The sequence below is a fragment of the Manis javanica genome, chromosome 8, assembly GCF_040802235.1.
Source record: "Manis javanica isolate MJ-LG chromosome 8, MJ_LKY, whole genome shotgun sequence".
Lineage (NCBI taxonomy): Eukaryota > Metazoa > Chordata > Mammalia > Pholidota > Manidae > Manis > Manis javanica.
The window spans coordinates 81,607,851-81,747,239 of NC_133163.1; the positions used below are offsets into that span (position 1 = coordinate 81,607,851).

Consider the following 139,389-nt stretch of genomic DNA (forward strand, 5'->3'; position numbering starts at 1 on the left):
AAGAGCTGCTCCCCACAATCCTCCCCTGGTGTTCAGCACTCCAGGCAGTATCCTCATGCCCGGAGAGAACCACATGTCTTTGAACCGGCCGCTCTGTGTGTGAGAATCAAGAATCAGATCGCAGTGCCCCATTTGCCTACTCAAGGCATTTCACTCCAGGAAGCCTCTAAGGTGATCAGCTGGACCTAAAGACAGGCACCATAATTCTTAAGGAAATGGCAGGGTGCCCTGACTTCTTTTCTGCGCAGGAACATCAAATTAAAAAAAACTTTGAATAATAGGTGATGTGTTATGTTGGTGTGTGTAGACACTGAATGTGTCATTTAGTGGCTAAAAAACACCTGGGTTTGTGGTTTAACCTTGCAGAATCGCAGTGTCCTTGTTTTGGAAACGACTGTTTGTTATTACCATCATTATTTTATCATCTTTATTATTGTTATTATTTCCAGAGACACTGGCCTGAGGCAACAGTCAAAACTGTCTCCCCAGAAGCATTCTCATCCCATCCCTCTTGTGTTTCTCCTCCTCTCTTGTTCCTCTCTGGTTGTATTCTTGGCTCCAGCTATCTTTTCCTAGAATTCATTCCCTCACCTTCACTCTGTCACAATACAGCAAGCTCACTTCTATTCCCTATATGGACTGATTTCTTCTCTTTTAACTATAGACTGCTTGTTATGAACCTAAAAGGAATTTAACATGCTCAAAGGACTGTTGCAAGAAGAGAAGAGGGCAACAACCATGGGCCTGAGGACTGTTGCAAGAAGAGAAGAGGGCAACAACCATGGGCCTGATGCTTTTCATCTCTCTGAGACAGAGGTGGCTTCAGGGGCAGGGGCTGCACTCCTCTATCAGGATGAATAAACCTTTGACCAACAGACCCTTCCTACATTCAGCCTCTTCCCCACCCCTGAAGATTGTCCCAGGACTTTACACCAGTCTCTCATTCTTCTAGTTTCTCACTGCCCTCAGCCAACTTTGGTTGGCCTGTCTGACTCAGGAGGTTCCAAGAGCCCTTTCCACTAGTTCATTAGACCCAGAAAGCAAGAGCAAAAGCGCACGTATTCTAGAATGCTCTGACCCCTCTGAAATTCTTCTCTGGAACAAGTTGGCCTCCAGCAGGGACCTTAGGGGTATTTTAAATTACTTTTGTTTGTATTTCTTCCTTTTCCCTCCAACTTTTTATTTTGCAAAATTTTAATCTTAGTGTGGAAATAAATGAATATCAGCTAAATGAGTACAAGCAAAGGCTATTTTTTCGGAGTTTGCTCTGGTGAGGGAGTCAGCCATCATCACTTGAGTTTTGGCAGAGGCCCAAAGGCAGAGGAGTGGGAAGCTTTATGTGAAGAAAAGGGAAGGCTTCAGGTTTGGAGGCCTTGGCATGGGGAATCTGTAAGCGGGCTAACTAGAAGTGGGGCATCCTGTGTGACTGGTTAGTGGTGCATATTTGGCTTTCTCTTATTGGTCCTAAGTTGGAAGCAGGGACAAATATTAAGAAACTTGGCAGTTACTCTTCCAGGTCTGATCATTTGAGACTGATTTTGTTGTTGTTTGGCTTAATGGATTGTTATTAGAGGTAGCAGTTTAGTTCCTGTAAGTCTGACTTAAAGATGGCTTCTGAAACTGGTTACTGTACATAATGGGTTGGTTTTCTGAGCTGGTTGCTGCAGGTTGTGGGTCAGAGTTCTATTTTTATACATGGCCTGGCCACTGTCCATTTGTATATTCAGTCTCTCACTAGAGAAAAATTGAAATAACTGTGCAATAATACTTGAATATTCCTTATCTAGATTCACCAATTATTAACACTTGCTGCACTGACTTCGTTTGTTGCCACCTAACCATAGTGTGTGTGTGTTCATTCTAGGGTTATATTTATATATTACAATAGGAGAAGATACTTTCTTTTATTCAACTGCAAGATCCCAATGATCACAGATAATAGCCTTATTTGTTTTCTGTACCTCCCCAAACCTGGCCAAAGGTGATTCAGATTTATTTGATGGATGTGCGATGGCCAGTGTGCTGTCTTGAAAAGTCAAAGGAAAACTCTATTTCCCAGTCCCAAAACACCCCCTGGCTCTCTAAGCCTGGCCCTGAGTGCATAAAACCATTATAAACACTCTTGGATGTTCATTGAATAGCTGAGCAAGATTTCAGCATTTGGTACTCTGTGAAAATGAAGTCAGGAGATAGGAAAAGTAGTAGAGAAATCAAAGAAGAAATTCAATTGTACATCAGACTTGATCTTTTTAAACCCAAAGCAGCCTGACTATTATAATATTTTGTAGGAACTGAGTGACAGATGGGGAAGGATTGATACCAGCAGATGAACATAAACAAAGAACACAGAATGTCCCATATCCTCCCCTTCTCCATTCCTGCTAACCGTACGTTAGTATGGGTTTCATTTCTTTTCACCTGAAGCTTGCAGAGGCAATCAATCAGTCCGGTGAGATTGCACCATGAGTGCCCTTTGTCCTACCTCTTCCATGAAGTCAAGTGAACATTGTAAGGAAAAATACAAATTAAAAATAAGGGGTTTAATTCTCCCTGTTGAAAATAAGGGAAGAGAGTTCCCTCCCTTGGTTTTCTTTTGAACATTTATTTTAGAAAACTTGCAAGTACATTATAGTGCTTTGCATTACTGTGACGCTCAATGTGATAAACATGTGAGAACATACAGAAGCTCAATAAATAAGTAGGGGCTCAATAAATGCTGAAAGGACTATCTGATACATTCATCAAAAGGAACATATTATTTACTAATATTTAGTTTTCAGTAAGATTTTTTATTAAGGTATTATTAATATACACTATTATAAAGGTTTCACATGAAAAACAATGTGGTTACTAACTTCATCCATGTTATCATGTCTCCCCCTTACTCCATTGCAGTCATTGCCCAATAGTAAGATGCCACAGAGTCACTATTTGCCTTCTCTGTGCTACACTGTCTTCCCCATGAACCCCCCCACACACCATGTGTGCCAATCATAATACCCCTCAGTCACCTTCTCCCTCCCTCCCCATGAGCCTTCCCCCACCCTTCCCCTTTGGTAACCGCGAGTCCCTTCTTGGAGTCTGTGAGTCTGTTGCTGTTTTGTTCCTTCAATTTTACTTCGTTGTTATATTCCACAAATGAGGGAAATCATTTGGTACTTGTCGTTCTCTGCCTGACTCATTTCACTGAGCATAATACCCTCTAGCTCCATCCATGTTGTTGCAAACGATACGATTTGTTTTCTTCTTATGGCTGAATAATATTCCATTGTGTATATCTACCACTTCTTTATCCTTTATTCTTATTCATCTACTGATGAACACTTAGGTTGCTTCCATATCTTGGCTATTGTAAGTAGTGCTGCAATAAACATAGGGGTACATATGTCTTTTTGAATCTGAGAAATTATATTCTTTGGGTAAATTCGTAGGAGTGAAATTCCTGGGTCAAATGGTATTTCTATTTTTAGCTTTTTAAGGACTTCCATATTGCTTTCCACAATGGTTGAACTAGCTTACATTCCCACCAGCAGTGTAGGAGGGCTACCCTTTCTCCACATCCTCACCAGCCATTTGTTGTTCTTAGTCTTTTCTATCCTGGCCATCCTAACTGGTGTGAGGTGATATCTCACTGTGGTTTTTATTTGCATTTCCCTGATAATTAGTGATGTGGAGCATCTTTTCATTTACCTGTCGGCTATCTGAATTTCTTCTTCGGAGAATTGTCTGTTCATATCCTCCACCCACTTTTTAATTGAGTTATTTGCTTTTTGGGTGTTGAGGCATGTGAGTTCTTTTATATATTTTGAATGTTAACCCCTTGTCAGATATGTCATTTACAAATATGTTCTCTCATATTGTAGGATGCCTTTTTGTTCTGTTGATGGTGTCCTTTGCTGTACAGAAGCTTTTTAGTTTGATGTAATCCCATATGTTCCTTTTTGCTTTTGTTTCCCTTGCTCGAGATGCATTCAGAAAAAAGTTGCTCATGTTTATATTCAGTAGATTTTTGCCTATTTTGTCTTCTAAGAGTTTTATGGTTTCATGATTTACATTCAGGTCTTTGACCCATTTTGAGTTTACTTTTGTGTATGGGGATAGACAATAATCCAGTTTCATTTTCTTGCATGTAGCTGTCCAGTTTTGCAAACACCTGTTGTTGAAGAGGCTGTTCAATAAGATTTTTATAGCACATGCAGAAGGGAGCCTCAGGCCAATACCTGGACTGCTTCCTGTTGGAGCTAGGGACCAACCTTTACATTGCAATGTCTGCAAGTCTTCTGCTAATCCAGAAAAATTCTGGTGAGGACTTTCAAATGCCCTGAATTGAACATAGAGCATTTGATACATAGACTGGGACATACAGTACTTCTCAAAATTCTCTAACCTTTGGGGAGTTTGTTAAGATTCCAATTCAATACACCTAAGTTCCTGCATTTTGAATAAATTACCAGAAGATGCTGATGCTGCTCGTCCCCAAGCCACACTTGGAGTATCAAGATCTTAAAATAAATTTCCTGTTTGTATATAAATTTTCATCATCTGGACTATTAACAAGGTATGGATAGCAGGAAACTCAGGGTCAAACTCTCCAGCAGTATTGCTGAATGTTAGAACCTAGAATATGAGCATTCTACAGTGAAGAGTGAAGGAAAAACCATGTGCCAGATGAAACACATCACATTGATCTGTATCAGGCATCTTTCCAAAGGTTGTAATCTATTTGCTTCAGATATGGACAATTAAGTGTTTGGCACAGTTGGCACTCCACTAGGAAAGCTGAGACATCTGGCTTGTGAGTCTCTGGGCACTTCTTGAGGGGAATAGATCAAGGCTCCTCCCTCCATGGAAGGATCCCATGAATTCAAGGCAAGCAGTAAATGCTCAAGCAACACCCAGATGATTGAATAGGGGAAGCCCAGTACACTTGTTAGTACCTTCAGCCACAGATATGAGAATGTGATGCTTTCTCTCCTAGTAAGAAAGTGCTTTGAAGTCTGTCAGTTTGGGGAACCTGAACATACAGCGTCCCAGGGTCAAAGGGAGCTCTGGGAGATAACCAGGCTTTCCTGTTGACTGGTTCTTTTAATTGCCTGACCTACCACTGAAAAGATCAGGAAGGGCTCAGGTCACTTTCACCTTATGTGAATTTCTGTATTTTTTTTAAGTCCAAACATAATTACAGAAGCTGTAGTTTATTTAAATGCATATGTTTACCAAATTAGCCCTAACATCAGACATAAATGTGCCTGTATTATCTCATCTGGAAATCTCATCAAAAGCCTCCCCCAAAGCTTAGGAGCTTTCCCATGATCCATCCATAGACCCTGCGTTTCTTGTCGGGCTTAATATTAGGCATAATAATTGAACAGATGTTTTTAATATTTGTTCTCTCCCTTCCTATCCACTCCCCACGTCCTTTCAAGTAATAAAGGCCCCTAGGCCCTTTCTCTCTTTCAAAATGATGCTTCCGTATCTTGCACACTGAGGTGGTTGCACATGATTTCTAGGTTCCCTCCAATTTTAGATTAACGTCAATCTTTACAGACTGTGGCACGTGGCAACGACTTTCATGTACTACTGAAGGCAGTAAGCTCACACTCGCTTTTTTCTGAAGATTCTCAAAAAGCATGAAAACAAAGTGACACTGCTTAGAAGTCATACACTTCGGCCAAAGGGGCTGGCGACAGGTCTCTGACTCTCTTCTCTTTCCCTGTTGTAGGGCGCAGAAGTCACATGTCTGACCGTTCCGCTAGACTCGTTGGTGCCCACTAACCTTCCCTGCTGACCTCCTCGGAGCCTGTGCCTCGCTCCTGACTCTGGCAGCTTCTGTTGAGAAAGGGAACTTGGTTGGAGCCTAGGGGTAAACACCCAGCTGCGCCCACGGAGCTTACAGATCGCCAGTGAACAGGAACTGGAGGGAGAAAACGAGACGGAGAAAAGGAGCCACCGGGAGGCACTACAGGTTGGGTGGGGAGCGGCGGGCGGGGATGGAGGGGGCGTGGGGCGCCGACGGAGCGCCTGGGAAGAGCCCGCCTCGGACCTGGGACGGTGCGGGCGCCTTCCTCGGCGGGGCGCAGCCTTCTGCCTCCGCGCTTCCCCGCCGCTGTCTGTAGTCATCCGTGCTCCCAGCGCTCTATTTCCAAGCAGCTTTTCTAGAACATCTCCTCTATTCGTCGCCCCTGACCCCTGGCAGCGATGACGGGAACTAGCAGGACCTTTGCCCTTGAAGATCCACTGAAAAACCGCTTTGTCTCTGAGCATCCCTGACACCCCCTTCGGGCCACCAGGTTCCGGGAAGGACGTGGGAGAGCCCAGGCCAAGGGAGGCAAGAAGGGCGTGTGGCTTTCGATGGGAGCCGGGGGTGGGGCACACTTGAAGTTAGGAAACTTTCATTAGATTCCTAGGAGAATTTTGGGATCCAGAGACTCAGAAATGGTCAATCAGAAAGACCAAACAAGAATATAGGTAACATTACCCAGAGCTTTGCGCCAAGGAGAGGTCGTTGACAGATTCGAGACCCCGCTTTGGTGGGGGAGGCCACAGTCTAGCTTAGGAAACTTTTTTCTAGCTTTCCCTCTACGCCTTTCGCAAGAAACGGTATGGAGCTAGTGGCGCCGGGCCCCACTCCTTTGTGAGCTGGCGACGCTCCTGGCATGAAACGTCTCTGTGGGAGTCACTCTGCGCCCTAAGTAAGGGAGAGTTCAGGTGCTACAGCCGGGCGGTAGTTCCTGACCAGGAAGGCTGGCAATTAGATCCAACCTCTCTGTTCTGACTGAACCTGCAGAAGGCTACCAAGGTGTTTCCTTTGAACACGGAGACAGATTTGCCAGATCTGTGAACAAAAGGGCGCCACCTACTGGATCTTAATGAACTCCGATCCCATTCGTACTCAGACGCAGCCACAGACCGACCCAACAGCAAATTAGTCTTTAATCACCCGAGAAGTCGCCGGCGGAGTTATTTTTCTGCGTCCTACTGCCTAGGTTTAAGAAAAGGTTTTATAAGTCTTTCAAGGACATTCATGCTTACAACAGTTGACTACCTTATATTTCACTTCCCAAGCGTGCGAGAACTCGATGATTCCTTCTCTCCCCAGGCTTGCTCAGATTCCTAGGGATGAATTAAAACTATAGGGAAACCCACAAACCACAAAGAAAACCCAGAAATTTGAGTCTTACTCTGAGGTAATTAGTGAAGAGAAGAAAAAAGTAACCTTTGTGGAGTAGCGGTGTGGCTGAGCGGTCTAAAGCGTTACGTTTTTGTCTTCAGGGACGTCAGTTCAAGTTTCGCCTCTGCCAGTGGTGTGGTTTATCCAAGACAAGGGCTCTTACAAGTGCAATTTCAGGGCGTATGAAGAAGACGTTAGGAATCCGCCTTCTACATCCAGAAGTTTCTTACAACCGCCTAACACCAATTCTTCTCTGACTTACCTACGAGAAATCCAATCACCGCGGTTTCCTAATTAGCTTCCTGCGCATCTCTTGACTTGCTATTTGAACCCAGCTTCCCTTACGTAGAAGCTTTTGAAACTCAACTGTGTTCCCTCAATTCGGAACGATCTCGACACTCTTCTAAAACCCACGCTCACAGTTAATCATTCTTATGCCTGGTTCAGCCATCATCCGGTCAGGAAGGCTTCCCAGAAACCGCTCCTCCGGGGATACTGGTTTAAGAGCTGCAGCTCTGTGCTCAAGAAATAACCCGCATAGACCCATTTTGGTTTTAATCACTGTACTCCTGTAACTGAATATGATGAATGGATGGATGGATGGATGGATGGATGGATGGATGGATGGATGAACTAAGGAAAGAAAAAACCCAATAATTAACAGGCTTCAAGCTCTACTTAGGTATCATTCCCCACGGGGGTGGGTAAACATATTTTGCATTTGACTTTGCGAGTAGCGTTTTGATTCCAAAGCATTTCTAAGCTGACTCTTGGCTGACTTGGAGTGTTGGGCTCAGAAGGGTATGCAGTGAATGTCGTTGGCTTAGCCACTACCCAGTCCCTTCCAAGTTAATTTATTCATCACAGAGACTGTCCAGGTTTCTAACTTCCCAACTGCAATACCTGTGCAGAACCTGATTAAGTGTAGCAAAGAGGAGAGGATACACTCAGCGTCTGTGCAGTGATGCTTTCTCAGAAAGGTTGTCCCACTGCGCTTTTCAGCTGTTACAGCCCCTGTTGCTCACAGGCCTACTCATGGATTTGACCAAGCAGCTCCCTCAAAGGAGTAGAGAATTTCCCTGCAGTGTCACGAGGAACGAATGAACGAAACAGGGCAGAGAACTAGGACTCCACAAGAACCAAGGTCTTGGGGTTTTTCATTCCACTTTTGGATTCTGCCTTCCTTTTCTTGTCTTTCCTGCTCTTCAAAATCCTCTTCCATGTCCACCCAGGTTCCCTCCATATCACTTTGTTGACTCTTTCACACCAATTCCCTTCCTTTCCACCCTCCTCTCACCAATGAATATCTTGGGCCCCTGACATTTTCACAAAAAATGCCATGCTTTTCTCAGAGATTGAGAGATCAGGCTTGCTTTGCTCCCAATGCCTGGGGGAGATGGCAGCAGGGAGTGTGTGTGGGAAGCCTCTCTACATGTGTGGATATACTGGGCATTGCTGACATTTCCATAATATTACCTCTTTGTATTCTCTGATCTTCACAGGACAATTGTTCTGCCTCCCTCAATGTTTGTTTTCCTTTTTCCTGAAATTTGATTCTGTGCATTATCCCAACATTCATTTGATTTTTATATTTCTATTCATCTCCCTCTAATGATTCCCAGAAACCTAATCTAATTGTTTATTTTCAGCTACCTAGAGAATATCTCATAGCCTGTTATCTCCATACAAAAGAGAGTTAACGCCAAACCCCCTCTCTCCCTTCTCCCACTCGCTTCTCCCCAACAAGATGCTTTTCCAGCTTTTGCCACATCCATCAATGTTACTACGAACTCTTCCCAGGTTCTCTAGAGCTCCTCTTTGGAGTATTTTAATTAGCATTGTTTCTGTTTGCCTCTTTTGTCTGTAGTACCCTCACTGACCTGAAGTTGCAGTCAGTCTCCTTGTTGATGCAAAGATGCTTGCTTCTGTCACCATCCACTCATGCCACTCACCACCCGCTGCCCTTTTTCTTCATTACTTCCGAACCCAATGTACTGCAAGACCACAAAAAGGACACGCAAAATCAAGTTTCATGATCGGCAAAACGCAGTTCTAATTTTTCTTCCTGAAAACAATTAAAATAAATGTTTCACAGTCGTAGAATTAGGAGGGTAAAACTTTCTGGAAATTGATTAGGAGACTGCCGCGAAAAAAAGGAAAAAAAAAATTAACAACATACTACATACACCCTTTGTGCCTGGTTCGAACCAACAACCTAAGGATAACAATAGTCGCTTAATTTCACAGCCCTCCACTCTACCAGCTGAGCTACCTAAGAGCACAGTATTGTGTCATTAGGGCATATTTTTGTGCATATGGTAACAGCTAGTAAGAGACCTGGCTTCTTTGTATTTGAGGCTCTGAGCTGGGAATTCAAAAAAATCTCTGAAAAGTCGAATCCATAGTAAATCGACTCCTGGCAATAGCCTGGGAAATAGGACGTGGAGTCTGAGTAAAAGTGAGAATGGAAGCAGAACAGAAGCCCGAATTGGTGCGCACCTGCATAGCTTCTGGAGTAGGATGCCCAAGTAGTATCGAACCAGTTCTCTCTCCATGGGCGCAGAAGAAACAGAGGTGCCAGGTAGGCTGCAATTGGGAAGTGCGCAGAACTCTAAGCTTCTGGGGCCGTGGCTATCAGTAGGCCGAGGCTAATTTGCTCTCTTCGGCAAACAGCTGTGCACTCCGCCAACTCAGGGTCTACCAGCAGAGACACCTAGCTTTAGGAGGTGATTTTCCTATTAGGATCGCAGAATACTTCTTTTCTTTTTGAGGTCTATTTCAACAGTGGGTAAAAATGGAGAATACTACTACACTACTCATAATCTGAGGCCTCTACTTCCCCCCAGATTCCAGTGAGATTTGAACTCGCAGCTTCTCGTTGTACAAGATCAGCACTCTAACGCTTGAGCTACAAAGTTTATATGCACTTTAGGTTTTAACGTCGAACCTCTTGAGTCGTAAAAACTTCAGCAAATAGCTTTTAAAACTAGAAAAGTTAACAAATTTAAAAATTAAAAGAATTTATTTTGAAGGAAGTACCACTTTAGATATAAGAAAGAAACACTGTACTTGGCAAGGCCCAAACTGGAATGTAAGTCATTGGAAGGGAGGGCATGGAAAGCACCCACAATACATGCTCCTCAACCTTAGGCTTGACAAGTCACTGAGTTCGGGGGACACCGAGGCTGCGATTGGAGCCCTGGGAGTAAAGTGGGGTGGGATTGTGTGCTCCTTACAGGAAAGAAGGATGTGAGATATGGCACCAGCCTCATTGTCTCCAATCTGTTTGGACTCATAAAAGTAAGTATTTCAGTTATTTAGACTAAGACTGGGGTTGTTTTTTTGTTTTGTTTTGTTATGTTTTAAAGAGAGGTGGCTTTCTCCTAGCCCAGGACGTACCCCTCGAACTCTCAGAATTTGGACACCGAGGCAGTGAGGGCATGAAGGCACATAGACCTCCCCTCCGCCTTTCAGAGGGTTAGTCTTGGTCACAGTGACACTGAGCCTAAGATTCCTCCAAGTTTCCTGAAGAAGCTGGCTTAGAAGGGCACTAACCCCTTCTTCGGTCCTTTAAGGCTCTTTACGAGCAACTCGGAGTCCGAGCGGCAGCTGCTTCTCTCTGGGCGGTCGGACTCTTCTACATGCCCAACCTTAAGCCCAGAGCAGATGGAAAGCGATGACGCGTAGGAGGGTTGGGAAGGTAGGGCCGCTCTTCTTTTCTCTCCTCTGGTCTGAGCTCACCCAGGAGTCTGACGATTAGTCCAGGGGATTCGGCTATTCACTCAACAGCTGTTTACCGAGTTTGTCCCCTGTACCACCAGGAACGTGTTCAGCGCAGGTAGACAATATGACCAGGCAGACTAGTTAAAGCCCAGGAGCTTCGTTCCCCCAAGCAGAAGGGACTGCAGAGTAAGGACCCTCCCTTTGCATCCCACGCAGCACCTTCGAGTGGTAGAGAGGCGGACAGATGCAGGCTTCTATAGAAGAGGGTATTTGGGAAAGGGGGCAACTCTTTCCTGACGTCACCTCTGCCTGACCTTGAAGGATGCCTTAAATCTAAACCTAAAGTACAAAGTCCATTAAATAAAACTGAAAGAAAACAAGCATATATGCGAGTTGTGAGGTGGCCTAACAGAGAGGACTAGGGCAGCATTCCTGTTTCTGGAACGCTGTGGTTCAGGTTCCTCCGAATCCGCATGCTGAAGCTCTTGAGGTCTGGAGAAAATTGCTGGGCTTAGGAAAGGAAGCCGAAGATTCTCGACTATTGTGGTACAACTATCTGGATGAATGAATATTTCTAGAGTGGAAAAAGCATAGTACAGGATGGGTTTGTTGGTCTAGTGGTGTGATTCTCGCTTTGGGTGTGAGAAATCCCGGGTTCAAGTCCTGGACGAGCCCAGTCTAACCTTTTCCCTCCATTAGAGCCAACAAACGCTAAATGAAGCCACCACCAGCAAGCTACCTAGATCGACCGAGGTTGAGACCCAATTGAACCTACACCTGTTTCGGGACCAGTTTACGGGCGAGTTGGCCACTTCTGTCAATTCAGACACAACGAAGATACTGCGGCGAACCAACGGCTCCGTCTGGAGATCTGGGCCCCCAGTCAGGCTCCCACAAGTTGTCAGGAATATCTTCCCTGTGCAAGTCTTATCCCAGCACTTGGAGTGGAAAGAGCCTCTATACTTCTCACCAGGGTATTTCACACAGAAAAGAGTGGTATGTTGGGATCGCAATGCAGGGACAGAGCAGAGGCCAGGGAGCACTGTGGTGACCCCGCAGACGTGCGGTGTGAAATCTGACCGCCTCCCCAGAGTCCCCGCCTGGTTAGCAGCGCGATTGCGCTCTGGGTTCCCCAGGCCGTCTACCCCACAGTCGCCCAGTGCTATGGCAGTCTTCCTTCCTTCCCTTCATCCCTCCCTCCTTCCCTAACTTCCTATCATGGCCAGGCAAGAGGCCCAGGGAACCCTCGGGCTCGAGGGGCTCAGACATCCATTCTGTCCAAAGACAGCTCAACTGATTTTTTTTCCAAGCGTTATTTTTCAAAATGCAATACAATATAGAGACAGTAGTCTTACCATTTCTGGCAAGAATCCACCAGACTCTTTAATGCTTTTTGATTGTTACCCTGAAAACCCAGTAGTGTGAGGTGTCTAACTCAAACCTCAATGTGTGCTTGCTGCCGGTTGGCAGCGGCAGCCCCAACGTCTGAGCTGCGGGAAGGATAGGCCTTTCAACTGGCTCATCTTCCCGAACTGCTTGTACATGACGAATCTTTAATGGGATTTCTTTCTGACTCGGTCATGTTCGTCCTTTCCGAGGTCCCTCTCTTGGAAAAGTTATGGGACCAGGCAAGAATAAAGAGTGTGACTGCTGGTTGGAGGGAGGGAAGAGTGAGGGTAGGATCTGCCAGGATGTCCTGACTTCCAGGTTGGTTGTCCCGTTAGAAAGGTGATATATCTTGCCTAAGCTTTGATGTGTTCGCTGAGTGACTACTGGTGGAGATGCAAAGTTGGAAGCTGGATATAAGGTCCTGGGATTCAGTAGAAAGATCCAAACTAAAGAAAAGAAATTTAGGAATAAAAATCACAGGGTGGTGGGTAACACTGGTTTGGTTAAGAATATACAGGGAAGAGCATTCACAGAGAGAAAGAATTTAAGGACAGGCCCTAGTGATCACTAGTGTTCTAAAAGTTGAGAACAGAATAGCAATATGGGGAAGAACAGAGTAGTAAGCCTCTGGCAGTCTCTTGGTCTGAGGACTAATTTGGTTAATCAGGGACTTTTGACAATCTGTACCAGCATTTAAAGGCACAAAGTACAGGGAAGATGACAGAACTGGGTGTGTTAAAGAATCGGGGGGGTGGGGTGGGGAGGTGTAGACATTAGGCAAATAATTTTTTTCAGAGCTTGGCTGTAAAGGGGAGGACCCGGACAGTTCACATGTCTGATTCAGAGGTTTTAGGGTAGTTCACGACTACCTAGTAGGCCCTTTCTTTCCCAGCCCTGAAACCTGGGCAAAGGAGCCTCGGGTTCCCAAGAGATTCTCAAGGGTTTTTACAACCAGCAGAGATTAAAAAGTGATACCATTATTCCTTCCGTTACAGAGGCAAAAATACTGGCTGGGCTCTATACAATCAAGGCAGAGAGAACTCACCAGCACTTGAGCAAAGGCACAGAGGAGCAAATTAAATGGGAATAGCTTGTGGCCTGAGGAAGGGGGGGAAAGAAGCAAAGTTTGTCCTGAAAGCAGAAATAAATTAAAGTGATCTTAGGTGGGAGCAAGGTTTCAAAACCCAAATAAGATTTTTTGACCTTTAAGAAAATCATGTCCACTAGGAACCAGAAAAAGGGAATCTGGCTGAAGAGTCAGCAGGCATTGCTTCTCTGTGGTGGCAGGAGTGGGAACTTGATCTTCTGGGCCCTCCCTGAAAGGAACAGCACTAGCTTCCACAGTGCGAATCTGGTTCAGGCTTTGTTTTACTGCTAACATGCCAGCAAGTGAGCAAGCTGACCAGCATCAGGAAGTCAGGCTGCAGGAGAGCCTGGAGTCCTAGGCCAATCTTCAGAACACAGTGTGTTTTGTGATGTTTCACCTTCCAAATCTCACTACAAATTTCTCCATAGCCCTATAGAAAATTATCTAAATTATCTATCATACAGAAAATTCTAGATAATATAGTTCTATCTTACATAAATCAACAGAATACAAAGTCACCACTTGATCCACTCTCTTTTCTGTTCTCTCTTTATGAAACTTGTATTTGGCAACCTCTTAGCTTCTTTTACAGGTTTCTTATGTCTTTTTCTGTGCCATATTTTGTGTACTTTCAGATCTATCATAGTGTACTAAATATCTCTTTGCCTTGTTAATCTTCTGTGTAATGTATTCAGTCTTTCATTTCAATAATTTTTCATTCTAGACTTTTGTCGGGTTTTTAAAACTGCCCCTTTATTTTTTATCATTTTATCATGTTATTGATCCTTTTATTTCTTTAATCATTCTTAACATTCTTAACTTACAATCTATATCTAGTGGTTTGTTATCTGAACTTCTTAAGGGTCTACGTCTGCTTTTTATTATCCACCAACTCTTGATATTAAATGAGTTTTTGTAATTTAACAGCTTTATTAAGATCATTCAACCATTTAAAGTGTACAATTACATAGTTCTTTAGTATATTTGCCAAGTTGTGCAACCATAATCACAATCAGTTTTAGAACATTCTTATCACTCCAAAAAGAAACCATTCCCCATTAAAAATCTCTCATTTCCTCCCAATCCTCTCCCTGGGTAACCACTAATCTACTTTCTGTATATATAGATTTGCCTATTCTGGGTATTTCATTTAATTGGAATCATGCAACTTACAATCTTTTCTGACTGGTTTTGTCACCTACCATTAAATGAATGAACTTAGTTTTTAAGTTTCATCCATGTGGTAGCATGAATCAGTACTTCATTCCTTTTTCATTGTCAAATAATATTTTGTTGTATGGATATGCTATGTTTTATTTATGCATCCATGGATTGATGGGCACTTGAGTTGTTTCCACTTTTTGGCATTATAATGCTATTAACAACATGTACAAATTTTTGTGTGCACACAAGACTTTTCATTTCTCTTGGGCATATTCCTAGGAGTAGAATTGATGAGTCATATGTACCTCTATATTTAAACTTTTGAGGAACTGCAAGATTGTTTTATAAAGTGGATGCATCATTTTCCATTCCCACAAGCAGTGTATGAGGGTTCCAATTTCTTCAAATCTTCATCAATCCTTGTTATTATCTGTCTTTTCCATTATAGCTTTCCTACGGGGGTGTAAAGAGGTATCTCACTGTGGTTTGATTTGATTTCCCTGATCACTAGTTGTGTTGAGCTTCATGTGCTTATTGACTATTTGCTTAACTTCTTTGGAGAGCTATCTATTCAGACACTGCCCGTTTTTTAACTGGGATCCTTCCTTTGAATTTTTGAGACATAGGTGTTCTTATAGAAGTCCCTGATGAGATTTATTATTTGCAAATATTTCCTGATATTCTGTGAGATAATATACTGTCTTGAATGTATCCTTTAAAGCACAAAAGATTTTAACTTTGATGAAATATTCCTTGTATGTGTTTTTATTTTGGATTGTGCACTTATGCTCAAGAAGGTTTTATGTAAGGGAGTCTTGTGCTCCTGTGTTGAGGATGAGAGTGTTCTGAGAGATTTTGTCTTCATTGTGCCTATGGGTGTTATCAGCTGGGAACAATGCTTATATTAATATATTATCTTGGGGTTTCCCAGATGACACAGATACTGTGTTTGAAAGCAGAGCTTCAATTAAGAATTCTCAAGGATGACTTCTTTCTTGAGACAGGAAAATGTGTTGATTATCTTCCTTTGCTGCAAGGGAAAATTTTTTCCAGCCTACCTTTTTACTGACAATAGGCATCTGAGAAGTGTTCTAGTTGCATGTGCAAGATTTAGTTTCAAATAGTCACTGGAGTAGGCCTAATGTGGGAATGATTATTAACACTCTGGTTACTTGAGCTGAGTAATATCTATCAGAGCAGTGGCTATCATCTGCTCACCAGTTATTCATTCAACAAATATTTCTTAGGCACCTTCTATGTACCCTTTGTTCTAGGTGTTTGCAATACAGTCCTTCAGCTACCTCTTAATTTGTGATCTCTGGGAATAACTTCTATTTTCTTAAAAACTTGGTAATATTTAATGGCTTTATTGAAGAGGATACACCTACAAAACAAAACAAAAACAAAGAGCAACTGGAAATGTAAAGAGAAAATCAGGAAAGTATGGTCCCAAGAAAACCAAAGAACAACACTATTTCAAGTAAGAGGCCAAAATCAGTTGTGCCAAGCACTGCTGAGATTAAGATGAAGTGTAAAAAATTTCCTTATGGAACAGGAATTTGTAAAATAGGATTGAAAAAATAAAATCACAGATTGCTCCCTGGTACAATTTTTGTTGTGATATTTCTATTCCTAATCACACATAATTACCTAATATTTGCACTCATCTTTTATTTGTAAAATGCCATCTTGTTAGACCCACTTTTGTGTGTGTCATATATAGCTTTATTCCAGTTTTTTGCCTTCCATTTTAATCTAGTTAAACTTAGATAATCCTATTTCCCATGCAAGAAGAAGTTTTTGACTACCTATCCTTTTGCATACAATATAACAGACAGGAAACACAGCAGGAAACAAGACAGAAAAACTCCTGCCCACATGGAGCTTACATTCTAGAGAGGCAGGGAGCTCCTGGACCAAGCCTAATCTGAAATCTGCTCTGCTTCCAGATATTTCAGTAGTATGATCACATGCAGTCCCTTTATTGCTTAAAGCTTGGTTTTATATGTTCTGTTGCTTTCATTTGATGGCACTCTTACTCACACAGGTTTCCCCTGCTATCCAATCCACTTCTTAATTTTACAATGATCTTATTGCATTTTGACTCATGGTTTTATATATATTATCTATATATTTCACCCAAAAGTTGTGAGTTCCTTGATGGCAAAGTCCATGTATTTTGTACCTCTCCATACTAACTTACTTCCCAGAACATGGTATTCAATTTTTATTGAATTAAATTGAGTTCAATGTAACTCCCTACAATAAAATAATTTTGAAAGTAGATGGCTTAATTGCTTTATTGCCAAAATATGGGGGTGATTCCTTCTTGAAGTACTATAAACCTTTACTTGAATTCCTCTATTTATCCAGTGTCTCAGATTGACTTCAGGTTATGGTGCTCATAAAATTAGGTCATTTTAAAGGCAATATTTCGTTTGCTCTCTGGGCAACACTTCTAGATCACTCCAGAAGAATTCTTTTTCCATCTCAAATCACTGATCATTTCTTCTGTACCTTTAGTTCTCACTCCGAAATCTTTCAGGATAGAAATATTTAGTGTGTAGTTGTGTGTACTACTAATAGAACTAGATGAAGCATTATTATTTCCAGTGCCCACTGAAGCTTGATGGTCATCTTTTTGCATGCTGAGACTCAGTTTGCCCACTTTGTAGAGCTGTTTTAAGGCTGGTCGTCTGTTCATACGTTGATATTTGTTATTTTTTAAACACTGTCTCTATGTATACAGACACCCTCTAACATGGAATTAATTATTTAATGATAGCCTCTGAGAACTTCCCTAACAAGAAAATACTAGGAAGGCAAATCAATTTTCATATAATCCCCAATATCATTGTGTAACCCCCCCTTATCATTCCCATTCCTTTGAATTATTACCTGTCTTGTAGTCTCACCCATTCACATCAAAGCTGCTCGAGGTTAGGAACCATTTCTTGTTCTTCTTAGTATATGACAGCACATCACAGTATCCAATAAAGATGCTTAGCAGATCTTTGTTAAATGAATGAATATTTGTCCAAGATTTCAAAGGGCACCACAAATAGGAATCCCCTTTCCTTTTCAAATACCCAATGAGGTAGATAAAATGGATCACAAAGTCTGCTTCTTAGTGGGTAAAGCTGGCATTCCTAATTCTTTGCCAGTAAAGGCCCTCATCCCAATCTTAATTATTTTATTAAGCTATTATTGATAGAAACTCTTATGAAGTTTTCACATGAAAAAACAATATCCTAATCTTGATTTTACCAAAAACAAAAGAAGATTGAGGACAACAGATATAAGAATGTAAAAAGATGGACAAATGTTAAGAACTCAGTCTGGTGACAAAATGTGTAGCGATATCTTTAATAACTTTGTAAAAAAGTGCAAATGAGAAAACCACATTAAATGCTGTTATTCATGAAATTCTTCTTCGATCTTTTTTTCCAAAAGTACCTGGGATTGCCATGGAGAAGTGAATAAATCCCTTGTTAAATCTGACTTGTCTCTTTTCTATCTGACAGCAAATGCAATTCTTTTTGGTAAGTCTATACAAAAATATCCAGATAATCTATTTAAAAATTTTTATGATTACAATGAAATTTTTCTTAAAATTCTTGATGCTCATAAATAATTGGAAAACTCTACTTAGAATTTTAATCAGTTTTTAACTTTTGGTGAAGGTCACCTATAGATCTAAGAATTGATTAAAGCTACAGATCTTCTTCCCAGACAAGTGCATATAGGTTCAAACACATACAATTTACATACTCATGGGGCTTATAAATTTTCTGAAGCCCATGCTTAGACTCCCTGGTGACCATGGACCCTTCTGTTAAGATCTCATATGTTGGAGGGTCTTATGATGTAATAACGGCATTGATTATGATACATCAATGTGTATTTCTTTATTTACATGTATCTTTAATGGATTTATGTATGAGATAAAAGCAAGGAATTTTGCATGAAAGAGAAGAAGGGTAGAGTTATGACTTTGGAGTTCTTTAGTGGCTCTGGCATTCTGTCATTTGGTGATGTCCGTGATGATGAGAGGGAAGACAGTGACAATGGCCAAGACTTGGACTTAAGACTACTTATTACATTCCTACACTTTCACCTCACTATTTTATTATCAAAACTCTTAGCAAGTAAAAGATTACCCCAAAATCCTGGGACCAGCTTCCTGAACAGGTCCTTCAGAGCTTCCTTGACTCGCTCATTGCGCAAGGCATAGATGAATGTTGTTACCATCGTCACTGCCCAGTTAGTACCCACAGAGCCACTCTGTGATGGCCGCACATAGAGAAAAATGGCACTTCCATAGAAGAGGGTCACCACCATCAGGTGAGAAGTACAGGTAGAGGAGGCCTTCTGACGGCCTGAAGAAGAGGGGATGTGCAGGATAGTCAGGACGATGTGGCCATAGGACACAGCAGTAATCATCAGTGAGGAGACAATAACAAGTGAGGCCAGGACAAAGTCAGTTTCCTCCAGCCTCCCAGTGTTGGTGCATGCCAGGCGCAGCAGTGGGCCACAGTCACAGAAAAAGTACTGCACCACAGCATCTTGTTCGCAGAAAGGAAGCAGGGCCACAGCCATCATGGGGCCAAGCACAAGGAGGAGGCCACCCAGCCAGCAGGCCAAGGCCACCCGCGAGCACACAGCACTAGTCATGAGCAAGGGGTAGTGCAAAGGGTGACAGACGGCCAGGTAGCGATCCACAGACATGACAGCCAGCAGCAGGAATTCAGAAGCTCCAAGGCAGAAATAGAAATAGAATTGGGTAATGCATGCAGCAAAGGAAATCGTGTGTTGTCTTGAGAGGAAATTGCTCAGCATCTTGGGAATGATGACGGAAGTGAGCAGGATCTCTAGGCAGGACAGGTTACCCACAAAGAAGTACATGGGAGTCTGTAGGTGAGTATCAGCTCCTACCACCCCGACAATCAGAGCATTGCCTGTTAGAGTCAGCAGGTAGATCAGAAGGAAGACAGAAAACAGTTCTGCCTTTGTGCTCTTGAGATGGGGGAAACCTGCCAGGATGAACTCCATCACATCACTGCTCTGGTTCCCACCAGGCGCCATTATCTTTCCCACCTGTGCAACAACATGAACATGATCTGGTGAGGAGAGGGCCTCTCCAGAGCAATCCTGAAATTTATTATATCATGACAGCACATATATCCCCACTTTCTCCAGCCACAGATTCTATTAAGATTTGAAGGACCTGAGGTCCTCATTTAATTTATTTTAGAGATGGAGAAAGTTTTCTAGAAAGGGTAGCTAAAACTTAAGTACGAAGATGACCAGGAGCCTCCATCTGCACATCTTAAGATCTCTTCTCAGGTCTTAAACAGCGATTCCTCGTTAATATGGTAACAGTATCATTGAGCAAAAAAAATAGGAAAATGATGTCATGAGTAATGATTCCCATTCAAACAAGATCAGAACTTCAGCCAGACTGCCTTGCTTTTAATTCCAGCATCTCCACTTACTAGCTGAATAGCCTTGGAAAAGTTACCCAACCTCTGTGCTCCTCAAATGTAAAATGCTGTGAAGAGCAAGTGAAATAATAGTACAAAGGGCTTAAAAGGGTTTCCAGCACTTAGCTGACAAAATGATGTGGTAGAGAAAGCCCTGTAAGTTAGGGTGCCAGGGTTTAGGCTTGGCTTACCACATCCCTTGGAAGAATATTGATGCATCCATCCCATTTGTCCTTCAACTGCTCTGCTGTAGGATGAGTCATAGGATTCTAGGCCATTAGTACATCAATCAATATGCAATTACCCCTTTCATGGAGAATTTCTCCAGCACCCCAAGGGTCCAGCTGAACACAGCTTGTCACAAAGTCCTTGCCTGTCTAAAGCAAGTTATGGCATTTAAAGGGGAGAATAGGTATAAACTGCATTGATAAACTACAGGGATGCATGGGTAAACTACAGTCAGTCGGTCAGGTATCCACATCTATTTATTTAGTGTCAACTTCAAGCTAAGGATTATGGGGCATATTAAGATGAGTTTCTTAAGCTTTTTCAGTCCATGATACCAATCTAAGGCCCTTTCACAAACTTGGGCTCTATTAGATGATGTGCCAGAGACAGAATTCCGAATTCTTAGTAATTACTAATGGAATCAGAAATGAAGTCCGTTCCATCTGATTTAAGTCCTTCTAGTTCTGAAGACCTACATTTTGTTGTAAAAACACCCCAGTTATTAAGAGGATTCTGATTCACTTTAGCCATACAAAGCATAATTCTGACTTGATGCGTTTCTCTGTCAGCCCTGTTCTCTCACATGTCCCAGAAGTCTTCGTTCCCAGGAAACAAGTTCTTTACCTAAAAAGTTTCACCTGTGGATCCCACCCGAGCAAGAAAATTTTAGTACCTTTTGTCCAGGATAAAGCAATTCTATGGTCTTTCTCCTTAGGGATTCTCAGCTGCTATAGAAATTGCCTTACTGTCAGTAAAAATCACTCAATTTTTGTCTGTGTTGATTATGTACCAGATGCTATATTTGGTAATTCAGAAATGAGTAAGACATTGTTGCTGCCCTCATGTAGCTCACTACCTAATAAGAATATCAGAAAAGTTAACGTGTCACAGGTGGAAGGTCACAGATAAGTACAGTGCCCAAGGGGGAACACAGAAAGGGAGCCAGACACAGAAAGACACAAAGTATTCTGGAGAAAGGTGGTGCCTAAAACAAAAACTAAAAAATAATTATTAAGGGGCCAGGTGGAATGAGATAGGAATGGTCACCCCAAAGGGAACTCTTTCTGGCTCTCTGAAAATATTCAGTCCATTGAACTGAACATAACTATATCTTAAGAGAAAGGAAGATGAGTTTCAACCCCAAATAGAGGAGGAATTCCTCCTACCTACCCCTGAATGTCTTTGATGTCCATGAGGGTGGGGATCACCCTGCAAGAATTCTCTCTTCATTTTTATGAATAATGCCGTGCTCCATCTTGGAGTCCTTTCCCATACTGACAGCACTATGAGGCTGACAATAGCCTGGCATCCTTGGGGTTCCTGAGGATAATCTGCTTCTTCTCTTGTGCTTTCCTCCTGGGTATAATTCCTCAGATGCTGTTCTTCTACCTTGTAACCAGAGAGTTTTCTGATCCGAAGGAGGCCAGATCATGCTGCACCTTCTTACAGCCATGAGCAGGTCAGCCACCGCAGCCTACCTTGAGTGTCTCCTGCAACATGCTCACTGCCTTAGGCCTGAGGAGGCCTACTTGAAGTATGACACATTGAAGGACCAGGATTTACAATGCTCCAAGGTAGATCACTAGAAGAAGATGGGCCTGGAAGGCAAAGGGTGGCTATGGAGGGGTTAAACCATTCATGTATTCATGAAGAGGCTCAATGCACTTACCTATACTCCTTTCATCTCTACTGGTTGCGAACTGTTTCATTTGAAGGCTGATCTTCACTTTTTTTGTTGATGAGTTTTATGTACAATCAGTATTCCTGTTTCAGGCCCCATCCTCCCTGACTCCTGGCTTTAACCTGAGTGCAGGGAGAAGGCTGAAGAAGTCATTGGTTTCTAACCAACCCCTCTTTTGAAGGGTAGGATTCTTCACACATAACTTCAGTTTCCAATGGAGATGCCCCAAAATGAGGATTTGCCTATCCAGATATGAGGAGCCCAGCTAGCAGCAGTGCCTGTTAGAGAAAAGACATCCACATGGTGAGGAGATAAAACAGAGAGAGAGAAGAAAGTAATTTCTAAAAGACCCAAGGGAGATTGGCAATTCAATAGAAATTTCCCAGATTCTGTGCCTGATAAATCTGGAAAGGAGACCGACTTCCGTTCAATAAGGGCTGACTTGGAATGTTTCTACCTTCATTTGTCAACCACCCCAAGCCAGGTAGCTGCAAAAGTCTTGGGGTAACACAATGGGAATGAGAGAAAGGATGGAGTTTGGCCAGCTATAGAAAGGCCATGGTTGTCATCCAACTTCACTCTGCGTGGCACTCAGGGGGAATGCTGATTTCCCAAGTAAAACAGACATTGTGTTTTCTCTCTGAGGACTTAAAATGATGTTGGGAATCCCTCCCCTGGCTTCTGGGCTGGGAAGTAATAAGATCCCCAAAGGTGTGATAAGATAGGAGAAGATTCCCTGTGTCATGTCTAGCTTTTGCTGCTGCTCCCAGCCTTGTATTTTATCCTCTAATAACAGACTATATCACACAGCCAAAATATTATTTAGAATTCATTGTTCACATTTTTTCATTTGTGTCCACACTGTGCTTCTGACTAAGACTTGACTAACTCCCATTCATAGTCAGTTAATGAATGCATTCTGGTGCATGTTCAGTTTATCTAAGCTTCCCCTACCAGCCTCCCTCAATGCTACCATTCTGCCCACTCTTCAACCTGAACTGTGACACAATCTGTTGACCTCAGTCAATCTCAATACTTAGTCCATTGTATTGTAACTGTTTCCTCATCTGTGTCCCCTGCCAGCATCTGAACTCCAACAGCAGGAATTTTATTTGATCTCTGTGTTTCCAGCACTAGGCACAGGGCCTAGCACACATCTGGTGCTTAAGAAATGGTACATGAACTAAACTTTTCTGAACCGCAGACTTGGGGAGCAACTGCTCTTGTGAGATGAACATTAGTTAAATCTTGAGCTGAGAGAAAAAGCACACAAATCCCCCTTGGAGGCAGTTCAGCTGAATTCCATTCTCCTAGATATAATCATTTTTAGAGAAAAGAAAATACCTAAATGGTAGCATGGATGAGGCATGAGAAACGTCATCACTTTCCATTTTGAGAAGAGTAGGAGCAGAGACTGATAGAATTGGCTAAGCTAAACTGAACAAAGATAAACTAGAATCTGAAGTTCTTTTTTGTTGAGCTGTGGGATGGAGAGGTCTAAGCAAAAAGAGAGACCCTTTGCAATATGAGAACTAATAAAGCATGTTTAAACTGCATGTTCTTAAATTTTAATTGAACTATGAGGATTAAGTCTACAACAGAAGAGATGAGATCAATGTCAGGAAATTTTTAAAAATTACATAGCCATTGAAAATAGTTTTGATACTCCACTTATAATACTTTCAAACTTGATCAAAGTAATATCCTAGTTTAAGCATGAAATAGAGCATTGTAGAAGAAAAGTTTTCCTTATTTTTTAAACATAAAGCATACTCATATGACTCAAAATAAAAATGTAAACAATGTACAGATTAAAAACTCCTGGTCCTAGTCATCCCTCTCCCCATTCACCCCATATCCTTTCCTTAATTAGCTATTTTCATTACTTTATTATGCATCCTTCCAGTGTTTTGTATATATAGAAGCAAGTGTCAAAATGCTTAGTTATTTATGTGTGACTTTCTTACACTGTCCTGTATCTTGTTTCTTGCTTTTAAGACCCTGGAGAACCTTTCCTGTCTGTTCATAGAGAGCTAAAGGAAAATACTTAAACTGAGGTGACTACTAGCTTGACAAATCTGTTGAATGAAAGGATTGCAACATTCTTGAATAATATTTGTGCTTTAATTATTGTTTAATATTTTTTACTTCAGTTTTTCTCATAAGTAAGAATCCACTGGTGGCATAAATTCTATAAAAAATTAATTATTTTTTTGTACGTAAAAATAAGTTCTAGCACACTTGACATTATAAAAGAATTCAGTAATGGGGATGTAATATATAGCATGGTAATTATAGTTGATAATACCATATTGCATATTAGAAAGTTGCTGAGAGTAGATATTAAAGTCTGAATCAAAAGACAAAAAATTTTTGGTACTATGTTTTGTGACAGATGTTAACTAGACTTATTGTGGTGATCAATTCACAATACATACCAATATCAAACTATCATATTGTATACCTGAAACGAATATAATGTTATTTTTCAAAAAATAATGTTATAGCAAAATCGTATATCTGAGACTTTTTTCAAAATAAAGTGAGTGGATAAAATTAGCTTGACCATGAATTGGTAACTCATGGAATTAGGTATGGATTATACTATGATTCATTATACTTTCCTCTCTATTTTTTAGTATGTTTGAAAATTTTCATTAATTAAAAAAACCCTCAGAAATATGTGGTGACAATCTGGTATCTATTTAAAGAAAACTTGAAATGTAAGATTTCTTCAGTTAAAAATTAATGTCAGAAATACTTCCCTGAAGACAGCAACTCTAATTCCACAAAATTAGCCAATCAGCCACTGAGGAAAGTCAAATACCACGTGGGCTACTCAGAGGCAGGAAACATTAAATTATAATGAACTACCAACTAGCTCCAAGAGGAATTCAACCCTTTCAGCAACAACCAGATTTTGGATCTAAAAGTAGTGGAAGCCATATAGAAACACATATATACACACACATCACAGTTCAGAATGGGGAGATTGAATTAAAATAATACTTTGAGTGAAGAAACCTATCTTTTTCATTATGAAACATTCCTAATGAAATAATTACTTTTTGCTATCCTTCCTTTCTTCCATTTTCAAAGGGAAAGTACATAACATAGGAAAACAAAAGAGAGTGCCATTACCAAATCTTTATATGAAAGGAAGTTCCAAGACAAAAAATAACAGATGAAATTGATTATTAAAAAACAGAACTTCACAGAGAGGAGCCAAGATGGCGGTGTGAGTAGGACAGTGGGAATCTCCTCCCAAAAACATATATATTTTTGAAAATACAACAAGTACAACTAATCCTAAAAGAGAGACCAGAAGACACAGGACAACAGCCAGACTACATCCACATGTGTGAGAGCCCAGCGCCTGGTGAAAGAGGTAAGAGACAAGCCCCAGCCCGGCGGGACCCGAGCACCCCTCACCTCAGCTCCCGGCGGGAGGAGAGGAGTCAGAGCAGGGATGGAGAGAGAGCGCAGGACTGCTAAACACCCAGCCCTAGCCATCCACACCAGAGTGCAGACACAGTGCATGCATGGAGGGCTGGAAACTAGGGAAAGAGGAAAGCAAGACCTCTGAGCGGGTCCTGAAGCTGATGCCCCTGGGACAAAGAAAAGCGAGTGCTTTTTGAAAGTCTTAAAGGGACAGGGATGCAACAGCTGAATGGAAACAACCAAGGTCACAGTCCAGGAGCTGGAAATTCCAGGGAAACCCGGGTGCACTAACCCCCTGGGCAACAGCTCTGAGACCCCTCACAGAGGTAAACAGCCAAACAGCCCCCTGTCCATTACCCCTCTGGGGCGCAGCCATACCAGAGAAGCAGCCTGAGGCTGGCCACGCCCTCAGAAAGGGAGCTTCCTCCATACCAGCCAGGCAAGACACAAAGACCCAGTCTACACGCAATTGCCCAACACAAGCCACTAGGGGTCGCAGTTGTCAAAGTAAAGAAAGGCCAGTAGCAAGTGGAAAGTTTGGCCCTTCCAGCTGACAGTCAATAGCACATATCAACATGTAAACGCAAAAAAATTTGATGCAGACAAGACTAACCCAGACAGCTTCGGCATCTGCTACATCTTCCCCTGAGAAGGAACCTGGGGAGATAGATTTAACCAGTCTTTCTGAAAAAGAATTCAAAACAAAAGTCATAACCATGCTGATGGACTTGCAGAGAAATATGCAAGAACTAAGTAAGGAGAAAACAGAAATAAAACAAGCTCTGGATGGACTTCAAAACAGAACGGACGAGATACAAGAGAACATTAATGGACTAGAAAACAGAAAACAGGAACGCAGAGAAGCTGATGCAGAGAGAGATAAAAGGATCTCCAGGAATGAAAGAATTCTAAGAGAGCTGAGTTACCAATCAAAATGGAACAATATCCGCATTATAGGGGTACCAGAAGAAGAAGAGAGAGAAAAAGGGATAGAAAGTGTCTTTGAAGAAATAATTGCTGAAAACTTCCCCAAACTAGGGGAGGAAATTGTGGGGGCCCGGCCTACAGCCGAGGCTGAGCCCCACTCTAGCTGGACAATGCCTTAAAGATGGCGCCTGCTTCCTAGACACCACTCTTCCTGGCCCTACAGCTCAGCGCTAAGGAAGTCTCCATGATTGGCTTGTCCCCATTTCCGTGCTCATGCTCATAGCATGCTTTTCCCATGCTTCCAATAAGACTGAACCTGGCACGTGATCAGTCAGCTGATTGGTTGGGATATGCTATATAAGCTGCTGCCCTGGAGGAAGTGGTTGTTGTTGTTTTTTTGCTTTTGCCTTTCTCTAGATGGATGCTCGGACACCCATAATAAAGATTCCTAACGAACCAGGCCTTCGGTGATCGTTCTCCTGCCATTGCCCTAGGTGGCGGGACGCGATAGCTGGTGCCGAAACCTGGGAACAAAACCTGGTGTCCGAGGGCGGAGTGGAACTTCTCACCTTGCGGCGATCCAAGTGGACACCCTTTGGAAGAGTTACATGAGTGACTGACATTTTGGAGAGTGGTGAGTATGGTCAGGGACAAAGTGAAAGCAACATCAGGTTGGGCGAATGCAAGCAATTGTGGTGTGTGTGTTTAGCCTTTGTGTTCCTTGTCTTGTTCTGTCTTAGTCTGTATATGTTTCTGCGTTTCCTCACGAAAGAATAAGAGCGCTGTGGAAAGTTCGCAGGTAAAGCGACGTAGACTAAAGTTCGCAGGAAGCGACGAAAACCAGTTAGTGAGGACTCTCAGGCTGTAAGGAGACTCAATTCAGGGGTACAAGCGTGGGTGCACGTAACCTCAACTTAGAATAGAGTCAACCTCCTTTCCTCTGCACTATGGGTTCAGAGGTGTCTAGGATGCGGGCGGAGGAACCACTCTGGGCACTCCTAAGGGCTAATGGAGAGGGGGAGGAAGTCCTGGAAGTTGTCCGGGAGGAAAGATCCTCCGCTAGGACCTCAGAGAGGGGGTCCGAGTGAGGAGGATCTACAGATGAGGAAGGGGAGCTATCCGGGGAGGAATTAGAAAAGCATATAAGGAGACTTAGAATCGCCCAGAGGAAGGAACGCCCTATCCCCCGCAGTTATCCCTCCCTAATGCAGCTAAGGCAACAGAAAGAGGAAGAGGAGTCAGAGGACACCCCCCTCTCAACAACCCTGAAACCGTCCTTGAAAATGGTGCCGTCAGTCCCCCCTCTTCCTCCAGCTTCATTTGCAGAACTGTCCCCATATAACGTACAGCCCTGTCGTCGTACATGTGATTGCAATCAAGGACTAGAAAGAGGGGGGTGGAGGGAGTGGCTGAGAGAACAAGGAAGTGCCATTTTCCCTGTATTTGAAGACCCTAATACACAACAGAGGTATCATCAAGCCCTAGATTTCAAGGTCATTAAAAGTCTGAAGGAAGCATCCACAACGTATGGCCTCCAGGCAGCTTTCACTGTTTCTTTAGTGGAGTCAGTAGCTTCTCTCAATCTGACACCGGATGATTGGGCCAATGTAGCAAGAGCAGCCCTCTCTGGAGGTCAGTACCTGACATTTAAGACAGCCTGGCAAGAATTTTCACAGGACATGGCTCGGCGTAATGCCGCAGCAGGTAATCATCAATGGAACTTAGACATGTTGATGGGCACGGGTCCATATTTGGGTCAACAGAATCAGGTAGGATTCCCCCCAGCGGTATATATGCAAATAGCCACGGCAGCAGTGAGGGCCTGGAAGATGCTGCAAGGCACAGGTGACCTACAGGGTCAGCTGTCAAAGGTGTTGCAAGGATCTAATGAGCCATATGCAGACTTTCTAGCCAGACTGATGCAAACAGCCGGTCGCATATTTGGTGATGTTGATACTGCTATGCCCCTTGTGAAGCAGCTGGCCTATGAGCAGGCCAACAAATGGTGTAGGGAGGCCATAAGACCCTGGAAGAACAAAGATCTGAGTACTTATATTAGGGTTTGTAGGGACATTAATGACAGCGTGGTGCAAGGACTGGTTATAGCCGCAGCCATAACTCAGGGATTGAGAGATGCTCGTGGCAGGTCAACCCCTCCTGGGGCCTGTTTCTACTGCAAACAAATGGGTCATTTGCTGAAAAGACAGGGCTACCCCAGGACAGGTGGACTTGGGAAGAACTTGTCGGGTCGAGAAAAGCCCATTCCTTTGTCTGAAGTGGAGGCTTTTACATGACCTTAGAGCTGTAAATAAGCAGATGGTGCTTATGGGCTCAATACAACTGGGTTTACCACTGCCCATGGCCCTGCCTAAGGCATCTATCATTATATGGATGACATCCTTTTGTGTCATGAGAGCAGCAGGGAGCTAGAGACAACCCTCAGGGTCAGGGTATGGTGGAACGCACCCACCTCACCCTCAGGAATGCCTTATATAAACAAAAAGGGGGAATAGGAGAAGACTTTAGATCCCCCAGAGACAAATTAAACATCATATTATTCATTTTAAACTTTTTAACACTGGACAAAAATGGCCACAGTGCAGCAGAGCGGCACGGCCAACAATCCAATCCAAAACACATGCCTAAAGTTTTGTGGAAGGATGTGTTGGAAGGAACATGGAAAGGCCCAGACCCAGTGATAATCGACCCGAGGCTCAGTTTGTGTTTTTTCCACAGGACCAGCAGAACCCTGTTTGGGTGCCTGAACGTCTGATACGCAGAGTGGAAAACCCTGGAGGGGAGGTACAAGATGATTGCACTGTTTCTGCTCCTGCCATGGATCCTACAGCAGGCGACGGTGGAGCTGAGCTGCAGCTGCAGCCACCGCCGCACTGACTATCACCATTCCTACGGCGGAGACACTGAATGCTCTGTCCCAGCCACTGCCTCGGCAATGACAATGCAGAACGTCATCAACGGCCATTTTAAGAATGGGATGGCCTTGGTCAACCAATGCATGAACCTTCTTCAAGAACAATTGGACCTCTTGGGGGAGGTTTTGTCTGTGGGCTGCGTCCATTCTTATACAGGGGTGTATTACTGGTATTCCTTTTCATAATTATTCTAAAGCTGCCAACTTGTCCAGACAGTTAGGCAAGATGTTAACCACAAATTGGTCCAGTGAGCTTGACGAGCTCACCACTCAGCTACTGTTAGAAATTTTGAATGTTAGCTCCAAGAAGGTAGAGATGCTCTCCGTAGCTCAAATAGCTGAAGCTGTGTTAAACACCACCAAAGCCTGGTCAGGTGTAGGTGTCATAGGAATATTGCTAATTGTGGGCCTCCTCCTGGTTGGGAAGAAAGTCTGTTCCATACAAAAACAGCAACGGGGAGAACGGAAGGTCCTGTTGCAGGCCATGGCAGCGCTAGAGGAAGGCATCTCCCCTAGAGTATGGCTTAATATGTTGGGTCAGTAGTCAAGGACGGGTAAGATCGGGAGCTGCGCATATCAACCTAAGACAGGGCGCAGACCTAAGTTGTCTGTTGCCTGAGGACGGGTAAGAATGCCACAGACTCCGGAATACAGATGGCCAACAGACACATGAAAAGATGCTCCACATTGCTAATTATCAGAGAAATGCAAATTAAAACTACAATGAGGTATCACCTCACACCAGTAAGGATGGCTGCCATCCAAAAGACAAACAATAACAAATGTTGGCGAGGCTGTGGAGAGAGGGGAACCCTCCTCCACTGCTGGTGGGAATGTAAATTAGTTCAACCATTGTGGAAAGCAGTATGGAGGTTCCTCAAAATGCTCAAAACAGACTTACTATTTGACCCAGGAATTCCACTCCTAGAAATTTACCCTAAGAACACAGCAATCAAGTTTGAAAAAGACAGATGCACCCCTATGTTTATCACAGCACTATTTACAATAGCCAAGAATTGGAAGCAACCTAAATGTCCATCAGTAGATGAATGGACAAAGAAGATGTGTTACATATACACAATGGAATATTACTCAGCCATAAGAAGAGGGCAAATCCTACCATTTGCAGCAACATGGATGGAGCTGGAGGGTATTATGCTCAGTGAAATAAGCCAAGTGGAGAAAGAGAAATACCAAATGATTTCACTCATCTGTGGAGTATAAGAACAAAGGAAAAACTGAAGGAACAAAACAGCAGCAGAATCACAGAACCCAAGAATGGACTAACAGGTACCAAAGGGAAAGGGACTGGGGAGGATGGGTGGGTAGGGAGGTATAAGGGGGGGAAAAAAGGGGGGTATTGAGATTAGCATGCATAATGGGGGTGGGTGGGAGAAAGGGTAGGGCTGTACAGCACAGAGAGGACAAGTGGTGATTCTGTGGCATTTTGCTATGCTGATGGATGGTGACTGTAGGGGGATTTGTGGGGGGGGGACCTGGTATAGGAGAGAGCCTAGTAGATATAGGGTTCTTCATGTAAGTGTAGATTAATTATAACAAAAAAGGAAAGAAAGAAAGAAAAGGGGGAGTACTCCCTGATAGGATAAAACTAACTGTAAATCAACGATTAATGCATGCTTTAAATATCCTTAATTTTGATCACTTAAAGGCTGTCAGATGATTGGCTATGGAGGTACATTTTTCTGATAATATTCCTTTCTCTTAAAATAAAAAAGCAGTTCCTGTGTGGTGACCTCCAATGAGTTCTACACAATGGTATAAAGGGCATATCAAAGTGTGGGCAAAGGGTTTGTTTGTGTTTATACAGAGGATCAAAGCCTAATTTGGCTACCGAGAAAATGAACTAAGATACGATATGAAGAAGAACTTCCAACATCAGCACTCTCTGGAAGAGTCATACCAGGAGATGATCATCAAAAAACCTCAACAAAGATCAAGGTGCTGCTACAGTTGTAGCTGCATTCATCCCACCAGTTCCTGGACTTGCCATGGGAATGAAGAAGGAGATATCTAAGCTGGCCTGTGCATACAGTACAATAACAAATTTGACTGGATCTATACTGTTGTAACTCAACCAAGAATTAGGAGAAGTGCAAGTTGTAGCACTCCAAAATCTTACAACTACAAACTATCTACTGTTAAAAGAACATATGGGATGTGAACAGTTCCCAGGAATGGGTTGTTTTAATTTGTCTGATTTCTCTCAGACTGTTCAAGTTCAGTTGGACAATATCCATCATATCATAGATAAATTTTCACAAATGCCTAGGGTGCCTAACTGGTTTTCTTGGTTTCACTGGAGATGGCTGGTAATTATAGGCCTGCTCTGGTTGTGTAACTATATTCCTATTATGTTAATGTGTGTGCACAATTTAATTAGTAGTTTAAAACCTATACATGCTTAAGTTACTCTACAAGAAGATATGTCAAAGAAATAAACTTCCCATGTTTTCTTCCGTCTGCTACTTCTATAGCTTTTCTTCTTCTTTCCTAATTACAACCCTTAAATAGAATTCGTGCCTCATATCGAATTTACTGAGCATCATAATTCTTCCAAGTGGTAAAGATACCTCAAGACAAATGCTGGGCATAGAAGCCACAGGGCATAAATATGCAAAGAAGTAAAAAGCTAACCTTTTCAAAGAATATTGCTTCTCTCTCACTTACCAACTTTACATTTCCCTGTATGGCCCCAGAAGATGACTGGTTAGCCAGAGATGGGTAAGATTCCTCAAGGGAGGAACAACCTAAGACAGGCACAGTCGCAGGGGGGCCATCAGGTGAGAAATTGGGGATCAACAGAGGTGAGGCTTAGAACCCCCCCCGTTTTGAGAGAAATCTGCATCCGTGGATGTTTTATTGCCTTTGTCTAGCTTGGATTAGCACTTAGTCTACAGGCATACACCTGATCATCTACATTTGCTCTCCTACAACAATAAACTATGTTTTCTACCTTTATCTTGCATCTATCTACCACTTCAGCATTTTATTTAAAAAAAAGTAATAATAATAGTAAGGGAGAAATGTGGGATTCACATACAAATCAAGTATAAAAATCAAACGAATATTCATATTTGACCTGATTGTTTATAGTTCATAATGCGTGATCAAAACCAAAAGTTTCTGTGATGACTGCCCTTGTACTGTTCACCATGTAAGAACTTATTTACTATGTAAGAATTTGTTCACCATGTAAGAACTTGTTCGCTATGCTTCAGAAGATTGGAGACTGACGAGAATTAGGTTTGGGGTGGATTAATGATTGTGCATTGAGCATTGAGTCCCTTATACAGAATTTTATTGTTGTTAACAACCATTTGATCAATAAATATGAGATGCCCTCTCAAAAAAAAACAAAAAACAAAACAGAACTTCAATGCAAATCTAAAATACAAACAGAAGAAATTTATTTCAGTGCTTAATTCATACATTTCAACTGACAACTAAATATTACCTGGCTTTAACTATAACTACAGTGTGAAAGAGAAGAATAAAAATAGGACAAGTGACCTTAGAGGAAACAGGTACTTAATACAATCTTATGTTTTAAAATTTGCATTAATAATATGGGTATTCATAAATAAATATCAGGTTGATATAAAAATTAGATTGTAAGAAGCAAGTATTTATTTAATATTAGTATTATTGAAATTAACAAAACATATATACATATCTATTATATGAGGGATTTGGCTGAAGACAGTCTTCTAGAATATATAACTAAGAGATGAAATATATGAGAGAAATCTTAAGTGACATAAAAGTGGACAAATATCTATGAGACAGAATAGAAAGTACAGAAATAGAACCACATATATATGGCCACTTGATTTTCAAAACAAAATTCAGTGGAAAAGTACAGTCTTTTCAACAAATTTTGTGGGGACATTTGGGTATCCATACACATAAAGTGGGCTTTGATCTGCACTTTAGACCATATACAAAATTTAAGTCAAAATGGGTCATAGGTTAAAACATAAAACTGAAAGATCTAAAACTTCTGAAAATACAAAATAGGAGAGAACCCCTGTGACTGATTTAAGCAGACTTCTTAAAAACTAAATCAGAGCACAGTCCATAAAAGAAAATTTGATAAACTGAACTTCATCAAAATTAGGTATCTTTCTAAAAAAAAAATACTATTAGGACAATGAATGGACAAGGTATGGGCTGGGAAAAAATGCTAAAATTACATTTATTAAATGACTTGTATTTAGACTACATTAAGAGCTCTAAAAACTCAATTTGAAAACCAACAACTAATTTTTAAAATGGGGAAGCAATTTTGACAGTCCTACAGGAGAATTCAACATGCCACTTCCAATAATGGATAGAACAATTAGACAAAATAAATAAGGAAACAGAAGACTTCAGTGCTGTAAACCAACAGGACCTAGTAGACATATATAGGACACTCAACCCAATAACAGCAGAACACACATTTTTCACAAGTAAATATTGAACAGTCTCCATGATGGACCATACATTAGGGCACAAAATCAGTCACAATAAATTTAAAATGTTGAAATCATATCACTAGAAATCATAATGCTTTATCTAGTTATATTAGTAAACATACAACTGTACACTAAATATTTCTATACCAAAAGATTTCAGAGTGAGAACTAAAGGAACAGAAGAAAGGATCAGTGATTGGAGAGGGAAAAAGAATTCTTCTGGAGTGATCTAGAAGTGTTGCCCAGAGAGCAAACGAAGTATTGTCTTTAAAATGACCTAATTTTATGAGCACCATAACCTGAAGTCAATCTGAGACACTGGATAAACAGAGGAATTCATGTAACAATTTATAGCACCTCAAGAAGGAATCACCCCCATATTTTGGCAATAAAGCAATTAAGCCATCTACTTTCAAAATTTTTATTGTAGGAAATCACATTGAACTCAATTTAATTCAGTAAAAATTGAATACTACATTCTGGGAAGTAAGTTGATATGGAGAGGTACAAATTCATGGACCCTGCCATCAAGGAACTCACAGACTTTTGAGTGATATATATATATAAAACCATGAGTAAAAATGCAATAAGATCATTGTAAAATTAAAAAGTGGATTGGATAGCAGAGGAAACCTGTGTAAGAATGCCGTCAAATGAAAGCAACAGAACATATAAAACCAAGTTGTTTAAGCAATAAAAGGGCTGTATGAGGTCATACTACTAAAATATCTGGAGGCAGAGCAGATTTCAGATTAGGCTTGGTCCAGGAGCTCCCTGCCTCTCTAGAATGTAAGCTCCATGTGGGCAGGAGTTTTTCTGTCTTGTTTACTGCTGTGTTCATTGTCTGTTATATTGTATACAAAAGAATAGGTAGTCAAAAACTTCTTGTTGCATGGGAAAGAGGATTATGTAAGTCTAACTGGATTAAAATGGAAGGCAAAAAACTGGAATAAAGCTATATATGACACACAAAAGTGGGTCTAACAAGATGGCATTTTACAAATAAAAGATGAGAGCAAATATTAGGTAATTAGGCAAGGGGTAGTGTGGCTGAGTGATCTAAGGTGCTGTATTAAGGCTCCAGTCCCCTCAGGGACATTGGGTTTGAATCCCACCACTGCCAGTGTGGTACTTTTCTTCACAACTTGCAGAAATGAGGTCAAAAGATAAATATCAGTCGAATGTTGGAAGATAGTGGGTGAGTAAGCAAGATGCCCCAGTTATAGTGCCCTCTTCTCTCAGGGTCTTTCTCTACCAGGAAGCGAGAACAGAAGAGAGGGTCTGGGCAAGACTGTCCTAGAGATGGGGCTCAGCCAGGATGCAATGCCCAATGGAGGTGGAAGGTGTTCTAATTCTTGCAGGCTTGAGGCAAGGATCCTGGACAACCAACTTAGAAAATTAGCTCCAATGCTGTCAGACAGTCTGAGAAATGTTCCACCCCTAATCTGAACTCCTATTAGACAATTTCACCTCTTGAAGTGTAAGTAGAGTGTACTTTGGGATCTGTGGCTTGTGCATCTGGGATAGTGAATGGGTAGATTTGGGTGTACCCTGCAACCCAGGTTGAATCTAAATGTTGTCCTTTTCTCAGTGTCTCTTCAGACAGGTCACAAAAGAGGAAGCACCTTTAAGCAAAGGGGAGCAACCTCATTTTAAGAGCTGGTGAAGGAACAGAGGTGGCCTGTGTCCTTAAAAAAATCACTAAGAGGAGAGATTCAGGATGGCGGCATGAGATGTGAGACAGAGAACTCCTCCCAAAACCACAGATAGTGTGAAAATATAGTTAATACAATTAACCCTAAAACAGCAACAGGAAAGAAGGCTGCACCAGACTGCACACAGACCTCACGAGCAGAGCAAACCTCACAAAAGAGGGTAACGTACTTAGCCTTGAAACAGCGGAACCTGAGCCCTTCCCCCACCCCAGCTCACGGGCAGGAAGAAGAGAAATGGAGCAGGGGAGGGGGTGGAAACCTGGGAATGCTGAATACCCAGCCCTGGAGATATGCTTTGTGAGCAGAAACCTACACTGTGTGGTGCTCTGGAGGTTGGTGAGGTCGGGTAGCTGGGACAGGTGGAGTACTTGAGAGACAGATTCCAGCTATTTGTGGAGGACAGGATCTACACCTGGCTGCTCTGGGACAAGGGAAAGGCAGGCGGTCTGACAGGCTCCCTAACAGCAAGAGGGCTGCTGAAGGGGTGGGGTTTGAACAGAGTTTGCTGTTCAGGAGAAGGGACAGGGGCACAAGGTTGTCAGGGTGCACTCTTCCTAGTAGATTGGGAACTTTGGGGAGCTTCAGGTGCTCCATCCCCCTGGCTGGCTACTCAGCTCCGACACACAGCCTGCCAAGCCTTACTCCTGGCTTGACAGCACTGGCTCAAAAACTGGGAGTCAGGGCTCTGGCATCAGGCCAGCCAGAGGTAGGCCCCACCTACAACAGCTAGAGATGCCAAACACAGAGGCTTACACCTGTGTGCTCAGCCCACTGGCTCTTATACAGGATAAAGGCAGGGAAGACAGGAATCAGGAAACATATCTTTCCTCCCCCAAGGCATCAGCTCCACTCCCCTATGACCTCTAACCTCACTCTAGGGACTGAGCAGCTCCAGAGATTGGAGCTTCTGGGCACTAGAGGGCACCACACAGAAATATGAAATGACAAAAGAACATGGTTTGGACCAAAATCTCACAGACCCCAGAAAAAGGGCCAAATGAAATGGAGCTCACCAATCTTCCTGAAAGAGAGTTCAAAATAAAAATCATAAACATGCTTATGGAGGTACAGAAAAACATTCAAGAACTCAGGAACAAATTTAAGACAGAGATTCAATCATTAAGAAATTCTGTATCTGAAATGAAACATACAATGGAGGGATTTAAAAGCAGATTAGGTATAGAAGAGACGATAAATGGAATAGAAATTAGAGAAGAGGAGTACAAAGAAGCTGAGGCACAGCGAGAAAAAAGAATCTCTAAGAATGAAAGGATATTGAGAGAACTGTGTGACCAATCCAAAGGGAACAATATTCATGTAATAGGGGTACCAGAAGAAGAACAGAGAGAAAAAGGAATAGAAAGTGCCATTGAGGAGGTAATTGCTGAAAACTTCCCCAGTCTGGGGAAGGAGATAGTCTCTCAAGCCATCAAGATGCACAGATCTCCCAACACAAGGGACTCAAGGAAGACAACATCAAGATATATAATAATTAAAATGGCAAAGATTATGGATAAAGACAAACTTCAAAAAGCAGCTAGAGAGAGAAAAAAAGATCACATACAAAGGAAAACCCATCATGCTGTCATCAGATTACCCAAAAGAAACCTTACAGGCCAGAAGGGAGTAGCATGATATATTTAATGCAATGAAGCAGAAGGGCCTCGAACCAAGAATACTACACCCGGCAAGGTTATCATTTAAATTTGAAGGAGGGATTAAACAATGTCCAGATAAGCAAAAGCTGAGAGAATTTACCTCCCACAAATCACCTCTACAGTGCATTTTGGAGGGACGCCTATAGATGGAAGTGTTCCTAAGACTAAATAGATGTTATCCAAGGGATAGACAAAGGGTACAGGATATGATTCAGAACATACAAAGAATGGAGGAGGAAGAAAAAGGAGGGAAAAAAAGAATCTTTAGGTTGTGTTTATAATACCATACAAAGTGAGTTAAATTAGACTGTTAGATAGTAAGGGAATTACCGTTGAACCTTTGGTAGCCACAAATGTAAAGCCTGCCATAGCAATAAGTACATACCTATTGATAATCACCCTAAATGTAAATGGTCTGAATGCACTAATCAAAAGATGTAGAGTCACTGAACAGATAAAAAAAGCAAGACCCATCTATATGCTACCTACAAGAGACTCACCTCAAACCCTAAGAGATACACAGACTGAAAGTAAAGGGATGGAAAAAGATATTTCATGAAAACAATATGGAGAAAAAAGTGGGAGTTGCAGTACTTCTATCAGACAAAATAGACTTCAAAACAAAGAAAGTCACAAGAGACAAAGAAGGACATTACATAATGATAGAGGGGTCAGTCCAACAAGAGGATACAACTATTATAAATATCAATGCACCCAACAGAGAATCACCTACATATGTCAAACAAATGCTAACAGAATTAAAGGGGAAAATAGAGTGCAATGCATTCATTTTGGGAGACTTCAACATACAACTCACTCCAAATGATAGATCAACCAGACAGAAAATAAATAAAGAGACAGAGGCACTAAACAATGTACTAGAACAGATGGACCTAATGGACATCTACAGAACACTCCATCCAAAAGCAACAGGATACACATTCTTCTCAAGGGCACATGGAACATTTTCAACATATACTGGGCCACAAAAAGAGCCTCAGTAAATTTAAAAAGATTGAAATTGTACCAACCAGCTTCTCAGATCACAAAGGTATGAAACTAGAAATAAATTACTCAAAGAAAATGAAAAAGCCCACAAATACATGGAGGCTTAACAACATCTCCTAAATAACCAATGGATCAATGACCAAATGAAAACAGAGATCAAGCAATATATGGAGACAAATGACAACATTAATTCAACACTGCAAAATCTGTGGGACATGACAAAGGCTGTGCTAAGAGGGAAATATATTGCAATACAGGCCTACCTCAGGAAAGAAGAACAATCCTAAATGAATAGTCTAAACTCACAATTAATGAAACTAGAAAAGGAAGAACAAATGAGGCCCAAAGTCAGTAGAAGGAGGGACATAATAAAGATTAAAGCAGAAATAAATAAAATCGAGAAGAATAAAACAAAAGAAAGGATCAATGAAAGCACTAGCTGGTTCTTTGAGAAAATAAACAAAATAGATAAACCCTTAGCCAGACTTATCAAGGAAAAAAGAGTCTACACACATAAACAGAATCAGAAATGAGAAAGGACAAATCATCACGGACACCACAGAAATACAAAGAATTATGAGAGAATACTATGAAAAATTATATGTAACAAACTGGATAACCTAGAAGAAATGGACAACTTTCTAGAAAAATACAACCCACCAAGGCTGACCCAGGAAGAAACAGAAAAACTAAATAAATCAATTACCAGCAAAGAAATTGAATTGGTAATCAAAAAACTACCTAAGAACAAAACTCCTGGACCACATGGTTTCACTGCTGAACTTTATCAAACATTTAGTGAAGACATAACATACATCTTCCTTAAAGATTTTCAAAAAGTAGAAGAGGAGGGAATACTCCCAAACTCATTCTATGAGGCCAACATCACTCTAATACCAAAACCGGGTAAAGACACCACAAAAAAAGAAAATTACAGACCAATATCCTTGATGAACATAGATGCGAAAATACTCAACAAAATATTATCAAACTGAATTCAAAAGTACATCAAAAAGATCATCCATGATGATCAAGTGGGATTCATCCCAGGGATGCAAGGATGGTACAACATTCGAAAATCCATCAACATCATCCACTACAGCAACAAAAAGGACAAAAACCACATAATCATCTCCATAGATGCTGAAAAAGCATTCAACAAAATTCAATATCCATTCATGATAAAAACTCTCAATAAAATGGGTATAGAGGGCAAGTACCTCGACATAATAAAGGCCATATATGACAAACCCACAGCCAACATTGTACTTAACAGCGAAAAGCTGAATGCTTTTCCTTTAAGATCAGGAACAAGACAAGGATGCCCACTATGCCCACTTCTATTCAACATACTACTGGAGGTCCTAAACAAAGCAATCAGACAACACAAAGAAATAAAAGGCATCCAGATAGGCAAGGAAGAAGTTAAACTGTCCCTGTTTGTAGATGACATGATATTGTACATAAAAAGCCCTAAAGAATCCACTCCAAAACTACTAGATCTAATATCTGAATTCAGCAAGGTTGCAGGATACAAAATTAATACACAGAAATCTCTTACATTTCTATACACTAATGATGAACTAGCAGAAAGAGAAATCAAGAAAACAATTCCATCACAATTGCATCAAAATAATAAAATACCTAGGAATAAACCTAACCAAGGAAGTGAAAGACTTATACTCTGAAAAGTACAAGACACTCATGAGAGAAATTGAGGAAGATACCAATAGATAGAAACACATCCCGTGTTCATGGATAAGAAGAATTAATATTGTCAAAATGGCCATCCTGCCTAAAGCAATCTACAGATTCAATGCAATCCCTATCAAAATACCAACAGCATTCTTCAATGAACTAGAGCACATCATTTTAAAATTCATATGGAACCACAACAGACCCCGAACAGCCACAGCAATCCTGAAAAGGAAGAATAAAGTGGAGGGAATTACACTCCCTGATTTCAAGCTCTACTATAAAGCCACAGTAATCAAGATAATTTGGTACTGGCACAAGAACACACCCATAGACCAATGGAACAGACTAGAGAGCCCAGATATAAACCCAAGCATATATGGTCAATTAATATACAATAAAGGAGCCATGGATATACAATAGGGAAATGACAGCCTCTTCAACAGCTGGTGTTGGCAAAACTGGAGAGCTACATGTAAGAGAATGAAACTGGATTATTGTCTAACCCCATACACAAAAGTAAACTCAAAATGGATCAAAGACCTGAATGTAAGTCACAAAACCATAAAACTCCTAGAAAAAAATATAGGCAAAAATCTCTTGAACAGGATTAAAGATGGTAGCATGAGAGGAGAGACAGAGGATTCCTCCTAAAACTGGATACAATTAGAAAATATAGTTGGTGCAACTAATCCTGAGAGAGCAACAGGAAAGAGGACAGAGTCAGACTGCACACACCTGGAGAAAAGAGCAGACCTCATCAAACTGGGTAACATACCAGAGCTGTGGATCTGTGGGACCTGAGCCCTTCTCCCACCCCAGCTCACCGGCGAGAGGAAGAGAAACGGAGCAGGGAGGGAGTGGAAGGCTTGGGACTGCTGAATACCTAGTTCCAGAGATCTGCTCTGGGAGCACAAACCTACATTTCATGGTGCTTTCATGAGAACTTGCATGACTATCGGGTTGGAAAGTTAATACAGGCAGAGTTCCTGGGGTGACTGGGAATCCAGCCACTTGTAGAAAGCAGGGATCCATATCCGGCTGCTCTAGGACAAAAACTTATACCTGTGTGACTGGCCCACTGGCTCAGGCAGTGGAGACAGGCACAGCAGCTGGGAGGCAGGGAAGAATTCTTTCCTCCCCCAGGGCACCAGTACCAATCCCCTGCCACCCCTGACATTGCTTCAGGGGCTGAGCAGCTCCAGAATAGAGCTTCTGGACACTAGAGGGCGCCATATACAAACATGAAATGCCAAAGGAAACTTGTCCAGAGTAAAATTATTAATACAACTCCCAAGAAAGATTTAAGTGATATGAACCTTGTGACACTTCCTGAAAGGGAGTTCAAAATAAAAATCATCAACATTATAATGGAGGTATGGAAAGACATCTAAGAACTCAGGAATAAATTCAGGTCGGAGATCCAATTGCTGAAGAGCATGATGGAGGGTATTAAAAGCAGGTTGGATACGGTGGAGGAGACAATAAATGAAATAGAAACTAGAGAGGAGGAATACAAAGAAGCTGAGGCACAGAGAGAAAAAAGGACCTCTCAAAATGAAAGAATATTGAGAGAACTGTGTGACCAATCCAAGCAGAACAATATCCACATTATAGGGATACCAGAAGAAGAAGAAGAGAGAGAGAGGGATAGAAAGTGTCTTTGAGGAGGTAGTGGCTGAAAATTTCCCCAATCTGGGGAAGGAAATAGTCTCTCAGACCATGGAGATTCACAGATCTCCCAACACAAGGGACCCAAGGAAGACAACACCAAGACACATAGTAATTAAAATGGGAAAGATCAAGAGGACAGACTGTTAAAAGCAGCCAGAGACAGAAATAAGATCACATAAAAAGGAAAGCCCATCAGGCTAACATCAGACTTCTCAGCAGAAACCTTACAGGCCAGAAGGGAGTGGCATGATGTATTTAATGCCATTAAGCAGAAGGGCCTGGAACCAAGATTACTTTATCCGGCAAGATTATCATTTAAATTTTAAGGAGGGATTAAACAATTTCCAGAAAAGCAAAAGCTGATAGAATTTACTGCCGGAGTCCAGCTTCAGTGGGGTGGGGGTGGGGGGGTATGAAGCCCAAAAGGATGAGACGGAGTCAGCACGTGGAGATACAGGACACAGAGTCAGATGGAGGTGGTCTCTCAACAAAGTGCTGATGACAGCTTTACTTATACCATTTTGCACAAGGATATGATTATTTTTTATTATTCTGATGAGTAATTAGTATAGGCAGTTGGTTAATAAGTATAGGCAAGCTTTTTTCTTTCTTCTCCTTTCTAATCTATTCATGGTTGGTCAAGCATTAGACAGGTGATTGTTTTTCTGTTCCTTGACCGAAACTTTTCTTATCAACATGTACTCTATTGTTTTACGTTTCTATGCAATGCAGTTTCTAAGTAGTGCATGTGAATGTAGGAGCATGCAGTATGTAGCAGTGACTATGGAGTCTATCAGCTCAGCGTGAAATACAGGTTACTTAGTGCCACAGTTAGCTAGGATTCTTTCCCACAAAAATATTCTTAGAGGATTTAATAAATTTATAATCAATCTAAAATCATAAACTCATATTTTCACTTTATACCCCTTTATAGGGCACAGTAGGCAGCAAACTAAATTTCCCCTTCTTATCTATACTTCTCTTTCTTCTGTGTGGATACCAAAATCTCTCTTACATATGCTACACAGGTTTCTATAACTCCACTACTGCAGGGACTAAACAAGTTCTTACATGGTGAACAATGCAGGGGCATTCATATCACAGAAACTGTCTCTGTTTTAACTACAAACTTTAAACTATAAACAATCACGTCAAACATGATGTATGATTATTCATTTGATTTTTATACTTTATATGTGAATCTAATAAAATGTTAATGTAGTAGGTAAATGCAAGATATAGATAGAAAGCATGATTAAGAACTGTAAGAAGGCAGGTGTAGATGATCAGGTTTGTGCCTACAGACCAGGTCTTAATCCAAGCTGAACAAGGGCAACAAAACATCCACAGGTGTAGAAGATTTCTCTCAAAACTGGGGTGGGGGGGTGTGAGGTTCTAAGCTTCACTTCTGTTGGCCCCCTTTTTCTCACCTGATGGCCCCCCTGCGACTGTGCCTGTCTTAGGTTGTTCCTCCCTTGAGGAATCTTACCCATCTCTGGCTAACCAGCCATCTAATGGGGCCATACAGGGAGATGTAAAGCTGGTAAGTGAGAGAGAAGTAATATTCTTTGAAAAGGTTAGTTTTTCACTTCTTTGCAGATTTATGCTTCATGGCTTCTATGCCCAGTACTTGTTTTTGAGGTATCTTTACTTCCTAGAATATGGTACTTGGTAATTTCACGTATGAGGCACAAATTCTAGTAAAGGGCTGTGATTAGGAAAGAAGAAAAACAAACTATAGAAGTAGTAGAGGGAAGAAAATGTGAGATGATTAAGTGTCAACAGGGTTATTCTATTCAATATTTTCTCATGACTATTTCTATAAAACTTTCCATCACTAGTTTCACTAGCATTGTAAACAAGGGGGGCATTCTAAGTGGAAATGGGGTGGTCAATGTTTGACTAACAGCAGGTTTCGGTACTTTATGGTAAGATTGCCATTAGGCCCCTGCGTGTTCCATTCTTCAGCAGCACTGTCCTGAAAAGCTTTTGGGAAGTGTATGTTCTCATCTTTTCTGTGCTGCTTAGCAAAGGTTAGCTTAGTCTTTGGCAACAATGCAAGTAAAAACAAAGCCAATAGTATAATGGAAAATAACAAAATCAAGGTGGGTCATAGAGGGAGCCAACTGCGAAGACCCCTGATTTGTGGGGGTCTTCTTCCAGCCTGAGCTTCACTACACATCTTGAGTAGCATGGATCCCGGCAATTTGCCTCCCACAAACCATCTCTACAGTCTATTTTGAAGGGACTGCTATAGATGCAAGTGTTTCTAAGGTTGAATAGCTGTCACCAGAGGTAATAAAACCACAGTAAAGAAAGTAGAACAGCTAATTATGAAGCAAATGCAAAATTAATTTAACTATCCCCAAAGTCAGTTAAGTGATAGACAAAAAGTACAGAATTTGATACCTAATATATAAACAATGAAGGAGGAAGAAAAAGGAGGAAAAATAGAAAAGAACCTTTAGATTGTGTTTGTAACAGCATACTAAGTGAGACAAGTTAGACTCTTAGATAGCAAGGAAAGCAACCTGGAACCTTTGGTAAGCATGAATCTAAAGCCTGAAATGGCTATAAGTACATACCTATCAATAATCACCATAAATGTAAATGGACTGAATGCACCAATCAAAAGACATAGAGTCACTGAATAGATAAAAAACAAGACCCATCTATATGCTGCTTCCAAGAGACTCACCTCAAACCCAAAGACATGCACAGACTAAAAGTCAAGGGATGGAAAAAGATATGTCATGCAAACAATAGGGAGAACAAAGCAGGTGTTGCAGTACTAGTATCAGACAAAATAGACTTCAAAACAAAGTAACAAGAGATAAAGAAGGATATTACATAATGATAAAAGGCTCAGTCCAACAAGAGGATATAACCATTATAAATATATATATGCACCCAATACAGGAGCACCACTATATCTGAAACAAATACTAACAGAACTAAAGGAGGAAATAGAATGCAATGCATTCATTCTGGGAGACTTCAACACACCACTCACTCCAAAGGACAGATCCACCAGACAGAAAATAAGTAAGGACACAGAGGCACTGAACAACACACTAGAACAGATGGACCTAATAAACATCTACAGAATTCTCCATCCAAAAGCAACAGGATACACATTCTTCTCAAGTGCACATGGAACATTCTCCAGAATAGACCACATACTAGGCCACAAAAAGAGCCTCAGTAAATTCAAAAACATTGAAATGCTACCAACCAACTTTTTAGACCACAAAGGAATAAAACTAGAAATAAATTATACAAAAAATCAAAAAGGCTCACAAACACATGGAGGCTTAACAACATGCTCCTAAATAGTCAATGAATCAACAACCAAATTAAAATGGAGATCCAGCAATATATGGAAATAAATGACAACAACAACACAAAGCCCCAACTTCTGTGGGATGCAGTGAAAGCAGTCTTAAGAGGAAAGTATATAGCAATCCAGGCATGTTTAAAGAAGGAAGAACAACCCCAAATGAATAGTCTAATGTCACAATTATCAAAATTGGAAAAAGAAGAACAAATGAGGCCTAAGGTTAGCAGAAGGAGGGACATAATAAAGATCAGAGAAGAAATAAACAAAATTGAGAAGACTAAAACAATAGAAAAAATCAATGAAACCAAGAGCTGGTTCTTTGAGAAAATAAACAAAATAGATAAGCCTCTAGCCAGACTTATTAAGAGAAAAAGACAGTCAACACACATCAGCAGAATCAGAAATGAGAAAGGAAACATCACAATGGACCCCACAGAAATACAAAGAATTATTAGAGAATACTATGAAAACCTATATGCTAAGAAGCTGGAAAACCTAGAAGAGGTGGACAACTTCCTAGAAAAATACAACCTTCCAAGACTGACCAAGGAAGAAACACAAAATCTAAATAAACCAATTACCAGCAAAGAAATTGAAGCGGTAATCAAAAAACTACCCAAGAACAAAACCCCCTGGCCAGATGGATTTACCTTGGAATTTTATCAGACATACAGGGAAGATATAATACCCATTCTCCTTAAAGTTTTCCAAAAAATAGAAGTGGAGGGAATACTCCCAAACTCACTCTATGAAGCCAACATAACCCTAATACCAAAACCAGGCAAAGACCACACCAAAAAGGAAAATTACAGACCAATATCCCTGATGAACACAGATGCAAAAATACTCAACAAAATATTAGCAAACCGAATTCAAAAAACATCAAAAGGATCATACACCATGACCAAGTGGGATTCATCCCAGGGATGCAAGGATGGTACAACATTCGAAAATCCATCAACATCCTCCACCACATCAACAAAAAGGACAAAAACAACATGATCATCTCCACAGATGCTGAAAAAGCATTAGACAAAATTCAACATCTCAACAAAATGGGTAGAGAGGGCAGGTACCTCAACATAATAAAGGCCATATATGATACACCCACAGCCAACATCATACTGAACAGTGAGAAGCTGAAAGCTTTTCCTCTGAGATCGGGAACCAGACAGGGATGCCCACTCTCCCCACTGTTATTCAACATAGTACTGGAGTTCCTAGCCATGGGAATTAGACAAAACAAAGAAATATAAGGAATCTAGATCAGTAAAGAAGAACTTAAAGTGTCACTATTTACAGATGACATGATATTGTACATAAAAAACCCTGAAGACTCCCCTCCAAAACTACTAGAACTGATATCGGAATACAGCAAAGTTGCAGGATACAAAATTCACACACAGAAATATGTGGCTTTCCTATACACTAACAATGAACTAATAGAAAGAGAAATCAGGAAAATAATTCCATTTACAATTGCATCAAAAGGAATAAAATACCTAGGAATAAACCTTACCAAGGAAGTGAAAGACCTATACCCTGAAAACTATAAGACACTCTTAAGAGAAATTAAAGAGGACACTAACATATGGAAACTCATCCCATGCTCCTGGCTAGGAAGAATTAATATTGTTAAAATGGCCATCTCGCCCAAAGCAATATACAGATTTGATGCAATCCCTATCAAATTACCAGCAGCATTCTTCAATGAACTGGAACAAATAGTTCAAAAATTCATATGGAAACACCAAAGACCCCCAAATAGCCAAAGCAATCCTGAGAAAGAAGAATAAAGTAGGGAGGATCTCATTCCCCAACTTCAAGCTGTACTACAAAGCCATAGTAATCAAGACAATTTGGTACTGGCACAAGAACAGAGCCACAGACCAGTGGAACAGAATAGAGACTCCAGACATTAACCCAAACATATATGGTCAATTAATATTTGATAAAGGAGCCATGGACATACAATGGTGAAATGACAGTCTCTTCAACAGATGGTGCTGGCAAAACTGGACAGCTACATGTAGGAGAATGAAGCTGGACCATTTTCTAGCCCCATATACAAAAGTAAATTAGAAATGGATCAAAGACCTGAATGTAAGTCATGAAACCTTAAAACTCTTAGAGAAAAACATAGGCTAAAATCTCTTGGACATAAACATGAGTAACTTCTTCATGAACATAACTCCCTGGGCAAGGGAAACAAAAGCAAAAATGAACAAGTGGGACTATATCAAGCTGAAAAGCTACTGTACAGCAAAGGACACCATCAATAGAAAAAAAAGGTATCCTACAGTATGGGAGAATATATTCATAAATGACAGATCCTATAAAGGGTTGACATCCAAAATATATAAGGAGCTTATGTACCTCAACAAGCAAAAATCAAACAATCCAATTTAAAAATGGGCAGAGGAGCTGGACAGACAGTTCTCCAAAGAAGAAATTCAGATGGCCAACAGATACATGAAAAGATGCTCCACATCGCTTGTCATCAGACAAATGCAAATTAAAACTACAATGAGATATCACCTTACACCAGTAAGGATCGCCGCCATTCAAAAGACAAACAACAACAAATGTTGGCGAGGTTTCAGAGAAAGGGGAACCCTCCTACACTGCTGGTGGGAATGCAAATTCATTCAACCATTGTGGAAAGCAGTATGGAGGTTCCTCAAAAAGCTCAAAATAGAAATACCATTTGACCCAGGAATTGCACTTCTAGGAATTTACCCTAAGAATGCAGCAGCCCCATTTGAAAAAGACAGATGCACCCCTATGTTTATCACAGCATTATTTACAATAGCCAAGAAATGGAGGCAACCTAAGTGTCCATCAGTAGATGAATGGATAAAGAAGATGTGGTACATATACATAATGGAATATTATTCAGCCATAAGAAGAAAACAAATCCTACCATTTGAAACAACATGGATAGAGCTAGAGAGTATTATGCTCAGTGAAATGAGCCAGGTGGAGAAAGACAAGTACCAAATGATTTCACTTACATGTGGAATATAAGAATAAAGAAAAACTGAAGGATAAAATCAGCAGCAGAATCACAGAACCCAAGATTGGACTAATGGTTACCAAAGGGAAAGGGACTGGGGAGGATGTGTGGGCAGGGAGGGTTAAGGGCAGGGAAAAAGAAAGGGGGGCATTATGATTAGCATGTATAATGTTGGGGGGTGCATAGGGAGGGATGTGCAACACAGAGAAGACAAGTAGTGAGTCTACAGCATCTTACTACGCTGATGGACAGTGACTGTAATTGGGTTTGTGGGCGGGGACTTGGTGAAGGGGGGAGTCTAGTAACCATAATGTTCTTCATGTAATTGTAGATTAATGATAATAAAATGAATTTAAAAAATCTCTTGGACATAAATGTGAGCAGCTTCTTCATGAACATATCATACCAGGCAAGGGAAACAAAAGCAAAAATGAACAACTGGGAGTATATCAAACAGAAAAGCTTCTGTACAGCAAAGGAAACCATCAATAGACCAAAAAGACATCCAACAGTATGGGAGAATATATTCATAAATGACATATCTGATAAGGGGTTGACATCCAAATTATATAAAGAGCTCACTCACCTCAACAAAGATCAAGTAATCCAATTAAAAAATGGGCACAGAAGCTGAACAGACACGTCTCCAAAAAAGAAATTCAGATGGCCAACAGACACAAGAACAGATGCTCCACATCGCTAGTTATCAGAGAAATGCAAATGAAAACCACAATGAGATATCACCTCACACGAGTAAGGATGGCCAACATCCAAAAGACAAACAACAACAAATGTTGGTGAGGATGGAGAGAAAGGGGAACCCTCCTACACTGCCAGTGGGAATGTAAATTAGCTCAACCATTGCAGAAAGCAGTATGGAGGTTCCTCAAAAAACTAAAAATAGAAATACCATTTGACCCAGGAATTCCACTTCTAGGAATTTACCCTAAGAATGCAGCAGCCCCGTTTGAAAAAGACACATGCACCCTATGTTTATCACAGAACTATTTACAATAGTCAAGAAATGGAAGCAACCTAAGTGTCCATCAGTAGATGAATAAATAAAAAAGATGTGGAACATATACACAATGGAGTATTATTCAGCCATAAGAAGAAAACAAATCCTACCATTTGCAACAACATGGGTGGGACTAGAGGGTATTATGCTCAGTGAAATAAGCCAGGTGGAGAAAGACAAGTATCAAATGATTTCACTCATCTGTGGAGTATAAGAACAAAGCAAAAACTGAAGGAACAAAACAGCAGCAGACTCAGAGAACCCAAGAATGGATTAACAATTACGAAAGGCAAAGAACTGGGGAAGGTAGGTGGGACGGGAGGGGTAAGGGGGAGGAAATGGGGTATTACGATTAGCATACATAACATAGTGGAGATAGGTGATACGGGGAAGGCAGTATAACACAGAGAAGACAAGTAGTGATTCAATAGCATCTTAATATGCTGATGGACAGTTAGTGTAATGGGGTATGTGGTGGAGACTTGATAATGCAGAGAATCTAGTAACCATAATACTGCTCATGTAACTACATTAACAATAGCAAAAAAAAAAAAAAAAGAATCACTAAGGAAAGCTTCAAGTTTCTGGCTGGACTCTTCATCTAGGAATCTAAGTATGATTGCATCCACTTCTGCTTAAGCAAAGTCACTTAACAATATCATGATACTCAAAGCATGCGGCCCCACATTCACCTAGCTGAACTAGAATGAAGAGAAACAGAACAATGCTGAACTGGTCTCAATTTAAACTCATGACAGTAATCTCAAGCACATCTGCACGAAAATCTCCCTATTTTTCTCAATCCTGTCACTGTGTCATTCTTAAAGACTACTCTCATCCCTTCTGTTGTGTCCTCAAAACAGCCAACACCGCATACATTCTCACTCTCAGCTTTCTGTTTCATTGAGAACTTTGGCAAGGTCCCAACTACCTGCGTCCGAGTGCCTTTATGCCTCCTGTTACTGCGGATGACCTAGCCCTCCCAGGTCATACTTCAGGCCATCTTGGCCATCTGTACACTAGATACCATCCTCGATTACTTACCCAAGAGCACGCTTCCCAACAATTTCTTCTCTCATCTACTGGTAGAACAATACACCCGTCAAGTGATAAAGTCACCGTGTCTTCTCTGTGAAGACTCACAAGGGACGTTGAGAAATCTTCCCCTTGCTTCTGGGGTGAGCAGCAATTAGAACCCCCAGGATATGACAAGATAGGATGAAATTCTCTGCACAATTATTTATATCTTTGTTTCTTGCTAGTCCTCGACTTGAGTGTGTATGCTCTAGGGATACAATATACAGTTGATCTAAATCAACACTCCTCAGGTTCTTGCTTATCTTCTAAAACTGTTCTGTGTGCACACCACTCCCCTGATCACAAATCTCTAACTACTCCTGTTCTGCAACTCAGCTGACTTCGGTGTATTGGCATTACCAGCAGACCTCCCATATTTTCTACTCTGCCCTACACCCAAGTCTGAATTAAAAGTTTCTGGGATTAATTTTAGTTTTAGATCCACATGGAATGTTCTGTTTACCTCTGTGGCAGTTTTCGGCACATTGTACGGTAACTGTCTGACTCCATGTCTGTGTCCCCCACAGACGCTAAAATATTTTAGGACAAAATCGATTATCTTGATCTCTGTATCCCTGGCACAAGCACAGTACGTGGGGCAGTTCGATGCTTGTTAAGTTTTTGGTAAACAAAAGACACATGAACACCAGTCCTAACAAGCAGCAGCTGGGTTGAGTCAATGTGACCTGGCTTCATGAGCTAAGAAAAGGATTCTGGACTTACTAGGTGTCTTATTGATGAATATCTGCCTCTGTTCATAGTTCTAAGGGCATATTTCTTAGCAGAAAGGGAAAAGGCCTAATGCTAAAGGCAGTAGCACTAGCCCAGATCATGAAGGGGTAGACGTCTAGGATGTCCAGAAAAGGTCTAGGATTACATCATTGGTCCCATACGGTGACATTCAAAGTTTTTGTGGACAAAGACCTATAGTATTCTCATGCAGAACACCTGTCTGTGCTGAATGGTGAGAACAGAGTAGGGGAGATCACTGATCTTACACAAAAGCCAAAAACTTGCAGGGGCGAAAAGAAGCGCCAAGACAAATGCACCTGAGTCCTCCAGGACCCACCACCAGGCATAACACAGGCAGGCCATCTAAAAGGGCCAAGGGCTGTTACCCATCCTCCCTCTCAGAACATTGACAAAACGGCTGCCAGCTAAGTGCAGTACAGAATAGGCAATTATATTGTATAAAACGGCAATTGTGTACAAATTAAGTGCTAAGCAGGCAGGGATGACGTTTCTGGGTCTCTTGGTCAAAATATTTACGTCGCATCAGAGTCAAAGAAATGTTCCCAAGGAGGCAGAGAAAAAGGCAGTGAGGAGGTCCAAACGATAAAGAGAATAACAAGAGTGAAAAGTTTTCCAGAAGGATGCCGGGTTCTGGGGCTGTCCGGACCCCGTGCAATGGATGGTACGGTTTTCGGCCTCCGGGGCTTGCCTTGAGCAGCTCCTGCTAGCCCACCTGTTCGGCAGGGATCTGGCCGTGTCGAGCAAAGCGGTGTCGACAGAGTCCGGAGCGCCCGCGGTGGGTAAGGGAACGCAAGTGAAAAAGACACGAGGTGCCGTGAGGTCTGGCTGGGCCGGCTGAGCAAGGCTGGCTGTTTTGTTGTGCTTAGGGCGCAGGTCTCTCTCAGGGGGTCGGGAAGCAGGCGCAGGTTTGTGTGCGTCTCCCGGCGACGGCACAGCACTCGTGCAGTTTTGTATGGTTTGTGCTGACCTGTGGGACCTGTGGGAAGGAGTTTGCAGCAGCGCTCCAGGGGCCTTGGGTGAAGCAGAGGTGGGACTGGGCGGTAGGAGGTGATGCGCCTGCAGTTTTGTATGGTTCGTGCTGACACGGGCCTGTGAGAAGGAGTTTGCAGCAACGCTCCAGCGGGTCCTCGGTGAAGCAGAGGTGGGACTGGGCGGTAGGAGGTGATACGCCTTTCAGGCTGGGGCAAAAGCCTGCTGCACCTCCTTCGAGCCGGAGTCGAACCAGCGACCTAAGGATGTCTGCCCACGTGGGCCTAGCCTACAGTCCTCCGCTCTACCAGCTGAGCTATCGAAGGGCGCCTGGTGAGTAGTCTGGGTCATTAGCTTTTCAGCAAAGGGCAGAGACCATGACACCAGAACGCCACAAGTCCATCGCGCTTTGGCTCGGTTAGAAGTCCCCTCTGAGAAAGCCCTGCGCGCGCCTTCGGGCCTTGGCATAAGCCAGGCATCCCGGGCGGCGGCTGTCAAGAAGCCAGGGCCCAGGCTCTCACCTGTCGCCTCCCTGCGCCCCCTTCTGTGCGGCCTGAGGAGGGGGTCGCGGCCGATCACAGCCAGCCATCCGTGCCCGGAAGCCGAAGGAGCGGGAGAGGAGGGGGCCGCTGGCGAACGCATGCGAGGGTCGCGCGCGGACGGCGGGCGGCGAACAGGCGAGGTGGAAAACCCACCCGCACGGGCGCTGCGCGGGCAGCTCTGACCCTCACGCAGCACCGCAGGGCGGGCTGGAGGGCCCTCGGGGAGCGCGGCCCACAAGCGCCCGGCCTCCCAGGGTCCCCCGGGCCCGTACTCGCCGCGCGCCCTGCAGCCCACCCAGACCGGGGCGCCCCCGCGGCGCTGGGACTCACTGGGAAGCGATGGGGAGAGGCTACCGGGCTAGGCGGGGAGACCGCGCCCGCAGGCACCACCCGTCGCGGCCCGTCTCGGGGCTCGGCGACCCTTTGCCACGCACCGATTCCCCTGGCAGAGGGGCTGCCCCCTGAAGTAGCCCACGGCTCTGCGGCTTCCTGGAGACGCCCTGCGACCGAAGGAGAGGGCAGCAAAATCCGGCGTCCGGGTTGGACCGCCTTGCCCTGGCTCCACGGCCTTCACACACGTCTCAGACCCCAGCGGGTGTGTGCCCGCCACCCCAAGAGTGCCCAGCCATCCAGCGGAGGTCCCACAAGAGCAGGAGATACACTCTCGAACTCGTGTGTTGCCACCCCTCGACTGAGGGACTCGCACGTCTGCACCCAGGAGCACAGGATGAGGGGCAGTGCCTCGGAGGTCCCCTGCTGCTGCTCTCTGTGCCGCCCCGGGCAGAAGGAGGCGGCCTGGCCTGGACGCACTGGCCTGGACTGCTCACCGGAGGCCACTGCCCTGTCCCAGCAACCCTCACCCTGGCCATTCCCCAAAGTACCAAGGACTGGGCTCCCAGGACTCGGCACTTCCACGATCTGTCAGGCAGCATGTCCAGGAAGGGCTTAAGTTCTGTGTTTCGTCCCGGTCGCGGGTCGTTGCAGATGGTGATATCCAAGGCTGGGGTCTCCCCGTGGCTGCCACACCAATCCCGAAGGCCTCCTATCGGACTGCACGACCTTGTGGACCCGTGGGCGCTCCACAGTCTCGGGCTGTGCGCAATCGATTTATGGCTGGGACAGGAAGGCAGGCTGAGGCTGCAGTGGGGAGCCCGGGAGCAGCTGGCTAGGAGAAGAAAGCGTGTGCGGACACGCAGGCTGCAATTGCACAGAACCAGATCTGATAAAGAGTTTTGTGAATTCAGTGGTCAGAGGAGGGCAGAGGCTGGGCCCCGAGGCTTTATGGACTTCACCCCCATTGCGGTTCCTCCATCAGGCGCAGCAACTGTACCTGGAGTCTCTGGAGCTTCCTTCCCACGGGAGTGAAGAAAGCAAAGGCAACTCCCAGGGACTTTCTTCTGGGCATCGAGCTCCCCGCCCACCTCCACAGCCCCACTCCTGCACTCCAACTCCATCTGGCCCTTTGAGGCCCAGCTCCCTCTTTCTTGGTGAAATTCCAGCCCATTTCTTCCTGGATGCTCTGTATTGGGCCTGGATCTGCTTCTTAGGTGGAGGCGCTGCCAGTTGAGGTTCAAGAGTTCATTGCTCAAGTCAATCCACACCGGTAAGCTGTGTGAGGAGGTGAGTTTATGTGCCTCTCCAGGGAGACAGCATCCCACCTCCCAGTGCCGGCCCCCTCCCCAACTGCCTCTACTTCTCTGCTTCCTTTCCTTCAGCCTCCATTGCCCCTCAGGCTCAGGGCTCACACCAGCTCTGTGCCTGAGCATTTGCTCTCAACCTCCCTTTTTCTCTCCGTCTCTCTCTTTGTCTGCATGTCTCTCTTAGTCTCTTTATCTCCCCACCCCCTTCTCTTTCTCTTTTTTTATCTCTATCTACATCTCTATTTCCCTCTCCCCTGAGAAGTAGCAGGGGAATGGCGGCAGATTGTTTTATACCATTGTTCAGTATGTGAGCATTCATTGCTTTTTCAGAAGGATGTAAAACCCTTCTGTGGCAACAGGAGCAGGTGTAAAGGAATGTGACAGTTGAAGTTCACCCCAGAGCACAGCCCAGTCTTCAGACTTTCAGGAAACCTGAACAGGCCACTGGAAGTTCTCATCTTGACTTTCAAGGAATACGGTGAGACACTGTGATTTTGTGAAAGAGAAAAAAAATACCATCTGAAGTGCAGGCTGAGAGAAAGTAATTGTGAAGAACGAAGGGACGGTTTCAAAAATTATGCCATTGTTATCCTGGACAGATCTGTAGGTATGTATGCTGTGGTCCTCTTTCTTTAATAGGCAGAAGATGATTAAAGGACAGATTGTTTATGTAAAAGACACTGAATCATTTTGCATCGGGGGTCTTGAGGCACATCTCCGAAGAGGAGGCTGGAGCCTATATCCAGGAGCATGACTACTGGGCCGCACTAGCTCATGCTTACCTTCTCCCTCAAGTATTCTCATGTTTGTAGACCAAATAGAAGGCCTTTGAATTGAGTGTTACTCTACTTGAATGAAGACTCTCTTTGTTTTCTAGAAAGTGAACTTCCTGAGGACATGGCCTGGCCACCTAGAGCCAAGGTCAGTTCTGGTCAAATAATAGGTACTCACAGATTTATTAAAGGTGTGCCTATCTCCCATCACCTCCAAGGAGCTTTGGGGAAGGCAGGATGCAGGGATTTAAGGAAGGAAGAAAATGTCTGCTCCCAAATGCCACCCATGCACAAGAACTTCCGCTCTTTACATGACTTGTTAGCATAACACTCATAGATCTAGGAAGAGCCACGCGAATCCTCAGTGTGACCACGAATGTAAGGCAAGCCTTGTGTGGATTCCCTTCTTGTTCCTAGAACTGTGATTGTTATTTGATAATGGTATCATAACAGCAGTGTATTAGTAAGCTGTTGGGAATGATCCAGTAGATGAGAGAAGAAATTGTTGGGAAGCGTGCTCTTGGGTAAGTAATCGAGGATGGTATCTAGTGTACAGATGGCCAAGATGGCCTGAAGTATGACCTGGGAGGGCTAGGTCATCCGCAGTAACAGGAGGCATAAAGGCACTCGGACGCAGGTAGTTGGGACCTTGCCAAAGTTCTCAATGAAACAGAAAGCTGAGAGTGAGAATGTATGCGGTGTTGGCTGTTTTGAGGACACAACAGAAGGGATGAGAGTAGTCTTTAAGAATGACACAGTGACAGGATTGAGAAAAATAGGGAGATTTTCGTGCAGATGTGCTTGAGATTACTGTCATGAGTTTAAATTGAGACCAGTTCAGCATTGTTCTGTTTCTCTTCATTCTAGTTCAGCTAGGTGAATGTGGGGCCGCATGCTTTGAGTATCATGATATTGTTAAGTGATTTTGCTTAAGCAGAAGTGGATGCAATCATACTTAGATTCCTAGATGAAGAGTCCAGCCAGGAACTTGAAGCTTTCCTTAGTGATTCTTTTAAGGGCACAGGCCACCTCTGTTCCTTCACCAGACCTTAAAATGAGGTTGATCTCTTTTGCTTAAAGGTGGTTTCTCTTTTGTGATCAGTCTGAAGAGACACTGAGAAAAGGAGATTTAGGTCCAGCCTGGGTTGCAGGGTACACGCAAATCTACCCATTCACTATCCCAGATGCACAAGCCACAGATCCCAAAGTACACTCTAGTTACAGTTCAAGAGGTGAAATTGTCTATTAGGAGTTCAGATTAGGGGTGGTATGATTTTCAGACTGTCTGACAGCATTGGAGTGGTAAGCTAATTTTCTAAGTTGGTTGTCAAGGATCCTTGCCTCAAGTGGGCAAGAACTGGAACACCTTTCCCCTCCATTGGGCATTGCATCCTGGCTGAGCCTCATCTCTAGGAGAGTCTTGTCCAAACCCTCTGTTCTGTTCTTGTTTTCTTGTATAGAAATACCTAGAAAGAGGAGGACACCACAACTGGGGTTTGAGATTGAGGAGCTGTGAAGCCTCCATCTTGCATACTCACCCACTGTCACAATATTCGACTGATATTTATCTTTTGGCCTCATTTCTGCAAATAGCAAATAAATCAACCACCTGGTAGCACTGGAATTCAAACCCACACCTCCAGAAGAGAATGGAGCCTTAATCCAGTACCTTAGACCACTTAGCCACATTACCACTCTCAATAGGTTGTAGTCTTTATGCTTCCTAGTTATATCTTTCTGCTCTTTTTTTGGCCCAGTCCTCTAGACCCCTGACCCGACTGTGATTCTTAGGTATTACCAAAAAGATGCTAAGGGCAATCCCTATCAAAATACTGACAGCATTCTTCAACGAACTGGAATAAATAGTTTTAAAATTCATATGGAACCACAAAAGACCCAAAATAGCCAAAGCAATCCTGAAAAGGAAGAATAAAGCAGGGAGGATTACACTTCCCAACTTCAAGCTCTACTACAAAGCCACAGTAATCAAGACAATTTGGTATTGGCATAAACAGACCCACAGACCAATGGTACAGACTAGAGAACTCAGAATAAACTGAAGCATATATGGTCAATTAATATATGATAAAGGACCCACAAATATACAATGGAGAAATGACAGCCTCTTCAACAACTGGTGTTGGCAAAACTGGACAGCTACATGCAAGAGAATGAAACTGGATTATTGTCTAACTCCATACACAAAAGTAAGCTTGAAATGGATCAAAGACTTGAATGTAAGTCATGAAACCATAAAACTCTTAGAAGAAAACATAGGAAAAACTCTCTTGAATATAAATATGAGCAACTTTTTCATGAACATATCTCCCCGGGCAAGGGAAACAAAAGCAAAAACGAACAAGTGGGACTATACCAAACTAAAAAGCTTCTGTATGCAGAGGACACCATCAGTAAAACAAAAAGGCATCCTTCAGCATGGGAGAATTTATTCATAAATTACGTATCTGATAAGGGGTTGACATCCAAAATATATAAAGAGCTCACATGCCTCAACAAACAAAAAGCAAAATCCAATTAAAAAAATGGTAAGAGGATCTGAACAGACACTCCAAAGAAGAAATTCAGATGGTCAACAGCACATGAAAAGATGCTCCACATTGCCAATCATCAGAGAAATGCAAATTAAAACCAAAATGAGATATCACCTCACACCAGTTAGGATGGCCACCACCCAAAAGACAAACAACAACAAATGCTGTTGAAGATGTGGAGAAAGTGGAACCCTCCTACACTGCTGGTGGGAATGTAAATTAGTTCAACCATTGTGGAAAGCAATATGGAGGTTCCTCAAAAAACTCAAAATAGAAATACCATTTGACCCAGGAATTCCACTTCTAGGAATTTACCCTAAGAATGCAGCAACTCAGTTTGAAAAAGACATATGCACCCCTATGTTTATTGCAGCACTATTTACAATAGCCAAGAAATGGAAACAACCTAAGTGTCCATCAGTAGATGAATGGATAAAGAAGATGTGGTACATATACACAATGGAGTATTACTCAGCCATAAGAAGAAAACAAATCCTACCATTTGCAACAACATGGATGGAGCTGGAGGGTATTATTCTCAGTGAAATAAGCCAGGTGGAGAAAGACAAGTACCAAATGATTTCACTCATCTGTGGAGTATAAGAACAAAGCAAAAACTGAAGGAACAAAACAGCAGCAGACTCACAGAACCCAACAATGGACTAACAGTTGCCAAAAGGAAAGGGACTGGGGAGGGTGGGGGGAAGGGAGGGATAAGGGGATGATTAGCACACATAATGTGTATAGGGGACATGGGGAAGGCAGTATAGCACAGAGAAAATAAGTAGTGGCTCTATGGCATCTTACTATGCTGTTGGACAGTGACTGTAACAGGGTATGTAGTGGGATGATAATGGGGGGAATCTAATAACCACAATGTTGCTTATGTGGTTGTATATTAATGATACCATAATAGTAATAATTTTTTTAAAAAGATACTAAGGAATTTCTGTCCATGCTCTGCTCCACTCTGATGCAAACCTGCAATTGCCCCCCATCAGACAGCTCTTCTTGCTCCAAGAACGTAAGGGAAAGATCCTCAAACTTAACCATCCTCTTCAGAAGCGAAGCTCTTGGGAATCTAAACAGTGTCCTGAAGACAGGGGGTGGTGTCAGCTTGTTTTAAACCCTCAAACATACGAATGAATTTGATTTAGGCTCCAGATCGCTTGTGGCGGGTGTGTGTGTGTGTGTGTGTGTGTGTGTGTGTGTGTGTGTGTGTGTGTGTAAAGAAGAGCAAAGCTGTCTTTCCTGGCACCCCCACCCCAGTTCTTTGTTAAATTTGACTTTGATAATGCTCGGCTCTGAAGCTGGGTGAGGAGGTCTTGAGTGTCCAGGAAGCAGAGGCCATAAGTTAAAGGACCAGTTTCCTAGTTCCCTTTTTGCTCCTCGAGTCCAAACTCACAGCCAGTACCAGTCAACTCCCACTCCTTAGACTGGACCTGAGCAGAGTCTGCAGTGTCTTCCTTTCGCAATTCAGTGTCTTTAAGGTTGTGTCCGTTTCTGCTGCCGGGAAACCTCCAGTCCCTTTCTTTGGAACATAGATCTGTGCGTCTTCCAGAGAGGTCCCCTTTTCCCTCCACAGTTGTAGCCAGGTAGTGACCATTGTTGCTTGTGATTGGGAGAGGAGATGGCTGGGGATGCCCTGCCCTAGGGACTGAGTCCATATTCTGAGCCGAGGCTATTGCCTCAGACACCCAGGACTCCTGAACACTCTGTACTCCTGCTCCTCCTTCAGAAGCCCAAACCTGCAGGCCGCAAGTGAAGAGCCTGGGAGCAGTGCCAGAAAGGGTGAGAGAAAGAGAGTCACATTTCCACTCCTCTTGACACACCTCAGTTCTCCAATCATTAGAGCTTCTGTCTTAGGGTCCATCAAACTTGCATTTCCACACTCCTTATGAGAAAAGGAACTCTTACTCCTTTTGGTTACAATGAAATGGAAATTACACAAAGTCAACATGCAGATGCTCGGTTTTTCTAGTGTGTGACTGTAGTGGAGGAATATATTTACAGCTGTTGCCTAGACTTGCAGAGAAAAGCATGTGACTGTCTCAACAAAAGGCTAGGGAATGGGACTGGGAGATGTTTGGGCCAACTTTCTGCTGTTTAAGGGAAAAAGAAATTGTACCTCCCTGGTGACATTGAGTTCCATCCTTTATTTGATAAAATTAAGGATATTTGGGATAAATTTCCACAAAGAGCTTTAAACAGGGAGGCTGTATATGTTTGTGTTCTATGTGTTTGTTCCTCCATCTTGCAAATATACAGTCTGTGTCTGGGAAGAAACACCCAGACCTGACTTACTTCCTTAAGAATAGATAATTGTCATTGTCTCTTAATCACTTATGCTTCCCAAGAAAAGAGAATATTAATCCCACAGCGGTGTTGGAGTTTCTCAGGACACATAAAAGGGATTTTTCCCAAGAACTTCATGTAAAATTGCATGGTCTTTGTTATGGATGGAGTTATGTCCTCCCCCCTCCCCCAAAAAATATACAGAGGTCCTAATCCCTTGAACCTCAAAATGTGATCTTATTTGTAAATATAATCTTTGTAGGAGTAATCAAATTAAAATGAGGTCTTTAGTGTGGATCCTAATCCACTATGACTATTGTCCTTATAAAAGGGGGAAATTTGGGCAAAGAAACAGCAATCTCTGCCTGAAATCCCACAAATTTTGTAGACTTGCCCTCTCTTGGGCCACTTGGAAAGCTCTGTTCATGTCCAAATAACCGCCTTAGGTCACCTGGAAATATTGCTGTTAGGAATCTTCTGCATCTGTGAAACAGCTTCAGAGACTTGAAGCCTAGGAAGTCTGAGGTACGGGAACAATGCAAGACCTCAGCCCAAGACTGGGACTCTCATCCACTACTGTATGGTACTCGAAATCAGACTGGCTTCCTGGAATTCATACTTAAACTGGATGAGAGCTGGAAGGCCCTTAGAGATTTTTAGTGCTCAGTTTACCAAGAACTACAGGAAGAGGAAACTAGAAGATTCCATTTCAGACTTCTGTGGGTGGTAATTTCCTATTTTCTCTGCACATGCCTGTAGATTGGTTTGCTTTCCACTTCAAGTACTTATTAATGCCCTGATATGTGCTGGTCACTTTGCTAGGTATTTTGGTGACCCAGCAGTATAAACCATGCAACCTTCCCCTCAAGGAGCTGAGTGACATATAAGCTGAGGACGCTGTACTAATGTACACGATTCTAAAAACAAAATTAAGTAGTCTATAAGTGCAGTAGAATCGTCTTCCTTTTTTCCTTGCCTTCTCATTCAGTTCTTTCTTTGTATCTTTTGTAACATTTCAAAAAGATAGGAAACAACAATTCAGAAGTAGTTCTGGAATATTAAAACATAAAATTAAAATGTGCATTTTCTTTTGACAATCATTCACAGAAGAAGAAGAAATATGGAAAGGAAAATAGAACAATTTGATAACTTCCCAACTGACTGAATGCATATTGAAAGGTAATATCTGTCTGGCCGCTTACTTCTGGGTGCCATGAGTCACCCAATTGCTTGTATCCTGTTCCATATCTTGAGAGCGGGAGAGAAGAGGAAGGAATAACAAGGTTAAAAATGTGTCATGGCAGTGACATGGGGACTTGTATGGATGGGGACTTGATAATATGGGTAAATATAGTAACCACATTGTTTTTTCATGTGAAACCTTCATAAGAGTGTATATCACTCATACCTTAATAAAAAATGTTTTAAAAAATGTGTCTTGGGTTTCAGAGGAGAGAAGAGATGAAGCATACTCAGCAAACAGCAAAGGCATTGTGAATTAGAGGAACACTGAGATGGCCTTTCCAGGATAAGTAGTGTTCAGTAGGTATAGAGAAAGGGGAAATCCTTGGGATAGGATTTGTTTGTTCCATCCTATCATTTGTTCCATCAACAGATGGGATAGGTTTCAACTAAATTTCTGCAAAAGCTGATTGCTTGTGCTCTTAAGGAAATCTAAGAATTGAAAACTCAAGCCCTACCTACAGATATTTGCTGGCCCAGGAATTCTTTTGACACTGTTTCCATAGTCTCTTTAAATGCCACCTACATATTGCTTTGGCCTTTAGAAAGGCTTTCTCCTGCCGCCTGGTTTCAGACTCTCCACTGTTGTTCTCTTGCCATTGATTTCTTCCTCTCTGCACTGTTCACATTTGCCCACCTTTCTTTTTATCAGGATAATTTTGTAAGCACTGCTGTTAGACAAAGGAAGCATATGCTAAGGTGAACAACGAGGAATGTGGAGGACTGATTGGTTGACCAGCTGGTTAGTACATTAGAGGAAGAATGTTTATTAATAGAACTGAAGATGTTAAGTATGCAAAAGAGAAAACTTGAGGGACATCATCACCATCCTCAAAAACGTGACATGCTGCCATGGAAAGAGGAAATAGAGTTATTCTTTGTCATAAAAAGGTCCAACTCTCAAGTTGCAGGAAATTGCATGTGCATATATGCACACATATAAACCATGCAACCTTCCCCTCAAGGAGCTGAGTGACATATAAGGTGAGGATGCTGTGCTAATGCACACAATTCTAAAAACATATATGTGTATATTCATATTTATATATGATACATATGTGTGTATATATCACACACATTTTAGTTAAATAAATAATAAACACGATAACAACTGAAAAAGGTGTGAGTTATATTTGGGGAAGTATAAGTAGACCGAGTTGACTGAAACAAAGATCTGTGCAGGGCAATCTGTTGCCAATATTTAACTGTCACTTGATGAATGTTGATCTGTCAATTACAAGATAAAAGTAGTAAGGTAGAGAGGCACACACTGAAGAGTGACTTCAGTGTTAAATAAGAGCTTTTAAGTTCAAAATAATTTTTGCTAAAATAAAAATGGAGGATTTCTGTAAGGATTCAGGGAACTCTCATGGATTCCAAGAGTGGAAAACAGGCCTCTGAGTGGGACTTATTAGGCATCTGGTTCCCCTACTGGCTAACAGCTCTCCTCCTTTTTGTGCTCTGGCACTCTCTCCCTTATGCTCTTTCTATACTAATGCTTCCTCTGCTTCTCAGTCCATGTGGTGGTATTTGATTGATATTACAACTCTTACAACTCCAATTTTCTTTCTAGTAATTGTGGGCTAATTAATTTGGATGAACCTCCTTGAGGAAATACAATAAAAATATTGGATAAGATTTTCTACATCTCCTTAAAGCATCAAAGCATTACTAATATGGTAGTAAGCAGCTAGTAGGCCAGAATCAAATGGAAAGATGGAATCTGAGAGGTCAGGGAAACATTAACCTTTGTAGCTCTGAAGACATTTGCTAGTTACTGCAAAATTGGCCTATGGTTTTGGCAGCGTCTTTGGGCGGGAGAAACAAGGACAAATGTCAAGACCCAGCACCCACTAAAGGTGGAAAGTCTAGAAAGACACTCTTCCAAATATTAAGTTGGGATTCCAAAGAGCTATTCCCATAAGGATGAATAAGAAGTAAATCTACCTGTACCTTCCCACTTTCAGTAATTGTTGTGGAGCTCAGCAGAAATCAGCTGAGCTTAGCAAGAGAAAACAGAAGGGATGAGCTTTCAACTTCTCCTGAGAAGCTGTGATGGCAGGTTTGCATTCTCCCTGATTCGCAGCTTGGGTTTACATCATTCTGAAGGCCTAGGGAATGTCTGGCTGTGAACTTTTTTTAGGGTCCTTTTGGTTTGATAGTGCTTCAGGTGCCTTTAAGAAACAAAATCAACATTTTCTGTTTGTTTTTTTCAGGAGGACACCTTCACCTTGGCCTTGAAAACCCACTGCATATGATTTTTCGAAGACATTGAGCAGTACACATTCAAAGATGGCCAATAATTAACCAAGGAAACAAAGTGGCATGAGTAAGAGTCAACTAGAACAGCAGATAGAATAATATTTGGATTATCAGTTATAGGTATTAAAACAAATATAATTACTATATTTAAAGAAATAAAACACAAGCTGGTAAATATCTGTAAGGAATAGAAAATTACAAAATTTGGCCTAACTGTTGGTGGGATTGTAAACTAGTGCAGCCACTGTGGAAAACGGTATGGGGAATTCTCAAAAAATTAAAAATAGGACTATCATGTGATGCAGCAATTCCACTTCTGGGAATATATCCAAAGGAAATGAAAACACTTAGATGCTGTATAACTTGAAAAGATATCTGTGCTCCCATCTTCATAGCAGCATTATTTATAATAGCCAAGACATGAAAACAATCTAAGTGTCCATTGACAGATAAATGATGTCTTGCCAATGGGTTTCAGCCCCAGGCAAGTTCACTATGAATTCAGTGTGACCAAAGAAATTGATAGCAAAACGTTCTTTGGGGTGAAAGGGTTTATTACCCGACTTTATTTCCAGGTGGCGGTCAGTCACTAAAATCCTGTTCACTCAGAGCGAGTCTGCATGCAGCAAGCCAGTCTGGGCCCCTCTGTCTGCACAGCCGTTGTCTGGGCCCCTCTGTCCTCACAGCCATCCTCTGGGCCCCTCTGTCCGCACAGCTGTCCCACACAGCCCTCCTCTGGGCCTCTGTCCTTGGCGCTGCCATCACTCCAGCCTTTGCTCTGCTCTCCTTCAGCCTTCGCTGCCACTGTGTGGCACTCAGAGCACTGGGCAGAGCTCTTTTTATAGAGTCAACAGCCATGTATTGCCCACAGATGTGCAGTGAGCTAGTCAACCATGGCCAGGTGAGAAACCTGGCCACAGGAACTCTCATTTTATCCACGAATGTTTAAGATGTGGTAAATATACACAATGGAATATTATTTGGCCTTGAAAAATAATGAAATCTTGCCATTTGCAACAACATGGATGGATCTTGAGGACATTATGATAAGTGAAATAAAGGCAAATACTATATGATCTTACTTATATGTAGAATCTAATACAAAAACGAAAAACTCAAAACTCATAGAAAAGGGGATGATATTTGTGGTTGCCAGAGATGGAGGATTGGGGAACGGGGACTAGGAGAAAGATAGTCAAAAGGTACAAACTACCAGTTACAAAATAAATAAGTATTTAAGTACATGTAGTGGAAAGTATGATGACTACATTTAACACTGCTGTATGATATATATGAACATACATATATGATAATATGTTGATAGTAAATCCTAAGAGTTCTCATTTTTTTCTTTTTTTGCTTTTTCTTTGTAATGTATCTGTATGAAATGATGGGTGCTAACTAAACTTATAGTGGTTATAATTTCAAATATATTTAAATCAAATCATTATGCTGTATACCTTGAACTTATAAAGTGATATAATCAATTATATTTCAATAAAACTAGAAAAAAATTGACCTGGTGGTTTTGAAAAAGAATCAAACAGAATTTCTAGAATTGAAAATTACCACTGACTCAGATCTTCTTCCACCAGAGATCACCCCACCCCAAAATTTGTGTAAATTTCAACCTCCCTTCAAAGTGCAACTGGAGTCCATCCCTTCCTGAAGGCCTGCCTCCAATAGCTCACTCTGCAAGTTAGTGAATCTTGGCATAGTCCACCACCCCTTCACACCTAACACAGCTAGTTTTCAGTGTCCTCTTTCATGAAAATTAAAGTTCTTTTATTCCACAAGACTATGAGAATGACTTCAAGGTAAAAACCATACCCGGACACGTTGTTCCTAGTGCAGAGCCTAGCACAGAACTGGAGCTCAGTGTTTATTGAACAAAAGGATGAATTAAATAGCGAATTAACGAATGCCTGAAAAAAGGTCCTCACTCTAAGGAACTAGAGGCAAGCAGCTGCAAACTGGTGGATGTCCTGAGTCAAAGTGAAAACCCAGTTTCAGCTGAGAGATCTGTGGTAGGCCACTTCCTCTATGCTTGGTTTTCCTTCTTGATTTTCACAATCTGCGGGAGGGATCTTTGTGCTAGAGTGTGTTGGTTTGGCAGATTTCTCCAATCTTAAAATAGTGGTGGTCCCTGTCATTGCCCCTATATGGCGTCATCCCCAACAAGAGCCTGCAGAATGAATTACAATAGCTAGGAAATAGATTGAAGCAACATTCGTGTTTTATTTGACTCTCTACATGCCATTACTTGAATAAAAACTCAGCATGGAAATATTCCTTTTAAGATACTAAAGTAAAACGTATGTGACAGGGTTCTATAACTCAGGGCTTAGAGCGCTGGTCTTGTAAACCAGGGGGGTCGTGAGTTCAAATCTCGCTTGGACCTACAGTGTGCTTAGCGTGTCCTGTCTTTCTCTCTACCACAGCTCCATCGATACTTCAACCCCTGCGGAATTTTGGCTCGTCGTATCTACTCACGGCTGCCCAGGTGTAACACTATCGCTCCAAGGTTCTTGTGCTAGTGCGCAAACGCTGCTGCTTTGCCGCCGGGGGTTTGGCAGCGTCCATCATAAGCTGCAGGAAACGCTGCCAGCCCCGCGGACGCCTGGACGCGCGGGTCCAGAGAATTGGATCTCTGCACCCGATCCCAAGGGGAGGAGTCCGCGGCATACATCCGGTTTAGGCGTCCGGGAGAAAGTAGGCTTGTCAGGCAAGGTTTCAGGATGCTGTGGGTTTTCCAACTGTTAAGTCCGGGGAGAGGAAATCCTGGGGCAAAATACCTACCTCTAAAGCCCGAAATCAGTCAAAGGGAGAAATAAAGTTTTATTCCCGGGCTGTCTTTCTCCTCTGCTCCAGCAGCAGCAAAACCGGGCTCCCCCTCACCTCTCAGTTACAGATAAGCCCTCCTTGCCCAGGTAATTATCCATTGATTCGGAGATGAACCTCTCTCCACCCGAGGAATGATACAAATGCACTATAGCCATACATCTTTCCACCTCTGAATGCCTATTGATATGCAGATATACTAAAGCTAGGCGAGATATTCTGGAAATAGTACAATTTTATCCACACCAACACTTCAGTATCTCAGCGGGAAAATTAAGGTCGAGAGTTGGGTCACTAAATTTGTTACTGCATCAAAGAAATTGTGGCTTCCTCTTTGAAAAATCTTAACATATTTTCTCCAAAAGATAGTTGTCACAGAAACGTTGGGCTTACCCATCTGTATTATATTTCACATTTCCCCACCACCACCACCACACACACACCCCCCGCCCCCCGAGACAGTGGACGAGTAAGCGGCAGATTGATGCACTCGACGTGCCGATGCGCCTGCACTCCGAGGCGAGCAGAGGAAAAATGAGGAGGTGCCCGGGACTGAGCCCGGGGCCCGCCCCTCCCCCTGGCTCGCGGTGGCGCGGGGCGTACTGAGTCCCACCGCCTCAGCCCCTAGTTCTCCGATAACCCTAATGGGCCTCCCACTCTAGGCACACATCACGCCGAGAGGCCCCGGGCCCCGCACACCAGTAAGGCCAACAGTCCCCGGCGGAGCAGATTCCCACCAGCGGTCTCGGGATGCATGAGCTCAAGGGACGCCTGCGATGGGCCCACGGGTTGACTTTCCTTAGAAGCCCTTCAGTGAAGCACGGAATTCAGCTCTAGAAGGGTTGTTCCCAGAAATGCGGACGCAGGAACTTGCTTTGTCTGTGGTGTCAGCTGGCGGCAATAAGATTTCCTGAACACACCTTTGTTTACTGGTATACTGAATTGGGGATTCCAGGAAAGTACAGCTTGTACTTCCTTCGATAGCTCAGCTGGTAGAGCGGAGGACTGTAGTGTGGCACTTGTACAGTCATCCTTAGGTCGCTGGTTCGACTCTGGCTCGAAGGAAAGGATATTTTGGGGCCGTTTACCCGAGTGAGCTGTGACTGTCTCTGGGTTTTCTCTCTCTTGTTCTGTCTTCTGGAGTCTCATTCTCCGAACTTTACTCCTGTCCCAAAGAAAAACAGTCGCGAGAATGCGAGCTTCCCGCGTCTCATCTAAAAAGAAATGGATCTTGTGGGATCAGGCTTTTAAACTGAGGAGACAAGTATGTGTCAACTTCCCCACAAAACTGCAAGAGGTCTGAGTTGCCCTTCCAAACATGCTTTTCCTTCTGCCTTCTAGTTGATCCTAGGTTGCTGCCTGAGGTCTAAAGGGTGGAGACCCAAGACCCCTCGTTGGTAAAAACACTGTATATGCAACTGTGCGTAAGTACGTGCGTGCGACCTGCGGGACTCTAGAATTTGGGAACAACCCCCTGTGACCTTCAGCCCGAGTACTGCCCCAATACTACACACATCCATCCAGGTGGAGGCCCTTACGAGGCAGTATTTATTTAGCTATGTATATGATTTTTATAGTTCCACAGAAAGATTTTGAGCCGGAGCAGATAACAGGAATAGGAGTTGACTGAGTTGGGATGAGCTGGAATCGAATTCTTGACCGGTAAACAATTTAAGCAAAGGAGGGGGGGGGGGGGAATTGAAAACTTCGTTCTCATTCAGAGAAACTTAGAGAGGTTTGGACTATACGACCGCGCGCCAGACTGGTTTACCTCCAACCGACTCCAGCTTCCTGTATTTTGATGCCCAATAGCCCTGACTTTAGGATTTTATGCTCACGCGAGGTAACAACACTGACAGATATACTTCCCGCATGTCTGTCCTGGGCCTCAAGACCCTACAGCCAGGCAGCCGAGCTCCCCTTGGGCCCTGAGGCTTCAACCGGGTTCTCTCCAGCTCCCTCCAGACTCAAGCTCGCGGCTGGAACCGTCTGGGCAGGACTTGGTGGAGGGCAGACATGTGGCCTGCAGTCTGAAAGGCTGCCTCTCCTTACCCCATTGGGGAGAATTAGGGCCAGGCGTGCGACTTCATGAAAATGGGAAGAACTAAGGAAGGCAAGAGGTAAATGTCACAATGGAAATCAAACTCCTGAGCAGCCTGGCGGCCGACTGCTGAAGAAAACAAAAATGAAGTTCAGAGTAAACAGAGGGAAGGGTCCCTCCCTGTAGCTCGTTGGTCTAAGAGTATGAGAAAAGTGTTGGGCTGTGGCTCGTTGGTCTAGGGGTATGATTCTCGCTTTGGGTGAGAGACGTCCTGGGTTCCCGGACGAGCCCAGACTGTTAACACTTCTTTCCTCTGGAAACCGCTGAAAAAAGTTCCGTTCTAGTACAAACTTCCCGTGTTCCAAGTTGTTCTGGGAGAGAGAGGTACACTGAACCAACACGTCCCAGCCGCTCCGCCTATGGACGCCTCGGAGGGGCCGCTTCGCTCCTGGGAACGAGGGCCGGTGTCCTCCCGGCAGTCTGTGCCCCGGTGGCTTCCCTGAGCGACGGGCGTGGTTCGGCAGGCTCCCTCGCTGCCCAGACGGGGACTCTCCGCTCGCCTGGGTCCAGGGCTGCCGTGGCCCCCGCTCCCGCGGCGGGCCCGGGCGGGGTCCTTCTAGGAGCGAGGGCGCGGTCCCCGCTGCGCAGAAGCTTGCGCTCCGGCCCTCCCGTCCCGGCTGCGCCCGCGTCCGGTCCGGTTAGACACCCGCCCGCTGACCACACCGCGCTGGATCCAAAGCAAGGTTCTAGAGAACATCTTCGTGTTTTCTACCAGCGCCCCATCTTCATACAAAGGAGGAAGAAGCGGGCAAAAACCAAAGACTTCTCCTTCCGCGGCCTGCCCATTTCTGCGCCTTGCAGCGAGGTCGAGGTGGGTTCACGCTCCTGCTCCTCCTTGCCAGCAGCTTGATCGAGGGCGTTCTGGACGGGGGAGGCCTTGTAAACCGAGGCCGTGTGGGGCTCCTCGGGGAGGCGTTTGCGTGACCGGACTGGAGTTGCTGGGGAACGGGAAGGAAGGTACAAGTCCAGTTGTTACACGAGTGAGCGATTGTGTATTCCCGCCCAGCTGTGTGTTTTCCGCAGCTGAGCAGAGATGGCAGCGTGAATGCCTGTTGCCTAGAACGTAGGCTCAGGGACCACAGAATCGACGAACCAAAGGATGGCCTGCAGAGGCCAGTGCTTGGTCAAAACCAGTAAGTTTTTGCTTGGTGCCCAGGTTGATCGCCATATTTATGAAGCAGGCCTTGTCCAGTTTTTGCCCGTGTAACTACCATTTGGGGACTGGTGTTTTTGTCTTCTGTTTACTCACTTCTTTCTCCTCACCCTTAACCCATCCTTAGCCCCTACTGTGAAATTCTTGGAGACATTTTGCCAACAGCCTCTTCCCCAAGCTCTTTTACTGGAATGTTGGTATCCTCAGCTTTTTTACTCTGAGAAAGCACATCAAATTAGAACAGCACATGGGCGAAACAGAACATGTTTATTTAGGAAGGACAGTTAAAAACAATTTCAGCACCATTCTGCCAACTAGGGAAATCTCAATTAAGCCAAGACCCTCCCTCTGTGTCATTAAGAACCTTATAATCAAATCATAAATATAATTACCAGAAACCCAAGTGACAGACCATGGCCAGCTTTTCAGAAGAAGCCTCAGGTATTCAAAGAGCTACTAAACTACACAGTTACTAACTAGCTAGTTAGTACAGAAGGATAATTTTGTTAGACACTTGATTTCAAGCAAGTCTGTAACAGATAAAGGGGAAGTAAAATATTTTTGGAATTTACAGAGCTATTCAATGTCGATTTCCCTTAAACAGCAGCTTTCAGTGGCACCTTTACAATTAGCTTTGATTTTCTAGAAATTACTAGCATGGAATATGAGAGCAATGTGGTGCATTGGAAAGTTTCGGTCACAGAATCACCAGATGTTCCTTGGGCTATGCATGTTTCCTTTCTTTGTTCCTCAGCTTTCTCATCTGTAAAATGAGGAGTTGACAGTCTCTAAGGTCCCTCATTTTGTGACTGCAAGGAGTAACAGGGTGCACGACTCTTACATAAAAGAAGGTGGTACTCCAATACCACCTTGTGGAGAAAACCTGTAGTTTGGCAGAGAGGATGGCAGAACCCATTCCAGCAAAAGAGAAATGACTTTGGCTGTTGTTGAAAGAGCAGATGACAGGTTATAAGTCGGCAAATGTAAGAAATTTGTCAGGTTATTGTTGGAAGCATTAGCCAATGTGACTTAGAAATTAAAACAGATGGCTAAGAAAGTGGACCAAAGCAGGCAAGTGAAACCCCTCTCTAGGAGTTTTCATTTAATCTGTGTTTGAGCAAAGAGCAATCTCTGTAAACAATTACTCTCAGAAGAACACCTTGAAATATCTGGGAGAGAATGGGCACAAAGCCCAGAATTTGTTGAAAAGTAAATGTTTAATTTTTGTTTTTGCTTGGAGATAAAAGCATGTTAACAAGACTTTGTCCCAATTCTCCCTCAGTCAATAGTGTCCGCCCTTCCTGGAGATGTGAGCTTTTTCCTCTTTTTTCCATGTGATCTTTATCCTCTTTTAACCATATTTTTTGTTACTAAATAGGTTTCATGCTTATAGATATATAAAATGTTATAGTTACAAAGGAATTTAGAGATTAGTTTCTTCCCTCCATCACCTAATTCTATAGTTAGTCTTCAGGACAGAATTAAGCATATGTACTCTGTATAATTGGGAAAGCATGCCAGCACTAGGTTTCTTAGGAGAACCCACGCTTCCTGTGTCTATGTGCAAAGAAACTATTGACTTGAAGGGACAGACATAGAAACAATTTGGGAAAAGGGGAATGACTTTTAAGTTCAAGCTGTCAGAACATGTTTTTAATACATGAGTATTTTTTTCAATTGGCAATTGCTTTACAGCTATTAAAATTACTGACAAGCTATGATGTTCCTTGTGTAGGTATTTCTGAAACACAAATGAGTAAGCACTTAGATGCATTTTAATGAAGTAGTCACTTTTTTCCCAAAAAACTGTTTTTTCTGTTCCATCATAACTTCATTGTACCAAGCTGAAAAGAAAAACAATTAGAATGAAAGCAACCATTCACCATTCACTTAGGTGGCTTTTTACATTGTCAACTACATGAGGAGGCTGTGAATTCTCTCAAGGTTGTCAGATGAAATCCCAGAGGCAGAGAAGGGACCTGGCTGTGTTCAAGGGCTGCAGGCTGCTCCCCAGCACCGCTGCATGACTCCAACACCAGAATATCAGAAACCGATCTGTTTGTGTGAGTTGGTGCTTGTACTGGTGTTTGAGGCCATGGGATTCTGTGTGTGTGTGTGTTTAATTTCGAAGTAGAATACCTTATCTCTGCTTTTAGGCAATTTATCAGAGAAGTGTCATGTTGATCAAATAATCTTGATCCTCATAGAGTATGGAAGTCAACTGCTGTGTGCCTTGTCCAGGATGCTTGAACAATAGGGGCGTTGCAGTGGGCCTGACAGCTGTCCTCCCTTCCAAAGGACTGGTCGGTAGCTTCTTAGAACTCAGTTCTTCAGTGTCTTTTTAAAAAGTAACGTGATTAATTTAAAATAGGTACCACTTGCAAATAGTGTGTTTGCCCACAAAGGAAAGGGAGCATTCGGGCACTCTGATGGATGCCAGTGGAGGCCTCACTCTGTGGGCCCCAGGTCCTCTTTGCTCCTAAAGGACTTTGAACTTTATTGTTTGGCAAAAACAAATATACTGGTCAGAGACAGGCCTCTCCCTTCCTTTCCAGAGACTTCAGTAGTCCTGAGACACCAGGTACCAAGCGAAGGGCAGTGTATGGCAGTTTGCTTTATCCTCTTTTCACTTCCCTTGCTTTTTTTCCCTTTGAGCTCAGGATTTCGTTAGGGATGCAGGGAAAAGGGAAGAGGACAGGGGAAAAAGTGCTCAGGTAGGACTGTGCCCAGTACAGCTGCAAAGCTGGTGAGGTTTGCCCTTTTTCAGGTTCTCCATGCTGCCCACTTTTCTTCCTCCTTAAATCCTCAGCCCTTCCAGTTTGCCAAAAACTGTTCCTAAGAGAGACTCTAAAGCACACGCCCAAGGATGTGTAAATCATTGGCATCTGTTTAAAAAATTAACCATCCTAGGGGCTTTTGCATTAGAACGGGGATCAAAACGTTAAAAATGAAGGCGTATCAGTGGGCTTTCAGGATTTATCAGTAGTAGAAGCAGGGCTTTCCTGCAAACTTGGAAGCCTTTTTGCTGTACCCACGAACCAGACCCACCTTGTTCGCTGACTGCTATTAAACCAGTCTTGTTTAGTAAGCCTTAAAAGAAGCCAGGAGAGTTTCTGTTGTAGGGGTCTCCAAAGTGAGGTCAGATAGTGCATTTCTAGAAGCAATGAGGGATAACAAAAAGAACTTAGGGCCTAGGAGTTGTCTAGTCACTGCTTTACAGACTAAGGATGTAGAGGTGAATAAGCCAGGTACTCTTTTCTCAGATGGTTCCATCTAATGGAGAGACAATGTGGTTAATTAACTATCAAGGGAGTGATGGCTGACTGCCTGTTTCCTGGTTATACCAACCTGGAGTAAAAGCAGACCCACCCCACCCGTGTTGTAAGAACTCCAGATTCTGTTGTAAGAACTCACATTCTTTTCTGAGCATCCTGAAGTTCCTGGAGGGTGTAAACATGCTTGCAAACTAGGCTTTTTTTAGCCCACACAATGAGGCTGTAATTTACTTCCTTCTTGCTCCAGCTCCCTGGGTGAGGTCTATGCCTGCCTTGCAAAGGGACCCACCCTGCTGAGACTGTCTAAAGATGTCAACACGCAGTGTCCTCCTCCTTTTTAGTAGAGCATATGGTCTGACCTGATACTCTAGGTCGTGTCCAGATTCGCCTCAAGTGTGTCCCAACAGGATCCTCAAGTGGGGCAAGCTATTTTGCCTCCTGCCCCACCCCCATCAGCCATGTTGTAAACTTCTTTACACCAGCTTGCTATGTTCGCTCTGAATCACAGAGAGATTTCTTGAAACAATCTTGATTTTCACTCGAGGTTTCATTGTGGTGCCTTGCACCAGGCCCCAGGAAGCTGGCTCAGATGTGTATGTGGATGGCGCACACTGTACCTTGCCCGGCACTGCTTCACAGCCTTGCATCTTTCTCCCACCTCTCATCATGTTCTTCTCTTGGGATGAATCCTTTCTCAGAGGCTTCTCAGAGGCATCACAGACTCTTAAACAAATAGACTTTGCTGGGCTGACTCACCAGATTTTCAGACACATCAGGACACATCTGAAGTCTAGTCAATGCAACTTAAGCCGACAACCTGGGACTCCTGTTCCAGGCTTGCCTCTGTAGGGGAGAGTGCTGGGTACACAGGAACCACAAAAAAAGAAGTGGGCAGCTCCTTCTGGCATGGGGTCCATCAGGACTCAGAGAATGTACTGCTTAATCTGCATCTGGAATGATGAACAGATTTTCTCCCTGCGGATGACAGGTTTGAAGTCTGACTGCATCATTTATCTGCTCTTTGATCTTAGAGTTTCCTCATAAGAAAAACTGACTAGCATAATAGCCACCTCACACAGTCCTGTGGATGGTTAAATATAATCATGTATGTGAGAGCTTCATAAAATGAAAGGTGACACTGATTATTAGAATTACTGTGTTGTTTTCAAGTGCAGTTGTTTTAGAGGCAGGCAGCCTGGCTTTAGATGACACCCTCTCAAATACAGACAGACGGAAAACTTGGAGGTGGGTGAGTGACAACAGAGGGTTGAGGATTTTTAGAAGAGATGACTGTTCAAGATTTAGCACCAGCATAGGTGGTTGCTGGGGGCCTGTGAAATAGTTGGCATCCTTCTGCTGCCTGATACTTGAACCCACAGGCTCTACAAAGTGATCCTGGTGGCCTCTGGCCCACTTGGCTGGTTTCTGTGCAAGCCCAGTGCTGTGTGTGAATGCTCTATCAGTGTTGCACTGGTGGTGGAGATAATTAATTTTGTAAATATGTTATGAGGAATGGATGATTAAGTACTCAGGGCTAGTCTCCTGTGGACAGGTAAGGGTGAGAAAGAAATCCAGGAAATGTGGCAAGAACACTTCTGAGAGTTAGTAAGTGGGAGGTTGAGGTCAGGGGTAGGCTATTAATACATGTCACACAAACTTCTCTAGAAGTGCTCTCCTGTTTCTGTGAAATCCTTGGAATAACTTCTTATCATCCTTTCATGACAACAAATAGAAAGTACAGTGTAACAGCATCCTACTGGAAGACCACATCTTACTCTGCAGGCTTCTTGCCAGGCAGTTCTCAGAGTTGTCGTCTAAGATCAGAAATGACAGCCTCTGGATCTAGATCGTTGTATGTGAATATTGAAACCCTGGTCTTGCCACGGGCAGGAGTAAGAACCACAGACCTCAGAAAAAGGCAGCTTTGGGACAAAAGGCATGTTTACAAACTTTGCCTCTCTGAACAAATCTCTAACCCATTCAGTTGGGTTAATATTTGACCCAGAGCCATGCCCAAAGAAGAGGTGAGTGACTCTTCTCCATTTGTCTGAGAGCAGTGTCCTTGGTTTTCATGTCTCTGCCAGGATTGGGGATCTTTAGATCTAGTCTCCCCACCCCGTTCATCTGTCCACTATATAATCAGAACCAGAGGGGTGCTTCAGGTTCAGACAGCTGGAGCCCATCTGCTAGAACAGAGAGCTGCAGGAACCCATCTTCAGCTGGAGGAAAACTTCCAGATTTTTGTATGATTCTTCCTCCTGGGTAATCTATTGTTTTATTTGTGCTATTTCTAGCCAAATATCTACTTTAATGAAACTATTTTTAACCTTTTAAAGTCTCCAGGCCTAAGATCACGAATTAAGAAGAAAATGAATCAGATTCTAAAATTTTAAATGAAAAGATGTCTTATGGGATAGTTTCTATGTGGGTAGAGAAATTAGTGAGGCTGAGAATAAGTGGAGATTTAGGAGGGATTCCTAAATTGTGATAAAATCCCCAAAGGTCAGGGGAAGCCATTGCTGGAGGGCATCTGGTGACCCCCCCAAGGTATAGGCATTATACGTGGCTTAACAAGGAAGGAAACAGAATGTGTACTTTCAGATGTTTTTTAATATCCTTCCCTGCTAATTTCCTTCCTTAAGGAAGTTTTGGATGCTCTTTGAAAGCAAAGTAGCACACATCCCAAGATCAAAAGAAAGTACACTGCAGGAATATTGCCCTCGAATACAAAAAGTATGGAGGTATGGAGCTATATGTATGGAGATTGTAACCACAGTTTTTCATCATAAATTGTCATAAGTTAACTCCTTGGTGCATAAAGTTTGGCAGATCTCTTAAATATAAAACATTGTGGGGAGACGAAGAGAATCTTAATTTTTGTGAATACTAAGAAATTGGTTTGAGACAGAAGATAAAGTCAGTCTAAAGAACAGTTAGGACAAATTCCACTGACAAAAAGCTGACTGACAGTTATGGGCTTGGGTATAGAAGCTTATGTATGAATGAGTTTGGCCACTTTTGATCTAATCAGATTCAGTTCTGTACCACAATTACCTCTTACTTATTTTCTCCCAATTCCATTTTACCTCTCTCTTTGGGAACTTTAAAATTGAATATTTGAGGAAATTGTGAATGGGGGAGCAGATGTTCAATGCTGGTGGTTACTGGGATTTGGTTTCTGGATGTCGTAGGGAGTCAGGATTACAATAAGCCTGACCAAACTTTGGTAGAGCTGTTACAAAATCAATGTGCAAATAAGAAAGATCCTACTTTACCTCTCCAGATTGGGATGTGAGGGCCTTCAACCTTCTATGAGCAAGTGGCTTTTTAGGACATGAACCCCTATGTAGTATCAAGGCCAGTGCTTTAAGTAGAGGTAGGCTGTGGACCTGGCTTACACATCCAGCCTTAAGGGATGATGTATCTCTGTGAGACTCTGCCACAAGTCATCCTCTATTACTTCCAACTGGTGCCTAGTGGCTTACACCAACTAAGCTTATACAAACTTATCTCTGCAATTCCATGGTCACTGGACTTCTGCTAGTAAAGCTAAAAAAGACTCTCGTATGCTTAATGAGAACCATGAATTCAAACTTTTAAAGTTAGCAACTCTTTTATTTTATATGCAAATTCAGGCCTGGAGAGGAAAATTAAGTCAGTCATTAAAAATAATTATTCATAGTCTTTCATGAGGCAGACACTGTGATTTCAAGGTGAATGATATGGCCTCTGCCCTCCTGTAGATGATACACCAGTAGAAAACACTGAGAAGTAAACAGGTAATCACATAAACAGGAAAGATCACATGGATTATGGCTTGGAAGTGGCAGCAATGAATCTTGACAACAGGAAAACCTTATTCTGTGATATCATTGTAGGTAGATCCTGGTTTTGTGACTTTTCCTTTGACACTTGTATCTACTGAGGTAGCCTTGGTCTTAATAGCTAAAGCATAGAGTGTTTGGACTGAGACTCTAGACAGACCTGCCAGCTCACACACCCTTCTGTGAATAGCAATATCCACATGACTTGTACGATACTGGTACTTCCTACAAGGACCCACTGTGTCCCCTACAGCATGGAAGACATTGGCAACATTCCTGTCCACCACCCACCTGAGGACTCATGTGAACACCACCAATTCTAGATCTGCTTGCTAATTTTTAAATCTGGGATTATGAACTCTCTGGCAGAAAGGTGTTGTCTGTGTAATCTCTAAAATCCCTCTGATCTTGAGAACCGGTGTTTCTACAATTGCCTTTGACGTTAGAAGGCAATATTGTCCATTGCAGAGCAAGAGACTTCATTGATTACAAATCAATAAAACTTTGATGAGGTCTTCCAAACAACTAGAAAGAAAAACACACCCAGAGATGGAAAAGCACAATGTGAATGTAAAGAGCTTGGCAGATGCGTAGCATGGCTGCCCAGCAGCTGTGTTGGAGCAGCAGCCATGTAGGAATATTGTTATTCTTTGAGGGATGGCTCTCCTCTCTGCAGTCATGTACCACCTTCTTGCTAAACTCCCAAGAACACTTCCACTTGATTCTATTACAAAATATACTCAATGTGCTTAGAGGACAACTTTTCAGCTGCTAATTATTTCATTTTTTGTGGCATGACCAAAGTACTTCTTAGTGTATAATTTAGTATTCTTCAGCAGTGTACCAAATGTGTCTATAGTTATTATGAAATAGACAAGGTGGATCAATGCCAAATGCTGATGAGAAAGAGCTCACTTTGCTCACTGTGTCTCCTTCCCTCCCATGTAAGCAGCAGAATGCTAGAGTCCCTTGTCTTTCTAGATTCATAGTCAGACTTCCAGGGCTATTTAGCCATCCTACAGGTTGAGTCCTAGGACCTGTGGCTACCTTAAGGGCTACAAAAATATATGATATGAAAATAACATTAATTTATTTACACACAAGAAAAGCACAAAATAAAAATTAAAAATTAATTTAACATCTATGAACATTTAAAATTAATTTTTAAATTTAGGCTTTATAAAACTTATATTTAAGAATAATTTGAAGGTCAAATGTTTCTTCCGTTATGAGAATTTCTCAGTATGTGTGATGATTGCCCAGAAATCATAGCCAATCATAAATTAAAGAAGTTACTCACAATTTGAAAAGCAAAATTATGAAAATCAGTTTCACATTTACAGTGAAAAAATCACTTTTATTGTTGGATGTGGGGGCATTCACATATAGATCTGATATAATGTGGAGTAGGACTAAAGGCCCTGAAGGGTCTTTAAAATTTTCTCCAAAAGACTAGGGGTGTGTTCAGAAACTACCTGCTGAAAATACCAAATACCTTTCAGTTCTCAAATCTTCAAATTTCTTAAGGCATAAAATCTTAAAAGTTCATAAGAAATTTGTTTTTTACTTTGTTGTAATTTATACTTGTTTAATTCTACTTTAAATTATCTATCATTGAGTTAAATCATACCCCAGGAAGAAGCACCATATTTACCCTATGGGTGCATTTAAGTGTCTGTGACACACCACCCGAGGATATGTGAGTTCTACAGACTGACAGCTTCTGAGAGATGATGGCAGCAAACCTCTTCTTTGCTTTCTTCTTCTTTAGAAGAAGATGTTAAGAAACCAAACCATTAAATTGTAAGGCCTTTGATTTGATGAAAAGGTCTAAGGAGTTTGGGTTTTTTTTTTTTTTTTTAGCATGCTAGCATAATTTGCCTATGTACACATGCAGGGGAAACTAAAAAATATTCTCTAAGAATAATCCAGATTGTTCCCAATGCGAGAAGCTTGAATTCAATTCGTCTTCCTCCAGTCGTCTGTAGTGTGGACTCCAGACCCACTTCCAAACATAACGTGGATTCTTCAAGGCTCCTCCCTGCCTTTGTAAATAGTACATTGTAATTCCATCTTTCCACTTCTTGGGGAGTTAGGTCGGCCTCCCTTCACCTCAGGGTGAAACTGCTCTCAACTGCTCTCCTCATAGCCAGCTGACTAATTGACCTGAGTACCTGGAATCCTATCTTCAACAATCCTCTGATTGGCCCTTCCCTGGGCTCAGGGGTCCCTAAAAGTCCCTCGTCTTCATCACACACACCCAGTTCATTGTCTCATCAGTAAATTGGAGTACCCATCCTTTCCCCATGGGAGCCGCATGCTCTCTTAGGAAGGCAAGTGGGTCTGAATGGAATTTGTACTCCAGGACCTAGCACAATGCCTGGTACCCAGGAGGGGCTAATGTAATGTTGTTATTGAATTAATTAACAAATGAATTAAAATGTGATTGGATTTTATAATGCTACAACTGATAGAAAGGCATATACTCATGGATCCTAAGGTATTCCTTAGGATGAAAGAATGTTTGGGACTGGATGTTGTATTGAAGAAACTTTTAAATTAACTTTCCAAAGAAATGGATTGACAAGAAGGATAAGATTACTGAGGGAAGGGAAAGAAAAGATACAGTTAGCTGACTCAGGATACCAGATTCATGATGCCCCATCAGAGACAAAGTCCCCCTCCTTTCAGCCTAATTTGGCAATGTTGTTCTGTGCCCCTCCCACACCTCCTTTTGCCCTTGGCAGGAGCCTTTGTTGGAAGAGATGGTGATGGGCCTGGGCCCCCTGTCCTTGGTCTTCATGCTGGCTCTGGGGCTGACCCCACCTGCCCTGGCTCAGGATGACTCCAGGTACAAACACTTCCTGACCCAGCACTATGATGCCAAACCCAGGGGCCAGAATGACCGATACTGTGAAAGCATGATGGAGAGACGAGGCCTGACCACACCCTGCAAAGACACCAAAACCTTTATTCATGGCAACAAGGGTAGCCTCAAGGCCATCTGTGAAAACAAGAATGGAAACCCATATGGAGCAACTTTAAGAATAAGCAAGTCTCCTGCCCAGGTCACCACTTGCAGGCATGTGGGAGGGTCCCCCCGGCCTCCATTGCCAGTACACAGCCACATCAGGCTCCAGGCTCATTGTTGTTGTTTGTGAGAACGGCTTGCCTGTCCACTTTGATGAGTCCTTTTTCCACCCATAACCGGCAGGCCACTGGCCCAGAGCCGGCTCTGCTCTCCTTGCATTTTCCTCCTCACACCTGAGAACAGGGGTGGCAGCATTCATTGCCTAGGGACTCAGAAATTGAGCTCCCTGGATTCTTTGCTTTTTGTTCTACAATATGGTTAATAAATAAGAATGTCTCTGAAATCAGTAAGAATCAAAGTCTTCTCACTGATTTTTGACCTATTGATTTTTCCCACTTTCTCTACTAAGCTGCCTCTGAGAGGACTGGATGTAATAGAAATGCTTTTTTCCTTATCAGTCAGTTCCTTATCAGTCAATAGGGAGGTGGACTTTACCTTTCTGTGAAGGTAAGGATGTTAAAATCATCCTGCAGTGAGAGCTGGGAAAATTCCAGGGCTCTAGACCACTAAGCAGAATTTTCAGGAGGGGTAAATAGCTTTTGCTATCAAATAATAAACCAATATTACTTTTATAAATGTTAAATGTTGAGGAGAAGAGTTTTGGACTAAAGAAGATGAATTACATGTTTTTTTTCTCCTGTCTCCTTCTGTCTCTCTGTCTCTCTGTCTCTCTCTCTCACACACATGTACAAATGCATACAGCTACTTGGATACCAAAGTCCATTCCAGATATCTACCACTTAAGAAGGAGGTAATTGTGATGTTTCTTTGAATGGAGTGCTCCCAGGATATGCTCATGGTTATTTTATATGAAGATTTAAAAAATCGATTACATTATTTTCTCTTTAATCTTTCACTTTTCCAACTGATGACTGGCAACTGTGAGGTCCTAAGGAAGTCAGAAATATTCCAAACCTATCCTTTATTCTTCTTCAACCTGATTTGTTTTCAAATCATAAATATAAACATAAATTAACAGACATTCTATAAAATATATTGATCAGTTCACAGGGTCAGTGATCAACTTCCTGTTACCTAATTTCTATCAACAGGTGCTTGGATATTTTATTTAGGAAGTAGTTAATAAATTGTAATTATAAATCACTAGTTTTTCTGTCATGTGAATATATGCTGATAGTGATCACAGTATCACCAACGGGGGCCTCTCCTGCTGCCTACATTGCCCTGAAATGGGCCAAAAGCCCTCCTCAGTACTGAGTTGTATACCAGTGTCCAGCTGCCACCTGGGAGAGCCCTGCCTCACTGGAAGTATTCACGTTATGGAGGAAGGGATGGAGAAGGAGGTTACTGGGGCACCCTCAGCATATGAATCTGTCCACCTTGAGTTAATCGATTTCAAAACTGAAAACACTGTCATTTCCTGAGCAAGTAGGGAGGAGAGGTTTCCAAACCTCTATTATTAGGAAATTTGCCTTCTAAAATCTCAAAAACCCCTTAGGAAGAGAGGAAGTTCCAGGTTTTGGTAGAACGTTTAGACCCCTTTCTCAGGTTCTCCAGTCAGTACTGTCTCCTTGATAAGAGGTCAAATGACTCCCATACAGATCAGTGCCTCATGTAAAGTCTTGAAAGGGAAGGTCAGAGGCATGGACCATTATTATATTGATCATACCATAGCTGTGAAAACTCCCATTGTCTCCAAACATTTGCTGAGAGCATTATCACTGCTCATATACCCTCCTCTGGTGTTGGGGCAAATGACTGCTTCCTAGGAAATCTCACCGCAGTGGAATGGAGTGCTTCCTGATTGCTACTGGAGCTAGCAGCTGGGTACTTTTTGATTCAGGTCTTTTGTTCTCCCACATAGAATGAAATGTCAAGTCACAGGCAAGTCACTTTATCTCAGGTGCATCATCTGAGGCATTGAAGGCCTGACCAGCTGTGCTTCCCTGACTTTTCAAGGAAAAGAGAAGAACACTCCCAAACGACAAGTCCTTTGGAGAATGGTAACTCACAAGGAAGAAAATTCCATGCAATTTGGAGAGGAAAACTTTCTATGGGCACAGCATAAATTCTGGTGGCTGAGATATGTCTGCTTAAATACAGCTTTCTAATTTCTTGGGAATACAAATGCTCTATAAAATAGAGGGGTCAATAATACATGCAGTTCAGTGTAGCCATTCACTATTTTACCAGACTGAAGGAAGCAAAGCAAGCCAAGAGAAATGGAAATTGTAAAAAGGATAATTGCCAACATTTACGGTACACTTTCCGTGGGCTTGTGATAAAGCATTGTGATAAGCTCTTTACATTGATTTTATCATGTATTCTTCATAACATCCTTAAAGGGTAGGTATTGTATTATTATTATGCTCATTTTACTTAGAAGGAAGTATGCTGAGAGAGGTTAAGTAATTTTCTCAAGGTCAGCATGGCAGAGCTAAGCCTTTGGGGGTCACAGTATCAGAAGATCTTGTGGAAAGCCAATGTGGTGTGGTGGAGAAAGCCTTTGGGCCAAGCTCTGGCCAAAAAGTATGTGCTGGGATGATTTGGGTGTGATTTCATTTTCTGTTTTAGCTAGAGCTCTGAGATGTGCCCATTGATGTCTACAGGGGACCTCTGTTCACGAATATTTTCTCATGTTAAATCTGGATGGTGGAACCGAGGCCATGATTTGCTCTCTCATGAATTGTTTAAGCCTTCTCTGTAGCCAGTTATCTTGTTAAGCCATGTTCTTGGTGACAAAGAAGCAGGATGAGAAAAGCAAACAGAACTGTGCAAGATTAGAGGTGTAAGATTAGATTTGGGAAAAACAACTCAAAATATATTGTGTGATGAAGCTGTTACCCAGGGCTAAGTGTATCTTCAGAAGTCATATCCATTGGTCTTGGGGGGAGGACCACTTCTCCCTGCCACCCTTCTTCCCACAACACCTTCACATCCCTCTCTTCCTGACTCCATATTCCATATCCACAGCTGCAGGCACAGAAAAATGACATCGAGTTTATATCTTTCTGTGCACAGGTGAAAGGTGGCTGCAAACATAGGAGGTGGCATGTAAAACAATGGTAGTTATGTTAGACCCTATGAAACAAATTGCAGGTCCCTCCTCAGCCATTTCAGTCATTCACACAGGGTGATCCACCATCATAAAGCAGAAGCACTGAAAACAAAGGACAGTGGCACTCAGATATGTCCAACCAGGAGCTCAGCTGGGACCAGCCCTTGGACTGCACATGTGGACGTGGGCCCGTCTGACTCTCAGAGAATTGCCCCTGCTGATTTGGGTTGAATCACTTTCTGTTGAATCAAGGATGAATTTTCTTTGCTCCAGTGACTCAGCCCCTCCTTGTTGCAAGAGTTAAGTAGATTCATAGTCCACGAGTTCATGTCAGTCCCAGAATGAAGTGACGGCCAGCAGGCAGCATCTGGCTAGTTAGTGCTGGTGAGTGATTCCCACCTCCTCTGCCAACCCATTCCACCCCTGATTAAACTGTGCTGCCAGAGAGAAGCAACTCTGAGCACAAACGTCTTTAATATCCTGAATGTTTGGGGAATGGGATGAGAGGCACTAGAGGATGGTGGAGGGAGCACAGGTTTTAGAGCCACATGGGCCTGGGTTCCATTCTTCAGTCAGTCAACACAAGTGATGTTCTGAAACTACATGGCAAAACACTCTTTTGTTGTTGCTCTAGAGGTTTTTTGTTTGCTGTTTAACCCTCTAAAAAACTCTATTTTCCACTGCCAAGAGGTGCCACCACAATGACCCTGCAACTCGAGGATACAGATGACTACCAACAGCTAACAAGAAGGGCAGAGCATCAAGGGCAGATGTGTGACAGTGGGGTGTATCAACAGGGCCTAGCATTTTTGGTTGTGCATAGAAATGTCAAGAAAAAACAAAGACACAATCCAAGTCCTCTTCTGTGGAGGTTGTACTGCTTAAATTTACTTTTTAAATGTTTCTTAGCTTTTCTCATTAGTCAATTCCATAAGTTTAAGAAACACCTTCACTTCATTTGTTCATTAGCTCATTGATTTCATTTATTAGTTCATCAGCCAATGTTAACTATCTTCAAAGCTCTGTGGCTGGACACTCAGGGTTTCGTTTGCTTGTTTGTCTTTTTATATAGGATTAACAGGATTTCTAAAAGAACCTGATTTTAGTATCAATAGAAGAATAGCCACATGACAGGAAAGACTAAATCTAATGTTACTCTATCCTCTTTTCTACAACCTTTCTCAATTCCCAGATGTAAGGAATTAAAATCAGTTCATAAATTTTCTTTGACATATCCTGAGTCTGTCCAAACTTTTGGGAATCAGTGTCTCCGGGGAAGCAAACAAGATCCAAAGTTCACACAATTAGGGAATTATCCAGACAATTCCAGCTTCCTTTGGATCTGCCTTTTCCCCTTTCTCACCCTGACCATACAGGCCATATACACCTGGACAGCCACGCCGTCTGGCTCTGTCCTGCGTCCTTGTACTGGTTGTAGCAACTTCTCTCTGTGAAAGGGAACGGCTCTTACTCTTAGAGACGACCATGTTTGCAAACTGTTCACTCTTGGGGAAGCAAGGGTGGGGAAAGGGAGTAGAAAGGAGTGGGGAGACAGTACATATAAGAAGGAGGCAAGAGGGGACTATGGAGTTGAGGAAACAGGTTGCCATTTTCAACACTGTCTCCTTTGCTCAGTTCTTACCTTCTGTTCTCCTGTGCCTCGGTATCTCTCTAGGCACCTCCACGGCTGTGATGGCTCCACAAAGGCCCCACTCACTGCTCCTACTCTTGCTGCTGACCCTGCTGGTGCTGGTGCTGGTACAGCCCTGTTATGGCCAGGATCACATGTACCAACGGTTCCTGCGGCAACATGTGGACCCCGATGTGTCAACTGGCAGTGATGGCTACTGCAACTTGATGATGCAAAGACGGAAGATGACTTTGCACCAGTGCAAGCGCTTCAACACCTTCATCCATGAAAGTATCTGGAACATTCGTAGTATCTGCAGCACCGCCAATATCCTGTGCAAGAATGGCAAAATGAACTGCCATGAGGGTGTAATGAAGGTCACAGACTGCAAGGAGACAGGAAATTCCAAGGCCCCTAATTGCAGATATCGGGCCAAGGCCAGCACTAGGCGTGTTGTCATTGCCTGTGAGGGTAACCCAGAAGTGCCTGTACATTTTGACAGGTAGACGCCACCCTTCAGGAGTTACCACCCAGCAGCAGCTTTAACTTACTCCTTGAAGAGCAATGAGTAATGTGTTTGAGCTGTCCCAAGCTCTGCCTCCTCTGCCCATTTCTTATTCTGTTACTCTATATAAACCATTCTGTTGAATACACTGCATTGAAGAGAAATGAAGACATAAGCCTATAGTGAGTCTAGGCTATTCTGTAATAAATTTTTTTGCTTCCTTTTATAATACTGGTTAGCTTACTTCTCATAGATCCTATCCTGTGGAATATAGTCATTATACTTATTCATATAGCATTTCAAGCATTTCAGAGTACTTTCACCTAAGTTGTATCATTTTAATACCACAACATCTCTGTACTGTTGCTATTATATGGAGGAGCCCAAAGTTAAGGGATTTGCTGAAGACCTGAATTTAGTGGAAAAGCTGAGGCAAAACTCCAGTTTAACTGGCTACTAATCCAGGGCACATTCTGCTTCATCAAAAGGAATGTTTTAAAAGTACTCACTTTTTGTTATTCCTAAAAGTCAGATGTTAGGGGAAGCAGTAACATTTGGAAATATATGCTGGCAAAATAACAGTTCTGTCTGTATAACTTGGCACCCTTGTGACATTCCAGTCTGATAAGATCAAGAAATGATGCAAGGAACTTTCTTTTTTCTTGTTCCAAACTTTTGAATCACTCTAACAAGTTAGAGTATTAAAAATGTACTAGATCATTAAGACTCATTCACTCTTCCTGACTAATTTTTTGTGTTTTCCTTGTAATAAAGGACGTAAGCTATAGGCATCTGAGAAGACTGTGCTGTGGCTCTCGCACGTAGGATCTTTTTTTTCTCTTATCCTCTTTTGATTCTCTGTAGTTTATAAATATGCACACACTTTCGATATCCTCATAAACTCTGGTCAAAGACTAATGCCCATCAGATCCATGATGAAAAACCTTTGTTTCATTTACTCCAGAGGGTATGATTCCTTGCAAAGACAATTCTCACACACCTCCCTTTTCTTTTTAAAAAAATTTTTTATTTTTATTCTTTTGAAGAATAAGTGGCAAAATATTATATTAACTTCAGGTGTTCTTTCTTTGAATATTTAGAAACAAATTAAGGAATAGAGATATATGAAGAAGCTAGCTACTTAAAAAAGTATGTGTGAAACATATAGGGACTAAACTGAAAACATTTCAAGTGCAACAGATATACAAATCTTTTTTTATTGTTTATATTTAAGGTGTACAACCTGATTAGGTGTACATACTCTTTGTGAAATAATCATTACCATCAGGCTAATTAACAAATCTATCACTTCACATAGTTACTTTGTGTGTGTGTGTGGTAGGAACACTTAGGATTTACCCTGGTAGAGAATTTCAGGTATACAGTACAGTCTTGCTACCAATGAAAAACCAAAATTCACCTGAGTAAATCTTTAAGATCTTGTTGGCTTTATTCAATAATTCACAAACCAAGCAACATCTTGAAGAAGTTAGCAGACAGAAAGGCGCTCCAAGGAGCTGTACAAAATGAAAAACTTGTATAGGCAGAAGGGAGTGGGGCAAGAACGTCATACTGGGCAAAAAGGTGGACTGGTTATGGCAAGGCCGCTCTGCTTTTGGAGACGGCAGGAGTTTGCCAGGTGGATGACTGAACTAGTGCTCATGAGGTGATTCCTGATGGACTGGATTGATTCCATTTCTGGCAAAAGCAAAAACCATAATAGTTAACTCTCAGTTTGATGATGTAGCATGAATGACTCCATTTTGGGCCCACTGTCCTCTTCTGACATATCTTTGTCACCATACTATACATGGGATCTCCAGAACTTAACTCAGTTATAGCTCCTTGACTGAATCTGAAGAGGACTGAGTGTTTTCACTAGCTTCTTCAAGTTCTGCAAAGTTGCTGACTGATCAGACACACACGTTTAGTGTCTGTCCCATTTGAATGAGCTTGTTGTTCCCTATGTTAAAAACAAGACAACAAGCCCAAATTGGAGTTAATTATGTTAAGCCCTATGTCACCAAACCAAGACTTAATTATAGTTTCAGCTGTCCCAGAAACGGACTTTCAATCCAGTCCATCAGGAATCGCCTCATGAGCGCTAGCTCAGTCATGTGCCTGGCAGACTCCTGCCGTCTCCAAAAGGAGAGTGGCCTTGCCGTAACCAGTCCACTTTTTTGCCCAATATGACTTCCTTGCCCCTCTCCCTTCCGCCTTTAGAGTCTTCATGCACAGCTCCTTGGGGCACCTTTCAGTCTGTTGGGCTGGATGCTGCCTGATTGGTGAATTGGTAAATGAAGCCACTAAGATTTTAAAGATCTACTCAGTTGAGTTTTGGGTTTTAACACCATCATTCCTACCAAAATGCACATCACATAGCTAAAACTCAGGTCTTCCTTATTATGTTTGAAAGCCTGGAGGTATTTTGATTATGTATCGTCATTTTGGGCATTTTCTTGATATCCAGCTTCCACAGAAAGTCCTATGGTCATGTCCTTTTCTTAACTTCCTCCCAGACATTTGATCTCACTGAGAGAAAGAGAGAGCAAGAGTGAGCAAGAGAAACAGAACCCAGTTTTGGGCATTAAAGAAGTACTATGGCACAGTGTATTTCTGTCTGAGTATGGCTGTATTGGGATTTCAGAAATTCACTCAAAGCCTAATAAAAAATAATGCAGTCTTTTTTTTTCTTTGAAATATTTACATTCCATTTCTCCCTGGTAAAAATAGCTAAGGCAGGTTTGAATTATAATATTATTAATAATAAAAGATAACATTTATCACAACTGTCCAGGCAATCAAAATGGGGCTAGTCAGGGAAAGGCTAAGTTGTGAAAACAATATAGTTATTTAAGAACAAAGAATTTCCGCTACTTAAGAATTCCTAGGTAAGTGGTGCAAATTATTCAGGGTTGCCATTCTGTCCATTATGTTACTCTGCCATCCTCTGGGGGAGAGGTGTGAAGCTTTGTAGTGTCATGCATGCCTTTGGCATTCTGGTGAAGCCAAAGAATAATTGAGACTAAGAACAACTGAGAACAAGGTAACAGTAATAATTGTTCTCAGAACAATGTTGCTACAAGCACAAAACACATTGGATAATAAAGAAAATCAAATCAAACATTTAAAATTTGTAATATAGTAATTTAAGTGCTTACTAAAGCATCAAATTGTAAGATCTAAATATGGGTCTAATTATTACCATAATTTTGAGTTAGTGATCAAAGTGAAATATTTTGAGATATTTGCAACAATGATAAACTGATATCTGATTCTGTTGTTTTCTACATTCATAAGTGAAGGAATTGCTACATTTTAGTTGAGGTTTAATGAAAATAAAGATCGAATTTTTCTCCATACAAGTTCATGGACCTTATGAATTCTATCCATGGAGTCCTTGGTGAGATATAATGATCTGCCTGAGGGATCTGTCACTATTATGCCTTTGAGAAACAGTTGTACCAAAAGTTGAAGGATCATAGTTAACAAAAGGAAATATTAGGAATTAATAGGAAGTAGTTAAAAATCAAGGAAAATGTTTAAAGAAAGAATATGATTAACAGATGATTTTAAATTATGTTAAAAGGATAGTATCTCTTTAAGAACTCAAAGCAGAAGTGAGAACCCAAGCAGGTTCTGTTACAAAAGCCAATGGACAGAGTCTAGGAAGCAGATGCAACGAGCAGCTTCTAGAAGCAGTGGCTAGCTTACCTTCTGGGCTGCTTTGGTAGTTGCTTGTTTTTGCACATACAAAGGGATCCTTTCCACAGTTTAGTTGCTTCCTAATTGATTGGCTTTATATCAAGAGGACTTAGGACTTCTGGCTTAGCTCATAGTAGAGTTCATGGATATATATTTTGGGTTCACAGTAATTTTTTTCAACATCAAAAGTAGAATATCACACTTCAGCAACTCTGGATTAACTAGTTGCCACTGGGAATGACAGAGCTAGAACAATAATCAATAATTGATATCAGCATGATTCCTTATTATTCAAGGAATGCTGAACATGAGCTGCAGTTTAAAGTGCACCAGGGTTTCTATAAATACCAGCATGTTCCTTAAATGCCAACATGATGATCCTCATGACATATTTCCCATTCAAAGAGAAGATCAAGAGGCTATAAAACAGGATGACACATTGTGACTAACATGCTTTAAAGATAAGTTCTAGTTATAAAGTGAATATCCTGATTGTAGGACAGGAAAAATAATTTTCCCTCTACTCTTCTAGGTTATTGGCTGAGACACCACTGTAAGAAAAACAAGTTAACAAGAGAAAAAAACAGGCACTTAACAAGATATTATCTCCTGTATACATGGTCGATTCCAGGAAACTAAGTAAAATTGACCTAAGCCACCATCGTAAATACCTTCTTTAGCTAAAGACAAAAGATGTTGGGGGTGGGGATAAGGAAGGCACTTTAAGGCAGGTGACCAGAAAAGGCACAGCAGACAAAGGTAAGGGTCCTTATGCAGATTTAAGTCCTTGCTTCTTCCACCTTTGAGAGTTTCTTGTACTGTAGAGTCATCCTTCATTTCCTGGTACCAGGAGAGAGATACCTGACAAAGGGTGATGCTTGTATAAATGTAAGTGTTCCTTACAAAAAAGTAACTTTTACTCAGTTTTCAAAGCTTCTACCATGTCTGCTGTTTCTTAAAAATCAGCATCTCAAATAATCCTTATGCCAAAGAGGCATATTTTGCAGTGGCATATTCTGCTATCCTTCTTGACATTCTGGTAAGAAGGTTGAGAAACTGAACCAACGTGGCTTAGCTAGGAGCAACCCTTGAAGAACTGTGTTCCCACCCAAAGGCAAATTACTTTTGAAACCGAAATCAGTCAAAGGGAGAGATAAAGTGGGAGAAACCCATTTATTGCTTATAAGCAGTCGTCCACTTCTGCTCACCTGTGTCTCTTGAAACTCAGCTGCAAAAAGGGACCCCACCCCAACCTCTTCCATCCAGATATGCCCTCACAGCCCCCCACCCCCATAATCACCTATTGATATGGAGATGGACTACTTCTCTCCACCCCTTAGAAACACCTATTGATAAGGAGAGGTGCTAAGGCCAGGTGAAAGATTCTGGAAATATTGCAGTTTTACCCACAGTCCACCCCTCTGGAAAACTCACCTCACAATCGACATGCTCCCCATCTTCTGCAATGGCCCTGGTGCAAGAAAACTGGAGCATTGTAACCAGACTAATAACATACCATAACAAAAGCAATAAAATCATGATAATCCTGAAGCCAGAGGATTCAGCTAAATTCAAAGTCCTATGCAGATTAAGTCCATAGCTCACCCATTCCACAGGTGGCCAGTAGCTGAACAGGTAGGGAATTCAGAGCATCAAACAGCAGCTGCAGCCAGGGGGTACATCCAGGCACAGGGACTGTAGTAGAAAATAAACTTTAAGGTGATAAGATGCATGTTTTAATGACACCAGTATAGGCAAATCTTATCTATCAGGTAGGATGCATGCAAGAGAGTAATCCTGTGATAGGACACTGTCAGGAATGGGATCTTGTCCTGGTCTAGTAGCAGACATTCACCCCCCTCCCTGTGGGAGTTACAGATGCATCAATATACAGGGCTACGAGAGGTACATGCACTAGCCATAAAGATAAAACAAAACTTTCTCATAAGATGTTCCTACCTCCTGGATGTTTTGGGCATACTACCATTATCTTTGGGGCCATTCTGCTGTTACTTCAGGAACACACAGGAGGGCAGCTTCCAGGCCTTTCCCCAAGGTGCCAGAAGGGCCAGCCATAGCTGGCTTATGTGTCAAAATTCCAGGGCCATGTCCACTCAACAGAGTCTCCAGGGTTTAATGCAGTTGGGGCTGGCAGCAAGATGTTGCTCTGGTGGCCATATCCTGGTTTCAATAACTCCTCTTTGGTTTGCACATACAGTTGTATAGGAGGGGCAACAATGTGTGTTAGCATATCCACAGGGCTCAAGGCTCCTTTTCGGGGCTTCTCATTCAAATACTGTAGGACTGTCTGTAAGCAAATTTACCAGCCCCAGAGACTATTGGTGTACAGAACTTCAAGCCAGATTTCAACAAACTATTATATTGCTCTATCATGCCTGCTCTGGTAGGTTTGATACATGAAACTCCCACTTTATTCCTAATTGATGCACCGATTCTTGTAAGGTGTGTCCAGTAAAGTAGGTGCCTTGATCACTCTCAGTCATCTGCAGCCAACCATAGGTTGCAAAGAGACACTCTAGGCCCCTTTTGGCCATTTACTGATCTGCATGATGTGCAGGAAAAGCAACCAACAGCTGTGTCCACACAAGTCATGGCATACTGATATCCTTCTGATATGGGCAGAGGCCCAATGTAGTCTATATGCCACCTGACATGGGGTATTGGCCCCTTTACAATTGTCCCATGTTGCTTCAGGACTTGGAGAGCACACAAGGCACTCCTTCCAGGCACTCCTGATTTTTTCAAAGGTCAACTGCAAGCCCCACTGATGAGCTACAGCCCACATTATCTTTTGCCCCATGTGCAACAAATGCTGATGTAACCATTGGGCTACATCAGAGTCAGGCTTTAATTGGTGCCACAGTTCTAACAAAATCCTACTGGGCTTCCATCGAGTTTTTCTTTCACTACCCCTGACTTTATCAAATCAACCCACATCTGGGTCCTCTAGACATTTACAGAGCCCTTTGCACCTCTCCTTTCAGTCGTAGCCTGTACTTCCTTTCATGCTTTTATTGTTTCAACCTTCTCCAGATCTGCCAACGTACAAGTAGCCTCACTTATGGGTTTCCCTGTGTGTGGGGCAATAATAGTCACTAGGGACTCCAAGAGAGATGTGGGAGCTGTATGCAGCACCAGATTTCTCATTCCTATGGTGAACAACTCCTCATTGGGGCCCTGGGGGTCCATATTATAGGTGATATTTTTCATGCCCAACTCCTGTAACACCTTCTGGAGCCCTGCATACGTTTTCTAGCTAGTGGGTAAATATGGTAAATCACCCTGGTTAGGCCAAACTGACCTGATAGCTGCTGTCAGCCAATCCAGAAGCACCTGATTCTGAGGTGTATGGGCACTCTGCAACTACTTCTGGAGGGAAGGGTGAGTCATCAGGGAAAGCAGTGTATCCATTTCAGTACTGGAAGTAACAATGTTTTCCACCCCCATATCCCAGAGACTTAAAAGCCATGTAGGCAGAGGTTCCGATGGCTTCTGCTGAAACCGGATGCTCATGTCCACCAGCTTATTCTGGTATGGGGCAAAGCCTGGAGTGCTCCACAACCTAGGGAGGGGGTGGCTCCTCCCCCTGAGGAGCCCATGGGTGATGCGTTTTTATTTTCTTAATTACAACTGGGCTGGCTTTTAATACAGGAGAGGCTGTTGCTTCGGGCTGTGGCCTTGGCAACAATTTGGCCTTGGGCCCCACCCCCTCATCCTCCCCTGACATCTCTATCATCTCCAGGTGCGAAGGCACCACTCTTGCCGCCCCTTCCCTGACTGCCTCCTGCAACACGGATTCTCCTGCTGTCTCCTCCCTTGCTGCTAACATATCTTCCAGGAGCACAATGTGTCTTCTCAATAACTGTCTCTCTTTCTTAAGGGCATCCCATAGGTCATCGCCCAGCTCTTCCAAGCAATGCTGAAGTGTGTCTCTCTCCTCGATAACCCTTTCCACTATCTCAGGAAAAAACATCCCACAATCCCAGATGTTACATGGTCACTCAGGGCCTCTAAGCAGTCTTCTATCTCACAGAGGGCTAATTCCACAGTTTCTGGTGTCTCCACCTTTCCCAAGTTCTGGGGAAGGATCCATCTATCTAGGAGGTGCTTTACCCTATACCAATTTCCCACTAGGGACTCCTCAAGTGGAAACCCCAAAGATAGAGGGCTCCTGATGATGCTGCACCCTCCACCACTGCTGGAGGTAAGGGTGACTCATCACCCCCAACTTCAGCAGCCACTGGGAACTCCCCACCATCCACAGGGGGTTTTCTGGGTATCTCCCCACTATCTGTAGGAGCAGTCTGCACAAGGGTTGCACCCATGAAGACATATTTTGGGTTCAGAGGTCCTGCCAACTACCACCAGTGGTAACTCCAAGGCAAAAATATGTTCCTACCTCAAGGCAAATTACCTTTGAAGCCAAAATCAGTCAAAGGGAGAAATAAAATGGGAGAAACCCATTTATTGCTTAAAGCAGTTGTCCACTTCTGCTTGCCCATGTCTCTTGTGACCTGGCTGCAAAAAAAGGGCTTACCCAACCTCTCCAGTCCAGATATGCCCTCACTCCCACTGTAAACACCTATTGATATGGAGATGGACTACATCTCTCCACTCCTTGGAAACACCTATTGATACGGAGATGTACTAAGGCAAGAGACTTAGTACAAGTTTCTGGAACTTGTACTAGACAAGAGATTCTGGAAATATTGCAATTTTATCCACAATGGACATTCTAGAATCTCACTTTATCCAAAAAATAGACCATTGACTAGATACTCTCTTATCTCTCAATGAAGTTCCCATAGTTCACAACTCCAGAAGTGGTTTTCCTCCCTGAAATTCTCATAGGACATAGCCTAGTCACCAGGGACTTTCCCCCAAAAGTTTGTTGGGAAGTGATTTAGGAGTGAGATCTCTGGTTGTCTCCTGATAACTCCAGATAATTCATCTCTGGAGTTATCTTTTTCCAGGGCCCGATAATTCCTTTGTGCGCAGAAATCAGTCTTTGATGTTTGACACCTTTGCTCCAGGCTATTCTCAGAGTGAAGAACTTGCTTTTGAGCCATTGGTAGCTGAGAGTCCTTATCAGGAAGGAAAAGCCCCTATACCTGAGTATGCTTGGTATACAGATGGCTCCAGTTGTGGGCAGTCCCTGAAGTGGAGCCCTGTGGCTTTCCATCCTAAGACTAAGAGAATACCACACTATCTTGTTTACTGTAGCTCTACAGTAAGTTTTAAAATTGGGTAGTGTCAGTCCTCTTTGTTTTTCTTTTTCAGTAATATGTTTGCTATTCTAGGTCTTCTGTCTTTTCATATAAACTTCAGAACCAGTTCATTGGGGCCCACAAAATAAGTTGCTGGGGTAATGATTGGGATTGTATTACATCTATATAAATCAAGTTGGGAAGGATTGACATCTTAACAATATTTGTTGGGAGCGGGATTTTTGCTAGGGAGGTAGTAGCGGAGCCTTTAGGAGGGAGGCGCTGCCAGGCTTTAAGTAAGGGCTGCGTTTTGGATTTGAGCTAAAAGGCCTGGGGGGAAGGCTGCTTGGGCTTCATTTATTTCATAGGGGCTTCGCCCAAGCAGTTTATCTCTTGTCCATGCGCGTGAAGTTTTACTTTCACTATTGCGCTGCGCAATCTCATTGCAATTCTCTACAAAGTCAGTGCGCCATAAAACATACTCTCCTCCTGACAAGGCGGCTCGAGCTAGGGAAAGCCAGTCATTAGGAGTCAACCCCAGTCATTAGGAGTCAACCACCGTTCACTCGGGCTTTCAATTAAGGCTAATGTGAAAGGAGCTGTGGGGCCATAATTGGTAACAGCTGTTTTTAAATCTTTTAAGTGTTTAAGGTTAAGGCGGCGGTATTTCTGGGCTTTAGCTGGTTTTTCTATACAATCACCAGACTCTTTTCCAACATTTATGATTGATAGTGCCTTCGAGGGGAAACCAGGGGCAAGTCTCATGAATAAAGGAAAAAATTGTCTAAGATCTTTTCTTTTAACTCTTACTCCTCGTGTCCTGAGGGACTCCCTGAGTCCGCTAAGAAATACCTCGTGGGAGTTCAGTGAGTTGCCCATTAGGACGGCTGGGATTTCAACTCTATGTAACTTGGAATTATACTAATGCAGCCGCAACCACGCCCATATTCTGAACTACTGGAGGCACTCTCATCAGCTCAGGAGAGCCCTTGCTTACGTAGGACAGTCGGCAAGTATAATCCGCTTGCTCAGACCCTCTAGGGCAGGAACTCTGTAGTCAGAGTCCCTTGTGCAGGCCCCAGAGGTGAACGACCATTAGCCCAAAGTAAGCACAAGGTTTTCAGAGAGGAACAACCAGAGGACAAAACAAGGAATAAATTGCGGCAGCAAACTAGAGGGAGGGGATCAGTGAGAACTCACAAGAGGTATTTAAGATGCTTGCTTGGGTGATGCGTCTACTCACCTCTCCGGGATCTGTATTATGGACAGGTGATCCGCAGTGATCCTCAACGCAGAGTCCACATCAGGTCAATACCTGTGCGATGACTCAAATGAATGCCTGGCCAGGGCTTCCGAGCAGACGTTTCAGCAGGAGTCCCAGGGCCCCACGTTGGGCGCCAGTTGTCCCGGCCCGCGGGACGAACGTGGAGTGTGCCGGAGACGCCTGCAGAAATGAGACAAGCAAGAGACACAAAGAATGACCAGCAAGACAGGATGTCTGATCAAGCTGGCGAAGTTTATTGTTTACAGGCTCAATTTATACAAGTAGCAAGTAAGGGGTGGGTCAGGAGATAATTGGACCTTAGGTGGCGCTGGTGGGGAGGTGTTTTCACACATCTTCAAGGTCTCCCTATTTTCAGAGTGAGGAGTCTTGGCTCATCTTCAAGGACAAGATATGTTTTTGTGAGCAGATAACTTCCAAGGACTGCACTGGTTGCTCTCAAGCTTGTGCTTTCCCATGCTGCGTTCAGACGTGGGGGAAGGGACATAGCCCCGGTTCCCAACAAATATTGATTCTTCTTGTGTGTTGTAGGAGAGGAAAAAGTAGAGTTCCTCTTTTTTTATGTCTTTGGACCCCTGACTGTGTCTGAAAATCAAACTGACAAAAGCCAGATCAGTAGGAAAAAAGCATATAAATTTTATCAAATTTTTACAGGTACATGGGAGCCTTCAAGAGAGAATGAAGACCTGAAGAAGTGACCAGAGTAGGAATTTATATACCTTTTAGACAAAGAATCAATAAATTTGTGAAGAATTGACAAGGGATGGGACTTGGTCTATGGGTAATAAATGTGAAGAAGCAACTGAAAAGATAAGGACTAATTTAACAAGGTTTGTTTGAAGATTCCTTTGGTGCCCTCTCTGGGCTTGTAAGAGTCTGTCTCAGTAAATGGAGAATTTATTTCCTGCATTTAGGCAAAAAAGGGGGAGCTTTTTCTGCATTTGCTGATTCTTAATTGCTTTTAGCATAAAATAATTTTTATGTCAAAGAGCCATATTTTTGGGTGATGTATTCTGGTTTCTTAAAGCATGAACATGGAATATCTCTCCATTTAGATCTTTTTTATTTCTTTTATCAGAGTATTATGTCTTCCTCATATTGATATTCTATGTATTTTATTAGATTTATGCCTAAGTATTTCCTTTTTATTTGGTACTAATGTAAATGTGTGTGTGTGTGTTTTTTCAAATTCCTGTTGTTCATTGCTGGTATATAAGAAAGCAATTCATTTTTATGTATTAACCTTGTATCCTGCAACTTTACTATAAACAGATATCCTTTTTATTCTGTAGATAATTGGAGCCATTAAAAACATTGGGCAAGAGTGTTCCACTGTTATGTTTATGCTCCAGGAATACTAATCTGGAAGTAATATGTAAAATGGATTGGAAGGGAAAGAGTGTAGAGGCAGCAGGAGGCTTTTATGTAGCCTTCCATGAGACAAAAAGGTTCTGAATAGGGTATTGCAGCACCCACAGAAAGGTAAAAACACATTCAAGAGGTGAATACCCTAAATTTGCCCTTCTCCTTCATGTGTGTGGGTCTCTCCACACACAGCACCCTCTTTGGGGTGCCCTTACCATCCTCCTCACCTAGCTTCTAATTAATCCTCAAAACTCTGCATGTGTTGTGCCCTCCAACAAAAACCCTCTTCTCTCTTATCTCCTCACTTCTTCTGTGGTTTCTTCCATCACAGCAGTAAGCACTATTTATCGTTATTAATACATAATGCATTTTTCTACTTGCCTGACTGTCTCTTTCATTAGCTCATGTGCTCTTGATCTGAGGTGACCAGCATCTGGCCCAAAAAATTTACACATAAATGAATAATTCATTCAAGTCTGTTTTTGGAACTCACAACATTACTAAGTATATGGCAGCTATTATACCAGATTTACATGGCTTATTTTCTCCTAAGGAACTAAAATCATAGACATTCAAATACGGAGGCTTCAGATCAGGAAGAAAGCACTCAACCCATCTTAGAAAGTGATCAGTTCCTCAAAACTGTGAGTTTTGAGTCACATTGTTTCTTTAAATAGGTTTACTCTTCCTGTGTCTACAGTGATGTTGAAAATAGATGAAATAACAGTCTCATCTACACTCTGCACAAGAAGTTCATCTTCCAGGTCCCGGGTTTCTCTTTCCCAGGGCTCAGAATCCTTCCAGGGCCGCCCCGGAGCGCCTGGGAGAGGAGTCGCGGGCAAAAGCCTCTGAGCCTGGGAACGAGTGCTGCCTCTGCTCCTCAGCAAGAGCCCCAGCGCGGAGACCTGGTAGGAGGAGGAGCCTGGGGTTGGGGAGAGTAGGGCTGTGAAGACCTCTGGGCCATTCGGTCACACAGATGCAGGGTAAATACTTCAGGAAGGAATAGGGAGGAAAGCAGGCTTCTGATGCGGAGGCTGTCGAATGCGTGAGTATAGGACAAAGAAAAGAGTAGAATCTGCCAATCATGCAAAAGATCTTACCTCCTCTTTCTCCCCACTGAGCTTCAGGTTCTTTATAGAATTGTACGACACAAGGGAGAAGGAAAATGTTTAAAAAAGAGAGATAGTTCAGCAATCTTAAAAGTTACAATAAAAATCTAAATGGTTATGGATAATAATTTTGCTTTTATTGCTTCTATACTACTATTACCTTCCCTACACAGAAAAGATGGTGCTAGATCTTCTGGGATATTTTCCTCTCCTGCTATTGTTGCTGGGACTATGGAGGCCAACGTGTCCACTTTGTGCTTGGCCTCAGTCTCTCACCAAGGCTCACTGGTTTGAAATTCAGCATATACAGTCAAGCGCTCTCCAGTGCAGCAAGGCAATGCGTGGTGTCAATAATTATACTCAGCACTGTAAACCTCAAAATACCTTTCTGCATGCCTCCTTCCAGCATGTGGCTGCCGTCTGTGATCTGCCCAACACTGTCTGCAGGAATGGCCGGAACAACTGTCACCGGAGTCTGAAGTCGGTTAACATGACTCAGTGCAGTCTCACTGCAGGGAAGTATCCCGACTGTCGCTACAAAGGTGCTGCCCAATACAAGCTCTTCATTGTTGCCTGTGAGCCCCCTGAAAAAGGCGACCCTCCCTATGGGTTGGTTCCAGTACACTTAGATGAGACTCTTTAGAGTTTCCCTCGCTTGCCCTTCACTGGCCATAGGTTCTCTTTCTTTTGTTGATTTCCCTGATTCCCATAGAAGAAAGAAGGAAGGTGGAAGAATTAGAGTTCTGAGGATACCAGACCAGCACTGGGACAAAAAGAAAGAGGATTCTTTTCTGCTTTGGAGTTCTGTGTGTTTTGAAGGAAGGCAAGAGGAAGAAGGAAATGAAGAGTGCAGGCCTCCAATATGTTTAATCTAAGAACATATGCCAAGCTTTGCTTGCCTTGTGATGACAGCAATAAAATCCCTTTCTGGTGCATTCTAATGAGCGGGAGTACGAGTGTGTTTGAGATCCTGTTCACATCATTGCCAGCCTGGAGCCATCTAGGCCTGCATTTGTCAGTATTTGAAGGAGAACTTTTGTGGCTCTAGGCAATTTTAGAGGTTATTTGGCTCCCTGAAGCCTCTGCCACTTCCCTTAACCCTGTGTCTTTGGGACTTTGGAGCAAGAACAGTCTCCATCCCTTCAAATGCTACTCGAGGCTTTACACATTCCCCTTGAAACCATTGTCTATGTTTATTTGGAGGGAACATTGGTGCCGTATAGAGTATTGGTACTTCCACACACATTCTAACACTGGTAACTGAGACCCACCCTGGAAGTTTTCTATTTGTTTACATACTTAGCCAAATAATGTTTTAAATATTATTAATAATAAGGATAAATAATCCACTGTAGCCTTAGAGTGAATTCCCCCATTATCTATTGAAATGGTTGAAGAGAAAGCATAGATCAATAAAAATAGTATTAGATTTAGAAGCTGAAAGACTGGGATTAAGAATTCGGCTAGGATTAAGAGTTTAGGTCCTAGGTATAGGGGAACAAACATTATTTTCCTCTATCCTTCTAGGTTCTCAGCTGAGACCACCCCTAAAATAAAAAGATTCACAGGGAAAAAACAATTTTAATGACATACATACATATGGCAGCCCCACAAAGGAAGGAAGCGGCATGATGATTGAGTCTAATGTATCATCTTGAGCTAAGGAAAGGGACAGGGGCCTGGGGCTTCAAAGGCAGAAGGCACTTCACAGGAAAGTAAGAAGAGGAAATGTTGGATAAACATAGTTTGCACTTCCATGCAGATAAGTCTCTCAGACAAAAAGATTATCTCTGGTAGGAGCTTTCTTCCTACTACAGGCCCCCTTTCTAATATGTTTCCCTTACAAAAAGGTAACTCGTACTCAGTTTTCAGGACCTCTCCTATGTTGCAGTTTCTCAAAATAATAGGCTCAAGATAATCCTTATGCCAAAGAGGCATATCTTAGGGTAGAATGTTCTTCTACCCTTCATGAACGCTTTCACAGAGAGAGTTCCAGCTTCCTGTCACCTTGTAACATTCTTGAGCTAGCCGGCCAGTGTAAGTCAAAGTGCTCTGCAGAGTGACCAGTCCTGGAGTAGCAGGCCAGAGATACTGCCTCTTGGAAAGGCCACACACTGAAGTAGTTACAAGTGTGTCAACTAGCTGGGCTGTAGAATGTTCCTTCCAAATGAGACCATTGCTTTACTAGATGTGTTAGCTGGACTCCCCTTCCTTATGCCACATGTTTATGTCCTGCCTCAGGAAAAAAGAATAGGTAAGAAGTTTCAGGTTTCAGGAGCCTGGATTCCAAGAGTGATGCCTATTCAAGGGACCTCCCATTAGAGAGAGAGAAGCAGGCCAGGGCATGCTGGCACCTGGGTACTCAGTATGGGGAACTCAGGTGAAACTGAGTCCTTCACCTGAGGGCAGCTTTCAATAATACTCACCTTCAAGCTGTGTTGCATTTACATTTTATAGTTTCAGAGTCTTCAAGTAAATTCTCTGAGTATGAGTCTTGTTTCTCTATGTCCTGTCTCTAGAAAAATGGTGGTGTCACACTCCTGCATTTTTGCCAGTCTGATAGGTATGAAAAAGCACCCCACGATTGTTGTGTGGGCAAAAACATGTTATTTACATCACTAGATCCTCTGTTTCCAGCACAATGCCTGGCACTAGTGCGTTTTTAATCAGTACTTGTTGAATGTAAGAATTAATAAATACTGTTTGCTGAATTCTATCAGAAGTAGTTACATAAATTGTTCTATTTAATCTACATTCAACTTTAATAAGCATTCTTCATTTTATAAATGTTAAATAATTTCCAAGAGATGCAGCAATTTAACTGAGGTCATGTTTTTAAGGGGCACTTAAACTGGCAGAACCTGAATGTAGGCACAGAGCCCCTGCCTTTTCCCTCTCACATTAATGCACAGTGGAGCTTACAAATTACTTAATGTGTGTTTTTCCCCAAAATTTTCTTTTATTCTACTTCCTACTTTATTTTTATAGCTCTTCACCAAATGTTTGTGGGTCATTGAGACTGCCATTATGCATTTGATACTAAAGTTTGTCCTGAGCTACTTGATAACCCATTTAAGAGACAAGCTATTATAAGATACTTGAGTTCCATCATTTGAATGGCAGAATGTCTCAAGCACAGGGCAGTGTTTTGAAGACAGCTGCAGGTTTCATTTATATCATTAATAAATTTTTCATTATTCTTTTATTCATTCAACAATATATCAAGTGGTGATGATGTGTCCAGCTTCATTGGGTTCATGGAATTTAGGCACTAGCAGGGGAAATAGATATTAACCAAGTAATCACCCAATTTGGTATATAATTACAATCTAAATTAGTGCTAGGAAGAAAAGATATACAGAGTCATGAGACTGTTGACAAAGAGTTTGAGTAAACATGTGGGCTCTGAGGTGACTTCCCTGAGGAAATGATGCTGCTTGATTTGAGATGCGAAGCAGTGCGGGTGCAGGCAGTTATTATTGTCAGAGGATAGGTGAAGAAACCGAGGGTAAGAAAGAAACTTGGCCAGATTACATTACTGAAGGGCAGACCATGATTTGAACCACATCTGGTTGGATTAATAACTCAAACTCTTCCTCATTTTAGCAAAAAAAAACTCAAGGAAGAGAAAGTTCTTCCACAAATCTTGGAAGGGGAATATTGAGCAATATAACAGCCTAGGGCTCCAGCTGTTACCACAAAGCAGAAACGTTCTCTTTTTTCTTCTCCTGTGGTCATGTTTCACAGCACCCTCTAAGGACAGTGAACCAACTGTCTAAGGACAGTTAACCAGCAATTAACCAATCGGCAGCCAGATCGCAGGGCAGGCTGCAGCTCAGTGTCAGGAATTCTACTAATGAAGCATCCCAGCTACTGTTTTAATCAAAGGAGTTCACATGGATGCTGTAAAAACAGCAAGTACAGGACATCACAATACTGAGCTTTGGTGAAATATCATACAGCAGGCCCACCATTGCCAAAAGCCAAAGAAATGAAGGTGGAATTCTGAAAAAGCAGAGCTAAATTTCCTGTGAGAAAAAAACAAATTTTCCCTCTACTCCTGAATGACCTGATTAGTTAGTGTAACTTCCCAGACCAGGTAGTCACCAGAACCAAGGGCAGGAGCTATGCACCCAACTGTGCCATTCTTCCAGATGTTGTTTTCTGATCCCTTTCTACCTCCAAGTCTCATCCACACTTATTTTCCTGATACTGTATCTATTATTTCCTCTACCTTCCTTCTTCATACTTCCTCTGTCTTCTGCATCATCTCCTCTGTCCCCACCTCATTGTTCCCACCTTCTCAGCATCCAGCTGGTGGGTCTAGGACTTAGAAGCATCATAGGTCTTTCCACCAATACAAAGCTGCCTCCATGGGAAAAGCAGGCAAGGGAAGAAAGATTTAGGGTCTAGAAGTTTGGGTTTGTTTGGGTTAGTTTTTTTTTTTTTTTTTGCATGTGGGTGTTCAATTTGCTGAAAAGATTACCCCTACTTCCTAGAATTGCTATTCAACTTTGTCAAAAATCATTTAACCCTATTTGTGTGGGTCTGTTTCTGGGCCCTCTATGCTGTTCCATTGATCTGTGTATCTAGTCTTCTATCAGTGCACACAAAAATATGTACACAGATGTTTAAAGCCACTCTCTTTATAATTAACCAAAATGGAAACAACTCAAATGTTTTTCAGTGGGTGAATGGATAAACAAGCTGTGGAACATCCAAGCAATGGAACCCTACTCAGCAATAAAAAGGAGCAAACTACCAATCCCTGAAACAACTTGGATAAATTTCAAAGGCATTATGCTGAGGAAAAAAATCCTAGTCTTAGAAGATTATATACTGTGCAATTCTAATTGTATGATATTTTGAAAAGACAAAATTATAGTGACAGAGAATAGATCAGCAGTTGCCAGGTGGGATGAGGGAACTGTTCTGTGCCCTGTGTTGTGATAATGATGCTGCAATTCCATACATATATTAAAATTCAGAGAATTGTGTATCATAAAAGTCAATTTTACAGTCTGATCCTTTTAAAACATTAAAAAAGAAAAATTGGAGGCAAGGTGTAAAAGCACACTCTGGGAATCAACAGACCTGGTTTTCTTCATTCCCTTCTTGGTTTCTTGCTTCAGTTTCTCTATATTTAAGATAAAGCCTTTAGAGCCAGGTTAAAAAGGCCCTCCCTTTCCTGATGTTCCTTAATTCCTCAGAATTAAATATGATCACTTGTATATCTAGCCCTGCGCACACACACTCATGGTCCCATGCAAACAGATTTTTGTCCCTTTATTACAATAGCCAGGGTCCCCTTACACCAGAGCCCTCCCCTTAAATAATTGTTTGGTGGTATTTATGGGAGGGGAAAGGGGAGCTTGAGGGAGGTGAGGAAGAGATGCCACCAAACATGCTGGCCTGGAGCAGGGCCCAGCTCTCAATTTTTATCAAGCATGTTTCTAGTGAAGCTCAGGAAATTCCTGATCCCACTCTGCATTCTCTTACACTGCCTTGTTTTCGCCTCCACAGTCATCTCTCCCCTCCACAGACGTCTCTCACCTCCATGGTAATATCTCCCTTTTGTGGGATCTGAGCCAGGCTAAAAATCTCCATGGGCTCTCAGGGTCCAGGAAGCCTAACAGCCCTGGTGGAAACTAGCTGGCAGCTTTGACTTTCAAAGGCTGCCTCAAGTTGCCTGAGAGGAAAATCTGCCCTAGAAGAGTGTTTGAAGTCTGCTTGAATGACCCAGACCTCTAAACGTGGTTTTGTGTTGAGAGAAGAGCTCTGAGCTAAACCAGATCTCAGTGATGTGACAGTTCTAGAGACGGCCACTCACACACAAGCAGAACTGCATGCCAAAGCCGTCTGAGGGGATCTGAGATTAGCAACTCTATCCCCTGGTTTTACAGATTAGAAAACCATGGTCCACAGAGGGCTACAGCTTTGCCTCAGGGGCACAGGAAGCTGATAGTAGGGCTAGGGTGGAATCAGGTGCTCTGGCCCCATTATCCACCCAGCTGCATACTCAGGGAAGTTGGAAAGGGAAAGAAAATGACTCTGAGTGTTTCCTGCCCAGACTTGGAGCAACAGTGACGTGTAGTCACAAAGAGCTTTAAAGTACAGTCACCACACTTGCTAGTAAAACATGCCTGGTGAGACTCTGTCCCATCAGATGAATGACTCCTTCTTTATTGTTAATCAAGAAGACAGTCAGAGTGGGGGGAGAGATAAACACGGAGGGAGGAAGCCGAGGGCACACCTTCCCACCTGCACTTCATGCAAGCCACAAAGACCCCTGAGGCACATGTGAACCTACTGAATGATTTGCAGAGTATATACGATTTGTCCCCTAGAAAGCGGCTCCAGGGGAATGCTGTTGAGAGGCTCCCAGTGCACCTCTGTCTAGTCTTCAGGTGGTGTGCCTTCCTGCCCTTCCTTCCACAGAGGTCATGAGTCACGAATCCTGGCTGTGGCGCGCTGGCCCACATTCCTCATCAGTCCCCAAAGTGATATGGAAGTGCTCTCCACCACAGTGGGATAGATTCAGCGTCGCCGTAGTGGTCTCCCTTGCTCTGCGAGGTCAGAATCCATCTAAGAAGGCATGAGTGGGGATTGGGAATGGCGGTGCACTTTACACTCCAAGCGAAATCTCACCATGCAAATACTGAGGAGGCAGCCCTTGGAAAGAAAGGACCTGACTCCATCGTCCTTCATGCTGCTGACTGAAGGGCCCATCTTGGGTGTGGATGACATGTATTTTGATGTGGGGTAGTGCTGGGCTGGGGACCACTGCCTGCCACATTTGAAGGAGCAGTTACCACAGAGAGAGGCAGGAGAGAGTCAGCAGGCCAGAAGAGGCAGAAGACACCACCCTTGTGTGGGTACATGGGCTGCAGGTGTGAGGAGGGGCTGGGATGCTGACATGTGTTCACCTGTCTGCTGAGAACCCAGAATTCCACAAATTTGTTGGATTTGAAGAATCCTCTGCAAATCAATTTTATCACTGCATATGGTCATTTTGCCTTCAAGCAGATACCCATCTTCCCATGTTAGCTCCTCACTTATAAGATTCTGCTGCCTGGTTCAGTCTCCTGGAAGCATCCAGCACTCCTTTATGTGTGGACTGGCAATGGTCCCCCTGCAGAGCAGAGATCCCAGATTTGTCCCCAGGCAACTGAAACCTTCCTCTCCTTGCTTGTGTCAACAAAAAGAAAATCCTAGAGTAAAACTCCAGAAAAGAGTTACTAGAGTTCTACTTGAGCTGGGGTTTAGGACAGCTGCTCAGGAAGCAGTCCTTCTGAAGAAGAAAAGTACTCTGGAGAGGAGAGCTTTCTTACAAGGTGATGTATACTTTCTAACAAAGGATCTAAGTCATGCTGATTCTGTAGATCAGTATATGCAGAAATGGATGGTAGGGGGTATTTTTTTTTATCATTACCTAGGCACAAAGTAATTTCATGAAACTACTCAGATAAGCAGATGTACATACAATACATGCCCTAAAGACCACATATCAGGTCTTTCTTTTAGATAACCTACATGTTAAGGTTGGGCACTCCTCAGAAGCATGTATTCTTAGTACTTTTTTGTCCTCTGACTCCCTCTCCAGGACAAGGCTTGGTCTTCCTCTCCCAGTGTCCTCTTATTAAGAGCATTTTGCTTCCCCACCAGCTCCTTGGCTGGGCAGGCTGGTGCTGGACCATCTGTTGTCACCTATCACTTAAAAGCTCCAACAAAGTGTTCTGTTAGTAACAGCAGGAGGGAGGATGAGAAGCTTTTGGTTTGGAAAGAAAGAGGCAATGAATGTTAGAAAAATTCTGGCTAAAGGAAGCATGTCTAGAAAATTAATTTCCTTTTTCTCTCCTGTTAGTGTTGACTAAAATCAACAAGGCTGGCCATTGCAAGGAAAAGTGTATTCAGCCTCTACAGAGGACTGTGATACCAGAGCAGCCCATCAGCGTTTCCTGATAAACTGCTCCAAAGCCCCTTTATTTGGGAACATCTTAAATACTTTTTTACAACACGGAATGGCTGCAGAACCTGGAGAAGGGGTTATGTCAATCAAACACACCAGGGCAGTGTCCTAAAATGGACAATGAATATTCTGATGCCACATCTGTATGTGAGAGGAAGCAAGGATTAGGATTGTTAGTTAATCTCTTAAAGGGTTCTACTAGGGACACAAAAATCACACTGGTTTATCTTCTTTGGGGCCTCCCAGGCTGGTTTTAATCTTGTCATGTTGAAGCAGGCAGGGATTGAACAAGTGTCACTCCATTTTGGAATGAGCCTCCATCATGGCACATGTACTTAACTTGAAAACATATTCTTAGAAAAGCACTTAATCACACACAAGTTCTAAGTTAACTTGACCTGTGACAATTTTTTTCTTTTTTTTTCTTTTCTGAAAGCCTCTGTTCTAGGAAAACCTTCTGATTAACAGACTGTGAGATTATAAACTGACATCTATTAAATGTCAAAGTAGTGCCTCAACTGGAGACATACTAGCATGAAACATCAAGATCAATCATTGCCATACCTCTAAATCCCTGGACCTTCAAGGACCACTTTACCCCCTCAGCACTCCCTTTCCAGTCTGCCTGACTTCTCTTTCTATCAGCTCTTTCTATGCAACCTATCTCTAATAAACTCCACCTTCTTGTTTTCTTTTGAGTTCAATGTTCATTTCTATGACACTGAAACTCAGGAACCTGGTCTTTGGGGTCCTGTAACAATGGATGAGGGGTGAGGGGCTGTCCTGCAACAAAGGCCCAATGGCTGCGGGACATCTTCGTGGCACAGCTGGAGCTGCCCTGGCTGACTCAGGCCTCTGTAGCCTTTGTCTATAGAACCACTGTGGGGAACCACACAATTTCATTTTATTTCACACCAGGAAGAAGTGAAATACCATTGCCACAGAAATGCAGAGCTATCTGATCTCCCTCACCTGCAGGCCTTCTTCCTCCTACAGAAGCCCCCAGGACTATGGATTCACTCTACATAAGAAAAATACAGTCACTTCCAATATTTTTAAGTGTATTGTATAAAGACAATGTCAGAACTGGTCAAACCAGTTGTAAACAGGTCCTTTGTCTAGTTCCGACCTTGCCTAGACCAAACGCAACTACAGAGAGGGGGATCAGATGAAATGAGTAAGTGATGACAGAAGCCAAGTTTAGTCTTCTCAAGGACTGTAAGGAAGGGGTGCCAAGACCTGAAGACTCACAGGCGCAAGCAGCCCAGGGAGAGGGCCAAGGCTCCTCTGCACTCAGGGAAGGAGGGAGTCTGCAGAGTTCCTCCTTGAGTAGACCCCAGGAGCAGAAGGAGCAACAACGGGGAAGCCAGGAGGGCTACTCTCAGCTGTGCCACTAACGGGCAGCAGACCCAAGCAAGCCACTTAACCTTTCTGAGACTCAGACTGCTCCTATGGAAAAGACAGAGGTTGCATTAGGTCAGGGACGGCACAAGGGTGGCATGTGGACCCTTACCTCTGTCATGCCTTTGCTAAGGCTACTGTTCAGCCACATCACTGTGTAGGCCTTTTTCTACAGCATTCTTGGCAGGCACTTCCAATCAGAGGGCATACAAGTTGAAATCTACCTAAATTCCTTCAAGTTCATAATCTGTGAAGTCCCTTCTATCTCGTCAAATGAAGGTTCACACTTTTCAAGTAAGAGGTAGCCATTTTTCTGATTTAGTACTAGCTCACTCAGAAAAACAAATATGGGAACGTAGGGTAACAATCTCATATACCCTCCTTCCACCCAAAGATGAGGCAGAGTCTTCCTGAGGTCATGCTAACCTTCCTTCTAGGTCAGAAATTTCTGTGTTGAGCTTTGTCCTCTGTCAGTTTACCCAGCATGACAATGTCCCAGACTGTAGCTCCCTTTTATCTAAAATAACCCACACTTGAAACTTAAAAAGAGGAGGCAGTCGATGATTCTATTCACTGCTCACCAAAGCTTCGCTTCTGTCAGGAAAGCAATTACACAAACAGTACCTGGATGGGGACAGCTCCAAGAATCCGGGTGGTTGCAACTGTGTTTTATTGAAAGAAGCATAAAATGGTTAACATGGAGCCCACCTCACAACCCGCTCCTCCCCACCACCAAAATGGCTGGGGCCAGGGAAGCATGTAAGTATTGGATAGGAGCCCTAACTTGAGTTATTTCCCTCAGGGCAAGGAAGGAGGAGGGGAGAGGCAGGTGTCACAATGACAAGGTGGGGCATCTACTGGAGACCTCAAGTGGAGAGCTCCACAGAAGCGTCGAAGTGGACTGGCAGGTACGGCTTCCCCTCACAGGCCACGATGATGTATCGCTCTTTCGGGCTGGCCCGGTACGCGCAGTTGGGATACTTGGAGCCGCCCGTTAGGCGGCAGTCCGTGATTCGCATGCTGGAGCTGCTCTGGTGGCAGTTAGGCTGCCCATTTTTGCAGGTGACATTTCCCTGGAGACAGACGGCCTCGACATCTTCCAGGTGCTCGTGCACAAAGGTGTTCACCGGCTTGCACCATCCTTGAGTCATATTCCGGCGTCTCATCATTTGGTTGCAGTAGCTTGAGTTGCCGCTGGGGGCGCTGCACGAGTCCATGTGCTGCCGCTGGAACTTCATGACCAGCGATTCCTTGCCCTGGACACACCCCAGCACCAGCACAAGCAGTGGGAACAGCACGAGGGTCTTCTGAGCCATGGTGGCTTCACTTTTCACCAGAAGCCTGGCCCAGAGAAGAGGAGAGCAGGAGAAGCATCGCCTTAGAAAGAGAACCCAACTCCCACGTGCAGCCTCCCTGGCTTACAGTCTCCCTTCAGGTGCCAGGAAGATGTCCCTTTGTGAGATTTTCCAAGTAGTGAGACACCCACATATATTCTTCTCCAAGAGGATTTGACTCCCACTCCCTCGAGAGAGGCAGCCCTTCCCCCTGGATGGTGGCCTTGGAAGTGACCTAAAATGCTGCAAGTCCTGTTGAGGTAGGGCAGGGACATGGCACAGCATCATGATTAATTTTTCCTGCTTATGATGAAAAATGCCAAGATATAAATAGTGTAGTAAGAACAGGAAGGACTCCTTAAGGCTAGGATTCCATTTTAAAAACCAGGGAGTCAGGAGGTAAATTCCTAACATATTTTACATTAATCAGCCAATAACCTACTCTATCTTAAGGCAGGGCAAGCAGCCAGTCCTAAATTATATGTTTCCATTGTTTGAGGGTAACCACTACCCTGGAGAACAGGATCAATAAGTTCCTTGTGTTAAGTTTACCTTACAGAATTATCTAGAGGACTGACTATGGATGGTGATGTAATGTCTCTCACTGGAAAAGACATCATGAGACCACATGTCAAGCCTACACACCCCTTGGTCCTTTGCCCCATTCTTGAAATCCTTAAAATACACAAATCCTGAGCTTCTAAGCACACCTCTCTGAGATTGCCACACTCCCTTTGAAAGGGTATCTCGCCGGGACCTTCCTTACCCCAGAACGACTCAGGAGACCCAGGCCCATGCAAGAGATTTTATTATCTGAAAGAAAAAATGGCTGCCCCCAGAGAGGGGGAGCAGCAGCTTGTGGGTGAGGAAGAGCATTTTTAAGGAGTAGAGGTAGGGTGTGTTCTGCATTGGTGATTGGATCTTAAGGGGTGGGGGTCTTAGCGCACCAGAATTTGCCTTCACCCCTTTCTTCGAGTGTGTACTTTGCCTTAAATAAAGACTTCTCGCTGCTCAGCTTACTGCACTTTATTCTCTGCACTTTTCCTGTAGTAAGTGTCTTTGCTACTTTGCTACTTCATTCAATTTTCTAGACTTAAGCACTAGTCTCCTCTCTCTCTTCTACTTCAGACAAGTAGGGAAGGGCTACTGAGATCTCTGATTTGGGCTTGCCAGTTCCCATCACCTCTGTAACCTGGAAGGACTGCAGCTATATGATCATGCTCTTTAGCAGCCTGCCCAAAAATCTCCTTGCTTTGCCTTTGGGAACTTCTCGGAACATAATCTCACTCCATCTAGTGCTCTGAAGCTCCTCCAAATCCTGGGGTGGTAGGGACTTGGTTCCCACACTGTGCAGACTCAGGCAGATACTGGACATCAGGAGTTGGCAAGGGATTTTTCCCATGCTGAGCAGAAGTTCAATGAACTTTCCTTTCCTCCCTCTGCTCTTCCTTGCTCTCTACTGCCTGCATGGCTGCTGTCATTCACTACTACTCCAGCTTTAGTGAATTCCTTCCTTCCTTATCACACTAGTCCGACCTTCTCAAGAATTCTTTATCAGAGTCAAGAACTAGCCCCCTGCCTGACCCTCCACCCCACTCCTGTCCACTCCTGTCCCCACGGCTGTTATGCACAGAGAGATTTCCCCAGATGCAGCTGCCTGACATCACTGTCTTTAAATACTGGAGATTTTTTCAATTTAAAATACATTTGAAAAATAAAATATATTTGCACCTAGTGCTCAAGCAACCCATTAGAAGATCCTTTAGAATAAATCATGGGCCAGATTATATCCCTGAGATATCACCATAATATCCAGCATCTGGCTGACAGAACTCTATTGTCCCTCAACAAAAGGGAAACTCAGCCTAATGCCTGACAGTGGCGTCATAAAGGGCATCATTATATTCCAAAGAGAGACACTGAGCTCCCCCAGTCTGGGGGCTGCCCCTTCTCCAGCACCAGGGGTTCTCTGCAGCCTGCATTCTCCATCCCCATCCCAGCTCTCCTCCCAGCTGATGTTTGCTAGCCCAGGCTTCCTTGGGACTAGCCTCATCCACCCAGGTCCCTCCTCTCCAACCCTCAAGCAGAAACAGCTCTTGAGGACAAACCCTGAGCCACTTACTTGGGTCTCTAGTCTGGTCTCCAGCAGGTAACAGAAGGCCAGTCTTTGCAATCACTGAATCCCTGGGTGTGGACTTAATACAGATTACAAAGAAGCTTAGCTTCCTAGAAGAGAAGGGTGGGAGGAGCATCTCGGTATCAGTTTAAAGGAAAACAAGAACATTGTGAGGTGCAGGAGTTGGGGGGGTCAGGGTTGGCAGAGTAGGGGACTCTCCAGGGCCACTCTCTTTTCAGGACTGCTGAGGAGAGTGTCTTTGCCTACAATAGCAGCCTTTCTTACTATGTGAATATCTGCCTGCTGGTCCACGGGGAGCTGCAAAGAAAGTCACTATAGCACTAACACCCTGAACCCCAACCAAGGCCTTGTAATCTTTTCAAGGGCCATTTTCACCAAATAGCCCTCAGAGATTAGCAAAGTTTTTTTTTTTAAATGTGATCACTGGAGAGGGAGGGAAAGGGGAAGCCCTTTTTCTTCCCAGGAGCCTTGGAGTGGCCTTGGCTGGAATTCCATACCTCCCAACAGTACCTGTCCTGGGAGGAGCGGGACAAGTGTCCAGATGCCCCCAGCTGGAAGGCTTCCCAGGTCTGGAGAGGGAGGAGAGAGTGTCTGAACAGGGAGGAGAAGGACACCTCTACGTGACCTACCCAATTCTGGCTACTTAAACACTCCTGGGGTGAGGCAGTTCTTATCTTCTATGACCACTCCTCCTGTAGGTCAGTTGAGTAGAGGAACTAAAGATAAGCTGAAACCCAAAATGCCTTTCAGAGAAAAAGTAGAGAACATCATATTTCTTAGCAGCAAAATTCCCTCCTAGGAAGAGAACTGTTTTTTCTGGGTGACAATTTTGATACCTCTGGAGTGAGAATTACCAAAATTCCCTCCATGCTCTGGATTTAGAACATCTCAGTTCAAATTCTGGTTTTGCACCTTAAGAGCTGGGCAAGTAACAGAACTTAATTTTTTTCCTCTGTTTCTCAGGTTCCTGTCTATAAAATGGGGATCATAATATATACCTCTTAGGTAAGTTATTAGGACAAAGTAAGGTAAGTGTGGAGAGGGCTGCCAAGTAGTGTTTAGAAAGCACAGTAAATGTTATCATGATCGTTCACTTGGGCTGATGCTGAGATCCCCCACAAGAAGCCCATGAATGAACACTGGTTGATGTCTGACTTGCTTTTCACAGAGCATGGAGTCCAGCAACTGCCAGGCTTTTGCTTTGCTAAAAATGTGAGCTCAAAATAGCATGCAGTTTTGAAGCCCTGGGGAGGGAAAGAGGAGAGAAGAAGGGGACCTTGGTGAGAAAAACAAAATTCTTGAAAGGGAAATTTTTTAATTGTTCTGTTACATGATATCCAAGAAATTTGTAGAAGGGTCCATGTTATTTACTACTGTGTATGAATTTGGAAGTGGAAGTGGGGCTAAGGAAGATGTGGTATGGCATGAGCTTCTAGTTTCTGTTCCCATAGTTCACCACCACTCTGTCCTCCAGTCAGGTTTTGTTTGTCTCTTAGTCCTTAGATAGATCAACTCCTTCCATCTTGAGTGATGTTGGGAGGAAAACAATCCCTAACCACTTAGGTTCCTCTCAGGGGGCCTGTACATTAACTGACAAAAAAACAGAAGAACAGAATAGACAAAGTTTATTCATGTGCCTATGGAGGAGCACAAAAGAAGTGGCTCCCTGAACAGCTAGGATAAGGATTTATATACCAACTTAATAAGGGAAAGAAGTGGGGTGAATAGGAGCTCTATAGGAAATAAGTGGGTTTTTAAAAGAAAAGATAAATGAGCTTGTAGGGAAACAAAAGGGAAGTAAGAGAGTTTATGATAATGTTTGTTTGTGTAGGGGCAAGTGGTCTGTCTTCTTTGCTGTAAACCTTCCCCAGTGGGGATTTATGGCAGCTCTACTTTATGCCTTATTCAATAAGAGAAGCTCCTAAAAGGCTTCTTTCTGTATCTGATAAGTCTCAAATACCTTCCATTTAAAATAATCTTCATATCAACTCTGGGGATTCCATGGATCCCCAGAGTTTAAAAATTTGATTAAAAAAAAAACAAAATTCAACTGTGTAAATCTAAAGATCTAATTGGCTTTATTCAATTATCATGAATTGGGCAGAATCCCACCTACCAAGCAGAAAGGAGCTGCAAAGAGATGTACAAAATGAAAGACTTGTTTAGGCAGAGGAACATGAAATAGGGAAGTTTCTAGCAGAGTGGATTGTTTCAGGCAAGATCACCTTCCTTGGAGATGGAGGGGGTCTGTCAGGCTGAATACCACATTAGTGCTGACCAGGTAATTCCAGATTGACTGGGTAAAGGTTATGATTCTGGGAGAGGCTGAAACTGTGATTAGGTTAGGTATTAAGTATTAACTTGCTGATTTGGGGCTATCAACCAAAGAAGGCAAAGCTGTAAAGCAATTAATTAAGTTTATTTGGGGTAGAGGGACTTGCAATCTGGGACACACAGATTTAGGTAGAACCCAACTTGTGCTCTGAACTGCTGCCAAAGTTCAAGACTTTTAGAGGTAAATGGCAGCAAGTCGATTCACTTATATAAGTTGTTTTGGATGTTTGTGATTAGAGCCAGTAGAGAAGTCTGTACATTTTTCAGTTTCTGATTTGATTGCTGTGGCTGGAGTCAGGCAAGTGCCCATATAAATTCATAACAAATGGTAGTCTCAGGGATATAGTTTGACATCCTTCTCAGATATAAGACTGTTGGTGTGGCAGAGCCTATTTCCTTAGTGGCCTCCCAGCTCCGTTTTAGTTGTTTCCCTAATCCAAGCTGACTCCACTTTGATTTTAGTTTGTGACATCTCACAAGTGACTCCATTTTGGTCCTGTTGTCTCTTTTTAACAGTCCCCACAGGGGTCAATTTAGAATTTGTTTATTCATTCATTCATTCTTTCACAAAATATTTCAAGGGACTCATTTGTTATACCTAGCAGGTTCAGGCCAGTTTCCCACAAAATCTTTCTAAATAATCTCTTCATGATTTTCAACCACTGGATTTTATCTTTGGAAAAGACATCAGAGTAAAACTGCTAATGAGCCACCTGGGAAAGGACCTTATCAAATACTGTTAACAACAAATAGAGCAGTGAAACTCCAGGGAGTTCATCACTGGGTTCATGGCTCACAACTATAGGAGCAATTCAAAATTCCACATAATTGGAAGGCTACTCCAATGTGGGACCTCAAACTGAGGATTCTCAGAGATCATACAGAAATAGCCAGTCTTCAGAAGCAGACAATGTATACATATATCAAACCATCATGTTGTAAAACTAAATATCTTACAATTTTATTTGTTAATTATACCTCATTGAAGCTGGAGAAAACAAAGGACATACTCATTCTAATGCCATTTTTAGATTATTCCAAGCAGTGGCTCTGCTCTCAGTCTTGCCACCCATGACTAGATCCCTAGGTAAAAACCTCCCGGAAATTCTCATTTCATCAGAGACCCTACTCAATCACACACAGACATTGCTATCTGTACCTACACAACAATTGACTTTAAACAAGTCGACCTGTGACCTTGCTAATGTCTCCCTCTCACTGGACCCCATGAGCCAAGAGGGTACCAGAACACTGTCTCTTGATTCTTCTTAGCAAGGCTGAGCCAGTCTGAATCTTTCAAACAATTATAATTACAACATGGGTTTGAACTGTGTGAATCCACTTATATGTGGATCTTTTTCAATAAGTACACTGGAAAAAATTCTGGAAAGTTGTGACATTTTGAAAAAACACTGTCTTTTCTCTAGCTTACTTTATTGAAGAATACAGCATATAATATATATGACATAACAAAATATGTGTTAATCGACTAGTTATGCTATTGGTAATGTTTCTGGTCAACAATAGACTATTAGTAATTAGGTTTTTGGGAAATCAAAAGTTATATGCAGATTTTCAACTGCATGAGGAGGGGTTGGTGCCCCTAATCCCAAAGTTATTCAAGGGCAACTATACTATAATTATATAGTTATATATATATATATATATATATATATATATATATATATAAATTGCTATAACTACTGGGAAAAAAATAGCATGGTAATAATCAAAGGCTACAATGGGCATAAAACTGTCTAGTTTACAAAGTCAAGGTTTCTGATTCTGCAGTGGCTAAATGGCCAAACCCCTTGATCAATGTCACCTATTACATTGAGGTGTGTACTCTATAGTAGACCCCAAATAAGAAGGCATAAGGTTCGAAAATGAAGGAAACTTCATTTAAAATGAAGTAGGGAAGCCCTGGAGGAAAGGCTCTCATGCACTACCATCTGCCCTAAGAAGCATGCCTTGCAGTCCCCAACAGGAAAAAGCTCACTTTCCATTCCCTAGCAGGAAAAAGGAAGAATTTCTCCTTGCCCAGCAATGAGAACTCAGTGAAACAGCCCCTCCAAGCTTCCGATTTTCCCTACTAAAGCAAGCCCCTCTCCTCTTTTCTCTGGACTTGCCTATAGTTCACCATAGTTTGTTTGTCCCAGACTGTAATTCCACGGTCACTCCTGAATAAACTCATTTTGCTGGTTAAAATAACTGGTTCTTTTGTTTATTAGGGTCAACCAAGGATTGATGTGTTTACTGAGCATCTACTCTCTTCCCAGAGCTTTATACACATCAACAAAATTGGAGTGAGAATCATGTTTCTGTCATAATAATGGAGAATCTCCAGCCCAGACAGAGTATGAGTAATTTGCTCTGGATGGCAAAGCTAGTAAGTGACAAGAGTGAGAGTCTCAACTTTTCTCAGCCACACACATAAGCTGTCACAATTTCTAGATATTTTTCCTGTCTAACTTTGCTGATTATACATGTCTAACTGGCTTCCATGTGAAAGGAGATGGAAATGTCTCACAAATTCTGAGAGCTTCCAGGTCAGTCTTCTACTCCCAACAGCCAAGTTCATGCCTACTCATTTCCATAAATGTTCTTCTTCTCTGCTTTCCTTGTTCACAGAAGTGAGCACTTTGCACAGAAAATACATGTCGTCATAAAACTGCCCAATTGCTTTCCTTTCTCAGGAAAAAACCAGACTCCAGAGAGTCTGTATAATCAGAAATTCTTAGAAAGCAGGATCATATCAATAGATTTTCTGAAATGACTTAATAAGATTCAAAATTGATGATTTTTCATATAGCAAGATGTTTCCTTAACATGATAAGGGGTATCTACAGCTACATGACAAGAGGGTGTCTGTCATTTGATGTGCCAAATCTAATGAATTCGAGCAGATATCTTTAGTGTTTTATAATCAGTTTGTCAAGTTTACTATGAAAAGGAGTTGGAAGGACCAGCTAGTACTTAGCTGCATCCATCCATCTAGACATAGCCTCCTAAACTTAGAAGCAGGTAATGGTACCACCAACATTTATTATTATTTGATATGGTTCTGGGAGACCTGGCCAAATTGATAAGATATGAAAGAAAATATGGTTAGGAAATTTGAAAAGGAAAAACTACTATAGCATTATCTCTAAGTGATATTATTTAAATAGGAAAAAAACATGAATCAATTTAAAGCATTTAGAATTTTAGTAAGAGTTTAGAAATGGCCAGATACGAATGTGTATATGATTATCTTATTTTAAGTAGTTCTACATTTGAAGTAATTATATATATATTAGACAATTGTGCTATGAGAGAGAAGAGGATGAACACACAGATATACACATTTGAAAGTAATATGACCTATGTTATAAAAATAACATTTTATTTGGAAATTGCTAATGTTTGAAGTCATGCAAGATAAGGATAGCAACAGAAAATGTTGCTGACTTACTGCTTAAAATACAATGTAGCATATTTCTCTTGGTGACTTGATTACACATTATAGCCCTCAGGTTTGCTGGTTCAAAGCTTGATTTTGTTTTCAGGGAAAAAAAAGTGAGTTTAAATAAATTTATAGATCACCCAACTCTAACCCAGAATGATCATTTTTAATATGTAAAGGATAACATAGCTTTTACATGTCCTGAAATGCAGATGGCAGCATGACCAATGCGACCTACAGAAGCCAGATTTTAAATGGAACGTTACTTGGTGAGCAAAGAATTAGAGAGACAGGGGTTCAGTGAATAGTTGAAATGTTAATTGGCATCAGGCAATAATGGAAATTTGATAACTGAAATATTTGGGTCAAAGTACAGCATTCAAAGGACCGACAGCCAATTTTGCCTCTTTGGTTCCTTGTTTCAGGTTTCATTGTCGACTGTCGTTGCCATACCCCAACTGACTCACACATCTTTAAGTTTATGTAACAAAAGTTTTTATAAAAGTTCAGGCTGAAATTTAGACAGTGTAGGCATTTCTGACAACCTGGAGAGGAACCATCTTGCTTAAGGGACTGGTGCTCTTGAAAATGATAAGGTAAGCAGTCAGGGGCAAACGCTTGACACAAAAAGAAGGCCTGAGTCTTTACAAAGGAGGAATTACTCTGACAGACACAGGGCAGCATTTCTGATGTCAGTCTGCTGCAGCATGGATTTATGTTTAAATCCTAGAACAAGGAAAGCACGAAGTATAAACCAAAGAATATGTTTCTCTAAAAACTTTATGAAATACTGGGCACAAGATTTAACAGCACCAAAACCTGTTTCCCAAAGAATCAAGAAACTGGTTAGAGATGTCCACTGCCCTACTTCTTCACACACCACTTTGACCGCTCGGCTGACTTGGAGCCCGCTGGGAGATGGCAGCAGAGCTTGGTGGAGACAATTGTATCTCCCCTACATCCTGCCCTCACCTGTACCTATCAAAGATCTCCAGCTCAGCTTATATCAGCCAGTTCATACTTGTGAGTGAGACATACAAGCATCACTGGGGCCCGTGTAAATTGTTAAAATGCTTTTTGAAAGAACATTATGTATTGACATTATGTGTTATAAAATGTTCATGCCTAAAACCAACAAATTACAAACCCTGGATTCTTATGTAGAAATAATCCCTAACCAGAAAATGTTGTATATACAAGACGATTTGTGACATTGAAATTATAACAACCTAAAACCCCAATAATAGGGGACCAACCACTGATTTCCTTTTCTTTTTTTTTCTGTTTTTCTGCTTTGAGTTATTATTATTATTATTATTATTATTATTATTAAGGTATCATTGACATACACTCTTATGAAGGTTCCACATGAAAACCATTCTGGATATTGCATTCACCCGTATTATCAAGTACCCCCCATACCCCATCGAAGTCACTGTCCATCATTTAGTAAGATGCCACAGAGTCACTACTTGCCTTCTCTGTGCTACACTGTCTTCTCCGTGACCCTACCCCCAGCATGTGTACTAATCATAATACCCCTCAATCCCCTTCTCCCTCCCTTGCCACTCACCTTCCCCATCCCTCCCCTTTGTTAACCTCTAGTCCCTTATTGGAGTCTCTTGCTGTTTTGTTTCTTCAGTTTTGCTTTCCAACCACTGCATTTCATCTACTCTAAAACACACATTTTTTTCATTTTTTAATGTCTCTGAAATTGAGATGCATAACAACGAATGGCATTTCATAGTTTAATTGAAGGTATTGTTTTTCTTCTGCCATGGTATATAAACAATGGTACACCTTACTATCAATGGCATCTTAGATTCTTAAGTCCATTAAAATATAGATCAATTTTATGACATGCCAGATCATGAAACTAGTAAATTAAAAATTATGGAGATTACATAAGGATCCAAATGTTTAATTTATGTAAATAAATACTAGTTTAAAGTAGAATACAAAATTAAACTAAAAAACTAAGTTAATGTGACAAACCAAAAAGGTTACAAAAAAAACCCCAGATTTTGAGGTTTGTTTTTTTTTTTTTGGTTTATGAAACTTTATTGCAGGAAAACCAATTACTAGCAGAGCTATTAGTTGATCACTCATCCATTAATGACTTGCATCATTTATTCATTACTATATTAGGAGATACATTAATTAATAGCTCCAAGCCTCCTAACAATTTAAATGAAAATTACAAAATGTTTTTGAGACCCTATTTTGGAATACAGAGGGTGTTTGACTTTCAATTTCCAGTCTCTGCAGAACAAAAACAGGCCATTCCTTTACTGACATGCATAAAATACATCACATTTTCTGTTCTGTTGATGCTATAAATTCAATACTGATTCTCCAGCCACATCAGTTATGAGCATAAAGTATATCATGTGACCTCAAATCTCTAACAGTGGAGGCTTAAACACGAATAGATGCTGGAATAATGTTGCTTCCTTTTATGTGACAACTGAGTATCTGTCATCCTCCCCCTCAGGGGAGTTCTTCAGGGTGTTAGAGCAGCAAGGCGTGGTTTTAGTCTCATAACCAAGTTAGAGTGGAGACACTGAAAATGTAACACACATGCTTCATTTTTTTAAAAATTCTGAACCTTGGGCAACTGTTCTCTTGTAACTACTTTACAGTTTCTAAAAACAGTTATTGTCCAAAGCTTGAAAACTTAAGTTTTCTCAGATGAGCATGTGAATGAATGGAGGGAGCTAAACAAAAAAATAAAATTAAAGATGAGGTCTGATGGGGAGCAGCTGGACAAGAAAATCAAAAAAAGAACAGTAATTTAAAGTTTATTCTAGCTATAATGCAGATTGTTCTGACTTTAAGGTAGTATCACATGGCCTATTTCTGAGTCCATTCTGATCTCTGGCACTAGGGAGTCATCTGGGTTTGGATCACATAGCAGTACAAGTGGATAAAAGAACTTTAGAAATAGTTAAAACAGGAGACTACTATAGAATATCTAGACAAATGCTGCCATTACTGTTAATATTTGGATGATAAATTCTTTTAGTAAATGCAACCTTAGGTGGTTTGAGGGAGTAGTCTGTAGGAAAATGAATTGTCAGAAAGAATACACCACCTTGATATGGGCTGTCATTAGGTCTCACAGTTGTGGCTTGCCAGTGAAACATATCATTCCCAACTGGACCTGCAGAACACTGTGCTGGAAGGTCACGGGCCAGATCACTAAATTCCTTATTAATCTGTTCAGTGCCATAGTCTGTGCTTTTCGTCTGGTTTCTTACTCTCAGCATGTGCTCAAAGGTCCAGCCAAAGCAGCTGATTATCCAGGTGGCAGGGAAGGATTGTCTCCTCACCTCACATATCACACACACCGGCTCTGCCAGACACAGATGACTTCTCACTAAACAGGTCTGAGGTTGGACTCTTGAAGTATGTTTTAAACTGATGAGCTATAATGGTTTAAGAACAAATAGAACTTTTCAAAAGTAAGGAAAAGAGCAAAAGCCAAAATGGATGAAGAGACCATAGAGATTTGTTTGCTTTAATTGTCTAAGACTATAAAGGGATGAAAATCACCTTAAACTGGAAACGTCTGAACACTCAGCAGCTACAGAAAGAAACAGGACCTAAACTTAAGCAGGAACCCCCAAAAGTACAGCTGCCATAGATTCCAGTGAGGCAGCTTCCCCTTTAGAAGAAGAATGACCCTTACTTAGCATCAGGAAATGTGACTTCAGCTGCACATTAGCATCAAAAGCCCCATAGAACATTCCACACCCTCCCATTGGAGCCCTAACCACCCCTACTTTTTTGTTAAATTGATATATAAACCTTTAACTCTGGCTACTTAGTTACTCATTAATGGGTGACTTCCGTATGTGTATAAATAAACGATGTCTTTTCTCCTGTTTATCTGTATATTGTCAGTTAATTCACAGGCCTTAACTGAACCTAAGTTGGTAGAGAAAAGTTTTCCTCCTCACTCCCTGAAAAATCCACTCCTACAGCCATTAGATGAGGAAAAGCAAGCAAGCTTCTGAATAGAGGGTGACCTGGTGTGGGGCACCAGAGTCATAGTTGAATGAGGAGGGCATCCATATTGGGGAGAGATGCGGACACTCAGCTGGAGGTGTGGGAGCCCAAGTGCAGTAAAAAGAATACCCACAGAGAGGTTAGTTCCTCATGGAGTGTCAGGGCCCTGGTGGAGTCAGGCAGGCATCCACATGCAGAAGGGGACAAGGATGGTGATAGGAGATCAGTTACATGTGAGGGATGTAGAAGAGGGAGCCCTTTCCTCTGCCTATTAGATTCAGTGACCAGAGCCTATGAATTAAACTGACAACAGATGAATAAGGAAAAAGACATACAATTTATTCATTTTTCAGTTTGCATGTACAGAGACATGACAGAAAGAAGTAAATATCCAAATGAGGTAGGGCAGAGACACGGGACAAGCATTATGATTAACTCTTCCTGCCTATGATGAAAAATGCTGAGATAGAAACAGTATAGTAAGAACAGAAGGGACTCCATAAGATTCCATTGTAAAAACAGAGAGTTAGGAGGTAAGATTCCTAACACATTCTTTGGTTGTTGGCCAGCAGCCCAAAATGATATGTTCCCAGTGACTGAGGGTAACCATATCTTGGACAAGAACAGGATCAATACATTCCTGTGATAAGTTTATCTTACAGAATTATCTAGAGGACTGACTATGAATAGGGACATAATGTCTCTCACCAGAGAGAGACATCATGAGACCACATGTCAAGCCTAGGCACGTCCCCCAGCCCTGCCCTTTGTCCCTTCCTGAAAGCCTTAAAAGACAGAATCTTAAGCTCTTGAGTGTGCCTCCTCTCTGAGGTCACCCACACTCCCCTTTCTTTGAGTGTGTACTTTTTCCCTAAATAAAGCCTTCTCAACTTACTGTGTTTTGTCTCTGCACTCTTCCAGTGGGAAGCGTCTTTGTCGCTTCACTATTTCATTCTATTTTCCAGACTTAAGCACAAGTGTTCACTCTCTCTGTCCTCCTTCAGACAAGTAGGGAGGGGCTTGTGGATAAAATTGTGATATTCCCAGAATATCTTGCCTGGCTTTAGTGCATCTGCATACCAATAGACATTCCTCAGGGGTGGAGAAAGGTTCATCTCATATGAGTGGGTAATTACCTGGGCAACCAAGGGCTTATCTGAACCTGAGAAGATGGGGGGTAGATCTTGCATGCTTCTGCCTGAGCAGGAAAGAGACAGCCCCAGACTGCAGTTTGTAAGCAATAAACAGGTTTTAAACTTTATTTCTCCTTTTGACTGATTTTGGTTTAAGAGGTATTTTGCCCCGGGATTTCCTCTCCCCAGAGTTACAGGCTACTAAGATCTTTGATTTGGGCTTGCAAGTTCCCATCACCCAGGTGACCTGGACAGAACTGCAGCTGTATGATCATGCTCTTTAGTAGCCTGCCCAAAAATCTCCTTCCTTTGCCTTTGGGAAGTTCTCAGAACAAGCTCACTCCATCCAGTGCTCTGCAGCTCCCCTAAATCCTGGGATGGTAGGGGCTTAGTTCCCACTCCATGCAGATTCAAGCAGACACTGGACACCAGGTGACCCTGGCTTCAGGAGCTGGCAAGGGATTTGTCCTACACTGAGCAGGGGTTCAATGAGCTTCCCTCTCATCTCTCTGCTCTTCCTTGCTCTCTGCTGCCTGCAAGACAGCTGCCATTTCCTACTACTCTTGCTTTAATGAATTCCTTCCTTACCTACACTTGTCTCACCTGTTCAAAAATTCTTTTTCATCCAAAATCAAGAACCCTCCCCCATCCAGGTGCATCACCTTGTGCTCAGGGAGAAACTCCCCCAGACGCAGCTGCCTGGCAACACAAAGAAATGGTGAGATTTGAGGATTTATATGCCATCTTAATATGGGAAAAGGAGAGGGAGAAATGTCATGTATGGGGGAGCAAATGACTTTTAGGAGGGAAAAACAAGCCCTTTGGAGAAATATGAAGATGTGATAGCTCCTGACAATGTCTCTCCAGTGATACTGACTTTTCTTCTCATTTCCCTTATGATAAGAGTCAACCTTCCCTGGTTGATGAAACTCACAACAAGGAGACTTACAACAACTGAGTTATTTTTTGTGGGGTGAGAATCTGTTTTTAGGCAAAAAAGGAGAGTTCAGAGAAAGCTTCTGCTTGTTTTTGTTGATTCTCAAATGTCTTCAGCTCAAAATAATACTCATGCCATTGTGATACATTCTGAACCCCTTCAGGGGTTTATCAAATAAATAATTATTTTAAGAAAAATTAGATCCAAGTTTCTCACTTAGGAGATGAGAAGGTAAGTGGAAGGTAAGAAAACTAGAAGGAACCTTGTGGGGTTGGATTGAAAGTGGAGGTGACAGTGTGATGTCATGGTTTTCGATATTGATCTAAAATAGAGATGAAAATTGTGTGTATGTGAATTTACATTCATGTATTCCCAAGACCTGTTCAGTGAAAGAGCCTGGTGATAAAAACAACCTGAGTGCAACAAGCACACTTAAGACCCAGACCTAACTTCTAAATGCCAAATACTAAACTAAAAAGAACCTTGGAGGAAAGTTCCTTCAGCCTCCTGGGAGAAATGGCTGAGTCCAGGGCTGGGGCAGGGAGGATACAAGATAAGCCTCGAATACCTTACTGTGCCAGAAACAAGGAAGCACCCATAGAATGATGGGGGGGGGGTGTCACAAGACATAGAAGCCAATTGAAGGGGTTCCCACTAGCCAAATCTGTGATAAGTTGAGCATCAAGATAAATATGATAACAGATTTAACCTACTTCTTTGTTAATTGAATATTGTTGATATACAATCTTATATTGGTTTCAAGTATATAACACAGTGGTTCAGCAGTTACCCATATTATTAAATCCTCACCCCCAATAGTGTGGTTATTATCTGTCAACACAGGAAGATGTGACAGTATCATTGACTATATTCTCCATGCTGTACTACCATCTCTGTGACAAATTGAGAATTTTTATGCCTCTTTATCCCCCTCACCTTCTCTATCCACCCACTCCAACCCCTCCCTCATGGTAACCACCAGTCACTTCTCAGTGTCTATGAGTCTACTCCTGTTTTTTTATTCCACAAAAAACTTGAAATTATATGGTATTTGTCTTGCTTATTTCACTTAGCATAATACCTTGTAGATCCATCCATGTTGTTGCAAATGGCAGATTTCTTTTTTTATGCTGAATGATATTCCATTGTGTATATGTACCACATCTTCTTTATCCATTCATCTATTTATGAACACAGGTTGCTTCCATATCTTGGCTATTGTAAATAATGTAGCGATAAACATAAGGGTGCACATATCTTTTCAAATCAGGCATTTTTGTTTTCTTTAGGTAAACTAGAAGTGGAATTACTGGGTCAAGTAGTATTTCTATTTTTAGCTTTTTTGAGGAACCTTCATATAGCTTTCCACAATGGTTGTACCAATTCACATTTCCACGAACAGTGTGGGAGGGTTGCTGTTTCTCCACATCCTTGCCAACACTTGTTATTCTTGTCTTTTGGATAGTGGCCATTCTAATTGGTGTGAGATGATATCTCTCTGTGGTTTTGATGTGCATTTCCCTGGTGATTAGTGATGTAGAGCATCTTTTCATGCACCTGTTGACCATCTGAATTTCTTCTTTGGAGAAATGTCTGTTTAGGTCCTCTGCCCATTTTTTAAATCAGTTTGTTTGGGTTTTTTTGGTGTTGAGGCATATGAGTTCTTTATATATTTTGGATGTTAACCCCTTATTGGATGAATCATTTACAAATATATTCTTCCATAGTGTAGGGGGTATTTTGTTCTGCTGATGGTGTCCTTTGCTGTACAGAAGCTTTTTAGTTTGATGTAGTCCCACTGTTGATTTTGTTTCCCTTCCTTGAAAAGATGTGTCCAGGAGAAAGTTGCCCATGCTTATGTTCAAGAGATTGTTGCCTATGGTTTCTTCCAAGAGTTTTATGGTTTCATGTCTTACATTCAGGTCTTTGATCCATTTTGAGTTTACTTTTGTGTATGGAGTTAGACAGTAATCCAGATATAACCTGTTTTTTCAAAAAATGGGAAATGGTGAGACCATATTGACATAATAAAGGTGAATAAGTTGAAAGCTTGATCAGGAACAACAGAATATTTACATAGGTTCAAAGTCCTGCCTACACCCAACACTTATTAATCATAAAGGAGAAAAGAGTTATTTCACAGTAGAAAAGCCTGGCAGATGCTATCCTAATAAATGACCCAAGTGAAGAACAAAAGCAATAGGGCAAGTCTAAATTTCGTGTACTGCCAAACAAGGTATAACAAGAAGAACACAACATCACTTCCCTGATATTCTTCTCAAAGATACACAACTTGAATTCAATCATGAGGAAACATTAGGCAAACCTGAATTGGTAGATACAGGCTACAAAATAATGGTCAAGGTCATGAAGGTCAAGAAAAGACTGAGAGTTTGCTCCAGATTGCAGGGAAAAGTAAAGAGGCATGACAACTAAAAGTAGCACATGATTCTGAATTGATGTCTTTTGCTATAAAAAATACTATTGAGGCACTTGGCAAAACTTGAATGGGATATGAGGATTCAGTGGGTGTAATGCAGCAAAGATCATTTCCTGACTTAGGTGACCATTTGGTAATTGCGGTTATGTAGGAGAATATCCTCCTGTATATGAAATGCACATTTATATTTGATGTTGGGAGGCAGGAGGTGGTGGGAATCATGTTTCAATTGGTTTATGTCTTACTGGTTCAGGAAAAAGAAAGCTTCTGGAATTATACTTGCAACTTTTATCTAAATTTGAAATTTTTTTCAAATGAAAAAAATCATATTAAAAAATATGTTATGGTAGGAAGGTCCAGATAGAAGACTTCTAAATATAAAAGGACATGAGTCAAAATTTTAATGGCAAGTATGTTGCAAAATATTCAAAACCAGGCATAAGAATGAGCCAAGAAAATCCAGGACAAAAGGATATGAGTGGAATGGTCTTGAGTGATCACCTAAGATAATTATAAGGACTGGCTAGGACAGGGCACCTGGGTGGTCTGGCTGTTAAAGGGCCAGTGAAAACAAAAGAGAAGTAGACGGTCCAGAAATGGCACACTAATCCCAAGAAACATTTCAAGCAGGGTTATTAAAGCTCTGATTTTACTGTTCGGACTTGAAAGGAGAGTGATGATAAATAGCAGTCAGCATGGATTCACATGAATGTCACATGAGACTAATCTCATCTCCTGCCTTGACAAGGTAGATTAGGAAATGCAAGGAATATTTTCTCTCTATATTTCAGTAAAGCATTTGATAATATCTCTCAATACAATGGCTGCCTTCCTAACTAGTTAAACCAGATCTTTGGATGCCATGATGAGAAGCAGCCTCCTCAGGCCCATCTTGTTCATCGTATTCACAAATGACTTGGATCAAGATGCAAAACTTCATCACAGAAGAAGGCGTGACAGACAGATGACAGACAGAGAGAAAATAACATGGAATTGTTGGGGGAAGGCCGATTCGGAGACAGGGAAGTCAGAGTATGAGGTGAGGAAGGAATTCATTAAAGCAAGAGTGTTAGGGAATGACAGAAGAGAATAATAAAGGAAGTTCATTGAACAGCTACTCAGCATGGGGCACGACCCCTGGTAACCCCTCAAGCCAGTGTCACCTGGCGTCCAGTGTCAGCTTGGATCTGCACAGCATGGGAACTGAGTCCCTGCCACCCCAGAATTTGGGGGAGCAGCAGAGCAATGGATGGGGTGAGATTATGTTCTGAGAACTTCCTATAGGTAAGGAAAAGAAGACTTTCAGGCAGACTACTAAAGAGCATGACTGCAAGCTGCAGTTCTGGGTCACCTAGGCGAAAGTAATTTGCAAGCCCACATCTGAGCTCTCAGTGGCTCATCCCTACTTGTCTGAGATAGGACAGAGAGAGTGAAGGCTTAGAAATCTGGAGGATTAGAATGAAAAAGCAAAGTAACAAGGACACTTATTACCAGAAAAAGGCAGAGACAAAATGTTGAAGTTGAACAGTGAGAAGTTTATTTTATTTTTTTTTTATTTTTTATTGTTTATTTATTTTTATTTATGTTTACTAGGCTCTCCACTACCCCAGGTCCCCCCAACAAACCCCATTACAGTCACTGTCCATCAGCATAGTAAAATGTTGTAGAATCACTACTTGCCTTCTCTGTGCTGCACAGCCCTCCCCTTTTCCCCACTCCCCACATTATACATTCTAATCATAATACCCCCTTTCTTCTTCCCTGCCCTTATACCTCCCTACCCTCCCATTCTCCCCACTCTCTTTCCCTTTGGTAACTGTTAGTCCACTGTTGTGTTCTGTGATTCTGCTGCTGTTTTGTTCCTTGAGTTTTTCTTTTGTTCTTATACTCCACAGATGAGTGAAATCATTTGGTATTTGTTTTTCTCCGCTTGGCTTATTTCACTGAGCATAATACCCTCTAGCTCCATCCATGTTGTTGCAAATGTTAGGATTTATTTTCTTCTTATGGATGAATAATATTCCATTGTGTATATGTACCACATCTTTATCCAGTCATCTACTGATGGACACTTAGGTTGCTTCCATTTTCTTGGCTATTGTAAATAGTGCTGCGATAAACATAGGGGTGCATCTGTCTTTTTCAAACGGGAGTGCTGCATCCTTAGGGTAAATTCCTTAAAGTGGAATTCCTGGGTCAAATGGTAAGTCTATTTTGAGCATTTTGAGGAACCTCCATATTGCTTTCCACAATGGTTGAACTTATTTACATTCCCACCAGCAGTGTAGGAGGGTTCCCCTTTCTACGCAACCTTGCCAACATTTGTGGTGGCTTGTCTTTTGGATGGTGACCATCCTTACTGGTGTGAGGTGATATCTTATTGTGGTTTTAATTTGCATTTCTCTGATAACTAGCGATGTGGAGCATCTTTTCATGTGTCTGCTGGTGATCTGAATTTCTTCTTTGGAGAACTGTCTGTTTAGCTCCTCTGCCCATTTTTTAATTGGATTATTTGCTTTTCATTTGTTGAGGAGCGTGAGCTCTTTATATATTTTGGATGTCAAGCCTTTATCCATTGGTTATTTACAAATATATTCTGCCATACTGTAGGGTAACTTTTTGTTCTATTGATGGTGTCCTTTGCTGTACAGAAGCTTTTCAGCTTAATATAGTCCCACTTGTTCATTTTTGCTTTTGTTTTCCTTGCCCAGGGAGATATATTCATGAAGAAGTCACTAATGTTCACATCTAAGAGATTTTTGCCTATGTTTTTTTCTAAGAGTTATATGGTTTCATAACTTACATTCAGGTCTTTGATCCATTTTGAATTTACTTTTGTGTATGGGGTTAGACAGTGATCCAGTTTCATTCTCTTACATGTAGCTGTCCAGTTCTGCCAGCACCATCTGTTGAAGAGACTGTAATTTCCCCATTGTATGTCCATGACTCCTTTATCTAATATTAATTGACTATATATGTTTGGGTTAATGTCTGGAGTATCTAATCTGTTCCACTGGTCTGTGGCTCTGTTCTTGTGCCAGTACCAAATTGTCTTGATTACTATGGCTTTGTAGTAGAGCTTGAAGTTGGGGAGTGAGATCCCCGCCACTTTATTCTTCTTTCTCAGGATTGCTTTGGCTATTCGGGGTCTTTCGTGTTTCCATATGAATTTTTGAACTATTTGTTCCAGTTCATTGAAGAATGTTGTTGGTAATTTGATAGGGATTGCATCAAATCTGTATATTGCTTTGAGCAGGATGGGCATTTTGATGATACTAATTCTTCCTAGACAAGAGCATGGGATGAGTTTCCATTTGTTAGTATCCTCTTTAACTTCTCTTAAGAGTATCTTATAGTTTTCAGGTTATAGGTCTTTCACTTCTTTGGTTAGGTTTATTCCTAGGTATTTTATTCTTTTTGACACAATTGTGAATGGAGTTGCTTTCCTGATTTCTCTTTCTATTGGCTCATTGTTAGTGTATAGGAGAGCCACAGATTTCAGTGTGTTAATTTTGTATCCTGCAACTTTGCTGTATTCTGATATCAGTTCTAGTAGTTTTGGAGTGGAGTCTTTAGGGTTTTTTATGTACAATATCATGTCATCTGCAAATAGTGACAGTTTGACTTCTTCTTTACCAATCTGGATTCCTTGCATTTCTTTGTTTTGTCTGATTGCTCTGGCTAGGACCTCCAGTACTATGTTAAATAACAGTGGGGAGAGTGGGCATCCCTGTCTTGTTCCCAATATCAGATGAAAAGCTTTCAGCTTCTTGCTGTTAAGTATGATGTTGGCTGTGCGTTTATTGTATATGGCCTTTATTATGTTGAGGTACTTGCCCTCTATACCCATTTTGCTGAGAGTTTTTATCATGAATGGATGTCGAATTTTGTCAAATGCTTTGTCAGCATCTGTGGAGATGACCATGTGGTTTTTGTCTTTGTTTTTGTTGATGTGGTGGATGATGTTGATGGATTTTCGAATGTTGTACCATCCTTGCATCACTGGGATGAATCCCACTTGGTCGTGGTGTATGATCCTTTTGATATATTTTTGAATTCGGTTTGCTAATATTTTATTGAGTATTTTTGCATCTACGTTCATCAGGGATATTGGTCTGTAGTTTTCTTTTTTGGTGGGGTCTTTTCCTGGTTTTGGTATTAGGGTGATGTTGGCTTCATAGAATGAGTTTGGGAGTATTCCCTCCTCTTCTATTTTTTGGAAAAATTTAAGGAGAATGGGTATTATATCTTCTCTGTATGTCTGATAAAATTCCGAGGTAAATCCATCTGGCCCCGGGTTTTTTTTTTGGGTAGTTTTTGATTACCGCTTCAATTTCTTTGCTGGTAGGGGGATTGGTTTGTTTAGATTTTGTGTTTCTTCCTTGGTCAGTCTTGGAAGGTTGTATTTTTCTAGGAAGTTGTCCATTTCTTCTAGGTTTTCCAGCTTCTTAGCATACAGGTTTTCATAGTAGTCTCTAATAATTCTTTGTATTTCTGTTGGCTTCGTGGTGATGTTTCCTTTCTCATTTCTGATTCTGTTGATGTGTGTTGTTTCTCTTTTCCTCTTAATAAGTCTGGCTAGAGGCTTATCTATTTTGTTTATTTTCTCAAAGAACCAGCTCTTGGTTTCATTGATTTTTTTCCTTCTCAATTTTATTTATTTCTTCTCTGATCTTTATTATGTCCCTCCTTCTGCTGACCTTAGGCCTCATTTGTTCTTCTTTTTCCAATTTCGATAATTATGACATTAGACCATTCATTTGGGATTGTTCTTCCTTCTTTAAATATGCCTGGATTGGTATATACTTTCCTCTTAAGACTGCTTTTGCTGTTTCGCACAGTAGTTGGGGCTTTGTGTTGTTGTTGTCGTTTGTTTCCATAAATTGCTGAATCTCCATTTTGATTTGGTCATTGATCCCTTGATTATTTAGGAGCATGTTGTTAAGCCTCCATGTGTTTGTGAGCCTTTTTGCTTTCTTTGTACAGTTTATTTCTAGTTTTATGCCTTTGTGGTCTGAAAAGTTGATTGGTAGGATTTCAATCTTTTGGAATTTACTGAAGCTCTTTTTGTGGCCTAGTATGGAGAATGTTCCATGTGCACTTGAGAAGAATGTGTATCCTGTTGCTTTTGGATGTAGAGTTCTATAGATATCTATTAGGTCCATCTGCTCTAGTGTGTTGTTCAGTGCCTCTGTGTCCTTAATTATTTTCTGTCTGGTGGATCTGTCCTTTGGAGTGAATGGTGTGTTGAAGTCTCCTAAAATGAATACACTGCATTCTATTTCCTCCTTTAGTTCTGTTGGTATTTGTTTCACATATATTGGTGTTCCTGTATTGGGTGCATATATGTTTATAATGGTTATATCCTCTTGTTGGACTGATCCTTTATCATTATGTAATATCCTTCTTTATCTCTTGTTATTTTCTTTGTTTTGAGGGCTATTTTGTCGGATACTCATACTGCAACTCCTGCTCTTTTCTCCTGATTGTTTGCATGAAATATCTTTTTCCATCCCTTGACTTTTAGTCTGTGCATGTCTTTGGGTTTGAGGTGAGTCTCTTGTAAGCAGCATATAGATAGGTCTTGTTTTTTTATCCATTCAGTGACTCTATGTCTTTTGATTGGTGCATTCAGTCCATTTACATTTAGGGTGATTATCGATAGGTATGTACTTATTGCCATTTCAGGCTTTAGATTCGGGGTTACCAAAGGTTCCAGGTTACTTTCCTTACTATCTAAGAGTCTAACTTAACTCACTTAGTATGCTGTTACAAACACTATCTAAAGGTTATTTTCTATTTCTCCTCCTTTTTCTTCCTCCTTCATTCTTTGTATATTAGGTATCAGATTCTATACTTTTTCTCTATCCCTTGATTGGCTTTGGGGATATTCAATTTTATTTTGCATTTGCCTCACAATCAGCCGCTTCACCCTCCCTACCATGATTTTACTACCTCTGGTGACAGCTATCCAACCCTAGGAATACTTCCATCTATCGCAGTCCCTCCAAAATAGACTGCAGAGATGGTTTGTGAGACATAAACTCTCTCAGCTTTTGCTTATCTGGAAATTGTTTAATCCCTCCTTCAAATTTAAATGATAATCTTACCGGATAAAGTAATCTTGGTTCCAGGCCCTTCTGCTTCATGGCATTAAATACATCATGTCACTCCCTTCTGGCCTGTAAGGTTTCTGCTGAGAAGTCTGTTGTTAGTCTGATGGGCTTTCCTTTGTATGTGATCCTATTTCTGCCTCTGGCTGCTTTTAACAGTCTGTCCTTATCCTTGATCTTTCCCATTTTAATTACTATGTGTCTTGCTGTTTTCTTCCTTGAGTCCCTTGTGTAGGGGGATCTGTGGATCTCCATGGCCTGAGAGACTATCTCCTTCCCCAGACTGGGGAAGTTTTCAGCAACTACCTCCTCAAAGACACTTTCTATCCCTTTTTCTCTTTCTTCTTCTTCTGGTATCCCTATAATGCGAATATTGTTCTGCTTGGATTGGTCACACAGTTCTCTCAATATTCTTTCATTTTTAGAGATCCTTTTTTCTCTCTGTGCCTCAGCTTCTTTGTATTCCTCTTCTCTGGTTTCTATTTCATTTATTGTCTCCTCCACCATGCCATCCTGCTTTTAATACCCTCCATCGTATTCTTTAACAATTGGATTTCTGACCTGAATTCATTCCTGAGTTTCTGGATGTCTTTCCTTACCTCCATTAGGATGTTGATTATTTTTATTTTGAACTCCCTTTCAGGAAGAGTCACAGGTCTATATCATTTAAATCTTTCTCAGGAGTTGTATTAACAATTTTACTCTGGACAATATTTGTATATGGCACACTCTAGTGTCCAGAAACTGTAGTCTCTGGAGATGCTCAGCCCCTGAAGCAATGTTGGGGGTCCCAGGGGAGGGGTACTGGTGCCTGGGGGGAGGAAAGAGCTGTTCCCCACCTCCTGGCTCCTGTGCCTGTCTCCACTGCCTGAGCTAGTGGGCCGGGCACACAGGTATAAGTTTTTGTCCCAGGGCAGCCAGATATGGATCCCTGCTTTCCACAAGCAGCCAGAATCCCAGTCTCCCCAGGAACTCTGCCTGTATTAACTTTTCAACCCAGTAGTCATGCGAGTCTCATGAAAGCACCATGAAATGTAGGTTTGTGCTCCCAGCGCAGGTCTCTGGAGCTAGGTATTCAGCAGTTCCAAGCCTTCCACTCCCTCCCTGCTCCGTTTCTCTTCCTCCCGCCGGTGAGCTGGGGTGGGGGAGGGGCTCGGGTCCTGGGAGCCACAGCTCTGGTACATTACCCTGTTTGCTGAGGTCTCCTCTTTTCTCCAGGTATGTGCAGTCTGACGCATCCTCTTTCCTGTTGCTCTCTCAGGATTAGTTGCGCCAATTAAATTTTCTAATTCTATCCAGTTTTAGGAGGAAGCCTCTGTCTCTCCTCTCATGCCGCATTCTTTAATCTACCGAGAAGTTTATTTAAGGCAAAAAGGAGCATACTCAGAGAAAGGGAGAGAGTGGGCTTCCCAGGGAAGAGGCACCCCTAAAAGATTTGGAAAAAGTTAAAGCTATGCACTTAAAAAGTGTGGGCAACCTTAGAGAGAGGAACACCCTGAAAGGTTGAGGGTTCTCCCTTTTAAGGATCTTTCAGGAATGTGACAAAGGGCTGGGGGTGCAGACTTGTTAAGTGGTCCTGAATGTTTAAAATTAACTTAACACAAGAAATTTACTGCTCTGATTTCTCCCTGAGATACCAGCATCTTGATCTGGGAGCTTTCAAAGAAGACTGCCTGCTCCAACCCTGAGGTGTACTGACTTACTGTCTGTTTGCTAAAGAGCATGTTAAGAATCTTACTTCTTAACTTCCTGAGTTTTAAAATGCAATTTTATTTTTAAGATGGAATATTTCTTGATTTTACTGTTTTTATGGCTGGGCTTGCTTGCCATATTAATTGCCCAGATTGCAATTACTTGATTGGGGCTGGAGGAGGAAAACACAGCATATAAGTTAAGTTAAAGAATAAGCTGGGCCTTTTAGCAGGCTAAATTAAATCTTACAATGGCATGATCTAATTTACACAATAAAGACATGGGCTATGTTGAGGTGTCCTCCTTTATCTGGGAATATTCAAACATTCCAGGCCAAGTTACTCCTGGCTTTTTGAGCTTTAACTGATTAATTCAATAACACTCTGAGTCTTTTCTGGGATTTTAATTTTAACCAGTTAACTTTTTGAGTCTCTTTTTGTGGGCTTTCTGGCCTTATTCTCTTTCCACCCTGCTCATATCTATTTTTCTGCCTAACAGAATCATGACCCAAAAAGCTCTTGCCAGGTTACTGCAGTGGATTACACCCAAGAAGATAAAAGATGAAATTGCACAGGTATGAATTTTTTGCCCATGAGAGCTGAAACCCAACTGCATAAATACATGGTGGAGATGGAGTAATGACAAGCTTAGAAGCAGAACCTTTGGTCACTCTACACTGCCTTAACTGAGTGCTTGCCCAGTGTAGGGGTGTCCTAGGCATTGGAATACAAAAATAAATCAGAATTCCTGACCTCTGTGGCTTTGCAGTCTAGTGAGAAATATAAACAAGAAAACAGGAAGTTTAGATGCTGCACGACAAAGATTGCCAGTACAGAAGAGCACAGGGGGGCACTTACCCTTATCCTGCTGGGGTTTGGAAGGTTTCCCTTAACAAGTCACAGCTGAGTGGGGTCCCAAAAAATGAGTAAGAGTAAGTAATGTTGAGGGAAAGAGCTTTCCAAGAAAAGGAAGCAGCAGTTCAAAGACCTGTAGAGAAGAGCACGGCTCATTGGGCCTTGAACTCCCTGGAGGCCTGTGTGGCTGGAGTAGGAAACCAAGGAGCTGGAAAAAACAACAGAAAGGGACCAGAGGTGATGATAGTAAATAACCCATGGAAACAGTGATGGCCTGAAGTAAGCAGTGGGAATGAAGAGCAGTAGATAAAAGAGGTGTGTAAGGTTGGAGGCACTGGAGGGAGGAGTGAGCATGCCGGACACTGATGACGTGCCAAAGTCCCCGGCTGCTGCCCCCTTCCAACCTGAAAAATATGCCTTAGGCTAGCCAATCCTCACGCCACTGTAAATCTATGCTCTGCCTCCCCCTACCTTCTTTAAAAACTCCCTGCCTATCTAGTTGTGCATGACTTCTCCAGCCTGTCCCAGTGCAGACTGATGAACCTCACCCGGGATTGTGCTCAAATAAACTGCCTGGCCCTTTGTTGCCTCTCATCACCTGCTTATCTCAGTTAGAATTTATCTTACATTTGGTGCCAAAACCTGGGAAGGAGCATGAGCGTGGGGCCCCGACTGGCCACCGGTGGCCCTGTCCCCTCCTTCCCTGACCCAGGACCTCAGCCTGCTCTCCGCTGCATGGACTATTTTCTGGTGAGTCCCTCAGTTTCCCCCAGTCTGTTTCCCTTCCTAACTCCATTTCACCTGGTCCATTCGAAATCATAGCTACATCCAGGTTGGGGCATCCAGTCCCTGGGCATCCAGCCCACCCTCTACAGGCATCTGGCCCACCCCTGGCCCTGAGGTGTGGGAGACATCCCTCACCCAGGCTCCAGGATGTCTGCAGGCATCTGGCCCACCCCTGGCCCTGCAGTGCGGGAGATGTCCCTCACCCAGGCTTCCAGGACATCTCCCCTGACTTAGCATACTTGGGACACTGGGTGCGCCTCTCAGAGGAATTAGTTGGGGGGTGACACAGACATGGGGAACCAGCCCTCAGAAACGGAGACTCAGACCCCGTTGCAGTGTCTCATTTCCAATTTGGTTACTCTATATTTGTCCCGGGAAGTTTGCAAACAGAAGCTGGTCTTCCTTTCCTCACAGGCATGGCCTCAGTATCCCTTGGACAATCAATCTCGCTGGCCCCCTGAGGGAACTCTTGATTTTAGCCTCCTCACCGACTTGACTAATTATTGCCACCGGAGCAGAAAGTGGAATGAAATCCCGTATGTGCAGGCTTTTTGGACTTTGCATGCCCACCTATATCTATGTGTTAAGTGTACTCCTTCCCAAGTTTTGTTAGCCCAGGCCTCCGCCAAGGACCATCAATCTCTACCACTCCTATTACTGGGAGGCTCTTCTGTGATGGACTCGGTGGGATATCTCGACTATCCCCCCTTCCCGCTCCTCCAGGCCTACTGTGGGGGCCAGCTCCCTTCCTCAATGTTCATGTCCTCACCCTTCCTCCTCCTCTCTCCCTCTCTCTCCACCATCTTGTTCCCCTTCTCTTCTGGTCTCTCCACCATCTTGTTCCCCTTCTCTTCCAGTCACGCCACCATCTTGCTCCACAGGTGCCGACTCCATTTTGGAAAAAACAGATAAAACTCCCCCATATCCCAGTTCCCTGCCTTCAAGTTCCACATCAATTCCCAGGTTGTATCCCCCATTGCCAGTATCGCCTCCTCCTTCCCCTCCTTCAAACCCGCCACTGTCCTACTTGCCACAGCTAGCGCCCAAATGGTCTAGCCCTCCCATAACCTGCTCTAAGTCACAGAGGTCTCAAGCTCATGTGATGGCTCCTCTGAGGGAGGTAGTGGGGGCTGAAGGGGTGGTGCAGGTTCATGTTCCCTTTTCTCTGGCAGACTTGTCCCAAGTAGAACAATGACTAGGGTCTTTTTCCTCCAACCCCATAATATTCACTGAAGAGCTTAAATATCTCACTCAAGCTTACAAGCTCACCTGGCACGATGTACATGTAGTCCTCCAATCCACTCTAACCCCAGAAGAATATGACCATGTCACGGCAGCAGCACAACACTGTGCCAATGAGGCCCATGCCACAGATGAATGGAAACCTTTGGGCAGAGAGGCTGTTCCTCTACAGGAACCCCTGTGGGATTATAATTCTCCCGAGGGTGAGGCATGTTGGGATCTCATGGTTCACTACTTGTTAGCAGGTATGAACTCAACTGCCCAAAAGGCCATCAATTATGATAAGCTTAGAGAAATTACCCAGAGGCTTGATGAAAACCCGTCAGAATTCCTCAAGTGCCTCAAGGAAACCCTAGGGGCTTTTACTAATATTGACCTGGCCTCAGCATTGGGTTCCTCTCTCCTGGCCATGCATTTTATAACTCAGTTGGCTCCTGACATCAGGCACAAGCTTTAAAACCTGAAGATGGTCCCCAGACCTCTCTAGGAGACCTGGTAGATATGGCATTTAAGGTTTTTCATGCCCAAGAGGATGAGAGCGAGAAGAGGTCAGCTGCCCAAATGGCGGAACAGACTCGCACCATAACAGCTGCTCTGCGACCAGCTCATGGGGATCGTCAGGGTGTCCCTGAAGATCGACTCGAACCTCCAGGCCCTTGCTTTCGGTGTGGCAAAGAAGGGCACCAGGCACGGAAGTGCCCCAACCAACCATGCAGACTGACAGGACCATGCCCAGCTGTGGTAAGCGAGGTCATTGGAAAGTAGACTGTCCATTAGGGGGTGCTCCTCCTCTGGCGGCAGAGCCCCGAGGGGGGCAGAGGCCCTCAAAAGACTACCCTTCAGACCTACTGGGCATCCTTGAAGATTGAAGACACCTGGACTTGGACACCCCAATCACCTTCGCTGAGCCCAGGGCCAAGCTGTGGGTAGCAGGTAAGCCCATCTCCTTCTTGGTGGACACGGGGGCTACCTACTCTGTTCTCCCCTCCTTTAAAGGGCTTTTATACCCTGCCAGGGTCTCCAGAGTTGGGGTCATGGGAACCCTCTCGAAGCCTTTAGAGATGGGCCTGGTGGCCTGCACTTTTCAAGGCATCCCGTTTATCCATTCCTTTCCGGTCATGCCTTCCTGTCCTACCCCTCTGTTAGGACGGGATCTGCTCTATAAGTTAGGATCCTTTATTTCCCTCCCACCTTTTGAACCCTTAGGTTCCCTCATTGCTTTAGTTGGTGAAGGAGAATTGAACGACAGAGACCTGAGTCTCCCAACTCTTTGGAATGCTGTCAATCCAGTTGTGTGGGACATCTCCACCCCTGTGGTGGCAACCCACCACACCCCAGTTTTAATATGCCTTAAATACCCATCCTGCTTTCCTTCTAGGCCTCAATTTCCTATTTTGCAAGCTCACTGAAGGGGACTACAGCCTATTGTTAATCGTCTGCTCTTGCAAGGGCTTTTGGTACCCACTAACTCTCCATGCAATACTCCCATCTTGCCGGTAAAAAAGCCTTCTGGAGCATATCGCCTCGTTCAAGACCTCCAAATAATTAACAAGGCTGTTATTCCCTTACACCCAGTGGTGCCTAACGCATATACTCTTCTGTCTCAGGTCCCTTCTGGTACCTCTCATTTTACTGTACTAGACCTTAAAGATGCCTTTTTCACTATACCTCTCCACTCAGACTCGCAGCCACTATTTGCCTTTGCGTGGGAAGACCCTGACACTTGTCGATCTAGACAATTGACCTGGACAGTTCTACCTCAAGGTGAGACAGCCCCCCATCTTTTTGGACAGGCCCTGGCGGAGGACGTCTTATGATGTTCAACGGGTGAGAGTACCCTCCTCCAATACATAGATGATCTTTTACCTTGCAGCCCCTCAAAGGAGGCCTCGGTTCTGGACACCACATCCCTTCTTAATTTCCTGGCAGACATGGGGTACAGAGTATCCCCTGCCAAAGCACAGCTATCTCTACCCCAAGTTACATACCTCAGGCTAGCTCTAACTCCCACCACTAAAGCCCTAAAGGCAGACCGGGCAGCTACAATTAAAGCTCTTGCCACCTACTTCAGGAGCCAAGATACTATCCTTTCTAGGATTGGTAGGGTTTTTCAGACACTGGGTGCCTAACTTTGCCCTTCTGGCCAGACCACTCTATGAGGCTGCTACAGAGACTCTTACTGGGCCACTAACTGCACCCACTGAGTGGCTTCTGCTTTCAATCAGTTGTGGGATGCATTGCTCTCATCTCCCCTGTTGATGCTCCCTGACTTAACTAAGCCCTTTACCCTATATACAGCAGAGAGGGCAGGGGTGGCAACCGGGGTACTGGTACAGCCAGTAGGGCCGGGGTGCCATCCCGTTGGCTTTCTCTCCAAACAGTTGGATACCACCGCCAGGGGGTGGCAGCCTTGCCTCCGAGTCCTGGCAGCTGTGGGAAGTCTGGCCCGAGAAGCCCTGAAATTAATTCTCCAACAGCCCATTACTGTGTACTCCCCACACTGGTTACAAGATCTTTTGAGTCATAAATCCCTGACCTCCTTGAGTCCTTCAAGGATACAAGAATTCCACCTCCTGTTCATGGAACATCCACAGGTAACTCTACAAGGCTCTCCACCCCATAACCTTGCTTCCTGTCAGCGATCAGGTGGATCAGCCCACTCATTCCTGTGTAGAGATTGTAGAGGCTCTTAGAAAACCTAGAGAGGGCCTACAAGACATGCCCCTAAGACCCTGACTTGACTTTTTTCGTGGATGGAAGCTCAGTGAAGGGGAGTGACGGGGTGCAAAGGGCAGCCTATGCAGTGATGACTCTGTAGCTGGTGATAGAAGCAAATCTACTCCCATCTGGGACCACCTCCCAGAAAGCTGAATTAGTGGCTCTTACCCAGGCATTACAGCTGGCAGCTGGGAAGAGGGCCACTGGGAAGAGTCAGTTTATACTGACTCTAAATATGCCTTCTTAATTACACACACTCATGCTGCAATTTGGAAGGAAAGGGGCTTTCTTACCACTAAGGGAACCCCAATCATCAACAGCAGGGCTATCAGCCACCTGCTACAGGCCCTAAGGACCCCAAGGAAGTGGCTATGGTGCATTGTAAGGGACATCAGACTGGAAACGATCCAGTAACCAGGGGTAATGCATTGGGAGATGCCAAGGCCCAACAGTTAACATCTGAGTCTAGCCAACCCTCTGTGCTGTTTCTTTCCCCCTCTCTATTGCCCTAATACCCCGATGATGAACGGTGACTGCTTCTACATCAAGGGGGGACGTTGGGAGATCAGGGATGGATATACCTCAGGGGATGAATTGCCCTCCCCCCAGTCCAGGGCAGAGATATCATATCCAAAATTCATCAGTTTCTACACATTCAGCCGGAGGCCATGCACTGGTTTCTCTCCCCCATATTTGTCCCTTATGGTCTCCACAAGGCAATAGATCAGGTGCACCAGACCTGCACTACTTGTCATCGCATCTCATCTCAAGGTGCTCTGAAGACCCAGATGGCCCTCCACCAGATGAGGGGAATGATCCCCAGACAGGACTGGCAGGTTGATTTTACCCATATGCCTAGGCATAAAAAGCTCTGGTATTTACTAGTTCTGGTTGATTCCTTTTCAGAGTGGATTGAGGCCTTCCCCACCTACTGAGAGACTGCATCAGTGGTGGCGCAGGTTCTGGTAGAACACATCATTCCTCGTTTCGGGCTCCCCACTTCACTCCAATCCGATAATGGACCTGCCTTCATCTCCCAGGTCACTCAGCTAACAGCCGAGGCTCTCAATATCACCTGGAACCTCCATATACCCTATCACCCACAATCGTTGGGTAAAGTCAAAAGGGCTAATGGTCTCCTAAAAGACCAACTAACTAAGCTGTCTCTAGAGGTAAAGCTCTCATGGCCTGATCATCTCCCTATTGCTCTCACTCGGCTGCATACTGCCCCTTGGGGACCAGATGGACTAAGTGCATTTGAGCTAATGTATGGCAGGCCCTTCTTACTGAACACAGGCCTGCCTGATACCTCTTCTCCTTTGGCCTCCTACCTTCCTTACTTTTCACTGTTGAGACATCTTCTCAGGGAACACGCAGACCAGCTCCTACTCCAACCTATGTCATCCAACAACCCAGGAGATGCAGCAATTCTTCAGCCAGGGGATGAGGTACTTCTAAGAGAACTCCAGCCAAAATCCCTCCAACCCCACTGGACAGGGCCTTATACAGTAATCCTCACTACACCCTCAGCAGTCAAACTACATGGGCATTCTTCCTGGTATCACCTTTCTAGGCTCAAATGGGTGCCCAGACACAATGATTGGGTGTCTTGTGAGGTGGATCCTCTTAAGCTGCAGGTTAGTCATGTTAAGTGCAACCAGTCAGATTTATTCTGCAGATTTACTCTGCATGGAAGTTTAAGCTCCAACTAGCTCTTCCTCACGGAACCAAAGCCCAAGAAGTAGGCACCCAAAGTGGCCTACATGTAGGTTGTCAGACACT

At 42.7% G+C, this 139,389-nt stretch overlaps 4 protein-coding genes, 2 long non-coding RNA genes and 2 other non-coding genes across 19 annotated transcripts; 4 read left to right on the forward strand and 4 right to left on the reverse strand.

Moving 5' to 3' along the window:
• Positions 1 to 18,318: 18,318 nt before the first annotated feature.
• Positions 18,319 to 19,619, reverse strand: OR6S1 (olfactory receptor family 6 subfamily S member 1). The gene has a single exon (XM_017671527.3). The coding sequence runs from the start codon at positions 19,617 to 19,619 to the stop codon at positions 18,648 to 18,650; it is 972 nt and encodes a 323-aa protein (XP_017527016.3). The 3' UTR covers positions 18,319 to 18,647.
• Positions 19,620 to 51,830: 32,211 nt separating this feature from the next.
• LOC140843116 (uncharacterized) lies at positions 51,831 to 65,533 on the forward strand. 4 transcript variants are annotated; one of them, XR_012120619.1, is made up of 5 exons: positions 51,877 to 51,960; positions 53,485 to 53,789; positions 60,537 to 60,608; positions 62,888 to 63,053; positions 65,375 to 65,533. It is a non-coding gene; the product is annotated as an uncharacterized lncRNA (long non-coding RNA). The 4 variants fall into 4 exon arrangements; XR_012120617.1 differs by having other exon boundaries at positions 62,888 to 63,000; XR_012120620.1 differs by having other exon boundaries at positions 53,485 to 53,772; positions 62,888 to 63,000.
• On the reverse strand, positions 51,860 to 51,953 carry TRNAY-GUA (transfer RNA tyrosine (anticodon GUA)). Its single transcript has 2 exons — positions 51,917 to 51,953; positions 51,860 to 51,895 (listed from the first exon to the last, which is right to left on the reverse strand). It is a non-coding gene; the product is annotated as a tRNA-Tyr (tRNA).
• Positions 65,534 to 66,748: 1,215 nt separating the features above from the next.
• On the forward strand, positions 66,749 to 66,839 carry TRNAY-GUA (transfer RNA tyrosine (anticodon GUA)). The gene is given in 2 exon segments: positions 66,749 to 66,785; positions 66,804 to 66,839. It is a non-coding gene; the product is annotated as a tRNA-Tyr (tRNA).
• A 1,609-nt stretch (positions 66,840 to 68,448) lies between these two features.
• Positions 68,449 to 85,171, forward strand: LOC108397765 (ribonuclease 4-like). 6 transcript variants are annotated; one of them, XM_017661332.3, is made up of 3 exons: positions 68,548 to 68,686; positions 81,044 to 81,182; positions 83,913 to 85,171. In XM_017661332.3, the coding sequence occupies exon 3, from the start codon at positions 83,930 to 83,932 to the stop codon at positions 84,371 to 84,373; it is 444 nt and encodes a 147-aa protein (XP_017516821.1). In that variant the 5' UTR covers positions 68,548 to 68,686; positions 81,044 to 81,182; positions 83,913 to 83,929; the 3' UTR covers positions 84,374 to 85,171. The 6 variants fall into 6 exon arrangements, with proteins under 6 accessions (XP_017516819.1, XP_017516821.1, XP_036856617.1 ...); XM_017661333.3 differs by lacking the exon at positions 68,548 to 68,686 and adding an exon at positions 74,482 to 74,565; XM_017661330.3 differs by lacking the exon at positions 81,044 to 81,182 and having other exon boundaries at positions 68,449 to 68,686.
• Positions 85,172 to 87,055: 1,884 nt separating this feature from the next.
• Positions 87,056 to 95,651, reverse strand: LOC118968780 (uncharacterized). Its single transcript, XR_005056632.2, has 3 exons — positions 94,549 to 95,651; positions 89,683 to 89,772; positions 87,056 to 88,323 (listed from the first exon to the last, which is right to left on the reverse strand). It is a non-coding gene; the product is annotated as an uncharacterized lncRNA (long non-coding RNA).
• Positions 95,652 to 95,792: 141 nt separating this feature from the next.
• On the forward strand, positions 95,793 to 98,003 carry RNASE6 (ribonuclease A family member 6). Its single transcript, XM_017661327.3, has 2 exons — positions 95,793 to 96,860; positions 97,235 to 98,003. Exon 2 carries the CDS (start codon positions 97,240 to 97,242, stop codon positions 97,702 to 97,704), a length of 465 nt encoding a protein of 154 aa, XP_017516816.1. The 5' UTR covers positions 95,793 to 96,860; positions 97,235 to 97,239; the 3' UTR covers positions 97,705 to 98,003.
• Positions 98,004 to 107,084: 9,081 nt separating this feature from the next.
• Positions 107,085 to 110,546, reverse strand: RNASE1 (ribonuclease A family member 1, pancreatic). 4 transcript variants are annotated; one of them, XM_017661324.3, is made up of 3 exons: positions 110,413 to 110,544; positions 109,888 to 109,991; positions 107,085 to 107,772 (listed from the first exon to the last, which is right to left on the reverse strand). In XM_017661324.3, the coding sequence occupies exon 3, from the start codon at positions 107,745 to 107,747 to the stop codon at positions 107,298 to 107,300; it is 450 nt and encodes a 149-aa protein (XP_017516813.1). In that variant the 5' UTR covers positions 107,748 to 107,772; positions 109,888 to 109,991; positions 110,413 to 110,544; the 3' UTR covers positions 107,085 to 107,297. The 4 variants fall into 4 exon arrangements, 3 of the variants coding, with proteins under 3 accessions (XP_017516813.1, XP_036856601.1, XP_073067661.1); XM_037000706.2 differs by having other exon boundaries at positions 110,400 to 110,516; XR_012120621.1 differs by lacking the exon at positions 107,085 to 107,772 and adding an exon at positions 107,779 to 108,017 and having other exon boundaries at positions 110,413 to 110,546.
• Positions 110,547 to 139,389: the final 28,843 nt, after the last annotated feature.

Bases quoted from the DNA above. Each gene is read 5' to 3' on its own strand.
- OR6S1 (XM_017671527.3), bottom strand. From the start codon at position 19,619: ATGGCGCCTGGTGGGAACCAGAGCAGTGATGTGATGGAGTTCATCCTG.
- LOC108397765 (XM_017661328.3), top strand. From the start codon at position 68,975: ATGGCCTGCAGAGGCCAGTGCTTGGTCAAAACCA. The intron at 69,009-83,912 runs GTAAGTTTTTGC...GTATCTCTCTAG, and splicing joins CCAGTGCTTGGTCAAAACCA to GCACCTCCACGGCTGTGATG.
- RNASE6 (XM_017661327.3), top strand. From the start codon at position 97,240: ATGGTGCTAGATCTTCTGGGATATTTTCCTCTCCTGCTATTGTTGCTG.
- RNASE1 (XM_017661324.3), bottom strand. From the start codon at position 107,747: ATGGCTCAGAAGACCCTCGTGCTGTTCCCACTGCTTGTGCTGGTGCTG.